At 37.3% G+C, this 143,253-nt stretch overlaps 8 protein-coding genes and 2 long non-coding RNA genes across 25 annotated transcripts in view; 6 read left to right on the forward strand and 4 right to left on the reverse strand.

Annotated features, from left to right (window-relative positions):
- Positions 1 to 40,660, forward strand: part of arid1b (AT-rich interactive domain 1B) — a 135,593-nt gene extending 94,933 nt beyond the window's left edge. The window contains exons 6-21 of one of the 2 annotated variants that reach the window (XM_077620239.1): positions 8,791 to 8,877; positions 10,661 to 10,789; positions 16,815 to 17,130; positions 24,618 to 24,745; positions 26,024 to 26,118; positions 27,814 to 28,005; positions 29,240 to 29,455; positions 29,649 to 29,895; positions 32,221 to 32,362; positions 33,096 to 33,265; positions 34,606 to 34,741; positions 34,833 to 34,949; positions 35,042 to 35,117; positions 36,129 to 36,816; positions 37,803 to 37,933; positions 38,005 to 40,660. In XM_077620239.1, the coding sequence (XP_077476365.1) occupies positions 8,791 to 8,877; positions 10,661 to 10,789; positions 16,815 to 17,130; positions 24,618 to 24,745; positions 26,024 to 26,118; positions 27,814 to 28,005; positions 29,240 to 29,455; positions 29,649 to 29,895; positions 32,221 to 32,362; positions 33,096 to 33,265; positions 34,606 to 34,741; positions 34,833 to 34,949; positions 35,042 to 35,117; positions 36,129 to 36,816; positions 37,803 to 37,933; positions 38,005 to 39,657 (4,523 nt within the window). In that variant the 3' untranslated portion in view covers positions 39,658 to 40,660. The remainder of the gene's footprint in view (positions 1 to 8,790; positions 8,878 to 10,660; positions 10,790 to 16,814; positions 17,131 to 24,617; positions 24,746 to 26,023; positions 26,119 to 27,813; positions 28,006 to 29,239; positions 29,456 to 29,648; positions 29,896 to 32,220; positions 32,363 to 33,095; positions 33,266 to 34,605; positions 34,742 to 34,832; positions 34,950 to 35,041; positions 35,118 to 36,128; positions 36,817 to 37,802; positions 37,934 to 38,004) is intronic. The other variant, XM_077620240.1, reaches the window with a different exon arrangement.
- A 4,213-nt stretch (positions 40,661 to 44,873) lies between these two features.
- zdhhc14 (zDHHC palmitoyltransferase 14) lies at positions 44,874 to 63,573 on the forward strand. 8 transcript variants are annotated; one of them, XR_013305118.1, is made up of 11 exons: positions 44,874 to 45,376; positions 45,900 to 46,193; positions 51,606 to 51,766; positions 55,858 to 56,010; positions 57,204 to 57,341; positions 58,052 to 58,100; positions 59,522 to 59,624; positions 59,685 to 59,794; positions 61,106 to 61,211; positions 62,242 to 62,771; positions 63,429 to 63,573. XR_013305118.1 is itself a non-coding variant. In XM_077620636.1 (11 exons), exons 3-11 carry the CDS (start codon positions 45,952 to 45,954, stop codon positions 62,641 to 62,643), a joined length of 1,464 nt encoding a protein of 487 aa, XP_077476762.1. In that variant the 5' UTR covers positions 44,874 to 45,059; positions 45,303 to 45,376; positions 45,900 to 45,951; the 3' UTR covers positions 62,644 to 62,802. The 8 variants fall into 8 exon arrangements, 7 of the variants coding, with proteins under 7 accessions (XP_077476762.1, XP_077476766.1, XP_077476760.1 ...); XM_077620636.1 differs by lacking the exon at positions 63,429 to 63,573 and having other exon boundaries at positions 44,874 to 45,059; positions 45,303 to 45,376; positions 62,242 to 62,802; XM_077620640.1 differs by lacking the exon at positions 63,429 to 63,573 and adding an exon at positions 61,555 to 61,571 and having other exon boundaries at positions 62,242 to 62,496.
- LOC144089621 (galectin-8-like) lies at positions 63,273 to 74,090 on the reverse strand. The gene is made up of 8 exons (XM_077620642.1): positions 73,750 to 74,090; positions 72,991 to 73,079; positions 70,931 to 71,141; positions 69,335 to 69,454; positions 69,230 to 69,256; positions 68,456 to 68,544; positions 64,133 to 64,298; positions 63,273 to 64,057 (listed from the first exon to the last, which is right to left on the reverse strand). Exons 1-8 carry the CDS (start codon positions 73,786 to 73,788, stop codon positions 63,908 to 63,910), a joined length of 891 nt encoding a protein of 296 aa, XP_077476768.1. The 5' UTR covers positions 73,789 to 74,090; the 3' UTR covers positions 63,273 to 63,907.
- Positions 74,091 to 74,154: 64 nt separating this feature from the next.
- Positions 74,155 to 75,718, forward strand: LOC144089622 (uncharacterized). Of its 2 annotated transcripts, none has more exons than XM_077620644.1 (4): positions 74,155 to 74,288; positions 74,594 to 74,635; positions 74,838 to 75,003; positions 75,515 to 75,718. In XM_077620644.1, the coding sequence occupies exons 1-4, from the start codon at positions 74,279 to 74,281 to the stop codon at positions 75,630 to 75,632; spliced, it is 336 nt and encodes a 111-aa protein (XP_077476770.1). In that variant the 5' UTR covers positions 74,155 to 74,278; the 3' UTR covers positions 75,633 to 75,718. The 2 variants fall into 2 exon arrangements, with proteins under 2 accessions (XP_077476770.1, XP_077476771.1); XM_077620645.1 differs by having other exon boundaries at positions 74,838 to 74,951.
- Positions 75,719 to 81,362: 5,644 nt separating this feature from the next.
- LOC144089651 (uncharacterized) lies at positions 81,363 to 91,064 on the forward strand. The gene is made up of 4 exons (XR_013305124.1): positions 81,363 to 81,513; positions 82,125 to 82,142; positions 82,238 to 82,360; positions 90,868 to 91,064. It is a non-coding gene; the product is annotated as an uncharacterized LOC144089651 (long non-coding RNA).
- Positions 85,069 to 89,485, forward strand: LOC144089650 (uncharacterized). Its single transcript, XM_077620711.1, has 7 exons — positions 85,069 to 85,197; positions 85,918 to 85,959; positions 86,026 to 86,187; positions 86,593 to 87,921; positions 88,695 to 88,724; positions 88,789 to 88,887; positions 89,299 to 89,485. Exons 1-4 carry the CDS (start codon positions 85,188 to 85,190, stop codon positions 86,700 to 86,702), a joined length of 324 nt encoding a protein of 107 aa, XP_077476837.1. The 5' UTR covers positions 85,069 to 85,187; the 3' UTR covers positions 86,703 to 87,921; positions 88,695 to 88,724; positions 88,789 to 88,887; positions 89,299 to 89,485.
- Positions 85,482 to 102,851, reverse strand: LOC144089652 (uncharacterized). 4 transcript variants are annotated; one of them, XR_013305125.1, is made up of 6 exons: positions 102,785 to 102,851; positions 99,383 to 99,448; positions 88,749 to 89,121; positions 87,356 to 87,396; positions 85,787 to 86,422; positions 85,482 to 85,633 (listed from the first exon to the last, which is right to left on the reverse strand). It is a non-coding gene; the product is annotated as an uncharacterized LOC144089652 (long non-coding RNA). The 4 variants fall into 4 exon arrangements; XR_013305128.1 differs by having other exon boundaries at positions 87,356 to 87,399; XR_013305126.1 differs by having other exon boundaries at positions 87,638 to 89,121.
- A 14,653-nt stretch (positions 102,852 to 117,504) lies between these two features.
- LOC144089460 (cytosolic 5'-nucleotidase 1A-like) lies at positions 117,505 to 128,990 on the reverse strand. Of its 2 annotated transcripts, XR_013305080.1 has the most exons (8): positions 128,398 to 128,664; positions 127,398 to 127,565; positions 126,452 to 126,581; positions 125,466 to 125,588; positions 125,205 to 125,389; positions 124,001 to 124,338; positions 121,480 to 121,545; positions 117,505 to 117,570 (listed from the first exon to the last, which is right to left on the reverse strand). XR_013305080.1 is itself a non-coding variant. In XM_077620319.1 (7 exons), the coding sequence occupies exons 2-7, from the start codon at positions 128,521 to 128,523 to the stop codon at positions 124,003 to 124,005; spliced, it is 1,068 nt and encodes a 355-aa protein (XP_077476445.1). In that variant the 5' UTR covers positions 128,524 to 128,664; positions 128,734 to 128,990; the 3' UTR covers positions 122,415 to 124,002. The 2 variants fall into 2 exon arrangements, 1 of the variants encoding a protein (XP_077476445.1); XM_077620319.1 differs by lacking the exons at positions 117,505 to 117,570; positions 121,480 to 121,545 and adding an exon at positions 128,734 to 128,990 and having other exon boundaries at positions 122,415 to 124,338.
- Positions 128,991 to 131,013: 2,023 nt separating this feature from the next.
- Positions 131,014 to 133,290, forward strand: LOC144090353 (uncharacterized). Of its 2 annotated transcripts, XM_077621797.1 has the most exons (3): positions 131,014 to 131,479; positions 131,877 to 132,506; positions 132,641 to 133,290. In XM_077621797.1, the coding sequence occupies exons 2-3, from the start codon at positions 131,880 to 131,882 to the stop codon at positions 133,082 to 133,084; spliced, it is 1,071 nt and encodes a 356-aa protein (XP_077477923.1). In that variant the 5' UTR covers positions 131,014 to 131,479; positions 131,877 to 131,879; the 3' UTR covers positions 133,085 to 133,290. The 2 variants fall into 2 exon arrangements, with proteins under 2 accessions (XP_077477923.1, XP_077477921.1); XM_077621795.1 differs by having other exon boundaries at positions 131,014 to 132,506.
- Positions 133,291 to 139,428: 6,138 nt separating this feature from the next.
- LOC144089461 (protein L-Myc-1b-like) overlaps positions 139,429 to 143,253 on the reverse strand; it is an 8,647-nt gene continuing 4,822 nt past the window's right edge. For both annotated transcript variants that reach the window (XM_077620320.1, XM_077620321.1), the window contains 2 exons: positions 142,565 to 143,134; positions 139,429 to 140,968 (listed from right to left, as the gene is read on the reverse strand). In XM_077620320.1, the coding sequence (XP_077476446.1) occupies positions 140,421 to 140,968; positions 142,565 to 143,063 (1,047 nt within the window). In that variant the 5' untranslated portion in view covers positions 143,064 to 143,134 and the 3' untranslated portion in view covers positions 139,429 to 140,420. The remainder of the gene's footprint in view (positions 140,969 to 142,564; positions 143,135 to 143,253) is intronic.

A 143,253-nucleotide genomic window follows, 5' to 3' on the forward strand; every position in this document is an offset into this window, starting at 1 on the left:
ATAAATGGTGATAAAGCGCGTCCCATTTGGCGAGCCTTCGCCGCTTTACTACGCCGGCTTTGAATTAGATCAACGCTCAGTCTGCTAATGCGGTTAGCACGTATCTGATTAGGAAAGCCTCCACTTTCTAACTCTTCATCGCCATTTAAGACGTGTTCATTAATCCGCCTGTTTGAGTTGGCGAATCAGAGATAAGCAACGAGTGTGTGTGTGTTTGTGTGTGGGTGGGTGTGTGTGTATGTTAAGGGCATCCAATACTGTCTCCGCTTCATTATTCAGTTTTATGAACAACAATGTCCACTAAATCAACAAAAGCTTAATACGCAACTTAATTAGCCGGCAAAGTAAATTGTTTTAGATGTTTAAGATGCATTACTGACTGAGTTTTGAGAAAAAATTATGACAACATATCTTGCGGCTCCATTTCGCTGCGTTTTATTAATGTTTGTGGTAGCGTTAGCTCTCTTGTGATTGGTTCTAGGCTCCTGAAGGGATTTATTTTGGTGATTTTGGCAGTAGTGTTGGACGACGCTTTATTGTGGCTGTTTTGAATGCCCTATTCTTATTTTTATTGTTAATTACACCCAAATTTAGTGCAAAAATTTGACTAATGATCGCAGAAATGCCAGAAAACTCCGAGTGTGTTGGCTGATGTGGTGTTCCAAAAATAATAACACTAAATCTCACAAACTCTTTCCAGAACTTCCGAGGAAGTATGACAATGTTTTAGTATTATGCAGGTACTCCGGTTTCCTCCCACATCCCAACAACAACAACATGCATGCTAGGCTAGCTGTTTCAAAACTCTAAATTACCCCAGTGATTGCTCATTTGTCTCCTTGTGCCCTGCGATTGGTTGGCTACTGATTCAGTTTGTCCCTCCACTGTTGCCTGTAATTGCCTGGGATTGGCTCCAGCACCCCCCCGCGACCCTTGTGAGAAATATGAATATATACATATGTATATATATATATATATATATTCTGACCTGGGATATTCTGAACTACTTCCAAAATACTACTAAATTTCTCTTTCTATTTCATACCCTAGCTACTAATTCCTATGTAGGCTGAACTCAAGCTTTGTTTGCGGGCCCCTCTTCCGTGATATTTTCCGAAATTGCCGCGGGACGTCGTTTGGACAGCCTGGCATTAAACCTTCGCAGCAGGAAACGCTTAAGAATTCTAATCCGCGATCACACGGCTCAAGATATCTTGGCGGCGTATTTTTCGCACGGGTCAAGGGTCAAGCGCAAACGAGAGCGGCGTGCCGGAGGGCGGCCATTGTTGATAACGTCGTCCGTGACTGACTTCCCCCCCCCCCCCCCCCCCCCCAACGCTGACGGAAGCTCATTTGCTAGCTGCAAAATATCCGAGTGCAAAGCCGGCCGAGCTATTTTCCCTCCGTTGCGGGCGCAAGATGAATTTTGATGGAGCGAAGTGAGGCTTTTTAAATTTTTTTTTTTTTTTTTCTGGTCGCAACACTCCCAAAGAGCCGGCACGGGAACGCAACACCGCCCGTGGCGCTCCCTGTCCCTCTCGCGGCCTCTTCCCGGATTACTTTCATCGCTCTCTCTTGTGTTCCCGCTTGTGTCTCAGCATCCGTGGTATCCAGGCCGACTCCCCCCTCCGCGTTTGTATTCGCTGGGAGCAGCGCTGCGTTGCCGGCCCCCCGCCGAGGAACCGTGGCCCTCTTCCCAACCCCCTTCTACTCCTCCAGATTGCTCCTGCAGCTCTTCATTCCGTCTTCTGTCCTCCTCTTTTATCTTCTTCCTCCCGTTCCCTTCCACCACCCCGAATTTTCCCGCTTTTCACGTCCCTGCCAGGGTTGCCAAGTCAAAAAACAAGAAAAAACATCAGTAGCGCTAACCGTCACACTTAGTTTTTTTCATTCATTTTCTAAACCGCTGTGTCCTCACTGGGTCGCGGGGGGTGCCGGAGCCTATCCCAGCTGGGTACACCACACCCTGAATTGATGACCAGCCAATCGCAGGGCACAAGGAGACAGACAACAAATCACACTAATAGCTATTGACAATTTATGTACAATGAGCCTAGCTTGCATGTTTTTGGAATGTGGGAGGAAGTCGGAGTACTCAGAGAAAACCCACGCAGGCCTGGGTGGACCTGCATTTGAACTCGGGACCCCAAAAACGATATACGGAACAAAACGCGTCCCTTGTTAGCAGTTTTTTATGTTTCAGAATACGCGCCAATTTCGTTTTTCAAGGTACGGTTGTCAACCCGGCATAAAAACAGCAAAATACCACCACCACAACCCCAACAAAAGTTTTCTCCCAGAATCCTGTTTTTGCCATTCCGATTCACTAATAGCTATTGACAATTTTACATACACTGAGCCTAGCTTGCATGTTTTTGGAATGTGGGAGGAAATCGGAGTACCCAGAGAAAACCCACGCGACCCCAACGAAAGATTTCTCCCAGAATCCTGTTTTTGCCATTCTAATTCATGATGCTCCGCCCCCATCCAAGTAGAATCTATCCAATTCTAACACATTGTTCACAGATCCATCTCTTCCCAAACAAAAGCTACTTCGGGCTTCCTCTCCACCCGCTTTTTTAGCTTAAGCTGCACTTTTGTTTTACTTACACTTGATACTCGGCGCCGAAAGTAATGAGGATCTCTGGAGAGCCAGAGCGCTTGTTTTGCGAGCCACCGCAGACCTCCACTCGTCCCCTGCAGGGGTAGTTAAACTGGCATCAGCCCCTGGCTTGGAGAGGCATTGGCTTCCGCCCGTTGAGAGCCAAAGCACCATTACTGGAGCCTCTTGTTTATTTTCCTCTCCTCTATAAAGTCAAGAAGGAGATATTACCTTATTGTGATTAGGGGGTGTCGACCGCGGGAGGGTGTGTGTCTACATTTACAGCCTTTGGTGATGCTTCTCTCTTTGGATTACTGCCGTGTCTTCAATTTTGTCCTCCAATGTAGCTTTTGATTGGCCGCCATGTAAGGACAATGGTGTAATTAATGATATCATTCAACGCGTTTTTGGGGTCGAGGGTTCGATCCCAGGTGGCTCCCTACTGTGTGGAAATAGTTTGTATGTTCTGCTCAGGCTTGTGTGGGTTTTCTCCGGGTACTCCGCTTTCTCGTCGCGTTAAAAAACAAAACATGAATGCTAGGCTAATTGTATGCTAAATTGATGCTAGGTATGTGTGAGCCGGAATGGCGGTCCTTTGACTCCTTGTGCCCTGTCATTGGCTGGCCTTCGATTTGGGGTAGTGGGCTGGGATAGGCTCCTGCACCCCCGCGAGCCTTGTGAATGAATAAATGAATTTCCCACACTGCTTGCAACATTTTTTACTTAATTAACTAGTGCATATCCAGTTCGGTCCACCTGTGTGGAGTTTGCGTGTTCTCCCTGGGCCTTTGTGGCTTTTCTCTGGGTACTCCAGTTTCCTCCCACATTCCAAAAACATGCATAATAGGCTGATTGGACACTCTAAATTCCCCTTAGTAATGAGTGTGATTGGTTGTTTGTCACCTTGATTGCGTGTTCGCTCTGGGTGTTTGTGGTTTTTCTGTGGGTACTCCGGTTTCCTCCCACATTCCAAAAACATGCATAATAGGCTGATTGGACATTCTAAATTGCCCTTAGTAATGAGTGTGATTGGTTGTTTGACCCATTCAGGGTCAGCTGGGATAGGCTCCGGCACCCCCACGACCCTAGTGAGGATAAAGCAGTTCCAAAAAATGAATGAATTTTCTCAAAAAGTAAATAGAAATACAGTATATGGTCTTATGATTGGTTCTTTATTTGACTTATTGGCCGAACAAACACTTTGCGAATGTTAAAAACACTGATTTCTAAACACCCGCAATTACTCGGGTTAGTTTGTTAGTCAGAACCCGAAATATTGCCACAAGTCTTCCCCCTCAGCTTTGAAGGTAACAAGCTTTTGCGTTTGAAATCCTGATGGGGAAAAAAAAGCTTCAAAGACTCGCTTCGCTCTCTTCAAACGAAAACTCCGACTTGCCTTGACAGAACTTGTGAAAGAGGAATTTTAAACGGGTTTTTTTGTTTTTACCGCAGTATTATCGCAGCAAAATAAAAGCTAAAAACTTTCTTTAAGCTCTTGTATCATGGGAATAGTGTGCAAAATTGGGTTTATGAGGTATATTTATGAAAAGGAATGTTATTGACACTGGAATATTTTTTAAAAATTGATTTCACAATGTGATGAATTGACCTTTTTACTGTCGTCGATTGTTTTCTTTTTGTACTGCATTTAGTTTCAGTGGTATAATATAAATATGTTTTCATATTTTTTTAAATTCTGTTTACAAATCATTCACTGTCATTGACAGTTATAAAACAAAACAATTTTAAATGCGAAGGACTGTGACTGATCATTTAGAATAATCGCTCACACAACTATTTTTAGTCACTTCCTGTCGCTTTCGGGCATTTCTTGGTCTCTTCCTGTTTATGTTGGATGTCTAAACAGGAAGAGACCCAGGAATGACTCTGAACGATCAAAAATTGTCTCAAAAAATAGAAAATGACCTGCTAATAAACACGATCTGGTGTCAGTGGCATTAATGAAGCCGCGAAACGCCAAGTTTATCGGATGTCAATCACCGTCAATGGCAGCCAATGAGTAAACAGCTACTTTTTCTAGTGGAAAATCTTCCTAGCAACCTGTCAGTTCCTTTTTATAAAGTGCCACCTTTTCAAAACAAAATATTGATTCCCAATAAGAGCATATCGATAACCTTTCCGGAAACATCAAATATGGCGATATACAGTAATCCCTCAAATATTGCGTTTAATTTTGACCAGACATAATCAAATAATCGCAAATTAGGGTCACCCCTTATTATAACTACCATATTTATTCGAGTGTAACGTGCACCCATGTATAACGCGGACCCATAATTTGTGACTAAAAATTGGTATAATTGCACGGGTACTGAAAACTGGCAAATGCTGAACACATGTCGCCATGAAATAATATTTTAAATCGTTAAAGTTGAAATCATCATAATATTTAATAATTGATCATCAGATTCATTATTATTACAATCCTATTACCCTACAAACTAATAAAGAGAGCTGGCTTTTGTAAACAAAGGAAAATTGTCGCCAGCTAGCGGACAAAAACAGGTTCTACGTCTTCCGTTATACATAACGACTGCGAAGGGGACTTTTTCACCAGCAGAGGGCAGTGTTTCACCGGGTTTCGTGTATAACGCTCACCCAAACTTTGCTTCAGTTTTTCGCTATACTCGAATAAATACGGTACCTTAATTTTTTTTATTAAGTGATAAGTCCAAGTAGCAAGTTGCGAGTTTCAGCATGGATTTTCACATTTTTATGAACTTTATTTAAAAAAATAAAATAAAAGCAAGGAAAAAAATCGCGATAAGTGAAGTCGCGATAATCAAGGGACTACTGTAATCGGCATTTTGACCTTTTTGATCCCACCTCTAGTGTTTCCGCTGCAACCGAACGCATAAACGTACACGTCAGGTAAATAAATAGGCGCACACGTCTCCTCCAATCGCACGATTGCGAGCTAGCAAAGCCGGCCGGAAAGACGACCTGCGCGTCAGAAGCATTTCCATACAAATTATGATGATTTTTTTTTTTGCGTGTAGACAGGAAATGATATACTGCTGACATTTAGCTCTTCCTCTCTCTCCGAGCGGCACACGATGAAGGACTGCGTGTCAGAGATTCGGCGTATGAATTATTAATGGTACAGATTAAGCGTGCCAGGACTGGCTGCGCCGAGCCTGTTTGTTTTATTTAAGCATAATTATTTAATGGCATTTCGGGCGAGGAGAGGAGCTTGTCGGGGAGAGATAGGCTTTGTTTGGACACTAATTGGGAGTGAAATAATTACCAAGTGCTGGAAGCTTAACTGGAGTGGGAAGGGGAGGGGCCGGGACTTTATCAAACTTGGGTTTGTTTCTCTTATCTGCTTCCGACGTTGAGATGCTTTTCACTTTTCGCTTTTTGTCGTCTGCTTTAATCGCGCTCGCATACACGCCAAAGCCTTGTTTTTTGTTACTGCTTGTCGTTGTTGTGCGGGTGGGTACCTTCGTCGTGGCAAACATACCCACACACACACACACACACACGTAATCTGATGCCATCTGCGAAAACGAGGTCTGACAGCAAACACGCTCGCACGCATATCCACAGCTCATTTCATCAGTTCAGTCTAGTTTCAAAGTCAAAGTTTTTTTAAACCTTAAACGTAAAAAAAAAAAAGGAAAATGTCCAGTTTCTGAAATTGATTTCAACATTTGGTCGGAAAGGTTGGTTAATGGATGTTTTTAATTTTTTTAAATATTTTTTAATTTACTGTTTTTTGTTTTTGTTTTAAAACATTTTTTAATGTACTGTTTTTAAATTTGAAAATTTTGTAATGTACTGTTTTTAATTTTTTTTTACTGTTTTTGATTATTTATTTTTTAAATTAACTGTTTTTAATTTTTTTGTTTCTTATTTATTTACTGTTATTTTTTAATTGACTTTTTTATATATATTTTTTAATTTACAGTTTTTAATATTTTTTAATTTACTGTTTTTAATATTTTTTAATATTTTTTTTAATTTACTGTTTTTAATATTTTTTATTATTTTTTTAATTTACTGTTTTTAATTGTTTAAACATTTTTTTTAATTTACTATTTTTAATTGACTTGCTCCATCTAGTACTACAATATAGGTTTTACTCAAGCTTCTTTTTGGGGCCTATTTAATGGTATTTTCCGATTTTTCTACAGGCTGTACTTCGGACACCACCGCTCTACACATTTGTACTCCCTATTAAAACCATGAATATGGAGGTGAAAATTGTGAATCAGGGGTGGCTTATATGCGAAAAATTGTAAAATTCACTGATTTTTAAGGCAATTTTACGCGTGCGGCTTATAGGCGGGGCGGCTTATATGCGAGAAAATATAGTAATGAAATATTCTCTATTTGAAGTCGTGCTTTTGCTCCACTCGTGTGTGTGTGTGTGTGTGTGTGTGTGTGTGTGTGTGTGTGTGTGTGTGTGTGTGTGTGTGAGTGAGTGTGAGGCAGGGGTCAGTGTGAGGATGCGTGTGTGTGTTGTAATTATTTGCTTGTTTTTTTGTTTTTGTTTTTGCAATTACTTTTATTACTTTCACGTGTGCGAATGCTTGACTGTAGGCGGCCCCACGGAATGAAATGTTGTTTATGCCGTTTTATGCCAAGCAATTATGTTGACTTAATTGGGTTTGTTTATGTGGCAAGTCTGCCACCTCCAGTCATGTATTACCGCTACTTTTGGCACCTCCAACATATGCTCACTTGTAAAAATAAACAAATAAATAAACATAAATATATTCAGACCGGCGGTCGAGTGGTTAGCACGTCGGGCTCGTAGTTCTGGGGTCGAGGGTTTGATCCCAAGTCGGTCGGCACTCTTTGGAGTTTGCCTGTTGTCCGCGGGGTTTGTGTGGGTTTTTCTCCGGGTACTCCAATTTCCTCCCGCATCCCCAAAACATGCATGCTAGGCTAATTGGATGCTAAATAGTCCCTAGCTATGAGTGCGATTTGGTCGTTTGTCTCCTCGTGCCCTGCGATTGGCTGGCAACTGATTCAGTTTGTCCCTCGATTGTTGCCCATAATTGTCTTGGATAGGCTCCGGCACCCCCCACAACCCTTTATAAGGTTAAGCGGTTCAGAAAATGAATGAATATTCATTTTTTTAGCATTAGATCACCCCCCCAAAAATGTTTCAACCCGAATAGGAGTCTTGTTTGGTTTTGTGATGCGTACATTGCGCTTTTAAAAGGGAGTTATTCACTTAATTAACCGCCAGTTTGGAGGGAGAAAAGTGTTTAAAAGCCTGAATTCCAAGATGAAAGGTTACATTTGGCGCTTTCTCTCCTTGCTGCGAGCCAAATCAATCCGCTAGGGTCCACGTGGGTCTGCCATCGTCCTAATCAGACTCTCAACTTCTTATTGGATTTCAATAGAAGGCGCGCAGCCCAAAGACACGCGCAAGCCCCTAATCGATGATCCTCAAATGGCTCTGCTTTCCCACCGGGGTCGCTTCCCAGGCTTTAATGCTTTCACAAAGAGGGTCAAAAGACTCAATGTGGCCTCTAGAAATGCATGTTTTTGTTTCATGAATTCCAGGGCTGGAGGATAAAAAACTGCTGGGAATTTGCCATTTTAAAAATGGCTAATTTCTCACCAGATATCCTGAATAGATCTGAATTCACAAATGCAGTAATCCCTCGAATATCGCGGTTAATGTAGACCAGACGTGGCCGAGATAAACGAAAATCCATGAAGTAGGATCACGTCAATAAATAAAAGTTAATAATATTTTTGGGTAATTTTCGCACCCATACAGAAATATACAAGTACAATTATCTAAAAGTGTATATTAAATATTACAGCATATCAAAAGACTAATGTATTCATATCTGAAAATAATCTACATATATATAAAATGTAAATACTGTATTTGCAGTGAAAATAGTTCTTGATATAAATTTTTAAAAAAACTGGTTCATGGGGTTCGTGTTCAGGATAAAATAGATTTTTGTTCTTTGTTGTATTAAGTTTATTTTATCTTCTGGTCGCCATGTCTGGTCGACATTATCTGCAATATTCCAGGGATTACAGTTTAATCCAGACTATCCTCGAATGCTGAATAATTTATTTAACACTATTTTTCACACTTCAACAGCTGTAAAAACATGAAACCATCAATGAATGATACACCATATAATCCCATTTTAATATTTTCCTCTTTTTATTCAATTTCCTCCTTTTAGGCTCCACCTCCAATCCACCCAGCGCTGGAAATGGACCAGATGGACCCCGCCCACCCATCGCTCATTCACCAATGGCTCAAGAGGGAGGTATGTACTTTGCTGGGATAGGCTCCAGCACCCCCACAGCAAAAAAATGAGATTTGAAGTTGGTGCTTGAAGCCTTTGATTTTTCAGTTTAAAAAAAAATTACAGAAATAAATAAAAGTTTGGCCACGCCCCTTTTCGAAAATGGAGCCCTGTTTAAAATGCTGTGTTTTGTGTGTGTATCTTAGAAGCAAGGCAAAAAAACTTGTGCACACACAAACACACACACACCCCAATTCAAACACACCCACTTTCCTCAAGTGCTTGCCTCCCACATATTTTCATTTCAATAAATATGCTGAATGTCCCTTCCCACTTTTTTCCCGTGTTTGCTAGCTGCCTCCTTTGTCCGAGAGCAGAGTGTTAGGGTGTGTGTGTGTGTGTGTGTGTGTCTGTGTGTGTGTGTGTGTGTGTACGTGCGTGGGTGTATAGGTTCATCCCGGGGAAGCAAACCAAGCAGAAAGACAGAAATCCTTGAATGTGTTATTTGCTTTTAGCACTTTCCACATTGTTCTAGCGTCTATCCATTTTCCAGGCAATTTAAAGTGCAGTATTACACTCATTTTTTTCCCTTTTTCTGCTAACATCCTCTCATCCTAATGGAAGCAAAACATTACAATAATGTTCTCGCCCGTAAAGCCAACACTCAATCTGACACTTGTGGGTTTTTGCGCTTTTCCGTACATATTTTTATCGCGGGCGGTCTCTGTTTCTATACAGTTACGGGATGTTCGGATATATTTAATAAGCTTTGGCGGTGTTTACATTTTTAATAGATAATTTATGCAAGATTTCTGAAAAAAGTTTGTTGAATTTAGGGGTGTCCAAATTGTTCTTTCTGAATGCCTGTCGTTTGTACTTATTAAATTAACGATGGGAATTGGGTATAAATAAAAAATATTGATATGACATATTGGTATGATACTGATAATTGATGATTAATATGATAAGCAGGTTGATGGAATGTTCAGCACTGGATATTGTAAAATTAATAATCATTTTTGTTAGCTTTTTATAAAACATAAATATGGGCTCATCAGAAGCTAACCATTATTTTAATCGCAATTTAAAAAAAATGTCCAGTCACTGCAAAAAAAATACAAATTATTGAAATTCTGAACCGTTTTCTACATTGATTGCAAATAATGTAAAGTCACTATCTATTTGAAAAGCTCCCTCTAGTGTTAAAACTCAGATATGCAACTGAATGTAGCCCGAATTTAAGCTTCTTTTGTTTGCCATGTTCAATGAGATTGTCATAATTTGCTTCTTTCCAATTAAAAACCGTGCGCAGTTTCAACACGCCTGATTTAAAACACTTTTCCTTTTTTAAACCAGTTTTTGTAGACTAACTAATTTTTTTGACAGCTTCCCCTTGTCTGTCTTCCAACACTGAGTCCTTGGCAAATGTTTTTTTTTTTAAATCTTTCAAGGGCTATTCAGCAAACTTTCCCCATTTGTGTTAGACGGCAAGACCTTTCTGCGGGTTTAAAATCCGAACACGCAGCTTGAGAGTGAGAAACCCAGACGAGGATGGCTCCGAGTGTCAATTTGAATGATGGAGGCGGGTTTTTAGCCTGAGAGGCTTTCAGGCACCTATTGACTGAGCAGCTTAGAATAATGAAGCAGCCACGGTCAAATCGCCCGCTTATTTTCTACGCACGGGTTTCAAATCACCTTCTGTGGGTGAAGGTAGCGGTTCACGGGTTGTGACAAGATTAATGCACTTGGAATTTACGTTTTGAGAACTGGTTTTTTTTCCGGCTAATACTCCATCCAATTTCAGGTTTCCTGTCCAACGTGCCGAGAAACCAGGCCGGCTCGCAGTTCCCGATGTATCCCGGGATGAGTCCCTTCCCCCAAACTGGCTCGGCAGGGCCTTACGCACCCCAAGAAACCCAGTACGGACACCCAGGTTAGAACCCGGTTGCCTCAAAACTCCATGTAAATGTCATCACGTTATATCTGACATCAAAAATACTTTCACATGCGTCAAAAACTAAATTTTCCATCCGAGTAGTTCCACTTTTTTTTGGTTTAAAACACCTGTAGTAATAATGAAAACCACTTAGGCTGACTAGCATCATCCAATCAAATCAAGGTTAAATAGGATTTTTGGGCACTAAAGGGAAAGTCTCTTTTTATTTTCTTTTTATTAACTATTGGCCTTTAGTTGGCAGTCACACTGGGCCTTGGCATTAGTGTCGCTGCTTTCAAAGAGCTTGCTAATGAGGAACATTAAAAGGATTCCTTTTGAAAGGCGCATCAAAACCTCTTTGTTTCCTATTCACCCAAAAACACGCTTTAGCAAGTTGTGGCTTGTCTTGCACAGGAAAAATTAGTGTCAAAGCACGAATGCAAAAAGCCACAATACAATTGTAAATAGCTCCAACTTGAATGCGAAAAGCCACAACACGAATGCGGATAGTCAAAACACCAATTCGAATACAGTGGTACCTCGAAATACGAGCTTAATGCGTTCCGGGACTTAGCTCGTATGTCGATTTTCTTGTAACTCAAACGAATGTTTCCCATAGAAATGAACTAAAAACAAATTCATTTGTTCCAACCCTCTGAAAAAACACCAAAAACAGGATATTCGATTGGAAAAACCTTTTTTATTTGTTCTAATTCGCCATCTATTAACAAAGTAACAACTAACTAGTGGTTTAATAGTACTAAAATATCTTTAATAGTACTAAAATTAGACGGAAAGACTTTTTGCACGGCAATACGCTCGTAACATAACATAAACAAATTTAAATCAACTTGGATTACGATGCAGACACACTAAAAAATACGTTTATTCTAACTTTACACTAAACTTAATTCTAATTTTATTTGACATTTTGATACCTTTCTTCTCCCGGGTTGGCTCTATTTGCCCCGCCTCCACCCTGACTTTCAGATGCAACCTATCAGGGGTTGTTTGATTTCTCTTCCCTTCAAAATATTCCCCAAATGATGTGCAAAAATCTCCTCACAATAGGATAACGCACAACTACTTGCCAACAAGAAGTAGCATATACTCCTCTCGTATTAGCGAACAAGCTCCGCCATTCGCACTGACTAACAGGAAGAAAAAAAACATTGAAAAAATGCAACGCTCCGCCCAGTGCTCGTATATCAAAATTTGTCTCGTATGTCAAGATAAATATTTGCTCAAAATTTTTACCCATATCTCAAGATAAATATTTGCTAAAAATGTTACTTGTATCTCAAGATAAATATTTGCTCAAAAATTTACTCGTATCTCAAGATAAATATTTGCTCAAAATTTTACTCGTATCTCAAGATAAATATTTGCTCAAAATTTTACTCGTATTTCAAGATAAATATTTGCTCAAAATTTTTACTCGTATCTCAAGATAAATATTTGCTCAAAATTTTACTCGTATCTCAGGATAAATATTTGCTCAAAATTTTTACTCGTATCTCAAGATAAATATTTGCTCAAAATTTTTACTCGTATCTCAAGATAAATATTTGCTCAAAATTGTATTCGTATCTCAAATTGCTCGTATGTCGGGGCACTCGTATGTTGAGGTACCGTAGTCACAACACCAATGCAGATAGCCACAACATGAATCGAAATAATAATAAAAAACTGAATCTATTTAAAATGTAGCACCCTCTCCATCCTTTTTATTAAGGAACGGCTCTTCATCGTACGATGTTATTACGATGGGGTTCACAAAGTGCTCCTTTTGTAATCTGTTTTGTAATCTATGTCGATGGCGTTCGCCAATCAGGCCAGCGCATCGTATCGTTCCATCCTAGCCGGCGGACACGGAGAGCCGGCATTTGGCGGCCGGAGGGTGTTGATGAGCTTCTCGGCTGTTAGACAAACCCGCTCCATCCCGCTGAGAGAGCAATACGACGTAATCTGTTTGGTCACACTTGAGCTCTCCCATACCACTTCAGAGATTAAGACCAGCCCTGAATGTGCTGTCCAAACCATGCGTGACTGCTGCTGGGAATTTCCATGTAATTGCCAACCAAGAATCGGTAGTGCTGTTTTTTTTTTTTGTTGTTGGTGTTTTTTTTTTTTTCATTTCCATGCTATAAATATCACCGATATTCCCCAAAGGCAGAGCGTGCCCGAGGAGCAGGCAGGAAGTTGACAAGGCGATGCGTAGAAAGCAAGAAGGCACACGTTAAAAGAGAAATATAATTCCTTCTTTTAATCGTTTCATCTCGTCGCCTTGTGATCGTGTTCAATTTGGATGAGGAGCTAGCAAATTCAAGCCAATTTTTGCAGATTTGTTTTTTTCCTAATAACCACTCAGATCAAGCTGTCAATCAAAGTTCTTAAATCTTATTTTTTTTAATTAGAGGGTCACTTAGAAAAATAATCAGAGGCTACGAGGGCTAACGTGAAATCCTTTCCACTTTTGTTTGTTAAATAGGGGGTCGAAATCGGGTAAAAAATGTTTTTTTTTTTTGAATATTATAGACAGATCCAGCTTCTTTTTTTTTACCAGTATGGTATGAATCCTGAAAAAGCACCCCTATTTATTTAATGGTACTCCGACTAAGTGTAGTAGTAGAAGTGTCCGTCCTTGAAAACATTGTCTTGGCAAAGCCACAATTCTTCAAGATGTGAGTGCTTCTTGTCAGGAAAGAGCAAGTCTCAGGAATGCTTTGCTTTCCTTTGTCCCATCGCGCCAAAAGCGTCCACGACTGAAACAATTTAGAGGGTGCCGCATCAGGGCAGCACTCTGTTTAATGACATTTTCCCTTTTTCTTCCTCGCCGCAAAGCTCTGCCGTGAGATTCGGCTTGACGTGGCCTCTAAATAAAGACTCGAGAAAACATTTTCAGACACGACTTGGAGTCTGGCCCCAAGAATGCGGCTTTTTTTTTCCAAATCGGATCGAGTCACGGCGACTCCGGAGGAGGTGTTTCGTAATTGCGGGCGTCCCGGGGCTAAACAGCTGTCCGAAGACGGCGGCGGGGGGTTCTCGAGTGGCGTCTTATTCATCTGCTACAAACTGTCCACCCAGGCGGATGGGAAATAGACCTCAGGGCGCCATTCCCAGAAATGTCCGCAGTGTTGGAGCCAGTTGATAATGAGTGCAAGTAAATATGTCCCTCATCGCCGCGAACTCAATTAATGCATTATGTCTGCAGCCCAGCCATGGAAACAGCTTTACAACGGGGGGCTCCGACTCGGTTTGGTTCACGGGCTGCTTACATGCCAACTAGATCACAAGTGGGCCTTTATTTTTGGCCCAAAAAGTTTACTCACTTGCCACCATTGAATAGATAGGTAGTCAACGTAGATAGGTAGTCAACGTAGATAGGTAGTCAACGTAGATAGGTAGTCAACGTAGATAGGTAGTCAACGTAGATAGGTAGTCAACGTAGATAGGTAGTCAACGTAGATAGGTAGTCAACGTAGATAGGTAGTCAACGTAGATAGGCAGTCAACGTAGATAGGCAGTCAACGTAGATAGGCAGTCAACGTAGATAGGCAGTCAACGTAGATAGGCAGTCAACGTAGATAGGCAGTCAACGTAGATAGGCAGTCAACGTAGATAGGCAGTCAACGTAGATAGGCAGTCAACGTAGATAGGCAGTCAACGTAGATAGGCAGTCAACGTAGATAGGCAGTCAACGTAGATAGGCAGTCAACGTAGATAGGCAGTCAACGTAGATAGGCAGTCAACGTAGATAGGCAGTCAACGTAGATAGGCAGTCAACGTAGATAGGCAGTCAACGTAGGTAGGCAGTCAACATAGGTAGGCAGTCAACATAGGTAGGCAGTCAACATAGGTAGGCAGTCAACATAGGTAGGCAGTCAACATAGGTAGGCAGTCAACATAGGTAGGCAGTCAACATAGGTAGGCAGTCAACATAGGTAGGCAGTCAACATAGGTAGGCAGTCATCATAGTTAGGTAGTCAACGTAGATAATTAGGCAAGGTAAAGAAGCATCAACATGTTATCAACATAGATAAGTGGTCACATAAATAAGTAGGTACAAAGTGACTAAAGTGGTTAGCAGTAAGTCTTGATTGTGTCCTCCCAGGTGCAGAACTCCAGTTGAGTCTGGTGACGGCTCTTGGGAAGAAACTGTCTTTGACTCTGTTTGTCTTGGCTGTTATGGTCCCGAAGCGCCTGAGAGAATTTGTCTTTTCAACGGTTTATTTGCAAGCATGAAAATCTCTCCCTCTGTATGCATGCGTCGGTGTGCTTTAGGAGATAACCTCTTTTCCTAAATTCTTCTTCTGTGGTACTCGCAAAGCCTTGACAGGTGTCAGCTTACAAGCTCAGCCAAACCTGCTCCAAAGTAATTCCCGTCTCCGGCCCCCGTTTTGGTTCGAATTTTTGGACAAATTCGACCGCAGCTGCCGGCTTCGGCGAAAAGACTTTTATTTTTGATCCGAAATAAATCCCGTTTCAGTACTTTGGAGGACAGACATTTTTACCCCGTCTGCATTAACCGCACTCTCCCGGGCTGTTACACCCGCGGGCTTATGTCACCGAGAAAGAAGCCTCCTCCATTTTCAGAGCCATTTTTGTGGAATATTGTCATGTGGAGGAAAAGCCTTCAGGTTTTAAAGGACTTGATCTCCTTTTCCAGACATATTCTCCAAGGATTAGGCAAGGGGGGTCGCTTAAGCACCCCTAATCAAATCAAAAATAAATAGCCCCATCATACGGAGCATGCCGCATTTCCAATCTATACTTTTCAGGGGATATTCGGAGGGTGATTTCCAGATCTCGGCGCAAACAGCCTTGTCGCTACGGGACATTTTGTCATATTTTATGCGGGTGTGTGCATGTTTGTGTGTTTATATTCGTGGGTGTGTGTGTTGGGTATCGTGCTTACGGTGTTTTAGTGTGAGCGAGTGTACGTACACATTGTGTTTGACAGCCCGGTGATTTTGTGTCGACTCTCATTGTCGCCAGCGCTGGAGTCAAAGTGGGCTTTTAGAGCCAAAATGGAGGGCTTTAAATCGCGCCTTAGGAAAGCCGCCGGCTTGGCAGCCCAGTCGCACACCGGGGTTGCGAGAAAGCATTTACCGCAGATTAAAGCTTGTCTCCAGTGTTTCGCAAAGTCAGCCTTAAGCTCGCCAATCGTCCCCGAGGCCGATCGGATACGCAACGCTTTGCTGGCCAAGTGCGGCGGCGGGACGACGCCCCCAAATGATTTCGGGCCCGCGGCGACGGTGCCGAGGGTCGCCAATGGGAATTGAGCTCTCTTCTTCGTTTTGTTTCGTTTTTTTTTTTAAACTCGCGGAAGGATTACCTGATGATAGAAATGTGTCACTTTTGCGAGGGTAAGCTAGTTGTGTTCAAAGTAGGGCCCGGGGGTGCACCTGTGGCCTGTCGCCCAGGTTTGTTGATATCATTTAATAAAGATTCAAAGATGGCGGCACGGTGGGTGAGTGGTTAGCAAGTCTGTGTCACAGTTCGGAGATCGAAGGTTCAATTGCCGGTGGGTTTCGAGATGCATGCGTAATGTGTATCTCATGCGATTATTGCACCCAGAGACTTGGTGAAAACTAGACCGCTACGGAGACATTTCCTGGTTGTCAAGAGTTGGCGTGCAAAGTTTGCGTGTTCTCCCCAGGCTTGCGTGGGTTTTCTTCCGTTTTTCTCATTTCCTCCCGCATCCCAAAAACATGCTAAGCTAGGCTATTGTTGAACACTAAATATGGGGTAGGGAACCTTTGGCTCGGGAGCCACATGTGGCTTTTTGGTGGGTGGATATGGCTAACTTGTGAGATGAAATATGGAAACCGTTGGTGTCAGTTAATTTTTTTAAACAAGTTGATTTTTGATTGTTGATAAATTAAAAATAAAATAGTAATTCTAGACCTAGCCTATTGTCTTTTATAGCTATTATGACATATGCTATTAATTCACGAGTCTTGTTTAAAGTGAATGGCAAAGGTCCAACCATTGACATTCGCTGTCCACCTGTCTCCAGCAGGGAACTACCCTCGACCGTCCAACTACAGCGGGACGCCAAACGCCAACCACGGCGTTCCCGGTCCAGCCGTGGCCAACAGCGTGGCCATGAACGCCAGCAGCCCAATGCACGGCCACGGCCCCGGTCAACCCATCCCCGGAGGACGCCATCACGGAGCGGGAAACCACAACAGGGGGTACCCCACCGTGGCCCCCAGCTCGCCCAACATGCCTCAGCCCGCAGGACCCGGGATGGGTCCGCCCTGTTCGGGGTCTTCAAACCGCAAAGAGGCGGCGACCGCCATGCCGAGCTCCATCGATGCTACGCACAACAGGTAACCGCGACTCATTCGTTATTTATTCGCCAGGGTCGCGGGGGGTGCTGGAACCTATCCCAGCTAACTATGTGCACCAGGCGTGGGACTCCCTGAATCGGTAGGTAGCCAATCGCAGGGCGCAAACGTACAAAATACAACCAATCATAGCGAGGGGCAATTTAACATCCAATTAGCTTAGCATGCATGTTTTTGCAATGTGGGAGGAAACCGGAGTACCCGGAGAAAACCCACACAACCCTGGGGAGAACATACAAATATCTATGCCATATATACACAGTGACAACTGACCTGGGATCGAACCCTCGACCATAGAACTGCAAGTCCGACGCGCTAACCGACCAACAATTTTTTTTTGTTTATTTCCCGAACCTCTTATTCTTACTAGGGTCGCAGGGGGTGCTGGAGCCTACTACATCAAAATAGAAAGTCCTCCAAAATGTCATTTTTACCTCCAGATGCGCAGTTTTAGAAAATCAACTGAAGGAAAGCGCCCTCCTTCTTTCAAGGTGGCCATGTTTGAACAGGTTCCCTTGGGTGGGTTCAGTGGGAGTTTACACCCCCATACACACCGACATTCACACCGACACACACACGCCATCCCACATTGCAAACACTACATTTATATTCAGGCCCGATGGAAAAATAATACCCGAAAGTCGTATATGGTTATGGCTTCAAAGCGCTCGCGTCTCTAAAGATTTATTTCAGAAGGAAACCTCTTGTTTACTTCTTTCTATAGATTTAGATCATACGTGAAAATGTGGTGCGATAGGATAAAATACAAAAAAATATCATTTGATCAGTCAGGGCCTTCAAATCAGCCAAAATCAGCATCTAGTCATTTTTTATTGTTGTTTTTTTTGTCTAATGGAGATGCCAAAGTATAAAAGAAGTTTATAAAAGACAAAAATGAATATCATTTCTATTAAGTCAGGGCCTTCAAATTACTCCCAATCAACATCTTATCAGTTCTGTAACCGTTTTTATTAATGCGATATTTAATACAGATCACATCTGCCTGCCAAAATTGAAAAAAAAGTTTTATAAATACAAAAAATAATGTCATTTTTTTAATGTCAGGGCTTCCAAATTACCCCCAAAAAGTACTGTAACAGATTTTTATTGCTATTTTTTTTTTGCGTAATACAGATGACATCTGGCTGTCAAAGTGGGGGAAAAAGACAAAAAATAATATCATTTTTTAAAAGTCAGGGCATCCCAATTACTCCCAATCAACATCGTATCAGTTCTGTAACAGTTTTTATTAATGCAATATTTAATATAGATCACATTTGTCTGCCAAAATTGAAAAAAAAGTTTTATAAAGATAAATTTCATTTTTATGTCAGGGCTTCCAAATTACCCCAAAAAAGTTCTGCAACAGATTTTATTGCTGTTTTTTTGCGTAATACATCATTTTTTAAAGTCGGAGCATCCAAATAACTCAAAATCAGGATCTTATCAGTTCTGTAACAGTTTTTATTAATACAATATTTGATACACATCACATTTGCCTGCCAAAATTGAAAGAAAAAGTTTTATAAAGACAAAAATTAATTTCATTTTTTTAAGTTAAGGCTTCCAAATTACCCCCAAAAAGTACTAACAGATTTTTATAGCTGTTTCTTTTAGCGTGATACGTCATTTTTTAAAGTCGGAGCATCCAAATATCTCAAAATCAGGATCTTGCCAGTTTATTATTGTTTTTAGTCTAATACAGAATTAGTTTAATCTGCCTGCCAAAGAAAAAAATAAAATTATAAAGACAAAAAAACAATACTGTAGTATCATTTTATAGGTCAGGGCTCCAAATTACCCCAAATCAGTTCTCTAACATATTTTTATTGTCGTTTTTTTTTTAGCCTAACACAGATGACATCTGCCTGCCAAAGTAAAAAAAAATACATCTATATAAACACAAAATCTATTTTTTTAAAGGGGCCAGGAAGCAGCTGAACGTATTAAAAGGTATAAGCTTTTCTTGGCGGCGTCTTCTAAGTACAAAAAATGCCTTTTTGGAACGACTTTCAGCGCCGCCGGCGACACTCTACAAAAATTCCTGGAGCGAGAGGAAAGGGCGCTGTCGAAAAATAAGCACTTAGTAGAAGAAGAGCAACGCTTAGAGAAGAAAAAAAAAAGCTGTAAATCAAAGCGAAATTGCAGAGGGGAGAAAATGTGGAGGAGAATTTCTCTCGGGCAAATCCTTGCCAAATAATTCATTTCTGACCTCCTTAGTAAGTAAATTTCCTAAATAAATAAGAGCGGCGTTTGAATGTCAGGATTCCTGCCGCTGGCACTTTGTCGCTGGCGGTCTTGGCACGCTGGCTTTTCATTAGACGGGCAAAATAAATGGCTTCTCCTCCATCCATCCTCCGCTCTTTGATGTTTTGGGGGTGGCGGAGTTGACTTTGCTGAAGAGATGCCTGGATTTAATATGTTAAAAGCCGTCTTGATTTGTGCGCAGGTGTGCGCAGGGATCCATTTTGTGCCGGTTTCCCAAGCCCGTGCGTTAAAGTCTTGCTCACCTCAGGGGGTGCTTGATTCGATTCCGTAGATTGGACTTTGCGGAGTCGCGACTCTCGGTCCTTTTCTTTTTATTCGTTCATTCGTTTGCCGAATCGTTGGGTCGCGGGGGGTGCTAAGGCCTTATCCCAGGGGGACACTCTAAATTGTTTGGATGGCCAATGGCAGGGTATGAGACTAAACAATCAATCGCAGTCATAGCTAGGGAATATATAGCGTGCGTTTAGCCTAGTTGCATGTTTTTGGTAATTTCGGAGGAAACTGAAGTACCCGGAGAAAGCCCACGCAAACCTGGGGAGAACATAAAAATTGTTTAAATTTATTTCTGTTTTATTTATTCACTTATTTATAGCTTTATTTTTTTAATTATTTATTTATTTATGTTTATTTATTCACTTATTTTTATTTTTAAAATTATTTATTTATGTTTATTTATTCACTTATTTTTATCTTTATTTTTTAAATAATTTAATTATTTGTTTATTTAGTCACTTATTTATATCTTTATTTTTTAAATTATTTATTTATCTATTATCTGTTTATTTAGTCACTTATTTATATCTTTATTTTTTAAATTATTTATTTATCTATTTCTTTATTGATTTATTCACCTATTTATATATTATTTTTTTAAATTATTTATCTATTTATTTAATTATCGTCTGAAATTAATACTAAAATAAATGAATCATTTTTCAAGCAAACTTGCACGATAAAATCACGACCCGCTTTCAATTTCGTCTTCCAACTCGTCGCACGATAAACACAACAAATCCTCGTTCGTCCCCGTACTCTCCTCCCATCGAGTCATACACATTCTCCTAATTATTTTTATCGTACAATTTCAATCGTTTTGTGTGCGTGCGAGTCATTCATTTTTGAATAGAAGCCAGGATGCCGGCCTGCCCTGACAACACATAGGCTCCATATATAATCCATCGCCTTCAGCCCATCAGGCAACTTTCTTTTTCTGACACTTTTCGCCACACTCTCTCACACACACACATACATACACATTTCCACACTCACCCACGAGCAACGGATCGATGCCTTTCCATCTTGACACTCCTCGCCGTCCCAGTGCTTGCGCTGTCTCGTCCAGTTAGCAGCGCTGGGAGGCTTCGCCTCGGCCTGTCACCACCCAGGAAGGATTCAAGGCGAGTCCGCTTCGAGAAAAATGGACTCGACGGCTGGCCGGTGCCTGGTAACCATGGCGATCCCTTGGCAACAGCGCACACCCCCCATGTAGCCATGCAAGGACGGGCTCCAACATACTCTGACATGCACACATGTGCACTAGCTACCCCACGGTGTCAAAGTGCCCCACTGTCCTTCACATCCTGTTTTGCTCACAATTGTGTTGACGGTTTGATTTTATGCAAGCAAAATATAAACTAACTTGGATTGGATTGGATAACTTTATTCATCCCGTGTTCGGGAAATTTTGTTGTCACAGTAGCAAGAGGGTGAGGATGCAAAAATAGGAAAGGCATTTTAGACATAAATAGATAGGTAATAAGTAAGTTAATAAATAAATACATGAATAAATATATAAGCGTGTTGCTTAAATAAATGTATGTATGTATATACATATATATATATATATGTATATATGTATATGTATATATGTATATGTATATATATGTATTTCAGCAACATGCTTATTTATGTATTTATTTATGAAATTGCTTATTACCTATCTATTTATGTCTAAAATGCGTTTCCTGTTTCTACATATATACATATATACACATACATACACACATACGTGTACATACACATACATATATAACCACATATATACATACATGTACATAGATGTCCATGCATGCATACGGTAGGTCTTAACACTCAGCCATTTGTTTTGTTAAAGAGCCTGACAGCTGATGGGAGGAAGGATCTGCGGAAGCACTCCTTCCTGCAATGAGGGTACAGCAGTCTATTGCTGAAAGAGCTTCGGAGGGACTCCACAGACTCATGCAGGGGGTGGGAGGTGCTGTCCATGATGGACATCATCCTGGTCAGCATCCTCTGCTCTCCCACTTCCTCCACAGAGTCCAAAGGACAGCCCAGAACAGAGCTGGCCCTCCTGACCAGCTTATTCAGCCTGTTCCCGTCCCTCTCCGTGCTCCCGCATTGAATAAAACTCGGCGGATGAGCGGTTAGTGTGTCGGCCTCGCATTTCTGGGTCCAGGGTTCGATCCCAGGTGGGTCCTCACTGTGTGGAGTTGGCATGTTCTCCCCGGGCTTGGGTGGGTTTTCTACAGGGACTCTGGTTTCATCCCAAAAATGTGCATGCTAAGCTAATTTGTTTTTCAGTTTTTTCGTTGCACCTTAAGTTTTCCTGAGCCACGTGTAGAGGATATCTGTGTCGTCATATCAGGAAATAACCATTAACGGGAACGTACCGACCCCAAACTTTTATCATACTGTATTTTCTCGCATATAAGCCATGTAACTCAAAAAAATGAGAGGGTACGGCTTATATGCGTACAAATTAGACTTGGTGTGCACAAAACTACAAGGTGACAAAGACAATGCGGTCATTTATTTCGAAATAGAGAAAAGATAAACAGATAAAACGCTAAACAAAATTTATTTTGACATCCATAGATAAAATTTAAGGAAGAAAATAAAACCGTATTTTGCATAAAACATGAAAAAATGTACTTGTGCCTGCCATTGCTCGCTCTTACCTGTTAAACTAGACCACAATGGACACACTTCCTGGTTGTACTGCTCACAAGATTTGATTTTTCCCATGTTGGTGCAAAAGGTGGCTAAGAGCAAGATGAATTTGTTTTGCTCATTTTTCCCTTCCCTGATGGTAGCCCATGCATATTTTAAGTGTGATTAAACACTGCGCGGCGCCTCCATCAAGCGCTCGCTAATGGCGTTTTTTTTTTTATGACGCGAATTAGTCATAATGGGAGAGCGAAACAGTCAAAAGCTTCCAAGCATTCTTGTTTTTTATTTTGCCGGTTGACCGTCCAAATGAAACCGGGTCTCCTTTTTTGATAGAACTGGAAACAATGGGATTTAAGTAATTTGGCTAAAATGAAAAATATAATTTTATAACTGGTATTGAGTTAGAAACATGTCCACACTTTTGCTAGTGAAATTTTCTGACTATAAATCACCCAAAAAAGCATATTTACCGTATTTTCTCGCATATAAGCCGCCCCCACGCATAAGCCGTACCCTTAAAATTGCCTTAAAATAGTTGAATTTTACAATTTCTCTCTTATAAGCCGCCCTATGATTCATAATTTTCACCTCCATATTCATGGTTTTAATAGTGAGTACAAATGTGTTACTTGGAAGGGAAAATCTTAAGAAAAATTGTCGCAAAAAAAGAAGTCAGGTGAGCAGTGCAACCAGGAAATGTCTCCGTAGCGGTCTAGTTTTCACCAAGTCTCTGGGTGTAATAAGCGCATGAGATACACATTACGCAGGTATCAAGGCTAATATTTTAATTCGATCAACCTTAACAATTATATCAAGGATACTCGTGTCTGGCCAATCAGAGCACGTTTAACTACGGGAAGATGGCGGCGCCCTGAGCCAGTAATGGCAGGCACAAGTGAGTTTTTTCAAGTTTTATGCACGATACGGTTTATTTATTTTTCTTGAATTTCATTCACAGACGTCCAAACAAATTTAGTTTAGCATTCGCCAGCCAATCACAAGGTGATCAACCACCTTCCCATCCATGTTTTGAGGATGTGGGAGGAAACCGGAGTACCCGGAGAAAACCCACAAACTCCACACCCACCGACCCTCAACTCAGAACCATGAAGCAGACATGCTAACCACTTTTGCACCGTGCCACCAAAACAAAAAATGACACTTTTGTGTTGACTCTTTTGAGGCTTTTTTTGGGTTCAGGTCGGCAGCCAATGAGAATCAAGGCCAGATCGATGTGGCTTTGGTGCTTGGTGTTTTTTTTTTTTTTTTTTTTTTGACGGAGCCCCCCCGCCCCAACAGAGGGATTACATATGTATCATCGCCCGTGCGCTATGACTAATTACATCTGTGAGATGAGATTATGGGGCGCTTTACCATGCCAATCCCGCCTCTTAGGGTAAATGTATCGTTTCCAACATGAAGCATTACGCGCCGTATGAAAAAGAGACTCATGCCAGAGAGAGAGTCTTTCAATGGCATAAACCCAAATAGATTTTTTTTTCATGGTGGCAAAAATCCTGCAGCGTATTATTGTCTTTTTTTCCGTACTTTAGGGGTTAGAGATTTCCCAGATCCGATCTTGCGATTGGAAATTGAGCCCGGTCACATCACTTTTCCAGGATCAGAATCGGGAAGATTGGGTTTCAAATTCATGCTTAAATTTAAACATAAGTCTTGTTCATAGTTAAAAAACATCTAATTTTGATGCATTTTGAAGAGTACATGCATGGTAGCATGTAAACACCAATGTAAAATGCACAAACCCTGAACCATAAAAATAGAGTAAATTTCAATAATAAGCTATTTCAAATGATTCAAACTGTAGTAGATGTTTAAATGTCTTTTGCCCTTTTTACACGTGACATTAAATTGTGTTCTCGAATCAAAAACTTGACTTTTGTGGCCTTCAAAATCAACTAATCATAAGAATTTTTTTTACAGTAAAAAATATATATCTAGAAATAATAATAAAAATAATCAATGGAAAACCGTGAAGTAGGTTCACCCCTATTTATAAAAATTATAATAATAAATAAATAAAATTTATGGGTCACCCCTTTATAAAAAATTAAATAAATTTTTTTAAAGATTTAATTAACCCCCTAAAAATATAAAATATCTAGAAATAATACTTTATTGATAAAAGTCAGAGCGACAACATCTTATCTCAATACCGTCCCTCCTGTAACATTTGTTCTCTCGTTACTGCTGAAAATTTGAAACCTTGTTCCTCTGAATGGATTAAAAAAAAGACCTGTTCCTGTTTTGTGTAGGCCGGGCAACTATCACGGACCTAGCAACAACCAATCAAGCACCATCGTTCCCTACAGCCGGCCCACGGCCAACAATGTTTCAGCCATGGGCAACGCACAAGGACCGGCCTACAACGTGATACCTTCAGGTATGATGGCTAAATCCATTTAGCAACAATCTACTTTAGATTAGATAACTTTATTCATGCCGTATTCGGGAAATTTCATTGTCACAGTAGCAAGAGGGCGAGAATACAGACACAGAAAAAGAAAATTTAGACAAATAAATAGGTAGTATAATAATAGTAGTAGTAATAATAGTCACGATTATTTATACATTGTTTATCGTGAGTTAATAGGTTCCAAGACCTGCCGCAATAGTGTTTCGAACACAGGTGTCAAAGTTGCGGCCCGGGGGCCAATTCTGGCCCGAGAAAGTAAATCATGAGGGCCGATTTTCCGTTTTAGTTCAAATGAAGATTATATTTCCGGATTTTCACCTTTTTAAATCAATAATTGCAATTTTTAATCATTTTTTTTCTTTTTGTTTTTAGTTTAAAAAGAATTTGGTAAAGTTTAAAAATAAAGATATATACATATTTTCTGTTTTCCACTTTATTATTGAACATAATTTTAAAAATATTTGGTTTCCTTTTGGAATGAAAAACAAATGATTAGGAGACTAAACATTTAGGGCTTTTGATCTTTTGATTTTAATCCATTTTTTTCTTTCTTTTTTCAGTTCTTAAAGCATTTTGTAAAATTTAAAAATAAAGATATATAAATATTTTCCTTCACCTCTCCGCATTTTCTCATTGAATCAATTGGCGCCTTTTATTGCAGAAATATGAGAATGTTTGATATTTGAGGAACTTGAATAAATTAGATTAGCAAGGTTTCTTGCTAGGAAAAGTGAAAAATCACGATTATCGGCACAGAAGGAAAAGCCTTGCTTCCGAGGACCTTTTCTTTTGTTTTATACAAATTTAACAGCTTCTTCCATGAATTGACAATTTGAGCTTCTCTTCTACCCGAATCCAAAGGCTTTGAAGCTCCGCCCCCTTGGCATTGCGGCTCCGCTTTGAAGGAAAAACTGGCTATTTGATTGGTCCAGACTAAATCACAAGAGCGCACTCGAGCTGCCAGCTTTGAGAAATGTTTCTTTATTACAATTATTCCATTTTTAGCTGCTCCACTTAAAAGGGGGAAACTTTAAAAGAGGCGTCTGTGACGTCATAACCACGTCACCAATGATCCTTTTACGCCTCATAAAGAAACTCTCGTTTGTTGGAGAAATCGCGATAGCAATAAAAGTAAAAAAAACGAGGTGTGACGGAACTTTTTGGCAAAACTGCTTAATTTAATTTTTTCTTTTCTTCAATTTTGTTCAAATGCTGATGAAATGTTTCCCTTTTTCCTTCGCGAAGGACCCGTGGGGATGTCCGGGGACGGGACCATGATGAGCCCGGATGTGAAAATGAAAGCAGACGTGAAAGACGATGACGACACTCACAAGCCAAAGGTAACGCTCATTATATTTATTTTTCCTCCAGGGTCCCCAAAATGTCATTTGTTGTCAAAATTTCCAGTTTTCAAGAAAAAAAACAGGGGTGGCGATCACATAGCTCTCGAGCCACATGCGGCTCCCGGCCAAAATACATGCTGATCTTTGCTACTTATCATATTTTGTATATACTGTGGCTCGTTTGCCTGGTTTCTGTTACAGACGCTCCCCTACTTACGAACGAGTTAGGTTCCGAGCGATTGTTTATAAGTTGAATTGGTTTGTAAGTTGATTCAGTGCTATATTTTGTATTATAATTTATGTTTAAGGCCTATATAAGTATATTGAAGGTTTATATAAGTGCATTTGTATGTTTAAGGCTTGTATAAGTAACACACATTGGTTTGTACTAAAAACATTTAATAAAATGGAGAGAATATGTACAGTAGTGTTTAGAGAGAGAGAGAGATTTATGTATTAGAAACTGGCCGAAAGAAGCGATCTAACGACGATTGCACAGTTTTCTTCTTTTTTTCATCATAAATGATGCGGTAGCACTGTATGGCATCATTCAATTGATTTGCAAACTTTGTGCAACGTTCAATATTTGGGTCCTGCTGCTCGATCTTTCTGTTACTGACGGTCGAACAATTCAAGTTGTATTCCCGTGCAACGCGCATCAAGCTTCGTTATTATTGCCACTCGTTTCAAATGAAATGGCCTGCCTCTTCCTTGCAACTCCCTCAATAGAAGCCTTTCGCTTTTTACCAACCATATTCAATAATGGATGCACGAGATATTTAATGATACAAATGAAAAAGTATCTTTGCGCACTGGAGATACGTTCACGCACTTCCGCATTGCAACGAATTGGACAGAAGAAGGTAGATGCTGGGTGAGCTGAGCCCTCACAGCGCCAGGCGTCGGTATTAGCGGCGGAAAGAAGCACTACTCGGGGAAAAAAAATACAAAATCGATGTTACGAACATTTTTCGACATAAACGCAATTTGCAGACATGTTCGTATGTACCGTTGTTCGTAAGTTGAATGTTCGTAATTAGGGGAGCGTCTGTATTTGTAAAAACACACTCAAATTGATCAGGGCCCTTTAAAAACAAATTATAAATTTGATTTTAAAAATAATTTGGCAGAAAAATGCTGCTTCGAAGTCAACAATAAGGTTTTTTGCATTGAATTGATATATTTTTCACAATTAAAGCTATAAAGCTAATAAGTCAGCTGTTGCTCTGGATTGCGCTATTTTATTGACTTTTATTGCTGTCACTCAACTTTTTCTGCAAGCTTTATTTCAATAATGTAGATCAAAATATTGTTAACTGCTATTTAGATATAATTTTGCATTATACGAAGGCCTATTTTAAATTTATCTTAACTCAATAATTGCCATTAAAAATGAGCATGTGTCCCTACCATTGATGGCGAGAAACATCAATCCATTTTTCCTGGGGGTGCCGGCATCGAATTTTTTTTTCAATCATCCTGCATATTCAAAAATAAATGACAAAATGTCAAAATAACATGGTATCCCAAATCTTAGTTAAAAATTCCATCTAACCACATTTTAAAAAGGTCTCAGTTTACCTTCATTTTTTGGTTCATTTCTTTTCTATGTATATAAGCCACGACCCTGTCTCTCTAATTTTTCATATATTTGATTGTTTTTTTCTTGTTTTTTTTTTATGTCCACGCTAGATCCAAGAGAATCAGACCAACAACAGCGGCGGCGTCTCTCAGCAGTATGCGTCGCAACCGGCCACGCCCAGCGGCGCCCTTCCCGTCCCCTCGCCGCTGTCCCCCAGCCCGGCTAGCTTGTCGTCCTACCACGGAGACGATAGCGACAGCATAAGCAGCCCTCCTTGGCCCGTCAAGGCCCCTCCCAGCCCAGTAGGTTTCAAATACGACTGGATGGACCCGGTAAACTACACTGGCCAATGGGGAAGAGTGAAAATTAGCGGTCAAATGCTAAATAGGGCAGCTAACTGAGTGGTTAGCGCATTGGACTCGCAGTTCGGAGATAGACTTCTGCGCTATCCATGTTGGAACTCATTTATGTTCTGAAATGCTTATCTTCAAGGGTTGCGGGGGGTGTTGGAGCCATCCCACCTAATTACAGGCACAAGGTGAGGGACACCCCGGTGACCAGCCAATCGCAGGACAACCATTCACGCTCAAGTCATAACTAGGAGCAATTTACCGTATTCAATCAGCTAGCCTAGCATGCATGTTTTTGGTCTGTGGGAGGAAACCGGAGTACCTGGCGAAAACCCACGCAAGCCCAGGAGAACATGCAAACTCCACACAGTGAGAACCCACCTGGAATCGAACCCACGACCCCAGAACTGTGAGCCCGACAGGCTAACCACTCACACACTGGGCCGATATAGTATACAATGATTTATATATATCTAATTTTAGCCCAGCATGATTTTTGGGGGGATGTGGGAGGAAACCGGAGTACCCGGAGAAAACCCGGGGAGAATAGGCAAACTCCACACAGTGAGAACCCACCTGGAATCGAACCCACGACCCCAAAACTGCGGCCGACGCACTAACCCAAGGGTGTCAGACTCGGGTTGGTTCGCAGGCCACTTTAACGTCAACGTGGGCTGGACCATTTTAGATATAATATTTGGATTTTTTTTTAAAATTGATTAAAAGAACTGGATTAAAAGCCCTGAATATTCAGTTTCTTATAGATCTAAAACAATGTTTATTTTAGCTTTTTTCTTTAAATATTTTTTGATTTTACAAAATAATTTTTGAACTAGAAACAGAAAAAAATGGATTAAAAAATGACAAGTATTGATTTAAAAGGGGAAAAATCAGGTAATTTAATATACATCTATACTCTTCATTTGAATTTGATCCTAAAACAGAAAGTCGGCACTCATTTACTTCACCGGGCCACACAAAATGATACGCCGTGCCAGATTTGGCCGCCGGCCGCCACTTAGAAACATGTACGCTAACCACTTCACCGTCCCAACCACATTAGAACTGCCGTCTTTTAAATAAGAAACGTGTTTTAGAAGGTCCAAATAAACTAACTGGATTAAATGAAGTATTATAATATCATTAGAAAGAATCTGAACGTGACATTTCTCCATCTTTTTGCCAGAAAGCCAATCCCCTCTCGTCAACGTCCGGCGCCGAGCGAATCTCGCGGCTCTACGAGCTGGGCGGGGAACCCGAGAGGCGCAACTGGGTGGACCGTTATCTGTCCTTCATGGAGGAGAGGGGAAGTCCCGTTTTGCAGCTTCCAATCGTGGGGAAGAAGCCTCTGGATCTCTGGAAATTCTACATGGCCGTTCGGGAGATTGGAGGCCTCGCCATGGTAACGCTTGTTAGCATCGGGGGCGTGTTTCAAAACAAATAACAAAGGGAAAGAAAATGGCTTTTTTCATTCTCATTATCGTGAGCCTGCTAACACAAATTGTTAACATTTCTTTGGAGAAAGAAACAAAACATTGGATATAAATTCTTAGTAGTTGCAGTACAAAAGCTGACATTTTTTTTACCTGGCACAGGTAAACAAAAACAAGAAATGGCGCGAACTGTCCACCACGCTGAGCGTGGGAACCTCCAGCAGCTCCGCCAGCTCGCTGAAGAAGCACTACATCCAGTACCTGTTTGCCTACGAGTGTAAGATGGAGAGGGGGGAGGAGCCACCGGCAGAAAGCAGCAACAGCAGTAGTAGCAGCAGCGGAAGTGGAAGTGGAAACATGGCTGCTGGGGACAGCAGGAAGCAGACCAAGATCCAGCCGCCCTCGCCTGGTAAGCCTTCTTCCTTTCTTAGATTAGAATTTTATTTCAGACCGTATTCGGGAAATTCCCTTGGTTGCAGTAGCAAGACAGTAGGTAGCACAGACACAGAAGACATTGTAGACCTAGGTAAAAAACAATTGGAGCCACACACAGGAAGTCCACAAGGTGGGGATCTTCTTGCAAGCCGTCTCATCAAGATCTCATTGGTCTTGCAATGTATGCATAGTTCACGTTATTTGGTCCTTGCGAAAATACTACGTTTGGTGAGGACTTTTTTGGTGCGGTGCAGTTTTTTTTTTTTTTGCAAACGACCCAATGTAAAATCTGTGGAAAGTTTTTCGGAATCACTGGACAACCCTGTGTTTCGTTTTCGCGAGTGCGACAATGTAGCAAAATTTGAACGGTCGCTCAGAAGAACTGAAATTTGAATGGTCGCTCAGAAGAACTGAAATTTGAACAGTAGCTCAGATAAGCAAAATTAGAAGGGTCGCTAAAAAAAAACTAAATTTGAACTGTCATCAGAAAAACCGAAATCTGAACAGTAGCTCAGAAGATGAAATATTTGATGAATGGTAGCTAATGAGAAGCAAAATCTGAACGATCGCGCAGAAGAACTGACATTTGAACTGTAGCTCAGAAGAAGCAAAATATGAACGTTAGCTCATAAGAACCACATTATGTTTAAAGGACATTTGTTTTTTAATTTCCTATCTAGTACTTCTTGTTCAGTCCATCTTCACTCATATTTTCATAATCCAGCCAATAAAACAGGCCAGCGGGTGGTACTTTTGACACCCTGGTCTAATTACCCCCTTTTTTTTTTTACATCAGCCAGCCCTCCACAGACCGTGCCAGTCTATTTATAGACCTGACACTTGCGGGGGGCGGCGGCGGGGGGGTATTCCGTGTTTGGCTAGTCCAGGTAGCAAGCATGTGTACCAAGGAGTGATTAATGAGGGCTGGAACGGAGAAGGTAAACAAAGCTAACCTCCCCGTCACCTTTCATTCACAAAATGGGCTCTCCCCCATCTCCCCCCCCCCCCCCCCCCCCCGGTAGCCCCTCCCCTCCGCCCCCATCCCGGCGGATGATGTCACTCGCAATGTCATTCTCCTCCCTGCAAATGTGGAGCAAAAGGGCGCTTGAGTTCACGGTCTTGAGCTTTATGACACCCATGGCCGTGTTTTATTTTGAAGGATGGGTCGACCTGGGTCGAAGCGGCCATTATTTACACGCGAACGTCCTTGACGCTTTTACCTGGCGTCGCCATGGCGTAAGCATCTCTCCGTCTATTTCGTCTGGGACGTCGTTTAATAATTTAGATGGAGTATGAATTTTTAACGCTTTAGTCGTGTTTTTTTCTGTCTCCGAGCGGAAACGTGCGGTGCGCTAATAGGCCACCGAGGCCGTTCCCGTGGAGGGATTCTTGCGCTAAATGCTCATTAGGCTGTTTTCATATTCTCTGTTTGTCTTTGTCATCTTTTCAGCGCAAAGGTCTTCGTTTTGTAACCACTCGTTTAAGGGAATTTGTACCTGGCGCTTTTGTAGGCTTGGGTTACGTCGCAAATTTGCAGATTTGTAGCGAGAATTGACAGAATGATGGCGTTAATAACGTGGTAGGTTCATTATTTGCATTTTGTTCATCTCAATTTTTAACGTCAAAGTCAGAATAATCCAAAACAATTGCCGAGAAAGTTCAACTTTCATAGTTATGTCACTTATTATGTGGCTCAGGAATGGGACAAAATGTGTAAAAAAAACTTTAGAATTTAAGGGAAAAAAATAGCACGCTAACGCTTCTAGCTTAAAAATATAAAACTATGTAATTACAACCCACAATAAAACTATCGATTTGAAATCTTCAATTCACCCACCAGGCAACTCTTTTCCAGACTACTTGGACCCCAAAAGTGTCGGGGTGCTAGATAATTTCCAAGAAAACACTGTTCTGTTAAGATATCCATTTTTTCTGTTAACTTTGGCCTTTAAAAACAACAAAAAAGAGCCAGACCAGCCAAACTCGGAATAAAAGTGCGATTTATAGTGTGTAAAATATGCTAGATGTCGGCTGTTTTATCCACCCTTCGGCCCGCTCGTTAAGAGCCAAGTTTCATCCCATCTCCGGATGCCCATATGCGGGTTGTTTGCTCCAGCTCACTTCTCATGTAGGTCATTACTGCCAGCTTTTTGGCCCTCATTCCAAAGTGTTCTCTCTAAAAGAACCTCGGTACAGGAGGATATAGGACGCTGCCCCAAAATAGGACTTCCAGTAATAGTACGCACATTTTCTTTGTATCACAACAGTCATAAATAACACAAATGTCCCAATTTTCTAGCCAATTCAGGCGGTTCGCTCCAAGGTCCGCAAACGCCACAATCTTCGGGCGGCAGCTCCACGGCCGAAGGTGCAGGGGACCGCTTGACGCCCACCCGTGCGACCACGCCCCTCGGTCAGAGCACACCTATGCCTCCAAACAGGTAGCGGAATTCATACTTCAACCAATGCTATAGTATTGACCCGAATATAAGACTTTTTTGCATTGAAATAGGTGAAATAAGTTGATCTGAGTATAAGACGATGTTTTTTTTGCATTGAAATAGGTGAAATAAGTTGATCTGAGTATGAGGATGTTTTTTGCATTGAAATCGGTGAAATAAGTTGATCCGAATAGAAGACTTTTTTTTGCATTGAAATAGGTGAAATAAGTTGATCCGAATATAAGACGATGTTTTTTTGCATTGAAATAGGTGAAATAAGTTGATCTGAGTGTAAGACGATGTTTTTTTTGCATTGAAATAGGTGAAATAAGTTGACCCTAATATAAGACCTTTTTTTGCATTGAGATAGGTGAAATAAATTAATCCGAATGAGGGTTTTTTTTGCATTGAAATAGGTGAAATAAGTTGATCCTAATATAAGACGATGTTTTTTTGCATTGAAATAGGTGAAATAAGTTAATCCGAATATAAGACAATGTTTTTTTGTTTGCATTGAAACAGGTGGAATAAGTTGATCCGAATATAAGACTGATTTTTTTTTTTTTGCATTGAAATAGGTGAAATAAGTTGATCCGAATATAAGACGATGTTTTTTTGCATTGAAATAGGTGAAATAAGTTGATCCGAATGTACAACGTTTTTTTTATTTGCATTGAAATAGGTGAATATTTTTTTTTTTTTTGTTGATTTATTCCCGCCCACCTCGTTCCAGGAGCAGTGTAAGCGTGCAGGATCCCTTCTCGGACGTCAGCGACCCGGCCTTCCAGAAGCGGGTGGCCCCGCTGCCGCCATCGGCGTCGTACCAGCAAGGCCTGGCCGTGCCCGACGTGATGATGAGGATGCAGTACGATGCCAAGGACCCCTTCGCTGGCATGAGGAAGAGTGAGTTGGACTAACACAAAGCGTCAATGACCGTCACGTCGTGATGAAGTCCGTTTTTATTGTTAAAAGTTTTGAATTTGACCAAAAAAATGGAATATTACTAACACAACAAAATAATGAGAATAGATAGCGACAACGATGTCAAATCCAAATAAGGATCAATAATTGTTTTTTTTTGTTTTAATGGCGTATTTAAAGCCATGAATCTAAATAAGAGTTCAGAAGAAGAAGAAACTGCCGTGGTTGTTGGATGCCAACAAACACTCGCATACTATGAGCGCGTTGAAAAGCGGAATATTTGCGATGAGCTGCTGCCCCCAGCTGGCTAAAACAGGCCTCATCAACAAAAATGTAACTTGGAATTGAATGGTTTTATTGTCATTATACAAGTGTCACGAGATTTAAAGCTTTACCACAAAGTGCACAAATAATTACAACAACAAACAGACAAATAAATAATCAATAAATAAGTAAGATAACAAGATAAATAAGTAGGCAAGTGCACAAATAACAACAAACAAATGAACTGATAAGTAATCAATAAATAATTGCAATAAATAAATAAGTCATGGATAAATAAGTAGTCAGCAACATGAATAAATAAGTAGCAAAGTGTACAAATAACAACAAACAAACAAAGAGATAAAGCATGAATAAATCATAATAAATAAATAATCAATAAATAAGTGGTCAACTACATAAGTAGGGAAGTGCACAAATAACAACAACAAACAAAGAGATAAAGCATGAATAAATAATAATAAATAAATAAGTAGTCAACAACATCAATACGTAGAATAAGTAGGGTAGTGCGCAAATATGAAGAACAAAAGAACAGATAAAGCATTAATAAATAATTAAATAAGTAATAAATAAGTTGTCAACATAAGTACTCAATAGCATAAATAAATAGGGAAGTGTACAAATAACAACAACAAACAGATAAATAATCAATAAACAAGTAATAAATAAATAAGTAGTCAACATAAATTAGGGATATGCACAAATTACAACAACAAACAAACAGATAAATAATCAATAAATAAATAAGTAGTCAACAACATAAATAAGTAGGGAAGTGAACAAATAGCAAGAACAAACAAAGAGATAAAGCATAAATAAATAATAAATTAATAAATAAATAAGTAATAAATAAGTAGTCAACATAAGTAATCAACAACATAACTAAGTAGGGAAGTGCACAAATAACAACAACTACAAACAAACAGATAAATAATATATAAGGAATAAATGGATACATAGTCAACATAATAAATAAGACATAGATAAGCCCCCAACATGAATTAAGTGTAAAAGTGACTGTGTATTCTCTGTGGTAGTGGCAGGCGCCGATCCCTACCTGCCCCACCAGATCCCCCCCGGAGGGGCGCAGGACATGTACGGCCGGCCCCCCACGGCCGTCAGCATGAGTCAGCGCTCGCAATACTCGCAGTACAGACCGGGCTACGACAGAAGGTGACCATTCCGACCCGGACCACAACTCCACCGTCGTCGTCCGTCCCCCTTTAGAGGGACGTGAAGGCTCAACTGTTGTTTCTCCCTCCAGACCGGACCACCTGATGGGAATGGAAGGGGGCATGGGGCCCCCTGGTAGTCAGAACAGCATCCCACCTCACAGTGAGGGGGGGCTGTATTCTTCCAGCAGATACCCGGCGCAGCAGAGGTCAGAATCGTGCCTTGATTTATTTATTTATTTTTTTGCCGCGTGTGTTTACAAATATTGACATTTTATCTTTTTTTAAAATTATTTTAAAGACATGACGGCTACAGTGCGCAGTTTCCTGGCATGCCATATGGAATGCATCCTTCTGGGATGTATCAACAGCAACAGGTGTGACGCGTGCTTTTTATTAATATTTAGCAACATATCACAAAAGTTCCTTTTTTGTAAGGACATTTTTTTATCATTAAAAAAAACATAAAAGCATAATAATATTTCTTTCAATTCCAAGCACTCTAAAATGTGTTTCTTTTGACAAATACCTTCGTACGTACTATTTTGGTACTTTATGGCCCACCAAAAATAAACATAAAAAAACACTTTTCCACCCGATTCCCAAAAAAATGATTTATATAATTTATTTGTTGCTTGTAGGCAGCATATTTATTTGAAATTGGAATTTTGTTAGCAAATGCCTATTTAGCCTGACCTCCAATTTACTATGGTTACTTTAATTTTTGGTTTATGATCATATTAAAAAAAATGCCCTCCCAAAAATGCAACTTATATATATTTTCCCTCTTCATTGACTCAATATGATCATAAAAAATGCCTTCCCAAAAATGTGACTTATATATATATATATATATATATATATATATATATATATATATATATATATATATATATATATATATATATATATATATATATATATATATATATATATATATATATATATATATATATATATTCCCTCTTCATTGACTAAACTCCCATAAATTCAGTACTTTAAATACACCAAAGGAATTAATTCTCTTTTGAATCTTATATTTTAAGAACCATCTTTTTCTTTCAGTCAATATTATTCCTTAAAGTTGCATTTATCACACTTTTTTTTAAATAATTGAAACCATAAAACTCTCCATTTTATTAAATGTTTTTTCAGTACAAACCAATGCGTGATACAAAATATAGCACTGAATCAACTTATGAACAAATTCAACTTATGAACAATCGCTTGGAACGTAACTCGTTCGTAAGTAGGGGAGCGTCTGTATATATCATCAGCATACAATAACTTTGTCAGGGCCCCCCCCCCCAAAAAAGGCTAAATCTGGCAAAGTTTGAGCACCCCTGGTCGAAACAATCCCGCTAACGACTTCTTAATCGTTCCGGCAGGGCTACAAACGACCAATGGACGGCATGTACGGCGGCCCCCCGCCAAAACGCCACGAGAGCGAGATGTACGCCGTCCAGTACTCCAACCACCAAGCCGACATTTACAACCACTACGGCGGCGGGGGCTATTCGGGTCCGGATCCCAGATCCATCCAAGGACAGTTCCCCTACCCGTACGCTCGGGATCGAATCCCGTCTTCCATCCCGAGCCAACACGGCATGATGTCCGCCGGGGGTGACGGCCCCAACATTTGGCCGTCCAGGACAGACGTGGCTTATCCTTACCCCAACCGACAGATTTACGTCGGCAGGGAAGACGGGGACGGAAGGCCGGGACCGGATCAGTGGCACCGGCAGTCTCCTTACGTGTCGTCGTCGTTTTCCTCGCGCCACCCGCAGTCTTCTTACGCCAACGCGGCGGCGTCCATGGCGAACCACCTACCCAGGGTGCCAAGTCCGGGAGCTTTCCAGCGTTCCTTGGAGTCTCGGGTGTCGCCGAGCAAAGCGGCTTTCCTGTCGGCCATGAAAATGTCCAAGCCCGGGATGCCCGTCGTGGCTTCTCAGGGGTGCGCAGGTCCGGCTCAGTTCCCCCACAACCTGAGGAGGGACCTCAACTACCCGCCGGGATCGGTGGAGGGCACCATGCCGGTCCTCAGGCCTCGACGCAAGCTTACCTCAAAGGATACCGGTGAGACAAGCAATGCCTATCGCACATGTGTCAAAGTGGTGGCCCGGGGGCCAAATCTGGCCCACCGTATCATTTTGTGTGGCCCAGGAAAGTAAATGATGAGTGCCGACTTTCTATTTTAGGATCAAATTAAAATGAAGAGTATAGATGTATATTCAATTTCCTGATTTTCCCCCTTTTTAAATCAATAATTGTCATTTTTTAATCCATTTTTTTCTGTTTTTAGTTCAAAAATCATTTTGTAAAATCTAAAAATATATTTAAAAAAAGCTAATATAAACCTTGTTTTAGATCTATAAAAAACTGAATATTCAGCGCTTTTAATCCATTTATTTAAAAAAAATCTAAATATTATATCTAAAATGGTCCAGCCCACATGAAATCGAGTTGATTGATTCATCTAGTGCACATGTGTTAAAGTGGCGGCCCGTGGGCCAAATCTGGTCCGCCGCATCATTTTGTGTGGCCCGGGAAAGTAAATGATGAGTGCCGACTTTCTGTTTTAGGATCAAATTAAAATGAAGAGTATAGATGTATATTCAATTTCCTGATTTTCCCCCTTTTAAATCAATAATTGGCATTTTTTAATCCATTTTTTTCTGTTTTTAGTTCAAAAATCATTTTGTAAAATCTAAAAATAAAAAAACTAAAATAAACATTGTTTTAGATCAGGGGTCGGGAACCTTTTTGACGAAGAGAGCCATAAACAATTCATATTTTCTAATGTTATTCCTTGCGAGCCATACTCCGAATTTAAAAGTCAAAATACATGTAAATGGGTGTCTTTTATTTTAGTAATTTCACCACTTTTAAAGTGGAAAAAAAACAATACTTTTGACAACATTCTTATGCAGTTGCTAATAAACCCTGGGAGAACACGCAAATGCTGAGATCGAACCCGAAGCACGCGATCGGTCCCCGATTTCCGGAACACTCGACTGGCTTCACGTGACAACTTTTCTTTTGTGTTTTTTTTTTTGTCCCAGGGACACCCGAGGCGTGGCGTGTCATGATGTCTCTTAAATCCGGCCTATTAGCAGAGAGCACGTGGGCGCTTGACACCATCAACATTCTGCTTTTTGACGACAGCACCGTCGCCTCGTTTAACCTCTCCCAGGTAACTTTGCTCATGTCCGCCAAAGCCCAAAATGCAAGATTCCTACGGTCTCTTATTTTCTGTCCTTCTAGCTACCGGGCTTCCTGGAACTCATCGTGGAGTACTTCCGCCGTTGCCTGATTGAGATCTTCGGCATCCTGAAAGAGTTTGAGATCGGGACGACGGTAAAGGACGGCTCGTCGGACCCCGCTGAGGAAGAAGCCATTTTGGACAACGAAACGGAAAGTGGGTCCATCGCCGGAAATCCTTCGAAGGACTGTCCTTCCGCCACGAACGAGAAGGACGCACCCGATGAGAGCTTGAAAAAGGACGACAAAGTAGAGAAATGGGAAGTCGCCGAACCGGAACCGAAGCCCAGACAAGCTAGCAAATACGACAAGTTCCCCATTAGCATCGTGGACGCGGACGACGCGAGTCCAGACCGCGACGACTCGGCGGACCGCTTAATCAGCGGACTCCTTCACTGGCAAGCCGGCGGCGGCGACACCACGGCGCACATCCAGACCTACTTCGAACCCCGCGGCGACCCGGACCTCGACTCCGCCGAACCACCCGAAAACCACCACCAGGAAGAACCCCCGCGGACTAGCATCTCCGCCACCATCGACGACATCCTCTGCGCCCGAGTCGACGCCCTCTCGGACGCCCACCCGGCCCGCTCCCTGCCGTCCTACCCCTTCAGGGTGCACCCGGACCCGGACGGTCAGGGCGACGGCATCACCCTGCTGGAGGACGAAGCGCGCTGCGCCGACCAATCCCCGCTGTCGGCCAACGCCGCCTGGCAGGACGCCCTGTCCAAACGCTGCCTCTGCGTCTCCAACGTGGTCCGAGGCCTGTCCTTCGTCCCGGGTAACGACGGCGCCATGTCGCGACACCCCGCCCTGGTTCTCCTCCTGGGCCGACTCCTGCTCCTCCACCACCGACACCCGGAGAGGACCAGAACCGGCCCCGCCTACCAAAGAGACGAGCGCCGGGACGGGGGGCCGCTGTCCGGCGCTAAATGCGAGTGGTGGTGGGAGTGTCTTAACCAGCTGAGAGAGAACGCCATGGTAACGCTAGCTAACATCTCGGGCCAGCTGGATCTCTCGGCCTACGCCGACACGGTCTGCCTCCCGGTCTTGGACGGCCTCCTCCACTGGATGGTCTGCCCCTCCGCCGAAGCCCAAGACCCCTTCCCGTCGGCGCCGTCCCGCTCCCAGCTGACCCCCCAACGTCTGGTCCTGGAGTGCCTTTGCAAGCTCAGCATCCAGGAAGGGAACGTGGATCTCCTCCTGGCCACGCCCCCTCTCAGCCGGCAGGAGAAACTCTTCACGGTGCTGGTCCGCTACGTCGGGCAGAGGAAAACCCAAGTCTACCGGGAAATGGCGGTGGCCATCGCGTCCCACCTGGCGCAGGGAGACCCGGCGGCGGCCCGCGTGATAGCCACGCAAAAAGGCGGCGTGGGAAATCTGGTGGCCTTCCTGGAAGACGGCATCGGCGTGGCGCAGTACCAGCATCACCCACACGGGTTATTGCACGTGGGACAACCCCACGCGGAGCCGCCTAGCGTTAGCATGATGTGCCGCGCCGCCAAAGGACTATTAGCCATGGCCAAAGTAGAGGGGAACAAAAACGTCTTTGCGCTATACGAAAGCAGATTGTTAGACATTTCCATTTCTTCCGTCATGAACGCCGGAGTGGCCGCCATTATTTGCCAGGTTCTCTTTCACTTGGGAAAGTCGTGACATGAGGAGAAAAAGGACAAATGAGGTGGAAAAACTTCACTCGTTTTGCTATTTTTTTCCATCATCAAACTGGAAAAACAAGCTTTTTTTAAGAAAAAAAAAATCAGCTTCAAATATCCTCATTCTACCATTTGGGTTTCATTTGAATACCAATATTTAATACCATTCATCATCCGTTTTATTTTCCCTTTTCCGCCCAAATTATCGCCAGATTTTGGTGCTGACTCGCGTCGAGGAGTTTGTTTTCGCTTTTATAAAAGATAAATATTCTCATCTACTTTTTTTTTGTTACGGGAGAGTATTTATTGAGGACAACAACAACAAAAAAAGGGGGACATTGTACAGGAGTTTGACCCTTTTTTTGGCCAGCACTTGTGGAAAAACAACCCGGATTTGAAACGCTGGAAGAGAACTTGTGCAATAGGACTGGAGCAAGATGAAAACATACATTTTTTTTGTCCACAAGAGGGCATGATTGCACCAGCCAATCCGCTTCAGAGTGCATCTAAGTCTAATTTATTCATCGTCGTCTGCGTTATTTTCATGGCCGTAAACAAACTGTCGATCTCGAAAGCTCGAGCTTTTACAGTTGTTGCAACATTTGTTATTGTTATGACGAGTATTTTGTTAATGGGGTCTGATATTTGAAAACGGTAACCAATGTTTCAGTGTAAAAAAACAAAAAATAAGGGTGGGGGAAATGGGAAAAAAAGAAAATAAAAGCCCGTATGCATTGTATTATAGCTGAGAAAACAATCGCTTTGGTAAATAAGTATGAAAGTGCCAGGGTAAGAAAATATGAGGATGGGATGCTTTTTTTTTTTGTTACTGTCCTCCAATTTTGAAACAAAACGAACAAAAAAAGTCGACAAAGGTGTCCAAAAATGCTCATTGTAATAATTTGGCCTTTTTTTTTGTAAGACTACGGTACGTCTCTTTTATCCGGTATACACATTTATACACTGTGCTGCACATGTCACGAATAAATGTACTATGAACATCATAGAGCGTCGGAGATATTCTATTATGTTCGGATTATCTACGGGCCAATAACAGAGATACTGAAATGTGAGGCACCAAGGATGACATTTTGAACTTTAAAAAATGTCGTGTTTTGGGGAAAAAAAAAACGCTGAGAAAAGTCGTAGTACATTTAATCGTATCAAAAGAGTCCCATTTAACAAGTTTAAATGAGATTAGTTGGTTCTGAATGCAGTCATTTAGAAGAGTGCACATTTGCGTAGCCGTATTGCAGTACGGTGGTACCTTGAGATACGATCTTAATCCGTTCCGGGACTGAGATCGTATGTCGAGGTTTTCGTAACTCGAGCGAACGTTTCCCATTGAAATGAATTGAAAACAAATGAATTGGTTCCAACCCTCTGAAAAAACACCATAAACAGGATATTGGATTGAAAAAAATGTTTTATATCTTCTAATCCGCCATCTATTGACAAAGGAAGAAATAACAAGTGGTTTAATAGTAATAAAATGTGTTTAATAGATGTAAAATTACGACACACGGAGGCTGGGGGGGGGGCTCTTCGTGAGCACTTTATCCATGGAACTCGTAAACGAACAAACACATTTATTTTAACTTGGATAAATATATCCAGACACACTCAAACATACGTTTAATGTAACTTTACACAAAACTGAATTCTAGTTTTGTCTTAATCTTTTGTTACCTTTGTTTTCCGGGTTGGCGGTTTGCCACGCCTCCACCCTCACGTTCGCTATCGATGGACTGTTTGCTGTTGTATTGCCTTCAAAATATTCCCAAAATGATGCACACAAATGTCCTCACAATAGGATAACGCACGACCACTTGCCAACCAGAAGTAGTCTTGAATGAGCGATCGCGGGAGCTAACAGGCTAAGGAAGGAATAACAGCCTACCCATGTATTGATTGTGCGTAATGAAGTTTTATTCTGAGAAAGGGTGCCATTGCCTATGGGTGTTGTGTGCACGAGTATACTTCATTACCCAGAAAGCCCTCTTTTTGCATGCGCGTTGTGCGTTTCCTGGTCCTAGGAGGAACTCGTCTGAATTAATCGTTCCGTGCTCGAAAATATTGTTATACACGAAAGATATGCAAAAAAAATGCCATGGCCACCTGGCTTGGTCGCATCATGAAATTTTGACCGCATCACGGGCAAATTATTCGATCGAAATTTCCCCCGTAAGACGAGCATTTTGTATGACGAGCGGTCGTATGACGAGGTACCACTGTATTTCAAAGTTTTAAAAACATTTTGATTTGAAAATATCCTTTCGATTAAGATGAGTTGCGACAGGTTTGTATTAATTAATATTATTTCACAGATTCTCTGTCATGTTTACATGAAGCCAATTTTAATTTAGGGTATTAGTACAAAATGATCTTTTTTTATTAATTAAAAACGGCTAAATTATTAATATCTACATTAGTGTTTTATTATATCAGACCATAATGTTAAATTGTAGTGGATTGTAGAATGTAAATTATAATACACTACAGTTTTAACATTATGGTCTGATATAATAAAACATGGAAAGTACTGTAATGTCGATATTAACACTCATAATTTTGCATTTTTTAATTCAATTTAAAAATCATTTTATACTATCCTAGATTAAAATTGGCTTTATGTAAACATAGATGATCATGCCAGAAAACTGAAATTTCCTGCCACAATGGCGACAAATTTAATGCATAATATTGATAAATATTAATTCAGCTTTATCTGCAGTTGGTAAGAAAATTAAAAAAAAAAAATCAAGACTGATATAATATATCCAAAACAAGAAAAATACCTCGGTGAGATATATTAAATGACAATGATTGTTGTTGGATTTCTAAAGATATGATTTTGATACAGCTTCTCTATTTAGGTATCATTAAACTCCAGCAGTGATGCAAGTACTCTTCTTCTCTATTCAACTAAAGGTACGTGTATAATACATTTCTTTAAATATAGAAACATATTCCCTGGCCAAATCTTATCTGTATCAATTTTTCTGCCTAGTGGCAACTGATAGAAGACCATAATTATAATCTAACCACTGCTTATTGCAGACTTCTGTTAATCATCGAAAGAAAGTAAAGGTTATGATTATAGCGCTTCATAATCGGTCTGATAAGCATAATAGAACTTTTATTAACTTGAAAAATCCATCATGGCTGCCCTTGTTATGTCCTTCAGTTTTCTCCTTCTTGCCTTTTGTCCATTGGTGGTTTTAATAACGTTCTCCGGGATGAAAAAGACCATTAAATGTCACCAAAAATAATTTAAAAAATACTATAAAAAGCTAAATAGAATCATTGAAAGCTACAACTAGTTTGGACAATATTGTCCAGCTAGGGTGTCCAAACTATTGTGTAAATATCATTGAATATGGCAGTCACAAAATCTGGAGTGGAGCCTATGTTGTTGTACTTTGCATCTTGACCGCTAGATGGAGCTCCTTTAATCTAGGAACTTGTGTAGAATTCCCGTATTTTGTTTGTTATGGATAAAGTTATACACTATAAAAACAATCCAATTTGAGCAATCCATTTTAAATGGGAATTTAAAACGCATTTTAATTATTTCAAAAATGGCAGTGAATTACTGTGTAATGGAAATGGATTTAATATCTAGAATTAATTGATTTAAGGGTATTAATGTATAAAGATAAAGTCAGTAGTAGTTAATAGTCCCCATAAAAAGATTATTTTTACTTTGAAAATGCTGGTCATTTTAGCAGGTAAGATTTGCCATTATCCGTCATGTCGCTTCCCACGTTTTTAAACACAAAAGCTCCCGTCAATCAAAGTGTGTCGCACTTCTCGCTGTGGTGAGAAGTTCCACGTAGGCCGATTTTATGCACGATAAAAACCTCCTCCACCTCTGAGAAGCTGAGTCATCAAGCACTAACAATGATGATGTCGTGGCTGTAAGGATGCTGAGCTTCATGACTTCTTAGCAGTACAGTAATACCTTGAGATACGAGCTTAACGCGTTGCGGGACTGACCTCGTATGTCAAGTGACTCGTATCTCAAATCAAAATTTTCCCATATAAAATAACTAAATACAAATGAATCCGTTCCCCCGCTCTGAAAAAAAGGTGAAAATAGGATAGTACAATGGAAAAACACTTAGTATTATTTGTTATATAAATTGAAATAATCCAGACGTAAATAGTTCTGACAAGCAGCCCCGTTCTCCCTATTCGAGAAATGATTAAATAAACCTGAGCTTGGCGTTTTCACTAATAATTAACATATTGCATGGGGGTGATTGGACACCCTAAATCAGGGGTGTCAGACTCGGGTTGGTTCGCGGGCCGCGTTAACGTCAACTCGATTTCATGTCTGCCTACCATTTTAGATATAATATTTAGATTTTTTTAAATAAATGGATTCAAAGAACTGGATTAAATCCCTGAATATAGAGTTTTTTATAGATCTAAAACAATGTTTATTTGAGTTTATTTATATATATTTTTAGATTTTACAAAATGATTTTTGAACTAAAAAGACAGAAAAAATGGATTAAAAAAATTACAATTATAGATTTAAAAGGGGGAAAATCAGGAAATGTAATCTACATCTATACTCTTCATTTTAATTTGATCCTAAAACAGAAAGTCGGCACTCATCATTTACTTTCCCGGACCACACAAAATGATGCGGCGGGCCAGTTTTGGCCCCCGGGCCGCCACTTTGACACATGTCCCCTAAATTGTCCCTAGGTATGAGTGAGTGGTTGTTTATCTCCTCGTGCCCTGTGATTGGCTGGCCACCAATTCAGGGTGTCCCCCACCGCTGGCCCGAAGTCAGATGGGATAAGCTCCAGCGCCCCCCGCAAGCCTAATGAGGATAAAGCGGTTCAGAAAATGAGATTATCGCGAATTCACTACTTTTTTTCAACTATTATTTTTTTAAACATACAAGTACCAGCGTGGATTTTTAATTTTTATGAACTTTAGTTTTAATTTATTTTTTTAAGTTCATAAAAATGTGAAAATCCACTCTGAAACTCGTAAGCGGAACCCACTCTTGTTACTAGGACTCAGCAGTAAAGTTTTTTTTTTTAATAGGGGCGACCCTACTTCGCGATTTTTTGGTTATCCCATGTCTGGTCTACATTAACCGCGATATACGAGGGATTGCTACAGACGCCATGTGTAACCAGGAAGCCTACGAAAAGCAGTTCCGAAGGGACCTCCCCCCTCATTAGCGTAGCCGCCGACACAGTCTTGGTTTGGGGGAGGAGCTTGCTGGGAGTCTCCCCTCCTCTCCGCTCGGCTCCCATGGTAATGGTGCTAGCGAGGGTGGCACTCCAGCCCGTGAACCGGGACACAATGTGAACGGAACGCTCATTCGGAGGAATTTACAACTTCTTCTTGTGTCTTAATCCGCGACGCAATGGAATGGTGAATATCTGTAGCGAATGGCCGACGCTCCTTGTTGGGGGAAACGTTGGCGTTTTGTGCACCCGCCGGTGGCGGCTAGTCGGGATGCCGGAGCTCGCTTGAGAGCAACCGTTTCCTCGCCATGTCTGTCGTGTTTTTTTCTTGGCTTTTGCCGTCCAAGTTCTTCGATGCCCGGCTCCGCGTTCGGAAAATTAAAGTTGTGAAAAGATGTATGTTCGCTTAGCCCTCTATTTGGTAATAAAGGGAGGAACGGCGACGACGTGACAACGACCCGGTCGGACTCGACACGACGGCCACCAGCGTGGCTTTCCCCCCCGGTAAGGAAGCGAGTTCGGTCGGCGTAGTTTCGCGTACTCGAAGGGGGGAACAAACACGTCCTGGAAGAGGAGACACGGTGCCGTTGCCTATCGCACGTTGTTGACAGTCTACTACACATTAGCCACTTCGGGGAGTGCGTAAAAAGGCTTTAGCTGGGAAGCCTAAAAAATAATTTATTGAATTTTATAGTCGCACGTAAGATGTCCGTCCTAGTATACGAGTAATTCAAAGTGCAAATGAAGTTATTTGTCAAATTGCGAGTCGTGTTAGCTTTAGCCGCACTTCAAATGCTACGTGAGGCTAGCCAGGTTGCTTAGTTTGCTAACAAATTGAATTACATTACTGTAGCAAAGAAGGGAAAGTTTAGTTTAATTTGGGTTGTAAACAGGTCTTTAGCGTGCTTTATTGTCTCACTTTTTTAGTCTTGTTTGAGTTTTGTGACATTATTTTCCCCTCTTTTTTTCAATCACAGGTATTTGTTTGTTAGCTTAACTAACTTCCACTTGTGTGTTATCTTTACAGGGGCACATCTACACTGGGATTGGCTCGATAAGGGCTTTCAAAAGGGCGATTCATGCATCTTGGAGTGTCCGAGTCCATGAGAGAGTGCGAGTACAGCCAAATAAGCACTCGCACCTCCACTCCGATGGAGACCCCTTTCAAGAAGAAGACCCCCCAAAAGAGGAAATGGGAATCCTTTCCTGGTCGGAATAAATTTTACTGCAATGGGAGGATAATGATGGCCAAGCAGACCGGGGTATTCTACCTCACGCTGGTCCTTATTCTTCTGACTTGTGGACTTTTCTTCACTTTTGAGTGAGTATTCGTTTTCCCAAATTTCTCGTGAATGTTGTTTTATTGACCAAGTGGACCAGCAATTATGTGGGTTGAAATGACGCAGGTGATGTGGAATAACTAGGATTGTTCTGGAATCGGTGGGATGCAAGACTGAATTATTCATCGTCCAAATTGTTGTTTTCTCGTAAGACGGTATTTCGGTGAGGTTCGTTTTGTTGTGCTACTGTTATTCTTTTTCGTAAGGAAAAGAGAAAAAATATCTATACTATTTTTAACTACCAATTGGATCCGATTTTTATTTATTTATTTTTGTAGAAAATCCGATACTGTCCAATTGTCCCAAATTAGATGTATCGAGCGCCGTTACCGATACTCAGACCAGTTCTACTACAGTAAATCCTTTTTTTTACATTAAAAAGTGGAAAACGGTAACTATCCTGTTTTATTTATTTATTCTTAGATTTTTTTTTCATATAGAAAGCTAAAAAAAAAAACTAAAGCACATTTTTTTTTGATCAAAAAGGCCAAAAATAACTTAATTTTAGCAGGTACATGTAACTTGAAGCCGTTACACATTTTATTTTTGCAGGCCGCATAAAGTGACGTAGCCAGCCGGATCTGCCCCCCCGGCCGCCATTTTGACAACCTGCCTGGTATGGCTGACAGTTTTTGAACAAACTACCGCATTTTCTCACGTATAAGCTGTATTTGTAACTAAAAAAATGATGACTGAACCAAGGGTACGGCTTGTATGCGCACAAGACTTGCTATATTCTTTCACCGGTAGATGTCGACAAAGTGCATTTAGTATTTGTTGGTTATTTTCAGTTTTGCAGTAAGAAAACAACCATTACTGGATGAATTAATTCCTTATGTTGACCCTAATAGTGCTTTTGATTCATACAGTATCTCAGAAATACCATGATTTTTCTTAAGATTTTCCCTGCCAAGTAACACATTTGTACTCCCTATTAAAAGCATGAATATAAAGCTGAAAATGTTTAATCGGGGCGGCTTTTACGCAAGAAATTGTAAAATTCAACAATTTTAAGGCCATTTTTAAGAGTGCGGCTTATATGCGAGTAAATGTTGGAATTAAAGTGAATGGGGTTAGGGTTAAAAGGATGAATATAGAGGTGAAAAATTTTAATCGGGGCGGCTTATACGCGAGAAATTGTAAAATTCAACCATTTTAAGGCCATTTTAAGGGTGCGGCTTATATGCGAGTAAATGTTGGAATTAAAGTGAATGGGTCACGTATAATATTAATGTCGGTATATGCTAAGGGCACGTTATCTGTTAGTACACGCTAATACTAACATGTCACTGCTCCTTGTATCAGTACAAAACTAAACGCGGTGATTATTAACCCGCCACAAGTAGACTTAGGCCATTCACATTTGCTTAGTTACAGTTTACTCTCCCTAAAGGGACTTGGCGCCGCATCTCAGCCGGTCTTTCTACCTCGCTATGGCTGTCCCAGTGTGGCCAAAGTATGTGGGATGTCAAACTCATCTATGTTCCAGGCTATATTATGGTTTCCTCCAGAGTGGCGTTATGTTAGCCAACCTATTGGACTATCTGGGTTCATTCATTCGTGTTCATGGCGGGCCTGATGTATGTTTCCCCCAAAAATATATTTTACGTATAATATGGGATGGTTCTGTTTCCTTTGGCATTATTTTCGGATGTTAAAGAGACCATTTCCCACCCAAATGTAGCAATATTAGCTTTCTGAGATCATTCAAATATTTGTTGAGTATTTTTTCTTGAAAAACAAAAACCTTTATAGAGTTTAAAAGCTGAAAAAAGTCCAGTAAAATGGTAATCCGCACTCTTGTTTACATTCAAACAGGTATTTTTTTGCGGAGGGTGATTATTTCTTCAAGATGGCGATATGAATTGCATTCATAGACGTCAAAATAATTTTTGGGGGGCGTTTTATCTGTTTATCTTTTCTTTATTTTGAAATAAATAACCGTATCGGTATTGTTTTTCGTCTTTGCCACCTTGCCGTTTCCCGCATGTCGTCTTTTTATGCGCTTATAAGCCGTACCCTGGGTTCAGTCATTTTTTTTGTCCGACAAATGCGGCTTATATGCGAGTAAATACGGTACATTTTATTTTTGAGAAAAAATATCAAGTCGATACTTACAATTTTCTTTCAGGGGCCGCACAAATTGATGTTACAGTCCGGATATAGCCCCCAGGCCACTTGTTTGACACGTGTGTTTTCGATAGACGCTGTCCCGAGTACTGAGAACATGCGGGTTTACCACAGGACATTGTTCTTCTCACCTTTCGACTAATCACCGTCATCAGAAACCTGGTCAGCACTAGATAACAATCCTTCTCCATCATAGGCTGGTTGAATAATGGCTACCGTTCACTATCTTGGCGAGAAATTTGCTCTTTGGTCCGTTACGTCATAGAACCCCAAGACCAAATGTTCCAACGAGGATTAGGATAGCCAGATCGAGAGTTTTTTTTTTTAAATAGGTTTACGAGGTCATTTGTCATGATTATATTTTTAAAAATGTTTTCTGCAATTGGACTGAATAGGGAATCCGCTTTATTCTGTTTGCTAGTAGAAATGTATATAAAAAATCATCTACACCATTAAAGTATTGGAAAAATATACTGTATTTTCCGGACTATAATAATATATATATATATATATATATATATATATATATATATATATATATATATATATATATATATATATATATATATATATATATAAAATATTATATATGTCTTGTGTTTTTTTCACTCTGACCGTCAACAGCTTATGTTTTGTTTTTAAACATAATTGAGAGTGGGAGATCTTTAAAGTGATTGAGATCGATGAATGATTATGTTGAATATTTATACTATGAATGCCATTTTTGTTTGATTTAGTATCTGAGCCAGGCCAAATTTGCCGCCGATCATTTATTTTCGAATCCTTTTACGTCCTTTAGGGAAATTTTGTCGTTTTCACGAGACGGCTCGCTTGTGTTCCTGTTTCCATGGCAACCACGTTCTCTTTCAAACCTGTCTGACATCAGATAAATGGTCTCCATAGCAACAAAACCCATAAAATCTAAGTAAGAAAGTGTCGAATTTTCAGACAAAAGTAATCAGTCCCTCTTTTGAGTCCGTCCAATGTCAAATACGGCTCAGTATTTCTAACCTTCTGTGAATGAGTGACTGTCTTTTTCACATATTTATTGATTTGTGTGTACTAGAGTGCTTCAGAAGGACATCTTTTCTTTGCTAAAACGGCTAGCATTTCATTTTGAGCAATACTCTCGACAGTATTTCAATATTTCGCTGATGTATGACTCGCTGCGTCTGAGAAAAGGTTCATTTTTTTCATAGATTTGTATGGATACAAACCTTGGAGACGGACAACCAATCATAGCAAAGGACAATTTAGCGTATAATTATACGTTATTGGAATGTGGGAGAAAACCGGAGTACCTGGAAAAAACGAATGCAAGCCCAGGGAGAACAAACAACTAATCACACTCATGGGTAGTCACAACTTAGCATCCAATTAGCCTAGCATGCATGTTTTGGGGATGTGGGAGGAAACCGGAGTACTCAGAGAAAACCCACGCAAGCCCGGGGAGAACAAACAACCAATCACACTCATGGCTAGGGACTATGTAGCATCCAATTAGCCTAGCATGCATGTTTTGGGGATGTGGGAGGAAACCGGAGTAACCAGAGAAAACCCACGCAAGCCTGTGGAAAACAAACAACCAATCACACTCATGGCAAGGGACAACTTAGCATCCATTTAGCCTAGCATGCATGTTTTGGGGATGTGGGAGGAAAACGGAGTACCCAAAGAAAACCCACACAAGCCTAGGAACAACGGGCAAACTCCACATAGTGAACTAAATGAGCGTAACCCATATAACCTAGCAGAGTTCGATCTTGCTCATTGATTGGGTGATGTTATGTCATTCATCAGATCAATATAGCAGCATACCTAATATCGCTAATCATTTTAGTATGTACAGTAATGGAGCATATTTCACTATTGCTGCTTTTATTCAAAGTATCATTCTTACAAGATGGAATTTTCAAGCTTGTATTTTGTTGGGTGACCTTTTGCATAGAGAAAGGGTGCTCGTCCCCAGCAATTCGCAACAAAAAACCGAACCTGCTAACGATGCTTGATTTTAATTAACACGAACCAGCAGTGTATTTAATTCTTCTGGGTTCATGTTTATATCACCTGCTTTCTCTTTTCATGGAACCCAACTAAGCAGGCCTATAAATAGTTTAGGCCTGCTTGTATGAATATCACAAGTTGGCACAAATTAGTCAATCTAACAGTGTCATCACCCCCACCTGCAGTCTTGCCATATGAAAGATAATTGTAATTATTTTTTTAAACCAGAATCACATCAATTTAAAATCGAATTCGAAATGATCAGCCCTGACACGCTCAATTAATAACCAAGTGTGGTGGAGATCCAAAAATAATGAACGCTAGCTAACAGTTTCTTCCAAAAACTTGCAATGTTGACTATTTTCTAGCCATTTTTTACACTTAAATTCAACTCTATTGGCAAAAACACTCCAAAAAAGCTACACATACTATGTAGCATCCAATTAGCCTAGCAGTCGACGGAAATATTGATATTTAACATGAGGCCGTAACACGCCTCCACCTTTATACACCTCAATACGCTCACTCTAATAACCGTTGAAGTGTTAATTGGATTACATGAGATTGTTTCATTAATCCTGGATTATGATCAGACGTGTGGGAATGATATCCTCTTACTGGGAATTTACTAGCAAACTGCTTAATATGTACGCACACGGTTTGCTTGGCTGTAGTTTTTACTCTATATTTGTAAGGATTTGTTTTGTACAGTTCAACTAATCCGGTGTGCAGTCGATTGGTCGCCGGTCTTTTGGTCTCCCAGACCGCGACAACGGGCGACCAAAAGACCGGCGACAAAACAAGTTAAAACAACACGGTCTACGCATCAATAAAAGCCAACGATGGCCATGAGCAGTTTCACTGAGCCGACGTTTGAGTGTAGAAGAGTTTGTATGTACATGCGCTGTCCCTTTAAGAAGCTACGTTCGTCAGGGTCTTAGCAAGTTCTCCAACAAAAAAACAATAAAAGTCCGGGAAATTTTGAGCTTTTCTTTAGCCTAATAATTAATAGGGCATTAAGTATGACTAAATAGTAATTCACAGTTTGTATTAAGGGAATTTGAGCAACGATTTCAATGGTAATTATCACTTACCTTCCGGGCGACCAAAAGACCGGCGACCAAAAGACCGGCGACCAAAAGACCGGCGACCAAAAGATCGGCGACCAAAAGATCGGCGACCAATCGACCGTGTACCAAATAATCCACTGTACTGTTAGCGCAGTTTCTGATTTATTTCTTGGTTTCATTGGTTTTCAGTTGCCCGTTCCTGGCTCTGCAGTTGACGCCGATTATTCCGGTCGTAGGAGGAGTGCTTTTTGTCTTTGTGCTGGGAACCCTGCTGAGAACCAGTTTCAGCGACCCGGGTGTGCTCCCGAGGGCCGGTCCAGATGAAGCAGCTGATTTAGAGAGGCAAATAGGTACGAAAACCCAACAAATACCCAACTTTTTTGTTTCCTATTATGACAAATTTTTTCTTTGGAAAAGTAATCCGGGACCAAACCCGAACGTAATGGACTTCTTACTTGATTTCCGTTCGAAATGAGGTCTCACAAACGCCAATAGGGAGGATTTATAGTACTTGGGGTAGCATTTATATCGACATAATTGGAGTGTTCAAAGCGTAGGCTCACATTCCTTCATTCATACACCACTGGGAGCAATTTCAATGTCTTGTTAAAGACGATTAGAAAGTCAGCGGCTAGAGGAGGGATCGATTCCTTATTCTTTGGCTGCCGGACAGCAGTAATAAAAAATAAAAATAAAAGATTGTTAAACGATTTGAAGTCATAATGCGATATAGTTGTTAAGTCCTTGACTTCTGTTTGCCAGTTCTAGACATCATTGAACAAACTGGACTGGTTTTAATTCATCTAATTAGGAAACTAAGATCTTCGTTAGCTTTAGCAAAGGCGCTAAAAGTACATAACGCAGTGCTGCAAGAATATGCTGAAAAAGAGCAACATTGTAATATCTGAGGATCTCAATATTATACTTGAAGTAAAAAAATGATAACAAGGCTTTTTGAAAATGAGCACAATTTTATATAACATTGTCATCATTCATTTTCACCAATTCGGACACATGATAAAATAATGTGAATTTTGAGCTTTATATCATTGCATACCTGTCAACCTCTGCCAATAACTGCCCTTATAAATGATTATGATTCCCCTTACAAACCCCCAAAAAACCTTACAAACACCGTACGACTCGTACGGTGTTTGTAAGGTTTTTGGGGGGTTTGTAAGGGGAATCATAATCATTTATAAGGGCAGTTATCGGCAGAGGTTGACAGGTATGTCATTGCTTTGTCATGACGTAGTTCGCTTTTTTTAAGGCCAAATATGCTTATAAACTTACTGGTTGGTCGCACAAAGGCATTTCCTCAGTGTTAAACTACTTGTCGTGACTTCACCCTCATTTCAATGCTGTCATTTGTTTGTCTTTCTGCAAACACGGAACAATAGCAGCCATCTTGTTAGCGTGCTTCATTATATGTGCAGTGTTCCTGGTTTGACAGCTCTTGGTTGCTGTGTTTTTGTTAGATGTTGAACATGACACTTGTTTTACAGTCCATTTTAAATCTATTCTGCAAAAACACTGCTGAAATGGTGGAATCCAATTTCCATGGGTTTTTTCCGCAATCTCCGTCGCCCAGTCTTTGCTCGTGCAAGTCTCGACACGGGAAGATTTACATGGCAAAAATCCCGGCCACATCTGTTTGCTCTTATCCCCGTCATCCAGCCTCATTCAGAACCGCAACACCAATCAGACTAATTCTGATTTGCAATGAAAATACTCCATGTCCTCGCTTCTTTCTCATTTTGGAATTCACCATATGGTGTCAAAGAACGATTGGACTCCATTTTAGAGTTATTTAGCTAAATCTATTTGCACGCCAGAGACTCCGCTCACTAAATAATTGTTTATTTTTTTGACCCAGTTCTGTTTTTTAAGAAGCCCAGTCCATTTAATATGTTATATGGTCAATTATTGGATTGACCCAAAAATATATACCGTATTTTCTCGCATATAGGCCGTATTTCTCGCAAAAAAATATGAGGACCGAATCCAGGGTGCGGCTTATATGCGCACAAATTAGACTTGACATGCACAAAACTGCAACGTGACTAAGACGAAACGCCATAACGCAAGACAATGCGGCCGATATGGTCATTTATTTCAAAATAGAGAAAAGATAAACGATAAACAAAATTTATTTTCATGTCTGGGAATGAAATTCAAGAAATTAAAACGTATCTTGCATAAAATGTTTTTTTTTAAAGATTTTCCCTTCAAAGTAACACATTTGTACTCCCTATTAAAACCATGAGGTGAATATTGTGAATCAGGGGCGTCTTATACGAGAGAAATTATAAAATTCAACCATTTTAAGGCAATTTTAAGGGTGCGGCTTATACGCGGAGACGGCTAATATGCGAGAAATTTCGGTATATTCATATTTTTTATGAGAATCAGGTCTGTTCAGTTCAAATTAGAGATGCATGCATTGTCAATTCTGAAACTTAAGAGTTGTATCAGGAAAAGCTGAAATATTCAGTAATTGATTCACAAGTTTTCTCTAACTGAGCAATTAGTGGCAATGTTGCAGGGATTATTGATTAAAAAACAAGCATGGTCTTGGCTTTGTTATTGGCTGATAATGATTCTAAAAAAATAACGCTCATGTTAATTACAATGGGCAAATTTAGTTATACATGATCATAGTCTGACTTAGAGCTTTAATTCCTTTTTAGTTGTTTAAATGCTGTTTAAAAACAATAAAAAAAGGTCAAATGAGCAATCACAGTTTATCCATCCCTCCTTTTGAACTGGACACAATTTGTTTTCTCTAATTTGCTCAATCTAACAACTCTTTCTTGCCGTCTGGCATAAATCCGCCGCTTGGCAAATTCAAAAAGGCTCTTTGAAGTATTAATCAGAGTTAAAGATGGCCAGGGCTTTCTTCCTTCCGTCGAATACGAGCCAAGCTTGACGCCGAATGTTAGGCTGCCAGCGGAGGAAATAGATTTGAGATGGCTTAAGGCTTAGAAGACTGAAAGGAGGAGGGTCAAATCCATGAAAGATGCCGTGATGTTAAGCATCAGTCAGCAAGGCTGTTTGAAGTGGAGGCGCGATTGCACGAAAAAATAAAAATAAAACACCACCTGGAATTATGGCATTTGCTTCAAATTTCATCCGATATTTCCATGTTCGCAAATATTCTGGGTGGTATGCGCCCAATCTTTCAAAGAAAGTACATGCATGTTTCAACAAGTCCATATTCATTGCTTAGTCCACACCCTTAAATTCATGTTTTAAATTTGGCTGTATTTGTTTTTCATTTATTTGAGCGTCTCAAAAGATCATGTGCTTTTTCTAAATGGAAATGTCTGTTTTCCTTCTTTTTTTTCCCTATTAAAATGAATTATAAACATTGAATTTATTTGAGCAGTTAACTACTCTTGGTGAAAATGGAATTTACAGGTCAAAACTAAAGGAGAACACCCAAATAATAGTGAGTAAGACGATGAAATGAATACATAAAAAAATGTATAATTTCTTTATTATTATTTTTTTATAGCGTTCAAGGTGGAAAATTACAATAAAAACACAGTGCAGTAAAATCTGTCCTGTTTCAATCCCTAATGAAAACTATTAAAGCCCTAATGACTCTTTTGCTGTAATCTTTTGGGTTCCGAATATTAAATCTGACCTGCACTGGAGTCAAAGATTTTAGCCGCATAATCTGATCCCCTTTTTATTCCCCAGGATCAAACACTTATCTAATTTTATTATCAAACTGGAACACCTCTTAGCTTTACTCATAATTAGTTTACAGGCGCCTTTAACCAAATGTTGTTAATCTTGATAGACAGGTTTATATGAACTCAAGGTGTGTCCATGAAAGTCATATTGGTTTGTATATACTAATTAAATTCTGGGTATGGCTCTCAAGGAGTTACAGTTAAAAATATGAATTGTTTATGTCTCTCTTGGTCCAAAAGGTTCCCGAGCCTTGTCTTAGACGCAGCAGTTACTGAAATCTCAGCTTGTGGACAAAGTCTAAGACATCTTATGCAGAGTTGCCAACCTCCGTCGACCCCATTTCCGGAGTTTATCCGCAGTGAATGCGATTCACGCAAAATCGATATGCGCTGAAGTCGCACAAAACGAAGCATGCTCCAGAATTTTTAACTTGGATGATTCATAATGCACCCGAGTTACCGAATTCTTCCAGTTGAATCAAGATGTTTTGAATTTCAAGGCATTTAAATTGTAGATTTGGTACTTTTCCGAAATGTTTGCTCCAAAAAAGTGACAATTTTTGGGGATTTCCAGAGTTTGCCTTGCATTTCCGGGTAAACTCCTGAAATACCGGAAATTCCGGAGTTGTTGGCAGCTCTGCTTATGTAATGCAATGCATTGTGGGAGTCAATGTCAGCTGCTTTTAATAAAGTTAACCATAAGTAAAGTTCTCACTTATTGTCTTTCTTATCTTGCTTAGATGTGGCAAATGGCAGTACAGGTTACAGACCGCCCCCCAGGACCAAGGAGGTGGTCATCAATGGCCAAACTGTCAAGCTGAAGTACTGTTTCACTTGCAAAATCTTCAGACCGCCACGTGCCTCTCACTGCAGCCTCTGCGACAATTGTGTGGGTAAGTGAAACCCGGGGTCTTATATCATAGTTCCAATTTTTATAGATTAGATTAGAACTTTATTTCATCCCGTATTTGGGAAATTTCTTGGTTGCAGTAATAAGCACAGACACAGAAGACATTGTAGAACTAGTTAAAAAAAAACTGGAGCCACACACAAGAAGTCCACAAGGTGGTGACCTTCTGCAGACTGAGACTGAGGTTACCGTACAGTCCCTCAGTAGTCTGGAGGTTTTAAAGATCATCTTCCTTGCCTAGATCCTCCTAAGATGTCCTATCGTCTAATCCATTTTTTTTTACAATTTAAAATGTAGAACATGTACTCGAGTTGAAACCGAAGTAGCCCCAAAAAATGTAATCTATAAGTAGTTCTCAGTTTTCAAATAGGTTATTGAATACTACATCACTCTCTTGTGATATTGCTTTATTGTTATTTGGATTCACTTTATTAGCCAATAACCATATTGTAATATTTCAGAAATTAACTGCCTCAGTTGACGACCCATTGGATACATTTCCAGTTGTTCCTAGATACCAAATCAGTGGATAACAGTTAAAAAGCTTCCCAGCTGTCGTCTTTAATAAATAAATCAGATATCAAAGGCCGGTAGTTTGGTGACAAGCACTCTGGCACTCTTGCTATATGTTATTTTTTTTTCCCGTATGAATTAGCTTATGTAACGCCTCTATTTTTCACACGTGTCTATTTTGCCTAGACCCAGGGGGACACTTCACTTTGCCCCAAATCTCGCACAGATGTGGACTCCCACTGGGTGGTTAGATGCTCTGAAGTATCTGGGCTATTACGTTCAAGCAAGAAAACCAGTGTTCTTAAATGAAGCCATGCATAATTTAAAGTGCCTCATGTACAGTATTTCAAGTACGCCTGCACTAGAAATGTCCCAGATCGGATCATGTGTTTAAACAAAAACTAATTTTTAAAATATATATTTTTACATATCAACTGACATTGGTGGTAATAGACATCCAATCAATTTTGACTTGGAAGGCTGATATTAAAAAAAATGAAGCAAGAAATGTTTAAATTCACTATGTCGATATATTATTGCAATTTATTACATGAATACACACTGATATTTTTATTTTATTTTCGCCAGATCCTACTTGCTAGAATTAAGTTCACCGAAGTGAGCAATTTTTGCAGCAATTTTTCTCCTTTGTTATCCACACAGAACGTTTTGACCACCACTGTCCTTGGGTGGGGAACTGCGTAGGAAGGAGGAACTACCGTTTCTTCTACATGTTCATCCTTTCGCTGTCCTTCCTCACCATATTCATCTTTGCCTTTGTCATCACACACATCATTTTACGTGAGTAAAAAACATCAATGCATACGCAGTACTGCTTACATGATAAATTTGTAGCGGGCTCTCCGCCATGATTTGCAGGAGACAATAACTCTAGTGAATCCATTCGGCGGCTCACAAGAATTCGCAATGAAATTGTAATAAACTAGAGAGTATCTTTACTTTTTATTCATTTTCTGAGTGAATATTAGCATGAAATTAGCAGACGAGATTTCTAATGATCATTGTTTGAAAGAGTAGAGCCAAAGCTGCAAATGTAGAACGTTCATAATCAATAGGAAAAACTCATTGAACAATGCAGGGAAAGTATAACAGTAACGATGGCTTACAAATAAACCTCTTCTTTAGTAGTTGCAAGAAGGGGGGCCCGGTTTCGCCGGTCCAATCTGCTTGTTTAGAACCAAAGGACAATTGTTCCACTATTTAATTTTTTTTTTTGAAAAAGGTCTGTTTAACAAATAAGTCTATTAGGATCCGACAGCCGTTTCTGGCCACCATAAAAAAATTCAACTCTCTACGTTGCACGGTTTGGACAAGCGTAGCGAGAGAATCTTAACATACACACACACCCGTCAATCCCATTTTTTAAGGATTATAGATAAAAAAAATTATCTCCATTTTTTTCGATCTTTAAAATGTCTTTTGATTGAATATACCCAGTTGAACACAATTCTCATTTAAAGATGTCTCTTCTTTTCTCACTCTTTCTGCAGGTTCCCATCGAACGGGGTTCCTCAATGCTCTGAAAGACAGTCCGGCGAGATATCCTTTGAGGCATTTTGAGGTTTGCCATGAAGGAAAAAAAAATCCTCTCTTAATGAGCTGTTTTTATTTGATTGTCTGTCCCCCCTTTTCAACTTTCATCCCGTTCTATGCATAGCGACAATAAATACGCGTTTTAGTCATGCCAAAACAGCAAAACTTGTAGACGAGCCCTCTCACCAAGCGCTATAAAATCGAGAGTACTCTTTCCTTCCAAATGGCGGGCTGCCATAACACTTTGTCTGGCAGTGAAATGATCGACAAGCTGGGCTGAAATAGGCCTGTCCAGCGAGTACTTGAATGAAATGGGTGTTGGAGTTAATATTATCACGACAGGCCTCTCTACAAGATGAGTAATGTTATGTCTTTTAGAAAATGACAGCAGGCTTTTGGATGGCTTCAGGCCAAAGGAAGCGGGGGAGAAAGAGAGAGAGAGAGCGAATAAATAATCATGACAAATAATCAATGAATAATGAATATAAATTAATGATAATTAATAAATAAATTATCAATAAGTCGTCAACAACATTATTCCAGCTGCTCCTCTTTGTCAGTTATTGGAATGACCCAAAAATATATTCCGTATTTTCTCACGTATAAGCCGTATTTGTAACCAAAAAAAATGATGACTGAATCAAGGGTACGGCTTATATGCGCACAAATTAGACTTGACGTGCAGGAAACTGTAAGGTGACGAAGACGAAATAACGCAAGACAATGCGGCCAATACGGTCATTTCAAAATACAGCAAAGATCAAATAGATAAAACACTAAACAAAATTTATTTTGACGTCTATAGATGAAATTCAAGAGAAAAAAAACCTATCTTGCATAAAACGGGAAAATTTGTGGCTCCCATTGCTCGCTCAGGGCGCCGCTATCTTACCTAGACCGCTACAGACACACTTCCTGGTTGTACTGCTCACATGACTTCCTTTTTGAATTTGTCTACATGCAGGCAACATCCTATTTGTACTCCCTATTAAAACTATGAATATGGAGTTGAAAATATATATATACATACGACAGAAATAGTAAAATTCAATGATTGATTTTGAGGCAATTTTAAGGGTACGGCTTATACGCGGAGGCGGCTAATACGCGAGAAAATACAGTCGGTACAAAAAGTGATGGAGTTTGAATGCAAGTACAAAATAGGACATTAGTAAGATGTTGTAGGTCAATTTCCTAAAGCGAAGGTTTTTACGGCGTTGATACTTTCAGATGTTGATGCGTTCTGCATTCATGGTAAAGAGAAGTGATCACAAAGACCGATAGGAAGCGTCCCCAGGCTACAGGTCAATATGTTAGCTCGCTATTGCGTCCATGCTTTGCGCTCTTGTTCTGCGTTTCTTTGTGTACGTCAGTTATTCATTCATTTTCTTTTCCAAGAAAGTTTTTCCTTGACTGCATGGTGGCACCGTGTTGGAAGTGGTGGTCTGTTTCTTCTCGGTGTGGTCCATCGTTGGCCTCTCCGGCTTCCATACGTACCTCATCAGCTCCAACCAGACCACCAACGAAGACGTAAGTACGGAATATCATAGACTTTGAGGCATCTCAATCTGTGACGGATTTCTTCCCCAGATCAAAGGATCGTGGTCTTCTAAAAGAGGGAAGGACAATTATAATCCTTACAGCCATGGCAATATCGTCACCAATTGCTGCGCGGCGCTTTGTGGACCTCTGCCGCCGAGGTATGACGTCTTTGATGCAAGACTAAAAGGATGCCTTCTAGAATATGGACAATAATATGAAGCTCATTCACCTTTAAGAACATTGGTTATTAAATATGAGCTTTTCAAACTAAATGTAACTATTGGAGCTCTTATTTTAGACAGTTGTTCCTAAACTTGATTGACCTTGGGACCCAACGTCATAATTTTTATGAACAGATCACAAACCCAAATCCATTGAAATTTAAAAAGCTAAAGGGAAATTTTTTTGATAAAAACTCAAATGAATGTGAATGAAATTCGTGAATAATAATACAATTCATTCAATTTAAACAAAATATCAAAATAGTACAGTCAAATAAGTGCAAATGATAATAATCTTGTTTATTATTATGATACCTTTTGAAATGAAATGACAGCTGATAGGTTTATTAATAGGTATACTTTAATAAAGGGAAAGACATGGGAGACATATCCAGCGATAACTTGCAAGTGAGAATCGATCCTGGCTCGTCCTCGCCACGGAGCATTCTGAAGAAAGGCATCCGGCTCTGTCCATTTAGTCGCACATAATCAAAACACTTAAGGTTCTCTTATTCAAACAATTGCATAAGCTAACCGAATAACACAATTAAGGTCAAAAAAACAACTGCAACAACAATTGCATATCAGGTCGGAAACCAAAAACAACTGCGTAAGAATTTGCACAAGTAAGCGAGTATTTTCGGAAGTTGATTCGATTATCGCCATCTGCTCCGGAATCCAAGTCAAAGCAATTTAAGAGTCCTTCACAGATCTTCATTGCGAACTCGGATCAACAGTCCTCGGCCCGGGACCGGTTGATCTGTCAGGTCAATAGTCCTCAAAACAATTCAATGTCCTCTGGGCCATCTGCATGGGGGAAGTGTCCTTGGTAACCGTTATACTGAGTTTTCGTCTGCTTATAATGATTAATATTCCACACATACATATAATGATTAATGCACACACATATAATAATATCCCAGAATAACCCCAACAACAGCATATTCAACGGCAGGACTAACAATAAAGCTCCCGTTTTTGTTTTATTGTACTCCCTATTAAATCCATGAATATGGAGTTGAATATATATATATATATGACAGAAATTCTAAAATTCAATGATTGATTCTGAGGCAATTTTAAGGGTACGGCTTATACGCACACGCGGCTTATACGTGAGAGAATACAGTAGGTACAAAATGTATATATATTTTTTTTTTTTTCATGCAACACTCATCCATTTTCAACTACTACATGTGTACTTTAGCGAAGGGTCATCATTGATACTTTTGTCCGCTCTCCACGCAGTCTCATCGACAGACGCGGCTTTGTCCATCTCCACGCGCCGCAGCTGGTACCGCCAACCAACGGAATTACGCTCTACGGCTCCACGCAATCTCAACAGAGCCACATGGTAAGTGAATTGAACAGACGTATCGATTACAATTGTGTGAGAATAGTTACCCGTTTAGCATTCCTTATTTTTCTCTTAATTTGAATTTGATCTTAAAACAGAAAGTCGGCACTCATGATTTACTTTCTCGGGCCGCCACGCCACTTTGACAATATGTACCATTTGTATGAAAATGAGTGATCTATCACCATTTCTGACAACGCAACTGTCAATGAATCATTTTGAAATTGAAGCTGCCAGTGTGTGAAAAGCCATAAATGACAAAGAAATGGTGGGGAAAAGTGTAGGTTAAATATTTACGAACACATTTTTCCAGTTAAACATCTTCCACTTCCTTTTATAGGTCACTGAGAACGACAGGTGAGATCCCAAAACGTATTTTTTTTTCTATGTTTTTGATGAGGTCTGACAACTCTTCTATCTGGGGATTGATTTCGCGGTTCCCAATTTGCTCGGACAATTATGGGAATTCTTTGCTTGGAAACTTTCCGTGCAAATTTAGGGGGGGCCAGTTTACAGGTTGGGTCTGAATAGGAGTTTTAAATTTATTTGAAGATTTTTCAAATTCAGCTTGATTTGAAGTGGAAACTAGATTTTTTTTTTAGAGGTGGGACAATATTTATTTCGTTTTACATTGCAAACCAAATTTCCTGGTAAAGTTAAGAGTTACCTATTTTTAATGGAAATAAACTTCTGACAAAAAAAATCTTTAAATCAAATTTCAGCATTAAATTCCTCCTTATAATCCCTGCAAAGTTTCCAACTGGTCATTTCACCCAACCTCTACATCACAATTCACCGGAAAAATTCCCAGCAAATGTTCCCTAGTCTGGTAAACTTAGCCACTACTGTTTTTCCTCAATTTGCACTGTCGGGCTGTACAACGGGCGGTCAAAGAATGTCCGACTTTGCCACTTTTTTCTCACCGTCCCGTCATCTCACTCTATCTCTGACAACCTTGTTCTTTTTTCTTTCCTCTGGCTCCTGTCCTTGGTTTCTCCCGCCACGACCGATTTCCACCCGCTTTCAGTGTGACCAAGACCAGTGCATTCAGAGCACCAAATTCGTTTTACAGGCCGCCGCCTCTCCTCTCCTCGGACAGCAGGGCGGCGAGCCCGTCATCGTGACGTCGTCTCCGGAAAATGGCGGCCCCCTGCCGGGGGGACGCCCTTGCTCTTCGCTCCCCCTGGGGCATCCCACGTCGGGCGACGTGCCGCCGCCACCGCCCATTCACCCGCACAATTACGGTCGCCACCACTTTCTGGCCCCGGAGGATCTGCCCTCGCCCCCAGGTATGCTCCCTTGCAGCAGCCCCGTAGGTCATGGTCACGGCCACGGCCACGCGGCGCAGGCCGGGTTCTACAACCCGGCCAGCCAGGACTCGCTACACGAGGATTCTGTCAGGGGACTGGTGAAACTCAGCTCCGTCTGAAGCGAACTTGGGACCCGAGAAGGGCCCGCCCGCTTTCTGAGAAAAGGAGCTCTGAAAAAGGGACGTGGACAGAACTCAAGCCAGAACGGACATCTTGCCAAAGCCTGCTTCTTCTCCTTTGGAACTCGGTGGGTACATTTTTTTTCCTCTCCATCGCGCTCAAAGGGAGGCTTTTTTCAAAAAGGTGTTTATTGACATCGCAAGCAAAAGAAAAATCAATTTTTAACGGTAATTGACATATTTTTGGTCAAAAGTATCGGGTTTTTTTGCCTCAAATGTTCACCCGTTTGCCTGCTGCTGATTGGAAAGTGTTTTTATTTTTTTTGTTGCTTTTTTTTTTCTATGTACAATCTCAGCAGTTGCAACGGTTGATGTAACCCAACTGCATATCATCCAAATTTTTAATGTGTGGGGGAAAATAGGACAGTTGTATTGTACCAAGGGTATAAAAAATATATATTTCCTGTGGATATAAATAAATCAAGTACTTTTTATCAAACAGCGAAATGTACTTTTCTTAGCGCCAAGCTATCTTTGATTGGTTAACAGTTCTCGTCTGTCACCCTGTGGCCATACAAGTGAAGTACAATGTAACTAAGTGTAAAAATTGAAACCAGATTGAATCCGTATTCCGCTCAAATGACATTTATTGAAAAATACAGTGTTCATTCATGGTAGCATTAAGGACAATCCCGTTAGTCGAATGATTCTACACCGTTACAAAATGCAGATATGGTCTCCATTGGACATTCATTCATTTACTGATACCGCTTTATCCTCACCAGGGTCGCTGTGGGTGCTGGAGCCTAACCCAGCTGACTTCGGGGGACACCCTGAATCGGTGGCCGGCCGATCCCAGGGCACAAGGAGACCAAGGACGACCGATCGTAGCTAGGTTTGGCAATTTAGCGTCTTCAATCATGTTTTTGGAACGTGGGAGGAAAACCGGAGTACCCGGTGAAAACTCTCGCCGGCCTGTGGAGAACATGCAAACTCCACACAGGTGGACTGACCAGGATTTGAACCCAGGACCCCGGAGCTGTCAGTCTTTTCAATGTTATACTCAATCGGCGAGTAAAACTAAGACTATATATAGAAAGTATGACAAAAAGCAAAGATGCGCCATGCACGACTCTTTTAATCCTTTTTGTCATGTTCCGGTGAAAAGAAGCTAAGCAACACCAACGGAGTCACGTTAGCACAGAGGCTAGAATGAAAAGTTTTGCCGGGCCAAATCCAAGAAAAAGCAGCCGTCCCGTCCCCATCACCACAGCTTGACGTCCATGAGCTCCAGGTCTCCCATGATCTCCAGCCGGTCAATGGCGCTCAGGTCCTGAAGCCGATGTTTGAACTCGAACAAGTGCATGCCATTCACCGCCAGCTTGAACTGATGTGCCTGGCAGAGGAGGAGAATCTGGCGGGGAAACAAAGGACGGACTTCTTCACTACAAGCTCTTTGTTAATCCAAAAAAAACTCAAGAGAACTTACCTCAAAATACTCTCCAGGAGAAAAAGGGTAAAAGGGTAAGTCCCGCTCCTCTTGACCCCAGGACTCATTTAGGTACGAGTTGCGTATAAAAGTGCTGGATTTCATGCGGGGGTTCAGGTGAAGAGCGATGCTCTTGGTCTTGCTGTTGCAGAGGTTCACCGTAATACTGCAACATGTTTACAAGAGAATTTTTACTCAACTGGCCAGCTCAAATCAAGTCACATTTATGTAGGTAAGCCTTTATCAAAATCAACATTTCAACAGGAAAGACAGGGCCACACTTGGCAAACAGTGTAAGTATAAACTATATATACATACATACATGTATGTATACATACATGTATGTATGTATACATACATGTATGTATGTATACATACATGTATGTATGTATACATACATGTATGTATGTATACATACATGTATGTATGTATACATACATGTATGTATGTATACATACATGTATGTATGTATACATACATGTATGTATGTATACATACATGTATGTATGTATACATACATGTATGTATGTATACATACATGTATGTATGTATACATACATGTATGTATGTATACATACATACATGTATGTATGTATGTATACATACATGTATGTATGTATACATACATACATGTATGTATGTATGTATACATACATACATGTATGTATGTATGTATACATACATGTATGTATGTATACATACATGTATGTATGTATGTATGTATACATACATGTATGTATGTATGTATGTATACATACATACATACATGTATGTATACATACATACATACATGTATGTATACATACATACATGTATGTATACATACATGTATGTATGTATACTTACATACATGTATGTATGTATACATACATACATGTATGTATACATACATACATGTATGTATGTATACTTACATACATGTATGTATGTATACATACATACATGTATGTATGTATACATACATACATACATGTATGTATACATACATACATGTATGTATGTATACTTACATACATGTATGTATGTATACATACATACATGTATGTATGTATACATACATACATACATGTATGTATGTATACATACATACATACATGTATGTATGTATACATACATACATACATACATGTATGTATGTATACATACATACATACATACATGTATGTATGTATACATACATACATACATACATGTATGTATGTATACATACATACATGTATGTATGTATACATACATACATGTATGTATGTATACATACATACATGTATGTATGTATACATACATACATACATACATGTATGTATGTATACATACATACATACATGTATGTATGTATACATACATGTATGTATACATACATACATGTATGTATGTATGTATACATACATACATGTATGTATGTATACATACATGTATGTATGTATACATACATGTATGTATACATACATACATGTATGTATACATACATACATGTATGTATACATACATACATACATGTATGTATGTATGTATACATACATACATGTATGTATACATACATACATGTATGTATACATACATACATGTATGTATACATACATACATACATGTATGTATACATACATACATACATGTATGTATACATACATACATACATGTATGTATACATACATACATGTATGTATACATACATACATGTATGTATGTATACATACATACATGTATGTATGTATACATACATACATGTATGTATACATACATGTATGTATGTATACATACATGTATGTATGTATACATACATGTATGTATGTATACATACATGTATGTATGTATGTATACATATATGTATGTATACATACATACATGTATGTATACATACATACATGTATGTATGCATACATACATGTATGTATGCATACATACATGTATGTATGTATACATACATGTATGTATGTATACATACATGTATGTATGTATACATACATGTATGTATGTATACATACATGTATGTATGTATACATACATGTATGTATGTATACATACATGTATGTATGTATACATACATGTATGTATGTATACATACATGTATGTATGTATACATACATGTATGTATGTATACATACATGTATGTATGTATACATACATGTATGTATGTATACATACATGTATGTATGTATACATACATGTATGTATGTATACATACATACATGTATGTATACATACATACATGTATGTATACATACATGTATGTATACATACATGTATGTATACATACATGTATGTATACATACATGTATGTATGTATGTATACATACATACATGTATGTATACATACATGTATGTATGTATACATACATGTATGTATGTATACATACATGTATGTATGTATACATACATGTATGTATGTATGTATGTATGTATGTATGTATGTATACATACATACATACATGTATGTATACATACATACATGTATGTATACATACATACATGTATGTATACATACATGTATGTATGTATACTTACATACATGTATGTATGTATACATACATACATGTATGTATGTATACATACATACATACATGTATGTATGTATGTATACATACATGTATGTATGTATGTATGTATACATACATACATGCATGTATGTATACATACATGTATGTATGTATACATACATACATACATGTATGTATGTATACATACATACATACATGTATGTATGTATGTATACATACATGTATGTATGTATACATACATACATGTATGTATGTATACATACATACATGTATGTATACATACATACATGTATGTATGTATGTATACATACATACATGTATGTATGTATGTATACATACATACATGTATGTATGTATACATACATACATACATGTATGTATGTATACATACATGTATGTATGTATGTATACATACATACATACATGTATGTATGTATACATACATACATGTATGTATACATACATACATGTATGTATGTATACATACATGTATGTATACATACATACATGTATGTATGTATACATACATGTATGTATACATACATACATGTATGTATGTATACATACATGTATGTATGTATACATACATGTATGTATGTATACATACATGTATGTATGTATACATACATGTATGTATGTATACATACATGTATGTATGTATACATACATGTATGTATGTATACATACATGTATGTATGTATACATACATGTATGTATGTATACATACATACGTACATGTATACATACATACATGTATGTATACATACATACATGTATGTATACATACATACATGTATGTATACATACATACATACATGTATGTATACATACATACATACATGTATGTATACATACGTACATGTATACATACGTACATGTATACATACATGTATGTATGTATACATACATACATGTATGTATACATACATACATGTATGTATGTATACATACATACATACATGTATGTATGTATACATACATGTATGTATGTATACATACATACATACATGTATGTATGTATACATACATACATGTATGTATGTATACATACATACATACATGTATACATACATGTATGTATGTATACATACATACATACATGTATGTATACATACATACATGTATGTATACATACATACATACATGTATGTATACATACATGTATGTATGTATACATACATACATGTATACATACATGTATGTATACATACATGTATGTATGTATACATACATACATACACACATACATACATGTATGTATGTATACATACATACATGTATGTATGTATACATACATGTATGTATGTATACATACATACATGTATGTATGTATACATACATACATGTATGTATGTATACATACATACATACATGTATGTATGTATGTATACATACATACATACATACATACATGTATGTATGTATGTATACATACATACATGTATGTATACATACATACATGTATGTATGTATGTATACATACATACATGTATGTATACATACATGTATGTATGTATGTATACATACATACATACATGTATGTATGTATACATACATGTATGTATGTATGTATACATACATATGTATACATACATACATACATGTATGTATGTATACATACATACATGTATGTATGTATACATACATATATGTATGTATGTATACATACATACATGTATGTATGTATGTATGTATACATACATACATACATGTATGTATACATACATACATGTATGTATACATACATACATACATACATACATGTATGTATGTATCTAATTTCACATTTCCAGTTATGGAATTGTGACATCAACATGCACTTACTAACCTGTGAGGATACATGCTGATCAGTCCTTTGATGGCCAGGTGTTGTCCAGGGCTCAAACCTTTCAGTAAACTGCCTTTATACGGGAGAATCTAAGGGCAAAAACAGAGCACTTTATCAGTCATTCTGTCCGACACGGCGTGGCTGTAAAAATCACCAATTTCATAACCAGACCATGTTGCTCATTTGGAAAACTACATGTTAAAAAGTCTACCAGTCGATACACTACAACTACAACTACTACTGCTGTACGTGGACCAAAGTCATGTGATGATCCCTGGAAAAATAAAAGTTATTGTGAACACTTTGTGCCTATCATTTGGAAGAAAGAGATGAATGAATGAATAATACTGTTTATAACGTTTTTTTTGGTTGATTAAGCGTATCTAAACAATGCTTTTCCTGACAATAATTTACATTTAAATGTCAAAATTTGTATTAAGTGTACTGTTGCACTTTTCGGGATGAGTATTTTTTCATTGTTTCAAATTAATGCAACCCTTTTTATATCAAGTACCATATTTTCCGGACTAAAAGTCACTTTTTTTATTCTCCATTTTACTATTGTTACTGTAACGTATTTTTGTTCTTGGGTTCTGATCAAATAAAAAGAATTCCTCTGCAACTTAAAAACCAGTGTGGCTCCTTTTTTTCCTTCCTCGTCATTGTGAACTCTTTAGCTTATAGTTCGAAAAATACGATACACTTTTTACAATTCTGACATTAGTTAAGCACTGCGAACATATTTAGCAAAATAATAAATCGTTAAAAACCCACCAAGTCACCAGAATCTGAGTATATTGCCTAAAAGGGCAGAAAAACAACAACTTTAGTCAGAATAAAATCAAATTGCAATCCCGTGAGAACGACATACTGGCTTACCGAATTTCCAATGAAGCCCAACGCTTGCACTTGGACCGTCCCAGAAACAGAAAACGTGTTGATCCGATTCACTGGAATTCGGTGTTTGTACTCCAAAAGGTGGGCTCCATTTACTGCCACCTGTTGGTTAAAAAAAATACAGAAATCCCTTGAATATCATGATTAATGTCGACCAAACAGAGCCACAAGAAGAGAACAAAAGGAACTTAATAACCCTAAAAACAAGTGGAAAGGAGCTACTTTTAATATTTAGATATTAATACATTAGTCTTCATGTGCTTATAGCAGCTATATTTAATACACTTGTATTACTGTATAGGCGCAAAAAGATGTAAGATGGTAGTAATAATAGGGGTGATCCTACTTTGTGTTATTTTTATTATCGTGCCTATGTCTGGTCTACAATATGTGCGATATTTGAGGGATTACTGTACAATTATTTTCAAACAATTAAATTAGCCTGACGCAAATTCTCGACAGTCAAACTACCGTATTTTCTCGCATATTAGCCGCCTCTGCGTATAAGCCGCACTCTTAAAATGGCCTTAATATAGTTGAGTCTTACAATTTCTCTCGTATAAGCCGTCCCTGATTCCCAATTTTTAACTCCATATATATGGTTATAATAGGGAGTAAAAATGTGTTACTTTGAAGGGAAACTCTTAAGAAACATCATCGCAAAATGTAAAATGGTGGCACCCTGAGCGAGCAATGGCAGGCACAAGTGAGTTTTTTTCACATTTTATGCAAGATACGTTTTTTTCTCTTGAATTTCATTTGTAGACGTCAAAATACATTTTGTTTAGCGTTTTATCTGTTTATCATTTCTCTATTTTGAAATAAATGATCGTATGGGCCGCATTCAACAATTCACAGGTATCCAGGTCAATTATGGGTAATAAAATCCATCATCTTTCAATGATTCATATATAACAGCGGTATCAAGTACACCTGTTCAAGCGAGCCATTACACACTTACAGTATTCTGCTCAAAATACAAAAAATAAAATACAATTAAAACCATTAAAGGAGAATTAAACTACGCTTTGAGATACGAATTGTGAGTTTCATTCATTTTTGCAGAAGCTGTCGTTCAGCTTTTGACACAACTTGTTTCGCATTATTTTATGCTAAACAACTAATTATTTTAAAAAAATTAGCTTGGAGGTGTTTAATGTTAAGTATACTCGACCAATTACAATTCCCCTTATTAAGCGATTAAAAAAAAAAAAAACGTTCAAACGCAACTTGGCACATTTTAACCCGCATAGGGCGCACTTAAAAATCAAAATTTTCTCCAAAATGGACGATGTGCCCAATCAGTATGCGCTAAATTCAAGATTCTGCATGACATTGCTTGCTGACGCGCTATATTCATGTATCATGCTTAAAACATGACAATATTAACAATCAACAAAGATGTTTTCATCTAAGTCTAATTTGTGCGCATATAAGCCGTACCCTGGATTCAGTCCTAATTTTTTTGAGCGACAAATACGGCCTATATGCGAGAAAATACGAAAAAAATGGAGAACACGTCAAGTGTCTTATTCCAATTTAAAGCTTCCGCTCAATTTTTTTGGACGCATTTCTTACCTTGAAGGCGTCCTCTTTGACCAGAATGACGGTCTCGAACGGGGCCCCGCGTTTGTAGGGCAACTCCTGCAGCGATTCCTCTCGGTCCCACGTTTCCTGCAGCATGGAGTTGCACTGAACGCCAGGGGATCCCACAAAACAAGGGCTGAAGTGGAAGGCCACGTCCGACGGCGGTTTGGTACTGCCGCCGCAGGACAGCTCCATCTGAAACCTCAAAACATCAAACACAAAAAAGAATTAAACATTGACGCAAAAAAAAGGTAGAAGACAGTAGACAGTCATCCAATTTGAGGGTGAATAATCCTGAAATAAAAATTAAAAAAAATCTAACTGGTACTAGTTTTTGCCACCAGGGGTCACCAGAGCGATTAAAAATTTTCCACCCAACCCCGCCATAGCAGTCCACTTATGTCCCCTCCCACTTCCTACATCCACGTATCTCCTAGTTCAGGGGTGGTAAACACGCGGCTCTCGAGCCGCATGCGGCTGCCGGCCAAAATGAACGCGGGCGGCTCTTTGCTTCTGATCATATTTTGTAAACACTGGCACTTTGCATTGTTTCATGTTTCTCTTCTTTTTAATCTCTAAACACACTCAAATTCATCAGGGCCCATTAAGAAAATCATAAATTATTTTAAAATAATAATTTGGCAAATTAGATTTTTTTTGTTTATGTCGTTAGGTCAGCCAAAGTAGCCAAATTGGACACAAAGAGCTAAAATGTTCAAACTGCGAGAGTCACCTTACAGAAGCAACATGAAAAATACAAAACACCACATTATTTTTTAGATAAAATGTATGATTTGTTTTTAACGAGACTTCAATTGTTGTGGTTAGCATACCTGATTAGCCCATGTCAGGAAACCATCCAATTGTAGCACTAATCCAAACTCAAACTGTTCTTGCAGGACGCTACATACGACGGATAAGGTAAGCTCTGTTATGTTATTGCTATTTTTTAACCCTTTCTATTGATTGAAGCACTGTACATGTCACCCTCGGCTAATTGCTCCCCTTATTAATGATTGCAATTCCCCTTATTAAGCAATAAAAATGTAGAAATGTAACGCTGCACATATTTACTCACATAGAGCGCACTTAAAAGTCTGGAATTTTCTCCAAAGTGGAGGGGGTGCCCAATCAGTAAGGTCGAAATTCAAGATTCTGTTTTGACATTGCTTGCTGACGCGCTATATTTACATTGTGAAAAGGCAGACGTGTGAAAGAGGAATGCGGGTGCACACATCATGCTTAAAATATGACAATATTAACAATTAACGATGATGTTTTCATCTGCTATCGGTGACCGAGACAATCCGGATTAGAGCCAAAATGGCTGAACGCTTTTACCAAAATGTATTTACGTACAAATGTTGTTATACGATTTGAAATGATCAAAAAACTTACAGGAAAAACATATACGTTGACAGGTATGACTTTAAAAGACACAAACGTTAAACTAAGAGCATTTAAACTAGCTAGCGAGTTAACACATCATGTTAAAAGGGTACACAGTCGATTGGTCGCTGATCTTTTGGTCGCCCGGAAGGTAAGTGATAATTACCATTTAAATGGTTGCTCAAATTCCCTAAATACAAACTGCCAATGACTATTTAGTCCTACTTAATGCCCTAGTCATTATTAGGCTAAAGAAAAGCTCCAAATTTCCCGGACTTTTATTGTTTTTGGTTGGAGAACTTGTTAAGACCCTGACGGACATGTAGCTTCTTAAAGGGACAGCGCATGTACATACAAACTCTTATAAGCTCACACGTCGGCTCAGTGAAACTGCTCATGGCAATTGTTGGCTTTTATTGATGCGTAGACTGTGTTCTTTTACCTTGTTTTGTCGCCGGTCTTTTGGTCGCCCGTTGTCGCGGTCGGGGCGACCAAAAGACGGCGACCAAAAGACCGGCGACCAATCGACCGGCGACCAATCGGCCGCACACGGACCGAGACGATCCGGATTAGAGCCGAAAATGGCTAAAACGAGATTGGTTTTACAAAAAAAAAACGTAAAAATCCTGCATAGAAACGTGGTGGCTTGTAATGTAGCTCACCTGTCAGCATTTTGGGGTACCGTGCCCTGAACGATGATGGTCTCCCCGGCCTGCAGGCCTCCAGGTATCGAGCCTGTATACGGGATCACCTGAAGAGGAAAGGTTAGGTTAGGTTAGGTTAGGTTAGGTTAGTAGTTGGACCCATCCATCCGCATTGCTTTATGATCAACAACCGTCTTGTACAGTGCATATTTTACTCATTGGCTGCCGGGGACGGCACTAAACGTCCAATCCATTTCGACTGGGGGGGCTGGCAGCGAATGATTGGGCGCCTAGAGTTGCAGATGGAACTGAAACTGATGAGCATTCAAAACTAGTCCTCATAGTTTATAAGTCTTGGACTTTCTGTATTATTATCATGCAATGACTTTAATATTATGAAAGTTCAATTTTGTTTAAGTATTAATTCGGGCCATAAACAAAGTATCTTCATTTACATGTTTTCTAACTAACATTTCATAATTGGTTTTATTCGTAGAAAATGTCAAAAGAATCATTTTAAAAATGATTGGATATCGCATTTTGGTACATGTTATGTATCGCAAATAATTGAATATCGTGGCCAATTATGACCCCCAAAATTCGATGTTTACGATGTAAATCTCGTCTTTATATGGTTAAGATGTTTTTTTAAATAACCAAAACATTGTTACTTCCCCTTAAAGGTTTAAGCAAACATTGCCGATTTAATAGACGAGGATTAAGACTGGAACGCCACACAACGCAGTACTAATAATAATCATAATAATTATAGCTCACCGGTTTGAGGACGCTGAGCTTGGCGTTTGCCACCGACATCGAGCTTCTTGTGTCGGTCTAAAACCAACAATATCGCAAAAAAAAACCGACGGCTTATCTGATCAAATATCGCCCATCGTGGGATGTGGCGTTAATTCGGGTTTAGTGCAAATTGTCGCCATGCGAGCCTCTGCTGGCACGCATGCGCAAAGTGACAAGTGACCACAAGGTCCTCTCAAAACAACATAGTCCGCGTGAAATAACATTATAAATGTAATTTATAATATACTTTGGGTAAACCAGGGTTAAATATTTCATCGCTTGACAGGCACACAAAGCCTGTTTGTGTAATTTAAACGAAAGCAAAAATGTCACTGTGAAAAAATTCCATCTCTAGCCACGTGACGCGAATCAACCAATCAACGTGCAGGATTCAAGCTGAGTCACTCCCCCGGAGTTGTATTTAGGGGCGCTCGTTTCTTCGCGAAGCCGCATAACGACCACCAACTTTTCCCATTTCGACCACTCGTCAACTTTGACTGAACACGAAATGGGATTACGTAAGTAATACTTTTTTCTTCTTAATAGTTCTGCTTTGTCGGACAAACGTTGTACGCGAATAAAATGAGATGGCAAATTGTATTCCGTTATTTTCAGATCACTTGAAATACCCACTGAACCGGAAATCTAAAGAAATACATATTTAAGTGCATATTATTGATATTCGTTTAATAACAAAATTAAACGAAATATTAATAATTTGCGTGTGAAATTACAGTTTACATAATTAATAGAGCCATTCACATGACCGGGTGTGAGCGACAAGTAATAATGAAAGTGAAAATTCCCTCTTTTTTGGTTTCAGTTTCAGGATTGGCTATTGCAGCAGGGGCTGCTGGGGCTGCAGGTAATTATTTCTTCACATTTAGAAAACTAAATGTCCTAATTTTCAATCAATAATTCACCAAGGACTCCAAGTCTTAATATTTTCACACAGCCAATGGGAATTCATCTATTTTCACTTCTTTCAATAGTCACAACATAGAGTGAGTGGCATATAGAACCAATGTTAATCTACCATTTTTTGGTGTTTCCTCGTTTCTGACCAGGGGGGCTTTTGATTTTTGCACCCATTGCCATCGCCACCATCGGCTACCCGGCTGCCGTGGCGCTGACTTCCGTCATCCAAACCGGCGTGGCGACGGGCACTGCAGCTGCCGCAGGTAAACAAACCAAAATGTTGCTTCCCGGACCGCTTTTCAAGGCCAACGTCAGGTAGGATTAGATCTTATTTTTTTAGGTTATTTTCTTCTTGGGTCAATCTTTGAAATGTAACTTCCTTACTATAAATCAGAAGTGATGAAAACACACTTTTCTTCACTTTCCCAACTGGAAATGTAGCATGCCTTACCTGGAAATGTCTTTATTTGGTAACTTCTCGCTACGAGGCGACCATTCCGCCAATCATTCCGCATGGGCGTTGAATACAGATGATTCTGTCCAAGAAATGACATTTCTTACAGCATTGGAAAACGTTAAGAATATTTCTGCCATGTTTGTTATCTATGAAAACCACATTTAAAACCAAAAATATATTTTTCTCCCCCATTTTCAAACATTTTGGAAACAGCTCCAGGCTCAAGAGCCGCATGCGGCTCCAGAACTCATGACTGCCGACCCGTGATATAATAACAGTTCATGAACTTTGTGCTACATGGTATCGGTCCAGATAGTGTTGCACTTGACCTGCTCTAAATTCTAAAGTGTGGCCTTTATTTTATTTTAGGTACAGCGGGTGCGAGTGCGGCGGCAGCCCCAGTGGCGGGTTTTGTGATGGCGCTCTTCTAGGATCCCGCCAATTAAATCTGTACCGCTATTGCTCTAGGGTGGCTCGAATGATCTGAAGCAGCCAGATTTGAGTTGGAGAAAAGTTTTTGTTTTTTTTGGAGCTGTTTTGTATTAACCTTGTCTGAATAAATGGCTCCCCTCATTTGGGTTTAAGTCTGTGAAATCACATCTTGCAATACAAGGTTTTGAAAACAATCACATTTACAATTTAAAAACATTTGGAAAAAAAATTAAGAACATTTTGGAAGTATTTTAAGTCATGAAAATACACCTGCTTTCATGGAAAGAAGACTCATTTAAAATACTGACTAAAAAAATTGGGACAACTGATGATTATTTTTACACTGCACTTATTTAATAAAGCAATTCATGATAAATTCTCAATCTAAATACAGTGGTACCTCGACATACGATCGTAATCCGTCCCGAGACTCGTTTCCCATTGAAATGAACTAAAAACAAATTAATTGGTTCCAACGATCTGAAAAAACACCCAAAACAGGAATTGGATTGGAATTTTTTTTTCTTCTAATTTGCCATCTATAAACAAAGTAACACATAACCAGTGGTTTAATAGTAATAAAATGTGTTTAATCTAACTAAAATTGGGCAGATTTTGCCGACGGGAGACAGAGACGTGGGGGGGGGGGTCGTTTTTTTTCCACGACAACGCACTCGTAAACGGAACAAACAAATTTAATTAACTTGGATTAATATATACAGACACACTCAAACATGTTTAATGTATCTTTACACAAAACTGAATTCTAGTTTTGTCTTTTGTTACCTTTGTTTTCCGGGTTGGCGGTTTGCCACGCCTCCCCCCTCACGTTCGCTATCGACGGACTGTTTGCCGTTGTATTGCCTTCAAAATATTCCCGAAATGATGCACACAAATGTCCTCACAATAGGATAACGCACGACCACTTGCCAACGAGAATTAGTCTTGTAGTACATATTAGCGATCGCTCCGCACCGGCTCGCAACTCCCTCGTTGTAATGGCTCTGGTCGCAACCGCTTTGAACGGCGCCTATGAGAGAGAGTTGCGACCAGAAATATTACAAAGAGGGAATTGCGAGCCAGTGCCGCTGGATGTTCTTATGAGCAGCCAACGAGAAGTAATATAATACTCCTCGTATTAGATGATAATAATAACGGGAAATGCAACAGCTGAGCTTACCCACGTATTGATTGTGGGTAATGAAGTTTTATTCTGAGAAAGGTTGCCATTGCCTATCGGCGTTGTGTGCACGAGTATACTTCATTACCCAGAAAGCCCTCTTTGTGCGTTTCCTGGTCGGAACTCGTCTGAATTAATCGTTCAGTGCTCGTAGATATTGTTATACACGAAAGAGATGCGGCAAAAAAAGAATGCGCTACAATGATAAACAGCCTCTCATGTCATGGCCACCTGGCTTTCTCGCATCTCGAAATTTCAATTGTATCGCGAGCGAATTATTCGATCGAAATTTTCGTCGTACCACGAAAAGGTCGTATGACGAGCGGTCGTATGACGAGGTACGACTGTATCGCTCTGTTAAAAAAGTGGCATTTTCATGGGTAAGTGTATAATTTACTACAAACCAAACCTGTTCAATTTTGAATTTTGTTCTGGAAATGCATTCACAAATCAATTTACCTGATTAAAATAAATTGGAATTCCAAAGTTTTATAAGCCTGAAACCATTCCAACTTTTATATTAATTTAAAAAAAAAAAAAGTACATTCCAGAAATGTGATCATAATGTGAAATAATATTCAGAGAAAGCAAATCTACTAAAGTTATGCCAACGAAAAAATAACTATATTGCAATCGACACTTTCCAGATGACCTTCTATCAAGAACAACATCCTCCCTTTCCCCCCCACTAGCCCCTCCCCCCACGTCCCCACTAGCCCCCCCCCCACCCCCCCCACTAGCCCCTCCCCCTCGTTTCTCAGAAACGGTTTCATTTCTTGAGAAACGAAACTTAACTTTTAACCGACAGATGCGCTCAACCAATAAGAGAGACCCTTTTGTTTCTGCGCTCAACCAATAAGAAAGACCCTTTTGTTTCTGCCCAATCAGATTTTTCGCTGCTGTCAAAACAAAAAAAAAGGAAAAAGCTTACCCAACAATTTAGAACATTTTGTCTATAAACTCCTTAAAGAATAGCCCATTACTTTACTGTTTTTCTGCTACATATACAATACAATAATAGTTGGCTTAATCACAGTTAAAAAGGATTGGAAATAAATACAAAGTGAGCTTTTTCTTTGGAGCAAAGAATGTTTTTTTTTTTTTGCATTTTCAATGACTGAAAACATTCCTCCAAAATCCCCAAAACTTTCCGGTGGGTGCGGAGGAAGGAAATCGTTTATCTTTTAACTGCGTGCAACAGGCTGACAAACTGGGCAAAACAAATATGCACTGGTTTTGGGTCTTTCCAGGACGGGGAGGGTTGCTAATTGGCTTAAAAATCTTGATTACATTGCCAGCAAAAATAGGCTTTAAAAAAAATAAAAATAACTATAGATATGTATAATTATAGAACTAATTTAGACTCAATTAAGTATTGTCACTGTAATTTTCTTAGACTTTTCCTTCTGTTTTTGCACTGGAAATTTTAATCTTGGACTTTGATACATGCACAAAAACACCATTTGAGTCCCCTTTTTTTTTTAAACCTCACTTTATTTTTATTGTATATACCGTATTTTCACCACTATATGGCACATCGTATTTTTAGCTGCAGTGTCGGTAACGAGTGCTATTTCTGTATTTTAAACACACGAAGGAAGCACCGTTTTTTTAGACGCATATATATTATATGGATGAATATCGAACCGCAATAGCGCTGGCTACCGGAAGCAGCCCCAGACTCTATTTCCGGTTTCCGGTGCGCAGTGACTGCTGGGATATATAGTTCTTGCACGCTACACCCACACGCTAAAAACACGTTTTAAAAAAGGCAGCAGAGTTGGGTTGTACTTTATTTAGCCATTTTACAACGTACTCACGTCATCATCACCCATAAATCCATCAAAGTCCTCATTTTCTGTGTCCGAATTGAACAATTGTCCAAATGAGTCATCAAAAACGCTGAGTTTTATACGTTCGTCCAGGCGGCCACAATCCATTCGCAAATAGTAGCTAGCTAGTAGCTAGCGTAACTATTCCAACGCTGCTTTCCATGCTTCGCAAGGCTGTGTTGATGCCGATCGCCAGGCCACAATCCATTCCCAAATAGTAGCTAGCTAGTAGCTAGCGTAACTAGCCCGGCGCTGCCTGCCACCCTTCGTAAAGCTGTGTTGATGTCGATGTGTACATGCCACAATCCATTGGGTGTATTGACAAAAGAACTACATATCCCAGCAGTCAGTGCGCAGTACTTTTTCCACGGGGAAAATAGTAGAGTCGGGGGCTGCTTGCTGTAGTTGTGAGAGTTGTAGGGGATGGTGTACCCTATCGACTGATTTATTTGATTTTATCGTGATAACAATTTTAGTATTGGTCCATATATAAAGCGCACTGGAGTATAAGGCGCCCTGTCTATTTGGGAGAAAATTTAAGACTTTTATGTGCGCCTTATAGTCGTGAAAATACGGTAAATCTTTTGATAACTACTTATTTACGCGCGCACTTTATGGCAAAGCTGTAAATATTGTTTTCAATTTAATGGACTTGTTTATGTGGCACACCTAACCTTCAGGATAACCCCGCTTTTAATATTGTTATGATTGTTGCTAGGGTGTGATTTATATTTAATTTCGAAGTTTGGCATTCTGTTTCCTCTTTGTAAACATCCGCCACCCACTTAAACCCACTTAAGAGAATTCCCCGCATTCCTATTCAAGTGTACAAGTTGTGCCCGCGTTAAACTCTGTACTTTTAACATGATGTGTTAACTCACTAGCTAGTTTTAATTCTCTTAGTTTAACGTTTGTGTCTTTTAAAGTCATACCTGTCAACGTATACGTTTTTCCCGTAAGTTTTTGATCATTTCAAATCGTATAACATTTGTACGCAAGTACATTTTGGTAAAAGCGATCTCGTTTCAGCCATTTTGGCTCTAATCCGGATGGTCTCGGTCACCGATTGCAGATGAAAACATCATCGTTGATTGTTAATATTGTCATGTTTTAAGCATGATATATAAATATAGCGCGTCAGCAAGCAATGTCATACAGAATCTTGAATTTAGCGCATACTGATTATACTGAAAAATCGCGTTTTTGTTGTTGCTGTTTACTTATTGAACAAAATGAGCTTTTTACACAATAACTGTCATTATGCTTATTATTATGCGTCTTATTATTGGCAATGATAGTTGAAAGTTACTGTAAAATTGACTGAGCGATAAATGATAAGCATTTTTTTTTACAATTACTGATTTACAGCTTGGATCAACAATGTTTATTCTGCGTCCAAGTGGGCGGAGCTTAAGAGGGCGCTGAGGCGAGAGTCTAAAACAAACATAAGAATCTCCAGGGTAACAATTCAGTGTTTTACTTTTAAAATATCCCCGCCATAAAATTCAAATTTAGATTAAAGATTGATTTTATTTAATGTTTTCCCTTTAAAAAATGCTTTGACTAAAACAAAAACGTGTTTTTTTTTGTTTTATAGTTGAAAAAAACATTTTTTTAAATGTAAAAATGAATTAAACAGAATAGTTTTTAACATAAACAATGAAAACTAAAAATGTTGACTATTTTGCACCACTATTTTTAATGTAAAAAAAAGAAATAAAATAGGAAATGACTGACATTTAGAGTTTGTTTATGTTTATTGTGTTAAAAACTATTTTGTTTAATTCATTTTTCCAGGCTTTTTTGAACTAAAAAACAACAAAAAACTCAGTTTTTCTTGTTTTTTAGTTCAAAAAAGCATTTTTTTTAATGTAAAAAATGAATTAAACCGAATACTTTTTAACATCACAAACATAAACAATGAAAACTAAAAACGTTGACTATTTTGCACCATTATTTTTTAATGTAAAAAAAGAAATAAAATAGCAAACGACTGTCATCTGGGGTTTATCCAATTGAATGAAAAAAGATTCAAAGAAGAACAAAAAATATTACGTTTCTTCTCCTCTTAAATATTTGCTCAAAAAGAGAATTTGGAAAAACTTTAATATCTATAAACGCTGCCAAAATGATACCGTGAAAAACATTAGAACACCACCATTTTGTATTTTTTTGCTACCACCTGCCAAAATGACAGTAACAGAAACTCCTGCTGTATAAATAAGAGTATATTCAAAGTCAACGCATGCATCTGATTGGAGCAAAAACGGTTGGAATTTCATGCCACTGAGCAAGTCAAACAAAACAAAACCATATAAGGAAGGATCTAAAAGGCGGGGGGGAATTCCTACAGCGAGGAAGTGTCAGAGGCTTTAATATATCATTTATGGGAGGATCACGTATTATATAATTTTTTTTTAGTGATGTACAATGTCCGCAAACACTCACTTCGTTTTTTTTTCCCACTGTCATTTTGGTCAATTTAAAAAAAAGCTCCCATTGGAGCTCTAATTTCTCATTGGTGAACTAGCATGACATCGAAATGATGCTATATTTGCTAGCATGGGAAGTGTTGTTGTTTTTGTTTTTTTAAATATGGGCTCAATGCAAGTTTTGCGGCTATAATTGTAAGCACATTGCAGAACATCCTGTGCAAGAATGAGAAAAAAAACATGCTTGACCTTCTGGTGCACTTTCGTTTTTTACTGGGTTTTTTTCTTGAATTCTTTTTTTTTTTTGGTTAGGAACCCCCGCCTTTTTCTCCCCCTGCCTGCAGCCAATCATAGCGCTGCGGTCCAACCGATCGCCCTCCAATGACCGCACCCAAATGTTTTAAATAAATATTAGTATATAGAGGAGAGTCGTTTGACGGGATTGTTTTGCTGGGCGTCGACGAGAGAAACAAAAGAACGGCAACATGGGAGGTGAGTGACGATGAGTCATTTTACGTTAGTCGTTTGCATGAAATAGTTTGCTTTAAGTTAAGATAATTCAATACTGGCGATTCGATTCCGATGAATCCCGATAATTCACTTTTGGGCGATCGTTGCGAATGTTGTATATCACTGGAGAAAAAATCCAAACGGACATAAAAGTACATTTGTATCAAAGTATTTCTGAAACTTCTTGCAGCACAAAAGTTAATATGTTTTTGTTGAACAACATATGGCCCTAATTGTATATTTTTTCGCTTTAGTGCAAACCAGTGTTAGTCCAAACCTACTTAAGTGCATGAAAAAAAATAGTGTACTATAGCACTAAGTTGAGCTGTGAAACAGCGCCTTCGTGCGTTCAAGCACGATGACTACATATCAGGGCACGATGGCTGACTGCTGCAAGCTAGTGGACGACAGTGGAAGTGCAGCCAACTAGTGTCCACTTCCACCTATAAGCGTCAACAATGATTCAGACGGATTTTGGGATTTCTACGATAATCGTGCCATGTTAAATCGCAATTATCCCGGATTTGATTTTTTTTTAAACACCTTAAACCGAAACCAAATGGCTCCAATTGACTCTCTTTTTGTTTCATCAGCCACTGGATCTACACCAGGTAAGTTATAATCAAGAACCACATTCATATGAATCCCTGATTGAATATAAGCAAGAAATAGAAAACTATCGTAACTTACGTGTTTGACTTTATAGCTGCGGCCCTTTACCCTGCACCTGCTGGGGCGACCATTGGTTATGACGTCAGCCCCGGTGAAGGCATGATCGTTACTGCGCCATCTGGTGGGCAAAGCGGCAGTACAAATCAAGGCGATGCAGGTAAGCATGATGATATTTTAAAACATAAAGCCTTAGCTGTGAACTAAGACTTTTTGTAACTGTACATGCTGTCGTTTTGAACATTTAAATTATTCATTCATTTTTTGAAGCGTGATCCTCACGAGGGTCGCGGGGGGTGCTGGAGCCTATCCGAGCCAGCTACGGGCACCAGGTGGGGGAGACCCTGAATCGGTGGCCTACCAATCACAGGGGACAATGAGGCAAACAACCAATCACACTCATAATTATGGATTATTTAGCATCCAATTAGCCTAACATGCTTGTTTTGGAGATGTGGGTGGAAACCGGAGTACCCGGAGAAAACCTACGCAAGCCCGGGAGAACAAACAACCAATCACACTCATAATTATGGACTATTTAGCATCCAATTAGCCTGACATGGATGTTTTCGGGATGTGGGAGGAAACTGGAGTACCCAAAGAAAACCCATGCAAACCTAGGGAGAACAAACAACCAATCACACTCATTATGGACTATTTAGCATCAAATTAGCCTAACATGGACGTTTACGGGATGTGGGAGGAAACTGGAGTACCCAAAGAAAACCCATGCAAACCTAGGGAGAACAAACAACCAATCACACACATAGCTAGGGAATATTTAGCATCCAATTAGCCTAGCATGCATGTTTTCGGGATGTGGCAGGAAACCAGAGTACCTGGAGAAAACCTACCCAAGCCCGGGGAGAACATGCAAACTCCACATAGTGAGGACCGACCTGGGATCGAACCCTCGACCCCAGAACCGCGAGCCCCAGGCGCTAACCACTCGTACACCGTGCCGCCTTTCCAAACTACTCAATTATAAATGACTTTACCTCATATTGAAATGCAGTTTAAAATGAAAAGGGGATTGACTTTGATGAATTTCGGGATTGGTCGATCGCCGATCACTCAAAATGGATGCAATGGTGTCGCGATCAGTTAGCGGTAACAATTTCATTTTTCTCGTTGTAGGTTCCAGTTCCACTAGTGGTACATAACGCCTCTAAACCATCTTCGTCATCATCATGAAGCCTCCAACAAGCCCATCATTTCAAATAGCCCCGCCCCTTATTGCAAAAAGTGCTTTATAATGGAAGGAAATTTGATCAAGAAATGCTATTTTTGCGTCAAATTCCACACATCAACAATAAAAATGGCCTTTGAGCAGGGTTTTTTTTTGTGACGTCTTAAGACTCTTCAACACAAAACATGCGTGCGTCAAGCCATATGACAGCGTGCGCATTCCATAAATGGAACAATAAAAAGCTAAAATCCAATGATATAATCAAACAACAAAGTTGTTTTGGAACTTTTCCAGTAACACACCCAGAAAAAAAATGTTGACCCACCTGTTTTTGTCAAATGATGTTGCCAAAAAGTTCACGTATCATGTAAAAATGAAGTATTGCGCCATCGATGTAGGGCTACCGTGGCTATAGTAAAAGTTTTTGTTTTTTTACTTCTTTTTTTTACATTTCAAATCACAATTGTCACTGCCAATTATTAATAAACCACGTTGCACCACAACTAATGCATTGGAAGTCTTTGTCTATTCTACTCTACTGTTTAATCCTTCTGTAGGGCAGCCATTTAATGCATTGGAATCCATTGATGGCGCTAGATGTCCAACTGGGACATCTAGTAATCTAATATAATAATCAAATGAGAGTCATATCAAAATATAGAAACTAATTTGCCTTATTACAAGTTAAACTTGACCTTAGCTTTAAACTTGAGACTGACTTTAAGTTTAAACCAAAACCTTAAAAAAACAGTTTAATGTTTTCCCCCCGTGTTATAAAAAAAGCAAATTATTTAATACTTGAAATTGACTTAACCTTGTTGAACGTAGGTTTATTTTACATCTTATTTTATCAGTCACCCAAAAAGTAATAAAAAAAATATTTTGCATTCGCAAATTTGCTATTCAGCAATGCAATCCTTAAAAGTAATGCATTCAATTTTTTTTTTATATTTGCACTTTTACATTTTTCACATCTGGTAATTATCAATAATTATAAATCTCTAGCAGAACAAAGAACCAAAACATATTCCCACGAGACGAGTCTAAAAAAAGATGATTTTTTTTCAAAACAAAATTCTTTCAACACAAAGGATTGCAATGATGACTAACTACAATTTAGCAAGTCAACATCCGTGTCAAATATCAACTCACTGGCTGCCATTGACGAGGATAGACGTCCAATTTATTTTAACTGGGTGGGGCTTACCAATTGAAATGGATTGGACGTCTGTCAATAACTATGAAAGATGCGCATCCACAGCCAGTTTAAGTGAATTGGACATCTTTAAATGTCAATAGCAGGCACTGAGTTCATTTTGCGTCACTTCTACTTTTGCGTAATTTTAGGATACTTACGGGTCACTTTTTGTAGATTTTGGATCGTTCCTCATTGACTTTGTTTTTTGATGCTATTCGTTGGTCACTTCCTGTTAATTTTGCTGCATTTCCGGTTTACTTCCTGTTGATTTTCGAGCACGTGATTAAATTTTTCTTTGACATGTTTATTTTTTTGTTTGCCGTCGTTCATGATGCATTAAATGTTTAGCGCCGTCAATTGCAGGCCTCCCAGGTGAAACGGTTTGATTTTTTCCTCCCCTTTAATTAGTTATGAGGTCACGATAAGTTTCGTTTCTCCCGAAAGGGTGGAGCGCGCATGCGCTCTCTGTATTCCTTCAGTTTCGTCTGTCCGGAAACCACACAATGCGCGAATGCGCATGCGCTCTCTGTACTGCTTGTTTTTAGTTTTTTCCGGTCCGACCGAGAAGACACCGAGTATTTACTTCGACAGAAAGACAACATGGACCGCCGTGAGTGTCCCAGTCTCTTTTAGGAGAACTAGTTGTTATATATTCACATCAGTGGCGGGCGGTGCATTTTCTAGTAGCCCCTTCAACGTATCAATCCAACCCTCAAAAACTATTTTATGGCTATAAAACCTGGAGCTTAAATACAAACACTGGAGCTTTTCAGATATCAGAACTTGGCCCACGAAGGCCCTGACGGCCCGCCACTGATACACATGTATTCTTTCATTACATTCAATTTCAAATAATGTCTACCTGTAAGTAGGTTTATTAGCTATATCTTATAGTTTGCAGTCAGGAATTGGGTGGTCTTTATTTGTAGTAATATTTATTTGCACTAAAACTGCATAGGCTACTAACCATTTTACCAACTTTTTGTACCTATTTATTTATGTGACCACTCTTTCATGTGACTACTTATTTATGTTTGAGTACTTCTCTATGTTGACGACTTATCTATGTTGACGACTTATCTATGTTGACGACTTATCTATGTTGACGACTTATCTATGTTGGCTACTTATCTATGTTGACGACTTATCTATGTTGACGACTTATCTATGTTGACGACTTATCTATGTTGACGACTTACCTATGTTGATGACTTATCTATGTTGACGACTTATCTATGTTGACTCCTTATCTATGTTGACTACTTAAATCTCGTTATACTTGTATAATAACAATAAAAGCATTGAATTCTATTGAATTTTTACGTTTCAGTGACGGCCGTTGGTATTGGTGTAGGCGCAGGCGTATTCGCAGGTAAGATGCTTCCTTCATACGTACGGTTGTTTGCCGTATTCACCGACGTGGTCCGTTTTTTTCCAGTCGGCGCGGTTGTTGCGGCTCCGTTGGTCCTGGGAGCTGTCGGATTCACTTCAGCTGGAATAGCGGCGAGCTCCACCGCCGCCGGCATGATGTCATCCGCAGCCATCGCCAACGGAGGAGGTGTGGCAGCGGGTGGCACGGTGGCCGTCTTGCAGTCTGCAGGTAAAAGAGATTTGTGTGCACTCGGGTTGACCCCAATAAGAAATCGGGCCCGATCGTGCCAGTTTTACCGTATCGGAAACCGGACTCACAATTCTGGGGTCCTACTGTGTGGAGTTTGCATCTTCTCTCTGGGATTGTGTGGGTTTCCTCCGGGTACTCTGGATTACTCCCACATTCCAAAAAAAATGCATGGTAGGCTGATTGGATACTCCAAATTGCCCCTAGGTATGGGTGCCTTTACAGGACAATAAAGAATTATTCAGTTTGACAGTGTTATAAAGGTAAGTTTATGTCACACATACTGTATGTAAGTAGGATTTGTTATATACAGTTACAGTCATACATTCATCAACGTCAGTTGGATTAATGCAATGTGGGTGGTTTTGTTTTGTTTTTATCTTGTAGGTATGGCTGGTATATCGACCGCGGCTTATGGCGCCGTGGCCGGCGCAGCAGGGGCTGTAGGAGGGGCTGTAGGCGGAGTTATCGCGAAGGCCCGAAAATTGATCAAATAAGACACTACTTCACGTCTCATATTTCGACGTCGGCATAAAAAGGTGGAGCCTAATTCAATAAAACGTTTGTGATGTAAAAGTGTCATTATTTTCATTGAAATTGGAGTCTGTCACAGGCTAGGAAACGATTCACCCCAATATTACGTTTGAAGATTTTCATATTGATTCAAAATCTGTCTTAAATTATCTTTACGTGTGTTTTGGGTGGATTGATATAAACAATAAGTGGGTGTACTTCCAGACACGTCCACTAGACGGCAGAAACCGGAATGTAGTAATCAGGCTTTGACACACGGAGCGCTGTTTCCTTGTTCAAGTCCCATATCAAATGGTCTCACCCAAATTAAAGGGTTTTTTTTCTCACTTTAAAGTGTCATTTTGGCCCTTTAGTGGTTGTAATGCTCATGCTAGAGTTCTGATCTGCCAATTAAAAAAATAATAATTAAAAATATGAACTATTTGTTATTGAGTGCCATTCATTCAAACATTAGGATTTTTTTTTTCATATTTAGAATCCTGCATTTAGGCAAGCAAAACCAATCACATTTACTCTTTTTGTTTCATCAGCCAGCCGGTAAGTTATAATCAAGAACCACATTCATATGAATCCCTGATTGAGTATAAGCAAGAAATAGATAACTATCGTAACTTACGTGTTTGACTTTACAGCTGCGGGCGGTCCTTTACCCTGCACCTGCTGGGACGGCCATTGGTTATGACGTCAGCCCTTTTACCTTTTTCACATCTGCTAATTATCAATAATTACACATCTCTAGCAGAACAAAGATCCAAAACATATTCCCACGAGACGAGTGTAAAAAAAGATGTTTGTTTTTCAAAACAAAATTCTTTCACTTTTCAGAGCAATACAAAGGATTGCAATGATGACTAACTACAATTTAGCAAGTCAACATCAGTGTCAAATATTAACTCACTGGCTGACATTGACGAGGATAGACGTCCTATTCATTGTTTTTCAAAACTCTGTATTCCTTCAGTTTCGTCACGATAAGTTTCGTTTCTCCCGAAAGGGTGGAGCGCGCCTTCAGATTCATCTGTCCTGATACCACACTATGCGCGAACGCGCATGCGCTCTCTGTATTCCTTCAGTTTCGTTTGTCCGAAAACCAAACAATGCGCTCGAACGCGCATATAAATAAAATCGAGCCGACCGAGAAGCGACACAGACAACAGCGTCAATAAGACAACATGGACCCCCGTGAGTATCCCTGTCTCTTTAAGGAGAAATATTTGTTATATATTCATTCAATTTCAAATAATGTCTACCTGTAAGTAGGTTTATTAGCTATATCTTATAGTTTGCAGTCAGGAATCGGGTGGTCTTTATTTGTAATATTTATTTGCACTAAAACTGAATAGGCTACTAACCATTTTACTCACTTTTTGTATCTACTAATTTATGTGACCACTCTTTCATGTGACTACTTATTTATGTTTTTGACTACTTATCTATGTTGACTACTTATGTTTTTGACTACTTATCTATATTGACTACTTATCTATATTGACTACTTATCTATATTGACTACTTATGTTTTTGACTACTTATCTATGTTGACTACTTATGTTTTTGACGACTTATCTATCTTGACTACTTATCTATGTTGACTACTTATGTTTTTGACTACTTATCTATATTGACTACTTATCTATGTTGACTACTTATGGTTTTGACTACTTATCTATGTTGACTACTTATCTATATTGACTACTTATCTATGTTGACTACTTATGTTTTTGACGACTTATCTATCTTGACTACTTATGTTTTTGACGACTTATCTATTTTGACTACTTATGTTTTTGACTACTTATCTATGTTGACTGCTTATGTTTTTGACTACTTATCTATGTTGACTATACTTCTTTTTTATTATTTATTTCTGCACTTCACGGTGAACCTTTTAAATCTCGTTATACTTGGTTAATAACAATAAAAACATTGAATTCTATTGATTTTTTACGTTTCAGTGACGGCCGTTGGTATTGGTGCAGGCGCAGGTAAGATGCTTCCTTCATACGTACAGTTGTTTGCCGTATTCACCGACGTGGTCCGTTTGTCCAGTCGGCGCGGTTGTTGCGGCTCCGGTGGTCCTGGCAAGTGCCGGATTCACTTCAGCTGGGATAGCAGCGGGTAGCGTGGTGGCGGCCATGCAGTCTGCAGGTAAAAGAGATTTGTATGCACTCGGGGTGCCCCCAATAAGAAATCGGGCCCGATCGTGCCATTTTTATCGTATCGGAAACCGGACTCACAATTCTGGGGTCCTACTGTGTGGAGTTTGCATCTTCTCTCTGGGATTGTGTGGGTTTCCTCCGGGTACTCTGGATTACTCCCACATTCCAAAAAAATGCATGGTAGGCTGATTGGATACTCCAAATTGCCTGTAGGTATGGGTGTCTTTACAGGACAATAAAGAATTATTCAGTTTGACAGTGTTATAAAGGTAAGTTTATGTCACACACTATATGTAAGTAGGATTTGTTATATACAGTTACAGTCATCCATTCATCAACGTCAGGTGTCAGTTGGATTAAGGCAATGTGGTTTTGTTTTTGTTTTGTTTTTATCTTGTAGGTGCGGCTGGTATATCGAGCGCGGCTTATGGCGCCATGGCCGCCGTAGGAGGGGCTGTGGGAGGAGTTCTCGCGAGTATCTTCTGAGGCACAACCATTTAGCAAATAAAACACGACTTCATGTCTCATATTTCGACACTGGCATATAAAGGTGGAGCCTAATTCAATAAAACGTTGGTGGTGTGAAAGTGTCATTATTTTCATTGAAATTGGAGTCTGTCCCAGGCTAGGAAACGATTCACCCCAATAACATTCTTAATGATCCCATTGACTTTGATTTGCTTTGTACTTTGTGCTTTTGCTTGTTGTTCTGCGGCCTTTGCGACTGTACTGCCTAACTAATAACTATGGCTTTTCTTGCTACTGTTTTAAGAAGTCGTTTTTTTAATTTAAAAAAGCCTTACTATACTATGTCGTTTTTTTAGGAAAAAAACCTTACTATACTTTGTTGTTTTTTAGGGGAAAAAAGCTTTACTATACTATGTCGTTTTTTTAAAGGCCTTACTATACTTTGTCGTTTTTTTAGGAAAAAAAGCCTTACTATACTATGTCGTTTTTTAAGAAAAAAATGCCTTACTATACTATGTCTTTTTTAGGAAAAAAGCCTTGCTATACTATGTCATTTTTTAAGAAAAAAAGTGTTACTATACTATGTCCTTTTTTAAGGAAAAAAAAAAAGCAATGTCGTTTTTTAAGAAAAAAAGCCTTACTATACTATGTCGTTTTTTAAAGAAAAAAAGCCTTACTATACTATGTCGTTTTTTAGGAAAAAAGCCTTGCTATACTATGTCATTTTTTAAGAAAAAAAGTGTTACTATACTATGTCCTTTCTTAAGGGAAAAAAAGCCTTACTATACTGTTGTTTTTTTAAGAAAAAAAGCCTTACTATACTATGTCGTTTTTTTTAAAAGCCTTACTATACTTTGTTGTTTTTTAAAGAAAAAAAGCCTTACTATACTATGTCGTTTTTTAAAGAAAAATAGCCTTACTATACTATGTCGTTTTTTTTTAAAGAAAAAAAGCCTTACTATACTATGTCATTTTTTAGGAAATAAAGCCTTACTATACTATGTCGTTTTTTAAAAGAAAAAAGCCTTACTATACTCTGTCGGTTTTTAAAAAAAGAAAAAAGCCTTACTATACTATGTGGTTTTTTAAGAAAAAAGCCTTTCTATACCAAAGAAAACCCATGCAAACCTAGGGAGAACAAACAACTAATCACACACATAGCTAGGGAATATTTAGCATCCAATTAGCCTAACACGCATGTTAGTGAGTACCTGGAGAAAACCTACCCAAGCCCGGGGAGAACATGCAACAACCTCCACCCAACTGGGATCGAACCCACGACCCCAGAACCGCAAGCCCCACGCCCTAACCACTCGCGCGCCGTGCCGCCTTTCCAAACTACTAAATTAAAAATGACTTTACCTCATACTGAAATGCAGTTTAAAATGAAAATGTGATTGACTTTGATGAATTTATGGATTGAACGATCGCCGATCACTCAAAATAGATGAAATGGTCTCGCGATCAGTTAGCGGTAACAATTTCATTTTTCTCGTTGTAGGTTCCAGTTCCACTAGTGGTACATAACGCCTCTGTTCTAAACCATCTTCGTCATCATCGTGAAGCCTCCAACAAGCCCATCATTTCAAATAGCCCCGCCCCTTATTGCAAAAAGTGCTTTATAATGGAAGGAAATTTGATCTAGAAATGCTATTTTTGCGTCAAATTCCACACATCAACAATAAAAATGGCCTTTGAGCAGGGTTTTTTTTTGTGACGTCTTAAGGCTCTTCAACACAAAACATGCGTGCGTCAAGTCATATGACAGCGTGCGCATTCCATAAATGGACCAATGAAAAGCAAAAATCCAATGATATAATCAAACAACAAAGTTGTTTTAGAACTTTTCCAGTAACACACCCAGAAAAAAAAATGTTGACCCACCTGTTTTTGTCAAATGATGTTGCCAGAAAGTTCACATATCATGTAAAAATGAAGTATTGCGCCATCGATGTAGGGCTACCGTGGCTATAGTAAAAGTTTTAGTTTTTTTACTTCTTTTTTTTAAATTTCAAATCACAATTGTCACTGCCAATTATTAATAAACCACATTGCACCACAAATAATGCATTGAAAGTCTTTGTCTATTCTACTCTACTGTTTAACCCTTTGGAGGGCAGCCATTTAATGCATTGGAATCCATTGATGGCGCTAGATGTCCAATCTGTTCTGTATCTAGTAATCTAATATAATAATCAAATGAGAGTCATATCAAAATATAGAAACTAATTTGCCTTATAACAAGTTAAACTTGACCTTAACTTAAAAAAGTTCAATTCGTTTTTCCCCCCAGTGTTATAAAATAAATGCTATTTATTTAATACTTGAGGTTGACTTAACCTTGTTGAACGTAGGTTTATTTTACATCTTATTTTATCAGTCAACCAAAAAGTAATAAAAAATTCTTTTGCATTTGCAAATTTGCTATTCAGAAATGCAATCCTTAAAAGTTTATATTTGCACTTTTATCTTTTTCACATCTGCTAATTATCAATAACTATAAATCACTAGCAGAACAAAGAACCAAAACATATTCCCGCAAGACGAGTCTAAAAAAAGATGTTTGTTTTTCAAAACAAAATTCTTACACTTTTCCGAGCAACACAAAGGACTGATTTTAAGTTTAAACCGAAACCTTAAAAACCAGTTTAATTCGTTTTTTCCCCGTGTTAAAAAAAATGCAATTTATTTAATACTTGAGGTTGACTAAACCTTGTTGAATGTTGATTTTCGAGCACGTGATTCACTTATTCTTTGACATGTTTATTTTTTTTGGTTGCCGTCGTTCATGATGCATTGTATGTTTAGCGCCATCAATGGCAGGCCTCCCAGGTGAAACGGTTTGCTTCCCCCCCCCTTTAAGTAGTTATGAGGTCACGATAAGTTTCGTTTCTCCCGAAAGGGTGGAGCGCACATGCGCTCTCTGTATTCCTTCAGTTTTTTTTGTCCGGAAACCAAACAATGCGCTCAAACGCGCATATAAATAAAAGCCGACCAAGAAGCGACCCAGACAACAGCGACAATAAGACAACATGGACCCCCGTGAGTATCCCTGTGTCTTTAAGGAGAAATATTTGTTATATATTCATTCAATTTCAAATGTAATGTCTACCTGTAAGTAGGTTTATTAGCTATATCTTATAGTTTGCAGTCAGGAATCGGGTGGTCTTTATTTGTAATATTTATTTGCACTAAAACTGAATAGGCTACTAACCATTTTACTCACTTTTTGTATCTACTTATTTATGTGACCACTCTTTCATGTGACTACTTATTTATGTTTTTGACTACTTATCTATGTTGACCACTTATTTATGTTTTTGACTACTTATCTATGTTGACTACTTATCTATGTTGACTACTTATCTATGTTGACTATACTTATTTTTATTATTATTTATTTCTGCACTTCACGGTGAACCTTTTAAATCTCGTTATACTTGGTTAATAGCAATAAAAGCATTGAATTCTATTGAATTTTTACGTTTCAGTGACAGCCGTTTGTTGTGCTGCAGGCGCAGGTAAGATTCTTGCTTCATACGTACAGTTGTTTGCCGTATTCACCGACGTGGTCCGTTTGTCCAGTCGGCGCGGTTGTTGCGGCTCCGGTGGTCCTGGGAGCTGCCGGATTCACTGCAACTGGGATAGCGGCGAGCTCCTACGCCGCTGGCATGATGTCAACTGCAGCCATCGCCAACGGAGGAGGTGTGGCAGCGGGTAGCGCGGTGGCCGTCTTGCAGTCTGCAGGTAAAAGAGATTTGTATGCACTCGGGGTGCCCCCAATAAGAAATCGGGCCCGATCGTGCCAGTTTTACCGTATCGGAAACCGGACTCACAATTCTGGGGTCCTACTGTGTGGAGTTTGGATCTTCTCCCCAGGCTTGTGTGGTTTTGCTCCGGGTTTTTTTTATTTTGTTTTTATCTTGTAGGTATGGCTGGTTTGTCGACCGCGGCTTCTGGCGCCGTGGCCGCCGTAGGAGGGGCCGTAGGAGGGGCTGTGGGAGGAGTTCTCGAGAGTATCTTCTGAGGCACAAACATTTAGCATATAAGGCACTACTTCACATATCATATTTCGACGCTGGCATATAAAGGTGGAGCCTAATTCAATAAAAAGTTTGTGATGTAAGTGTCGTTATTTTCATTGAAATTGGAGTCTGTCACAGGCTAGGAAACAATTCACCCCAATATTACGTTTGACGATTTTCAGATTGATTCAAAATCTGTCTTAAACTATCTTTATGTGTTTTGGGTGGATAGATATAAACAATAAGTGGGTGTACTTCCACTTCTTTTTGAAGAAAAAAGGCTTACTATACATGGTTGTTTCTTTTAAGAAAAAAAGCCTTACTATACTGTGTCGTTTTTTAGGAAAAAAAGCCTGACTATACTATGTCGTTTTTTTAGGGAAAAAAATCCTTACTATGTGGTTTTTTTAAAGAAAAAAGGCTTATTATACTTTGTCGTTTTTTAGGAAAAAAAGCCTTACTATACTATGTCGTTTTTAAGGGAATAAAGCCTTACTATACTATGTCGTTTTTGAAGAAAAAAAAGCCTTACTATACTATGTCATTTTTTAGGAAAAAAAGCCTGACTATACTATGTCGTTTTTTAAAGCAAAAAAAACCTTACTATACTATGTCATTTTTTTTAAAGAAAAAAAGCCTTACTATACTATGTCGTTTTTTAAAGCAAAAAAAACCTTACTATACTATGTCGTTTTTTTTAAAGAAAAAAAGCCTTACTATACTATGTCGTTTTTTAAAGAAAAAAAGCCTTACTATACTATGTCGTTTTTAAGGAAAAAAAGCCTTACCCTACTATGTCATTTTAGGGGAAAAAAGCCTTACTATACTATGTCGTTTTTTAAAGAAAAAAAGCCTTACTATACTGTGTCATTTTTTAAGAAAAAAATCTTACTATACTATGATGTTTTTTCAAGAAAAAAAGCCTTACTATACTATGTCATTTTTTAGGAAAAAAGACTTACTATACTATGTCGTTTTTTAGGGAAAAAAGCCTTACTATACTATGTCGTTTTTTAAAGAAAAAGAGCCTTACTATACTATGTCGCTTTTAAGGAAAAAAAGCCTTACTATCCTGTCGATTTTAGGAAAAAAAAGCCTTACTATACTATGTCATTTTTTAAGAAAAAAAGCCTGACTATACTATGTCGTTTTTTAAGAAAAAACCTTACAATACTATGTTGTTGTTTTTTTAAAAAAAAGGCTTACTATACTATGTCGTTTTTTAGGAAAAAAACCTTACTATACTATGTCGTTTTTTAGGGAAAAAAACCTTACTATACTGTCGTTTTTTTAAGAAATAAGCCTTACTATACTATGTCGTTTTTTAAAGAAAAAAAGCCTTACTATACTGTGTCGTTTTTTAAAGAAAAAAAGCCTTACTATACTATGTCGTTTTTTAAAGAAAAAAAGCCTTACTATACTATGTCGTTTTTTTAGGGAAAAAAGCCTTACTATGCTATGTCATTATTTTAAGAAAAAAAGCCTTACTATACTATGTCGTTTTTTTAGGAAAAAAGCCTTACTATACTATGTCGTTTTTTAAAGAAAAAAGCCTTACTTACTATGTCGTTTTTTAAAGAAAAAAGCCTTACTATACTATGTCGTTTTTTAAAGAAAAAAGCCTTACTTACTATGTCGTTTTTTTAGGGAAAAAAGCCTTACTATGCTATGTCGTTATTTTAAGAAAAAAAGCCTTACTATACTATGTCGTTTTTTTTTTAAAGAAATAAGCCTTACTATACTATGTCGTTTTTTAAATAGAAAAAGTCTTACTATACTATGTCGTTTTTTAAAGAAAAAGAGCCTTACTATACTATGTCGTTTTTAAGGAAAAAAGCCTTACTTACTATGTCGTTTTTTTAGGGAAAAAAGCCTTACTATGCTATGTCGTTATTTTAAGAAAAAAAGCCTTACTATACTATGTCGTTTTTTTTTTAAAGAAATAAGCCTTACTATACTATGTCGTTTTTTAAATAGAAAAAGTCTTACTATACTATGTCGTTTTTTAAAGAAAAAGAGCCTTACTATACTATGTCGTTTTTAAGGAAAAAAAGCCTTACTATACTATGTCGTTTTAGGGGAAAAAAGCCTTACTATACTATGTCGTTTTTTTAGGAAAAAAACCTTACTATACTATGTCGTTTTTTAAAGAAAAAAGCCTTACTATACTATGTCGTTTTTTTAAGAAAAAGTCTTACTATACTATGTGATTTTTTAGGGGAAAAGGCCTGACTATACTATGTCGTTTTTTTTTAAAGAAAAAAAGCCTTACTATACTATGTCGTTTTTTTAAGAAAAAAGGCCTTACTATACTATGTTGTTTTTTTAAGAAAAAAGCCTGACTATACTATGTCGTTTTTTTAGAAAAAGAGCCTTACTATACTATGTCATTTTTTAGGGGAAAAAGCCTTACTATACTATGTCGTTTTTTATAGAAATAAGGCCTTAATATACTATGTCGTTTTTTTAAGAAAAAAACCTTACTATACTATGTCGTTTTTTTAAGAAAAAGTCTTACTATATGTGTTTTTTTAAAGCCTTACTATACTATGTCGTTTTTTTAAAGAAAAAAGCCTTACTATACTATGTCATTTTTTAGGGGAAAAAGCCTTACTATACTATGTCGTTTTTTATAGAAATAAGGCCTTACTATACTATGTCGTTTTTTAAAGAAAAAAAGCCTTACTATACTATGTCGTTTTTAAGGGAAAAAGCCTTACTATACTATGTCGTTTTTTTTAAGAAAAAAGCCTTACTATACTATGTCGTTTTTTATAAAAATAAGGCCTTACTATACTATGTCGTTTTTTAAAGAAAAAAAGCCTTACTATACTATGTTGTTTTTTAGGAAAAAAAGCCTTACTATACTATGTCGTTTTTTAAAGAAAAAAAGCCTTACTATACTATGTCGTTTTTAAGGAAAAAAAGCCTTACTATACTATGTCGTTTTAGGGGAAAAAAGCCTTACTATACTATGTCGTTTTTTTAGGGAAAAAAGCCTTACTATGCTATGTCGTTTTTTAAGAAAAAAAGCCTTACTATACTATGTCGTTTTTTAAAGAAAAAAGCCTTACTATACTATGTCGTATTTTAAAGAAAAAAGCCTTACTATACTATGTCGTTTTTTTAGGGAAAAAAGCCTTACTATACTATGTCGTTTTTTAAAGAAAAAAGCCTTACTATACTATGTCGTTTTTTAAAGAAAAAAGCCTTACTATACTATGTCGTTTTTTAAGAAAAAAACCTTACTATACTATGTCGTTTTTTAGGGAAAAAAGCCTTACTATACTATGTCGTTTTTTTAAAGAAATAAGCCTTACTATACTATGTCGTTTTTTAAAGAAAAAAGGCCTTACTATACTATGTTGTTTTTTAAGAAAAAAGCCTGACTATACTATGTCGTTTTTTAAAGAAAAAAAGCCTTTCTATATTATGTCGTTTTTTAAAGAAAAAGAGCCTTATTATACTATGTCGTTTTTAAGGAAAAAAAGCCTTACTATACTATGTCGTTTTAGGGGGGAAAAGCTTTACTATACTATGTCATTTTTTTAGGGAAAAAAGCCTTACTATACTATGTCGTTTTTTTAGGAAAAAAAGCCTGACTATACTATGTCGTTTTTTAAAGAAAAAAGGCCTTACTATACTATGTCATTTTTTAGGGGAAAAAGCCTTACTATACTATGTCGTTTTTTATAGAAATAAGGCCTTACTATACTATGTGGTTTTTTAAAGAAAAAAAGCCTCACTATACTATGTCGTTTTTAAGGGAAAAAGCCTTACTATACTATGTCGTTTTTTTAAAGAAAAAAAGCCTTACTATACTATGTCATTTTTAAGGGAAAAAGCCTTACTATACTATGTCGTTTTTAAGGGAAAAAGCCTTACTATACTATGTCGTTTTTTAAAGAAAAAAAGCCTTACTATACTATGTTGTTTTTTAAAGAAAAAAAGCCTTACTATACTATTTCGTTTTTTAAATAAAAAAAGCCTTACTATACTATGTCGTTTTTTAAAGAAAAAAGCCTTACTATACTATGTCGGTTTTTTTAGGGAAAAAAGCCTTACTATGCTATGTCGTTTTTTTAAGAAAAAAAGCCTTACTATACTATGTCGTTTTTTTTAGGAAAAAAAGCCTTACTATACTATGTCGTGTTTTTAAAGAAAAAAGCCTTACTATACTATGTCGTTTTTTAAAGAAAAAAGCCTTACTATACTATGTCGTTTTTTAAGAAAAAAACCTTACTATACTATGATGTTTTTTCAAGTAAAAAAGGCCTTACTATACTATGTCGTTTTTTAGGAAAAAAAACCTTATTATACTATGTCGTTTTTTAGGGAAAAAAGCCTTACTATACTATGTCGTTTTTTTTAAGAAATAAGCCTTACTATACTATGTCGTTTTTTAAAGAAAAAAGGCCTTACTATACTATGTCGTTTTTTAAAGAAAAAAGGCCTTACTATACTGTGTCGTTTTTTTTTTAAGAAAAAAACCTTACTATACTATGTCGTTCTTTTAAAAAGGTCTTACTATATGTGTTTTTTTTAAAGCCTTACTATACTATGTCGTTTTTTAAAGAAAAAAGCCTTACTATACTATGTCATTTTTTAGGGGAAAAAGCCTTACTATACTATGTCGTTTTTTATAGAAATAAGACCTTACTATACTATGTCGTTTTTTAAAGAAAAAAAGCCTTACTATACTATGTCGTTTTTAAGGGAAAAAGCCTTACTATACTATGTCGTTTTTTTAAAGAAAAAAAGCCTTACTATACTATGTCATTTTTTAGGAAAAAAAGCCTTACTATACTATGTCGTTTTTTAAAGAAAAAAAGCCTTACTATACTATGTCGTTTTTAAGGGAAAAAGCCTTACTATACTATGTCGTTTTTTTAAAGAAAAAAAGCCTTACTATACTATGTCATTTTTTAGGAAAAAAAGCCTTACTATACTATGTCGTTTTTTAAAGAAAAAAAGCCTTACTATACTATGTCGTTTTTAAGGGAAAAAGCCTTACTATACTATGTCGTTTTTTTAAAGAAAAAAAGCCTTACTATACTATGTCATTTTTTAGGAAAAAAAGCCTTACTATACTATGTCGTTTTTTAAAGAAAAAAGACTTACTATACTACGTCGTTTTTTTTAGGGAAAAAAGCCTTACTATACTATGTCATTTTTAAGGAAAAAAAGCCTTACTATACTATGTCGTTTTAGGGGAAAAAAGCCTTACTATACTATGTCGTTTTTTTTAGGGAAAAAAGCCTTACTATGCTATGTTGTTTTTTTAAGAAAAAGTCTTACTATATGTGTTTTTTTTAAAGCCTTACTATACTATGTCGTTTTTTAAAGAAAAAAGCCTTACTATACTATGTCGTTTTTTTAGGGAAAAAAGCCTTACTATGCTATGTCGTTTTTTAAGAAAAAAAGCCTTACTATACTATGTCGTTTTTAAGGAAAAAAAGCCTTACTATACTATGTCGTTTTAGGGGAAAAGAGCCTTACTATACTGTCGTTTTTTTAGGGAAAAAAGCCTTACTATGCTATGTCGTTTTTTTAAGAAAAAAAGCCTTACTATACTATGTCGTTTTTTTTAGGAAAAAAAGCCTTACTATACTATGTCGTTTTTTAAAGAAAAAAGCCTTACTATACTATGTCGTTTTTTTTTAAGAAAAAAGCCTGACTATACTATGTCGTTTTTTAAAGAAAAAAGGCCTTACTATACTATGTCATTTTTTAGGGGAAAAAGCCTTACTATACTATGTCGTTTTTTAGGGAAAAAAGCCTTACTATACTATGTCGTTTTTTTTAAAGAAAAAAGCCTGACTATACTATGTCGTTTTTTAAAGAAAAAAGGCCTTACTATACTATGTCATTTTTTAGGGGAAAAAGCCTTACTATACTATGTCGTTTTTTATAGAAATAAGGCCTTACTATACTATGTTGTTTTTTAAGAAAAAAGCCTTACGAGACATGGTGCCTTTCAACGAAGCTTACCGTGGGTGAGTGGTTAGAGCATTGGCCTCACAGGCTGAGATTCTGAGTTCAATCCTCTGTCTTGACCTGTGTCACAAGAAAAATATTTTTAACATACATTGTCTTTTTGTTTTTTAAAGATAAATAACATTACTAGACATAGTCGTTTTTGACAAGTAAAAGTTTTACTATACTTGATCCATATTTTTATTTTTAATAAAATAAAAGTCGTTTTTTTAAGAAAAAGTCTTACTATATGTGTTTTTTTTAAAGCCTTACTATACTATGTCGTTTTTTAAAGAAAAAAGCCTTACTATACTATGTCATTTTTAAGGGAAAAAGCCTTACTATACTATGTCGTTTTTAAGGGAAAAAGCCTTACTATACTATGTCGTTTTTTTTTTTTTTTAAAAGCCTTACTATACTATGTCATTTTTTAGGAAAAAAAGCCTTACTATACTATGTCGTTTTTTAAAGAAAAAAAGCCTTACTATACTATGTTGTTTTTTAAAGAAAAAAAGCCTTACTATACTATTTCGTTTTTTAAATAAAAAAAGCCTTACTATACTATGTCGTTTTTTAAAGAAAAAGAGCCTTACTATACTATGTCGTTTTTAAGGAAAAAAAGCCTTACTATACTATGTCATTTTTTAAAGAAAAAAGCCTTACTATACTATGTCGTTTTTTAGGGAAAAAAGCCTTACTATGCTATATCGTTTTTTTAAGAAAAAAAGCCTTACTATACTATGTCATTTTTTTAGGAAAAAAAGCCTTACTATACTATGTCGTGTTTTTAAAGAAAAAAGCCTTACTATACTATGTCGTTTTTTAAAGAAAAAAGCCTTACTATACTATGTCGTTTTTTAAGAAAAAAACCTTACTATACTATGATGTTTTTTCAAGTAAAAAAGGCCTTACTATACTATGTCGTTTTTTAGGAAAAAAACCTTACTATACTATGTCGTTTTTTAGGGAAAAAAGCCTTACTATACTATGTTGTTTTTTTTAAGAAATAAGCCTTACTATACTATGTCGTTTTTTAAAGAAAAAAGGCCTTACTATACTATGTCGTTTTTTAAAGAAAAAAGGCCTCACTATACTGTGTCGTTTTTTTTTTAAGAAAAAAGCCTGACTATACTATGTCGTTTTTTAGGGAAAAAAGCCTTACTATACTATGTCGTTTTTTTTTTAAGAAATAAGCCTTACTATACTGTCGTTTTTTATAGAAATAAGGCCTTACTATACTATGTCGTTTTTTAAGAAAAAAGCCTTACTATACATGGTCCCTTTCAACAAAGCTTACTGTGGGTGAGTGGTTAGAGCATTGGCCTCACAGGCTGAGATTCTGAGTTCAATCCTCTTTCTTGACCTGTGTCACAAGAAAAATATTTTTAACATACATTGTCTTTTTGTTTTTTAAAGATAAATAACATTACTAGACGTAGTCGTTTTTGACCAGTAAAAGTTTTACTATACTTGATCCATATTTTTATTTTTGTTTGAAATGTTGTCTCACTGTGGCTGAGTGGTTAGTGTCAACCCCAGTCATGAGGTTAAGATTTCAATCCTGGGTTATTACCTTTTTCTCGAGTTTTTTTTTCAAGAAAAAAAAAGCCTTACTATACTATGTCGTTTTTTAAAGAAAAAAACCTTACTATACTATGTCGTTTTTTTAAAAAGGTCTTACTATATGTGTTTTTTTTAAAGCCTTACTATACTATGTCGTTTTTTAAAGAAAAAAGCCTTACTATACTATGTCATTTTTTAGGGGAAAAAGCCTTACTATACTATGTCATTTTTTTATAGAAATAAGACCTTACTATACTATGTCGTTTTTTAAAGAAAAAAAGCCTTACTATACTATGTCGTTTTTTTAAAGAAAAAAAGCCTTACTATACTATGTCATTTTTTAGGAAAAAAAGCCTTACTATACTGTGTCGTTTTTTAAAGAAAAAAAGCCTTACTATACTATGTCGTTTTTTTAAAGAAAAAAAGCCTTACTATACTATGTCATTTTTTAGGAAAAAAAGCCTTACTATACTATGTCGTTTTTTAAAGAAAAAAGCCTTACTATACTATGTCGTTTTTTAGGGAAAAAAGCCTTACTATACTATGTCGTTTTTAAGGAAAAAAAGCCTTACTATACTATGTCGTTTTAGGGGGAAAAAGCCTTATTATACTATGTCGTTTTTTTTTGGGAAAAAAGCCTTACTATGCTATGTTGTTTTTTTAAGAAAAAAAGCCTTACTATACTATGTCGTTTTTTTTTTTAGGAAAAAAAGCCTTACTATACTATGTCGTTTTTTAAAGAAAAAAGCCTTACTATACTATGTCGTTTTTTAGGGAAAAAAGCCTTACTATACTATGTCGTTTTTAAGGAAAAAAAGCCTTACTATACTATGTCGTTTTAGGGGGAAAAAGCCTTATTATACTATGTCGTTTTTTTTAGGGAAAAAAGCCTTACTATGCTATGTTGTTTTTTTAAGAAAAAAAGCCTTACTATACTATGTCGTTTTTTTTTTTTGGAAAAAAAGCCTTACTATACTATGTCGTTTTTTAAAGAAAAAAGCCTTACTATACTATGTCGTTTTTTAGGGAAAAAAGCCTTACTATGCTATGTCGTTTTTTTAAGAAAAAAAGCCTTACTATACTATGTCGTTTTTTAAAGAAAAAAAGCCTTACTATACTATGTCGTTTTTAAGGAAAAAAAGCCTTACTATACTATGTCGTTTTAGGGGAAAAAAGCCTTACTATACTATGTCGTTTTTTTTAGGGAAAAAGCCTTACTATGCTATGTCGTTTTTTTTAGGAAAAAAAGCCTTACTATACTATGTCGTTTTTTAAAGAAAAAAGCCTGACTATACTATGTCGTTTTTTAAAGAAAAAAGCCTTACTATACTATGTCGTTTTTTTAAGAAAAAAAGCCTTACTATACTATGTCGTTTTTTGGGGGAAAAAAGCCTTACTATACTATGTCGTTTTTTAAAGAAAAAAGCCTTACTATACTATGTCGTTTTTTAAAGAAAAAAGCCTTACTATACTATGTCGTTTTTTAAAGAAAAAAGCCTTACTATACTATGTCGTTTTTTAAAGAAAAAAGCCTTACTATACTATGTCGTTTTTTTAAGAAAAAAAGCCTTACTATACTATGTCGTTTTTTAGGGAAAAAAGCCTTACTATACTATGTCGTTTTTTTTTAAAGAAAAAAGCCTGACTATACTATGTCGTTTTTTAAAGAAAAAAGGCCTTACAATACTATGTCGTTTTTTTAGGGAAAAAAGCCTTACTATACTATGTCGTTTTTTTTTAAGAAAAAAGCCTGACTATACTATGTCGTTTTTTATAGAAACAAGGCCTTTCTATACTATGTCGTTTTTTAAGAAAAAAGCCTTACTAGACATGGTCCCTTTCAACAAAGCTTACCGTGGGTGAGTGGTTAGAGCATTGGCCTCACAGGCTGAGATTCTGAGTTCAATCCTCTGTCTTGACCTGTGTAACAAGAAAAATATTTTTAACATACATTGTCTTTTTGTATTTTAAAGATAAATAACATTACTAGACATAGTCGTTTTTGACAAGTAAAAGTTTTACTATACTTGATCCATATTTTTATTTTTATTTGAAATGTTGTCTCACTGTGGCTGAGTGGTTAGTGTCAACCCCAGTCATGAGGTTCAGAGTTCAATCCTGGGTCATTACCTTTTTCTCGAGGCCTTACTATATTATGTCGTTTTTTTTAAAGAAAAAAAGCCTTACTATACTATGTCATTTTTTAGGAAAAAAAGCCTTACTATACTATGTCGTTTTTTAAAGAAAAAATGCCTTACTATACTATGTCGTTTTTTAAAGAAAAAAAGCCTTACTATACTATGTCGTTTTTTAAAGAAAAAGAGCCTTACTATACTATGTCGTTTTTAAGGAAAAAAAGCCTTACTATACTATGTCGTTTTAGGGGAAATAAGCCATGTCGTTTTTTTTTTAAGAAAAAAAGCCTTACTATACTATGTCATTTTTTAGGAAAAAAAGCCTTACTATACTATGTCGTTTTTTAAAGAAAAAAAGCCTTACTATACTATGTCGTTTTTTTAGGAAAAAAAGCCTTGCTATACTATGTCGTTTTTTATAGAAATAAGGCCTTACTATACTATGTCGTTTTTTAAAGAAAAAAAGCCTTACTATACTATGTCGTTTTTTATAGAAATAAGGCCTTACTATACTATGTCGTTTTTTAAAGAAAAAAAGCCTTACTATACTATGTCGTTTTTAAGGGAAAAAGCCTTACTATACTATGTCGTTTTTTAAATAAAAAAAGCCTTACTATACTATGTCGTTTTAGGGGAAAAAAGCCTTACTATACTATGTCGTTTTTTAAAGAAAAAAAGCCATACTATACCATGTCGTTTTTTGGGGGGAAAAAAGCCTTACTATACTATGTCGTTTTTTAAAGAAAAAAGCCTTACTATACTATGTCATTTTTTAAAGAAAAAAGCCTTACTATACTATGTCGTTTTTTTAGGGAAAAAAGCCTTACTATGCTGTCGTTTTTTTAAGAAAAAAAGCCTTACTATACTATGTCATTTTTTTAGGAAAAAAAGCCTTACTATACTATGTCGTTTTTTTAAAGAAAAAAGCCTTACTATACTGTCGTTTTTTAAAGAAAAAAGCCTTACTATACTATGTCGTTTTTTAAGAAAAAAACCTTACTATACTATGATGTTTTTTCAAGAAAAAACGCCTTACTATACTATGTCGTTTTTTAGGAAAAAAACCTTACTATACTATGTCGTTTTTTATAGAAATAAGACCTTACTATACTATGTCGTTTTTTAAAGAAAAAAAGCCTTACTATACTATGTCGTTTTTAAGGGAAAAAGCCTTACTATACTATGTCGTTTTTTTAAAGAAAAAAAGCCTTACTATACTATGTCATTTTTTAGGAAAAAAAGCCTTACTATACTATGTCGTTTTTTAAAGAAAAAAAGCCTTACTATACTATGTCGTTTTTTTAAAGAAAAAAAGCCTTACTATACTATGTCATTTTTTAGGAAAAAAAGCCTTACTATACTATGTCGTTTTTTAAAGAAAAAAGCCTTACTATACTATGTCGTTTTTTTAAGGAAAAAAGCCTTACTATACTATGTCGTTTTTAAGGAAAAAAAGCCTTACTATACTATGTCGTTTTAGGGGGAAAAAGCCTTACTATACTATGTCGTTTTTTTTAGGGAAAAAAGCCTTACTATGCTATGTTGTTTTTTTAAGAAAAAAAGCCTTACTATACTATGTCGTTTTTTTTTTGGGAAAAAAAGCCTTACTATACTATGTCGTTTTTTAAAGAAAAAAGCCTTACTATACTATGTCGTTTTTTAGGGAAAAAAGCCTTACTTTGATATGTCGTTTTTTTAAGAAAAAAAGCCTTACTATACTATGTCGTTTTTTAAAGAAAAAAAGCCTTACTATACTATGTCGTTTTTAAGGAAAAAAAGCCTTACTATACTATGTCGTTTTAGGGGAAAAAAGCCTTACTATACTATGTCGTTTTTTTTAGGGAAAAAGCCTTACTATGCTATGTCGTTTTTTTTAGGAAAAAAAGCCTTACTATACTATGTCGTTTTTTAAAGAAAAAAGCCTTACTATACTATGTCGTTTTTTAAAGAAAAAGAGCCTTACTATACTATGTCGTTTTTAAGGAAAAAAAGCCTTACTATACTATGTCGTTTTAGGGGAAAAAAGCCATGTCGTTTTTTTTTTAAGAAAAAAAGCCTTACTATACTATGTCATTTTTTAGGAAAAAAAGCCTTACTATACTATGTCGTTTTTTAAAGAAAAAAGCCTTACTATACTATGTCGTTCTTTTAAGAAAAAAAGCCTTACTATACTATGTCGTTTTTTGGGGGAAAAAAGCCTTACTATACTATGTCGTTTTTTAAAGAAAAAAGCCTTACTATACTATGTCGTTTTTTAAAGAAAAAAGCCTTACTATACTATGTCGTTTTTTAAAGAAAAAAGCCTTACTATACTATGTCGTTTTTAAGGGAAAAAGCCTTACTATACTATGTCGTTTTTTTAAAGAAAAAAAGCCTTACTATACTATGTCATTTTTTAGGAAAAAAAGCCTTACTATACTATGTCGTTTTTTAAAGAAAAAAAGCCTTACTATACTATGTCGTTTTTAAGGGAAAAAGCCTTACTATACTATGTCGTTTTTTTAAAGAAAAAAAGCCTTACTATACTATGTCATTTTTTAGGAAAAAAAGCCTTACTATACTATGTCGTTTTTTAAAGAAAAAAGACTTACTATACTACGTCGTTTTTTTTAGGGAAAAAAGCCTTACTATACTATGTCATTTTTAAGGAAAAAAAGCCTTACTATACTATGTCGTTTTAGGGGAAAAAAGCCTTACTATACTATGTCGTTTTTTTTAGGGAAAAAAGCCTTACTATGCTATGTTGTTTTTTTAAGAAAAAGTCTTACTATATGTGTTTTTTTTAAAGCCTTACTATACTATGTCGTTTTTTAAAGAAAAAAGCCTTACTATACTATGTCGTTTTTTTAGGGAAAAAAGCCTTACTATGCTATGTCGTTTTTTAAGAAAAAAAGCCTTACTATACTATGTCGTTTTTAAGGAAAAAAAGCCTTACTATACTATGTCGTTTTAGGGGAAAAGAGCCTTACTATACTGTCGTTTTTTTAGGGAAAAAAGCCTTACTATGCTATGTCGTTTTTTTAAGAAAAAAAGCCTTACTATACTATGTCGTTTTTTTTAGGAAAAAAAGCCTTACTATACTATGTCGTTTTTTAAAGAAAAAAGCCTTACTATACTATGTCGTTTTTTTTTAAGAAAAAAGCCTGACTATACTATGTCGTTTTTTAAAGAAAAAAGGCCTTACTATACTATGTCATTTTTTAGGGGAAAAAGCCTTACTATACTATGTCGTTTTTTAGGGAAAAAAGCCTTACTATACTATGTCGTTTTTTTTAAAGAAAAAAGCCTGACTATACTATGTCGTTTTTTAAAGAAAAAAGGCCTTACTATACTATGTCATTTTTTAGGGGAAAAAGCCTTACTATACTATGTCGTTTTTTATAGAAATAAGGCCTTACTATACTATGTTGTTTTTTAAGAAAAAAGCCTTACGAGACATGGTGCCTTTCAACGAAGCTTACCGTGGGTGAGTGGTTAGAGCATTGGCCTCACAGGCTGAGATTCTGAGTTCAATCCTCTGTCTTGACCTGTGTCACAAGAAAAATATTTTTAACATACATTGTCTTTTTGTTTTTTAAAGATAAATAACATTACTAGACATAGTCGTTTTTGACAAGTAAAAGTTTTACTATACTTGATCCATATTTTTATTTTTAATAAAATAAAAGTCGTTTTTTTAAGAAAAAGTCTTACTATATGTGTTTTTTTTAAAGCCTTACTATACTATGTCGTTTTTTAAAGAAAAAAGCCTTACTATACTATGTCATTTTTAAGGGAAAAAGCCTTACTATACTATGTCGTTTTTAAGGGAAAAAGCCTTACTATACTATGTCGTTTTTTTTTTTTTTTAAAAGCCTTACTATACTATGTCATTTTTTAGGAAAAAAAGCCTTACTATACTATGTCGTTTTTTAAAGAAAAAAAGCCTTACTATACTATGTTGTTTTTTAAAGAAAAAAAGCCTTACTATACTATTTCGTTTTTTAAATAAAAAAAGCCTTACTATACTATGTCGTTTTTTAAAGAAAAAGAGCCTTACTATACTATGTCGTTTTTAAGGAAAAAAAGCCTTACTATACTATGTCATTTTTTAAAGAAAAAAGCCTTACTATACTATGTCGTTTTTTAGGGAAAAAAGCCTTACTATGCTATATCGTTTTTTTAAGAAAAAAAGCCTTACTATACTATGTCATTTTTTTAGGAAAAAAAGCCTTACTATACTATGTCGTGTTTTTAAAGAAAAAAGCCTTACTATACTATGTCGTTTTTTAAAGAAAAAAGCCTTACTATACTATGTCGTTTTTTAAGAAAAAAACCTTACTATACTATGATGTTTTTTCAAGTAAAAAAGGCCTTACTATACTATGTCGTTTTTTAGGAAAAAAACCTTACTATACTATGTCGTTTTTTAGGGAAAAAAGCCTTACTATACTATGTTGTTTTTTTTAAGAAATAAGCCTTACTATACTATGTCGTTTTTTAAAGAAAAAAGGCCTTACTATACTATGTCGTTTTTTAAAGAAAAAAGGCCTCACTATACTGTGTCGTTTTTTTTTTAAGAAAAAAGCCTGACTATACTATGTCGTTTTTTAGGGAAAAAAGCCTTACTATACTATGTCGTTTTTTTTTTAAGAAATAAGCCTTACTATACTGTCGTTTTTTATAGAAATAAGGCCTTACTATACTATGTCGTTTTTTAAGAAAAAAGCCTTACTATACATGGTCCCTTTCAACAAAGCTTACTGTGGGTGAGTGGTTAGAGCATTGGCCTCACAGGCTGAGATTCTGAGTTCAATCCTCTTTCTTGACCTGTGTCACAAGAAAAATATTTTTAACATACATTGTCTTTTTGTTTTTTAAAGATAAATAACATTACTAGACGTAGTCGTTTTTGACCAGTAAAAGTTTTACTATACTTGATCCATATTTTTATTTTTGTTTGAAATGTTGTCTCACTGTGGCTGAGTGGTTAGTGTCAACCCCAGTCATGAGGTTAAGATTTCAATCCTGGGTTATTACCTTTTTCTCGAGTTTTTTTTTCAAGAAAAAAAAAGCCTTACTATACTATGTCGTTTTTTAAAGAAAAAAACCTTACTATACTATGTCGTTTTTTTAAAAAGGTCTTACTATATGTGTTTTTTTTAAAGCCTTACTATACTATGTCGTTTTTTAAAGAAAAAAGCCTTACTATACTATGTCATTTTTTAGGGGAAAAAGCCTTACTATACTATGTCATTTTTTTATAGAAATAAGACCTTACTATACTATGTCGTTTTTTAAAGAAAAAAAGCCTTACTATACTATGTCGTTTTTTTAAAGAAAAAAAGCCTTACTATACTATGTCATTTTTTAGGAAAAAAAGCCTTACTATACTGTGTCGTTTTTTAAAGAAAAAAAGCCTTACTATACTATGTCGTTTTTTTAAAGAAAAAAAGCCTTACTATACTATGTCATTTTTTAGGAAAAAAAGCCTTACTATACTATGTCGTTTTTTAAAGAAAAAAGCCTTACTATACTATGTCGTTTTTTAGGGAAAAAAGCCTTACTATACTATGTCGTTTTTAAGGAAAAAAAGCCTTACTATACTATGTCGTTTTAGGGGGAAAAAGCCTTATTATACTATGTCGTTTTTTTTTGGGAAAAAAGCCTTACTATGCTATGTTGTTTTTTTAAGAAAAAAAGCCTTACTATACTATGTCGTTTTTTTTTTTAGGAAAAAAAGCCTTACTATACTATGTCGTTTTTTAAAGAAAAAAGCCTTACTATACTATGTCGTTTTTTAGGGAAAAAAGCCTTACTATACTATGTCGTTTTTAAGGAAAAAAAGCCTTACTATACTATGTCGTTTTAGGGGGAAAAAGCCTTATTATACTATGTCGTTTTTTTTAGGGAAAAAAGCCTTACTATGCTATGTTGTTTTTTTAAGAAAAAAAGCCTTACTATACTATGTCGTTTTTTTTTTTTGGAAAAAAAGCCTTACTATACTATGTCGTTTTTTAAAGAAAAAAGCCTTACTATACTATGTCGTTTTTTAGGGAAAAAAGCCTTACTATGCTATGTCGTTTTTTTAAGAAAAAAAGCCTTACTATACTATGTCGTTTTTTAAAGAAAAAAAGCCTTACTATACTATGTCGTTTTTAAGGAAAAAAAGCCTTACTATACTATGTCGTTTTAGGGGAAAAAAGCCTTACTATACTATGTCGTTTTTTTTAGGGAAAAAGCCTTACTATGCTATGTCGTTTTTTTTAGGAAAAAAAGCCTTACTATACTATGTCGTTTTTTAAAGAAAAAAGCCTGACTATACTATGTCGTTTTTTAAAGAAAAAAGCCTTACTATACTATGTCGTTTTTTTAAGAAAAAAAGCCTTACTATACTATGTCGTTTTTTGGGGGAAAAAAGCCTTACTATACTATGTCGTTTTTTAAAGAAAAAAGCCTTACTATACTATGTCGTTTTTTAAAGAAAAAAGCCTTACTATACTATGTCGTTTTTTAAAGAAAAAAGCCTTACTATACTATGTCGTTTTTTAAAGAAAAAAGCCTTACTATACTATGTCGTTTTTTTAAGAAAAAAAGCCTTACTATACTATGTCGTTTTTTAGGGAAAAAAGCCTTACTATACTATGTCGTTTTTTTTAAAGAAAAAAGCCTGACTATACTATGTCGTTTTTTAAAGAAAAAAGGCCTTACAATACTATGTCGTTTTTTTAGGGAAAAAAGCCTTACTATACTATGTCGTTTTTTTTTAAGAAAAAAGCCTGACTATACTATGTCGTTTTTTATAGAAACAAGGCCTTTCTATACTATGTCGTTTTTTAAGAAAAAAGCCTTACTAGACATGGTCCCTTTCAACAAAGCTTACCGTGGGTGAGTGGTTAGAGCATTGGCCTCACAGGCTGAGATTCTGAGTTCAATCCTCTGTCTTGACCTGTGTAACAAGAAAAATATTTTTAACATACATTGTCTTTTTGTATTTTAAAGATAAATAACATTACTAGACATAGTCGTTTTTGACAAGTAAAAGTTTTACTATACTTGATCCATATTTTTATTTTTATTTGAAATGTTGTCTCACTGTGGCTGAGTGGTTAGTGTCAACCCCAGTCATGAGGTTCAGAGTTCAATCCTGGGTCATTACCTTTTTCTCGAGGCCTTACTATATTATGTCGTTTTTTTTAAAGAAAAAAAGCCTTACTATACTATGTCATTTTTTAGGAAAAAAAGCCTTACTATACTATGTCGTTTTTTAAAGAAAAAATGCCTTACTATACTATGTCGTTTTTTAAAGAAAAAAAGCCTTACTATACTATGTCGTTTTTTAAAGAAAAAGAGCCTTACTATACTATGTCGTTTTTAAGGAAAAAAAGCCTTACTATACTATGTCGTTTTAGGGGAAATAAGCCATGTCGTTTTTTTTTTAAGAAAAAAAGCCTTACTATACTATGTCATTTTTTAGGAAAAAAAGCCTTACTATACTATGTCGTTTTTTAAAGAAAAAAAGCCTTACTATACTATGTCGTTTTTTTAGGAAAAAAAGCCTTGCTATACTATGTCGTTTTTTATAGAAATAAGGCCTTACTATACTATGTCGTTTTTTAAAGAAAAAAAGCCTTACTATACTATGTCGTTTTTTATAGAAATAAGGCCTTACTATACTATGTCGTTTTTTAAAGAAAAAAAGCCTTACTATACTATGTCGTTTTTAAGGGAAAAAGCCTTACTATACTATGTCGTTTTTTAAATAAAAAAAGCCTTACTATACTATGTCGTTTTAGGGGAAAAAAGCCTTACTATACTATGTCGTTTTTTAAAGAAAAAAAGCCATACTATACCATGTCGTTTTTTGGGGGGAAAAAAGCCTTACTATACTATGTCGTTTTTTAAAGAAAAAAGCCTTACTATACTATGTCATTTTTTAAAGAAAAAAGCCTTACTATACTATGTCGTTTTTTTAGGGAAAAAAGCCTTACTATGCTGTCGTTTTTTTAAGAAAAAAAGCCTTACTATACTATGTCATTTTTTTAGGAAAAAAAGCCTTACTATACTATGTCGTTTTTTTAAAGAAAAAAGCCTTACTATACTGTCGTTTTTTAAAGAAAAAAGCCTTACTATACTATGTCGTTTTTTAAGAAAAAAACCTTACTATACTATGATGTTTTTTCAAGAAAAAACGCCTTACTATACTATGTCGTTTTTTAGGAAAAAAACCTTACTATACTATGTCGTTTTTTATAGAAATAAGACCTTACTATACTATGTCGTTTTTTAAAGAAAAAAAGCCTTACTATACTATGTCGTTTTTAAGGGAAAAAGCCTTACTATACTATGTCGTTTTTTTAAAGAAAAAAAGCCTTACTATACTATGTCATTTTTTAGGAAAAAAAGCCTTACTATACTATGTCGTTTTTTAAAGAAAAAAAGCCTTACTATACTATGTCGTTTTTTTAAAGAAAAAAAGCCTTACTATACTATGTCATTTTTTAGGAAAAAAAGCCTTACTATACTATGTCGTTTTTTAAAGAAAAAAGCCTTACTATACTATGTCGTTTTTTTAAGGAAAAAAGCCTTACTATACTATGTCGTTTTTAAGGAAAAAAAGCCTTACTATACTATGTCGTTTTAGGGGGAAAAAGCCTTACTATACTATGTCGTTTTTTTTAGGGAAAAAAGCCTTACTATGCTATGTTGTTTTTTTAAGAAAAAAAGCCTTACTATACTATGTCGTTTTTTTTTTGGGAAAAAAAGCCTTACTATACTATGTCGTTTTTTAAAGAAAAAAGCCTTACTATACTATGTCGTTTTTTAGGGAAAAAAGCCTTACTTTGATATGTCGTTTTTTTAAGAAAAAAAGCCTTACTATACTATGTCGTTTTTTAAAGAAAAAAAGCCTTACTATACTATGTCGTTTTTAAGGAAAAAAAGCCTTACTATACTATGTCGTTTTAGGGGAAAAAAGCCTTACTATACTATGTCGTTTTTTTTAGGGAAAAAGCCTTACTATGCTATGTCGTTTTTTTTAGGAAAAAAAGCCTTACTATACTATGTCGTTTTTTAAAGAAAAAAGCCTTACTATACTATGTCGTTTTTTAAAGAAAAAGAGCCTTACTATACTATGTCGTTTTTAAGGAAAAAAAGCCTTACTATACTATGTCGTTTTAGGGGAAAAAAGCCATGTCGTTTTTTTTTTAAGAAAAAAAGCCTTACTATACTATGTCATTTTTTAGGAAAAAAAGCCTTACTATACTATGTCGTTTTTTAAAGAAAAAAGCCTTACTATACTATGTCGTTCTTTTAAGAAAAAAAGCCTTACTATACTATGTCGTTTTTTGGGGGAAAAAAGCCTTACTATACTATGTCGTTTTTTAAAGAAAAAAGCCTTACTATACTATGTCATTTTTTAAAGAAAAAAGCCTTACTATACTATGTCGTTTTTTAAAGAAAAAAGCCTTACTATACTATGTCGTTTTTTAAAGAAAAAAGCCTTACTATACTATGTCGTTTTTTTAAGAAAAAAAGCCTTACTATACTATGTCGTTTTTTAGGGAAAAAAGCCTTACTATACTATGTCGTTTTTTTTAAAGAAAAAAGCCTGACTATACTATGTCGTTTTTTTAGGGAAAAAAGCCTTACTATACTATGTCGTTTTTTTTAAAGAAAAAAGCCTGACTATACTATGTCGTTTTTTAAAGAAAAAAGGCCTTACTATACTATGTCGTTTTTTTAGGGAAAAAAGCCTTACTATACTATGTCGTTTTTTTTTAAGAAAAAAGCCTGACTATACTATGTCGTTTTTTATAGAAACAAGGCCTTTCTATACTATGTCGTTTTTTAAGAAAAAAGCCTTACTATACTATGTCGTTTTTTAGGGAAAAAAGCCTTACTTTGATATGTCGTTTTTTTAAGAAAAAAAGCCTTACTATACTATGTCGTTTTTTAAAGAAAAAAAGCCTTACTATACTATGTCGTTTTTAAGGAAAAAAAGCCTTACTATACTATGTCGTTTTAGGGGAAAAAAGCCTTACTATACTATGTCGTTTTTTTTAGGGAAAAAGCCTTACTATGCTATGTCGTTTTTTTTAGGAAAAAAAGCCTTACTATACTATGTCGTTTTTTAAAGAAAAAAGCCTTACTATACTATGTCGTTTTTTAAAGAAAAAGAGCCTTACTATACTATGTCGTTTTTAAGGAAAAAAAGCCTTACTATACTATGTCGTTTTTTTTAAAGAAAAAAGCCTGACTATACTATGTCGTTTTTTTAGGGAAAAAAGCCTTACTATACTATGTCGTTTTTTTTAAAGAAAAAAGCCTGACTATACTATGTCGTTTTTTAAAGAAAAAAGGCCTTACTATACTATGTCGTTTTTTTAGGGAAAAAAGCCTTACTATACTATGTCGTTTTTTTTTAAGAAAAAAGCCTGACTATACTATGTCGTTTTTTATAGAAACAAGGCCTTTCTATACTATGTCGTTTTTTAAGAAAAAAGCCTTACTAGACATGGTCCCTTTCAACAAAGCTTACCGTGGGTGAGTGGTTAGAGCATTGGCCTCACAGGCTGAGATTCTGAGTTCAATCCTCTGTCTTGACCTGTGTAACAAGAAAAATATTTTTAACATACATTGTCTTTTTGTATTTTAAAGATAAATAACATTACTAGACATAGTCGTTTTTGACAAGTAAAAGTTTTACTATACTTGATCCATATTTTTATTTTTATTTGAAATGTTGTCTCACTGTGGCTGAGTGGTTAGTGTCAACCCCAGTCATGAGGTTCAGAGTTCAATCCTGGGTCATTACCTTTTTCTCGAGGCCTTACTATATTATGTCGTTTTTTTTAAAGAAAAAAAGCCTTACTATAATATGTCATTTTTTAGGAAAAAAAGCCTTACTATACTATGTCGTTTTTTAAAGAAAAAATGCCTTACTATACTATGTCGTTTTTAAGGAAAAAAAGCCTTACTATACTATGTCGTTTTAGGGGAAAAAAGGCATGTCGTTTTTTTTTAAAGAAAAAAAGCCTTACTATACTATGTCGTTTTTTAAAGAAAAGGAGCCTTACTATACTATGTCGTTTTTAAGGAAAAAAAGCCTTACTATACTATGTCGTTTTAGGGGAAAAAAGCCATGTCGTTTTTTTTTTAAGAAAAAAAGCCTTACTATACTATGTCATTTTTTAGGAAAAAAAGCCTTACTATACTATGTCGTTTTTTAAAGAAAAAAAGCCTTACTATACTATGTCGTTTTTTTAGGAAAAAAAGCCTTGCTATACTATGTCGTTTTTTATAGAAATAAGGCCTTACTATACTATGTCGTTTTTTAAAGAAAAAAAGCCTTACTATACTATGTCGTTTTTTATAGAAATAAGGCCTTACTATACTATGTCGTTTTTTAAAGAAAAAAAGCCTTACTATACTATGTCGTTTTTAAGGGAAAAAGCCTTACTATACTATGTCGTTTTTTTTAAAGAAAAAAAGCCTTACTATACTATGTCATTTTTTAGGAAAAAAGCCTTACTATACTATGTCGTTTTTTAAAGAAAAAAAGCCTTACTATACTATGTCGTTTTTTAAAGAAAAAAAGCCTTACTATACTATGTCGTTTTTTAAATAAAAAAAGCCTTACTATACTATGTCGTTTTTTAAAGAAAAAGAGCCTTACTATACTACGTCGTTTTTAAGGAAAAAAAGCCTTACTATACTATGTCGTTTTTTTAAGAAAAAAGGCTTACTATACATGGTCCCATTCAACAAACCTTACGTGGGTGAGTGGTTAGAGCATTGGCCTCACAGGCTGAGGTTCTGAGTTCAATCCTCTGTCTTGACCTGTGTCACAAGAAAAATATTTTTAACATACACTGTCTTTTTGTTTTTTAAAGATAAATAACATTACTAGACACAGTCGTTTTTGACAAGTAAAAATTTTACTATACTTACTTTTTTTAAAGCCTTACTATACTTTGTCGTTTTTTGAAGAAAAAAGCCTTACTATACTATGTCATTTTTTAGGGGAAAAAGCCTTACTATACTATGTCGTTTTTTATAGAAATAAGGCCTTACTATACTATGTTGTTTTTTAAAGAAAAAAAGCCTTACTATACTATGTTGTTTTTAAGGGAAAAAGCCTTACTATACTATGTCGTTTTTTTTTAAGAAAAAAAGCCTTACTATACTATGTCGTTTTTAAGGGAAAAAGCCTTACTATATTATGTCATTTTTTAAGGAAAAGAAGCCTTACTATACTATGTCGTTTTTTAAAGAAAAAGAGCCTTACTATACTACGTCGTTTTTAAGGAAAAAAAGCCTTACTATACTATGTCGTTTTTTTAAGAAAAAAGGCTTACTATACATGGTCCAGTTCAACAAACCTTACGTGGGTGAGTGGTTAGAGCATTGGCCTCACAGGCTGAGGTTCTGAGTTCAATCCTCTGTCTTGACCTGTGTCACAAGAAAAATATTTTTAACATACACTGTCTTTTTGTTTTTTAAAGATAAATAACATTACTAGACATAGTCGTTTTTGACAAGTAAAAGTTTTACTATACTTGATCCATATTTTTATTTTTGTTTGAAATGTTGTCTCACTGTGGCTGAGTGGTTAGTGTCAACCCCAGTCATGAGGTTCAGAGTTCAATCCTGGGTCATTACCTTTTTCTCGAGGCCTTACTATATTATGTCGTTTTTTTAAAAGAAAAAAAGCCTTACTATACTATGTCATTTTTTAGGAAAAAAGCCTTACTATACTATGTCGTTTTTTTGGGGAAAAAGCCTTACTATACTATGTCGTTTTTTAAAGAAAAAAGCCTTACTATACTATGTCGTTTTTTAAAGAAAAAAGCCTTACTATACTATGTCGTTTTTTAAAGAAAAAAGCCTTACTATACTATGTCGTTTTTTAAAGAAAAAAGCCTTACTATACTATGTCGTTTTTTTAAGAAAAAAAGCCTTACTATACTATGTCATTTTTTAAAGAAAAAAGCCTTACTATACTATGTCGTTTTTTTTAGGGAAAAAAGCCTTACTATGCTGTCGTTTTTTTAAGAAAAAAAGCCTTACTATACTATGTCATTTTTTTAGGAAAAAAAGCCTTACTATACTATGTCGTTTTTTTTAAAGAAAAAAGCCTTACTATACTGTCGTTTTTTAAAGAAAAAAGCCTTACTATACTATGTCGTTTTTTAAGAAAAAAACCTTACTATACTATGATGTTTTTTCAAGAAAAAACGCCTTACTATACTATGTCGTTTTTTGGGGGAAAAAGCCTTACTATACTATGTCGTTTTTTAAAGAAAAAAACCTTACTATACTATGTCGTTTTTTAGGGAAAAAAGCCTTACTATACTATGTCGTTTTTTTTTAAAGAAAAAAGCCTGACTATACTATGTCGTTTTTTAAAGAAAAAAGGCCTTACTATACTATGTCATTTTTTAGGGGAAAAAGCCTTACTATACTATGTCGTTTTTTAAAGAAAAAAGCCTTACTATACTATGTCGTTTTTTTAGGAAAAAAAGCCTTACTATACTTTGTCGTTTTTTATAGAAATAAGGCCTTACTATACTATGTCATTTTTTAGGGGAAAAAGCCTTACTATACATGGTCCCTTTCAACAAAGCTTACTGTGGGTGAGTGGTTAGAGCATTGGCCTCACAGGCTGAGATTCTGAGTTCAATCCTCTGTCTAGACCTGTCACAAGAAAAATGTTTTTATCATACATTGTCTTTTTATTTTTTTAAGATAAATAACATTACTAGACATAGTCGTTTTTGACAAGTAAAAGTTTTACTATACTTGATCCATATTTTTATTTTTGTTTGAAATGTTGTCTCACTGTGGCTGAGTGGTTAGTGTCAACCCCAGTCATGAGGTTAAGAGTTCAATACTGGGTCATTACCTTTTTCTCGAGTTTTTTTTTCAAGAAAAAAAAGCCTTACTATACTATGTCGTTTTTTTAAGAAAAAAAACTTACTATACTATGGCGTTTTTTTAAGAAAAAGTCTTACTATATGTGTTTTTTTTAAAGCCTTACTATACTTTGTCGTTTTTTAAAGAAAAAAGCCTTACTATACTATGTCATTTTTTAGGGGAAAAAGCCTTACTATACTATGTCGTTTTTTTTTAAGAAAAAAAGCCTTACTATACTATGTCGTTTTTAAGGAAAAAAAGCCTTACTATACTATGTCGTTTTAGGGGAAAAAAGCCTTACTATACTATGTCGTTTTTTTAGGGAAAAAAGCCTTACTATGCTATGTCGTTTTTTTAAGAAAAAAAGCCTTACTATACTATGTCGTTTTTTTTGGGAAAAAAAGCCTTACTATACTATGTCGTTTTTTAAAGAAAAAAGCCTTACTATACTATGTCGTTTTTTAAAGAAAAAAGCCTTACTATACTATGTCGTTTTTTTAAGAAAAAAGGCTTACTATACATGGTCCCATTCAACAAACCTTACGTGGGTGAGTGGTTAGAGCATTGGCCTCACAGGCTGAGGTTCTGAGTTCAATCCTCTGTCTTGACCTGTGTCACAAGAAAAATATTTTTAACATACACTGTCTTTTTGTTTTTTAAAGATAAATAACATTACTAGACATAGTCGTTTTTGACAAGTAAAAGTTTTACTATACTTGATCCATATTTTTATTTTTGTTTGACATGTTGTCTCACTGTGGCTGAGTGGTTAGTGTCAACCCCAGTCATGAGGTTCAGAGTTCAATCCTGGGTCATTACCTTTTTCTCGAGGCCTTACTATATTATGTCGTTTTTTTTAAAGAAAAAAAGCCTTACTATACTATGTCATTTTTTAGGAAAAAAAGCCTTACTATACTATGTCGTTTTTTAAAGAAAAAATGCCTTACTATACTATGTCATTTTTAAGGAAAAAAAGCCTTACTATACTATGTCGTTTTAGGGGAAAAAAGCCATGTCGTTTTTTTTTAAAGAAAAAAAGCCTTACTATACTATGTCGTTTTTTAAAGAAAAAGAGCCTTACTATACTATGTCGTTTTTAAGGAAAAAAAGCCTTACTATACTATGTCGTTTTAGGGGAAAAAAGCCATGTCGTTTTTTTTTAAAGAAAAAAAGCCTTACTATACTATGTCATTTTTTAGGAAAAAAAGCCTTACTATACTATGTCGTTTTTTAAAGAAAAAAAGCCTTACTATACTATGTCGTTTTTTTAGGGAAAAAAAGCCTTGCTATACTATGTCGTTTTTTATAGAAATAAGGCCTTACTATACTATGTCGTTTTTTAAAGAAAAAAAGCCTTACTATACTATGTCGTTTTTTATAGAAATAAGGCCTTACTATACTATGTCGTTTTTTAAAGAAAAAAAGCCTTACTATACTATGTCGTTTTTAAGGGAACAAGCCTTACTATACTATGTCGTTTTTTTTAAAGAAAAAAAGCCTTACTATACTATGTCATTTTTTAGGAAAAAAAGCCTTACTATACTATGTCGTTTTTTAAAGAAAAAAAGCCTTACTATACTATGTCGTTTTTTAAAGAAAAAAAGCCTTACTATACTATGTCGTTTTTTAAATAAAAAAAGCCTTACTATACTATGTCGTTTTTAAGGGAAAAAGCCTTACTATACTATGTCGTTTTTTTTTAAGAAAAAAAGCCTTACTATACTATGTCGTTTTTAAGGGAAAAAGCCTTACTATATTATGTCATTTTTTAAGGAAAAGAAGCCTTACTAAACTATGTCGTTTTAGGGGGGAAAAGCCTTACTATACTATGTCGTTTTTTTAGAGAAAAAAGCCTTACTATGCTATGTTGTTTTTTTAAGAAAAAAGCCTTACTATACTATGTCGTTTTTTAAAGAAAAAAGCCTTACTATACTGTCATTTTTTAAGAAAAAAAGCCTGACTATACTATGTCGTTTTTTAAGAAAAAAGCCTTACAATACTATGTTGTTTTTTTTAAGAAAAAAAGCCTTACTATACTATGTCGTTTTTTAGGAAAAAAACCTTACTATACTATGTCGTTTTTTAGGGAAAAAAGCCTTATACTATGTCGTTTTTTAAAGAAAAAAGGCCTTACTATACTATGTTGTTTTTTTAAGAAAAAAGCCTGACTATACTATGTCGTTTTTTTTAGAAAAAGAGCCTTACTATACTATGTCGTTTTTTAAGAGGTTTTTTTTAAGAAAAAAGGCCTTACTATACTATGTTGTTTTTTTAAGAAAAAAGCCTGACTATACTATGTCGTTTTTTAAAGAAAAAAAGCCTTACTATACTATGTCGTTTTTTTAAGTAAAAAAGTCTTACTATACTGTCGTTTTTTTTTTCTCACAAAAAGCCTTACTATACTATGTCATTTTTTAGGGGAAAAAGCCTTACTATACTGTCGTTTTTTATAGAAATAAGGCCTTACTATACTATGTCGTTTTTTGAGAAAAAAGCCTTACTATACATGGTCCCCTTCAACAAAGCTTACCGTGGGTGAGTGGTTAGAGCATTGGCCTCACAGGCTGAGATCTTGAGTTCAATCCTCTGTCTTGACCTGTGTCACAAGAAAAATATTTTTAACATACACTGTCTTTTTGTTTTTTAAAGATAAATAACATTACTAGACATAGTCGTTTTTGACAAGTAAAAGTTTTACTATACTTGATCCATATTTTTATTTTTGTTTGACATGTTGTCTCACTGTGGCTGAGTGGTTAGTGTCAACCCCAGTCATGAGGTTCAGAGTTCAATCCTGGGTCATTACCTTTTTCTCGAGGCCTTACTATATTATGTCGTTTTTTTTAAAGAAAAAAAGCCTTACTATACTATGTCATTTTTTAGGAAAAAAAGCCTTACTATACTATGTCGTTTTTTAAAGAAAAAATGCCTTACTATACTATGTCATTTTTAAGGAAAAAAAGCCTTACTATACTATGTCGTTTTAGGGGAAAAAAGCCATGTCGTTTTTTTTTAAAGAAAAAAAGCCTTACTATACTATGTCGTTTTTTAAAGAAAAAGAGCCTTACTATACTATGTCGTTTTTAAGGAAAAAAAGCCTTACTATACTATGTCGTTTTAGGGGAAAAAAGCCATGTCGTTTTTTTTTAAAGAAAAAAAGCCTTACTATACTATGTCATTTTTTAGGAAAAAAAGCCTTACTATACTATGTCGTTTTTTAAAGAAAAAAAGCCTTACTATACTATGTCGTTTTTTTAGGGAAAAAAAGCCTTGCTATACTATGTCGTTTTTTATAGAAATAAGGCCTTACTATACTATGTCGTTTTTTAAAGAAAAAAAGCCTTACTATACTATGTCGTTTTTTATAGAAATAAGGCCTTACTATACTATGTCGTTTTTTAAAGAAAAAAAGCCTTACTATACTATGTCGTTTTTAAGGGAACAAGCCTTACTATACTATGTCGTTTTTTTTAAAGAAAAAAAGCCTTACTATACTATGTCATTTTTTAGGAAAAAAAGCCTTACTATACTATGTCGTTTTTTAAAGAAAAAAAGCCTTACTATACTATGTCGTTTTTTAAAGAAAAAAAGCCTTACTATACTATGTCGTTTTTTAAATAAAAAAAGCCTTACTATACTATGTCGTTTTTAAGGGAAAAAGCCTTACTATACTATGTCGTTTTTTTTTAAGAAAAAAAGCCTTACTATACTATGTCGTTTTTAAGGGAAAAAGCCTTACTATATTATGTCATTTTTTAAGGAAAAGAAGCCTTACTAAACTATGTCGTTTTAGGGGGGAAAAGCCTTACTATACTATGTCGTTTTTTTAGAGAAAAAAGCCTTACTATGCTATGTTGTTTTTTTAAGAAAAAAGCCTTACTATACTATGTCGTTTTTTAAAGAAAAAAGCCTTACTATACTGTCATTTTTTAAGAAAAAAAGCCTGACTATACTATGTCGTTTTTTAAGAAAAAAGCCTTACAATACTATGTTGTTTTTTTTAAGAAAAAAAGCCTTACTATACTATGTCGTTTTTTAGGAAAAAAACCTTACTATACTATGTCGTTTTTTAGGGAAAAAAGCCTTATACTATGTCGTTTTTTAAAGAAAAAAGGCCTTACTATACTATGTTGTTTTTTTAAGAAAAAAGCCTGACTATACTATGTCGTTTTTTTTAGAAAAAGAGCCTTACTATACTATGTCGTTTTTTAAGAGGTTTTTTTTAAGAAAAAAGGCCTTACTATACTATGTTGTTTTTTTAAGAAAAAAGCCTGACTATACTATGTCGTTTTTTAAAGAAAAAAAGCCTTACTATACTATGTCGTTTTTTTAAGTAAAAAAGTCTTACTATACTGTCGTTTTTTTTTTTCTCACAAAAAGCCTTACTATACTATGTCATTTTTTAGGGGAAAAAGCCTTACTATACTGTCGTTTTTTATAGAAATAAGGCCTTACTATACTATGTCGTTTTTTGAGAAAAAAGCCTTACTATACATGGTCCCCTTCAACAAAGCTTACCGTGGGTGAGTGGTTAGAGCATTGGCCTCACAGGCTGAGATCTTGAGTTCAATCCTCTGTCTTGACCTGTGTCACAAGAAAAATATTTTTAACATACACTGTCTTTTTGTTTTTTAAAGATAAATAACATTACTAGACATAGTCGTTTTTGACAAGTAAAAGTTTTACTATACTTGATCCATATTTTTATTTTTGTTTGAAATGTTGTCTCACTGTGGCTCAGTGGTTAGTGTCAACCCGTCATGAGGTTCAGAGTTCAACCCTGGGTCATTACCTTTTTCTCGAGTTTTTTTTTCAAGAAAAAAAAGCCCTACTATACTATGTCGTTTTTTTTAAAGAAAAAAAAGCCTTACTATACTATGTCGCTTTTTTAAGAAAAAGTCTTACTATATGTGTTTTTTTAAAGCCTTACTATACTATGTTGTTTTTTAAGAAAAAAAGCCTCACTATACTATGTCGTTTTTTAGGGAAAAAGGCCTTACTATATACTATGTCGTTTTTAAGGAAAAAAAGCCTTACTATACTATGTCATTTTTTTAAGAAAAAAAGCCTTACTATACTATGTCGTTTTTTAAGAAAAAAAGCCTTACTATACGATGTCGTTTTTTTAAAGAAAAAAAAGCCTTACTATACATGGACCTCTTCAACAAGTCTAATCGTGGCTGAGTGGTTAGAGCATTGGCCTCATGAGTCTGAGATTCAGTGTTCAATCACTGGGTTGGACCTGTTTCACATGAAGAATATCTTTAATATACATTGTCTCTTTATTTTTTTAAAGATAAATAACATTACTGGACAGTCTTTTTCGACAAGTAAAAGTTTTACTATACTTAATCCATATTTTTATTTTTGAGATAAATGTAGTCTCACTGTGGCCGAGTGGCTAGTGTCAACCCCGCAGTCATTAGATTCAGGCTTCAATCATGGGTCAATACCCTTTTGCTCTAGTTTTATTTTTCAAGAAAAAAGCCTTAGTTTATGTTTTTTCAGGAAAAAAGCCATACTATACATGTTCATATTTTTTCAAGAAAAAAGCTTATTATACATGGTCATTTTTTCTAAAAAGCCTTATCATACATGGTCATATTTTTTCAAGAACAACCCCAACTATACATGGTCTTATTTGCCAGTGAGGCTTACCATGGATCAGTGGTTTGTACATTGGCCCCACAGGTCTGAAATTCAGGTTTGAATCCTCAGTCTCAACCTTTTTCACAAGAAAAATAGTCCTAATATACTTTTTAAAAAGAAAAATAATCTTATTTGACAGTCTTTTTTGACACATAAAAGCCTTACTATACTTGATCCATATTTCTATTTGTAACAGAAAAGTAGTCTCACCGTGATTCGAGTGTTAACCCCAGTCCTGAGTCTAAGTATACATTGTCATTTTTTTAACAAATAAAAGCCTTACAAGCTTTACATTCATGGTCATTTTTGAACAAGAAAAGCTTTATTATTCAGGGTCATTTTTTGAACAAAAAAACCTTACCATTCATGATCATATTTTTGAACCTCACTATACAGTATTAGCTTTTCCTTCTCAAAAAGCCTTATTTATACACGGTCTATTTTTTTAAATAAAAAATGACAAACTATACGTGGTCTAGTTTTTTTCTCCAAAAATGGCATACTTACGTGGTCTATTTTTTTTTATAAAAAAATGGCACAGTCCACGTGGTCTATTTTTTTCCCCAAAAAATGCCCTACTTCACGTGGTCTTCTTTTTTTAATGGCTTACCATACATGGTCAAGTTTTTGGGACAAAAGATGGCATACTATACATGGTCCAGTTTTTTTGTTTTACAAAAAATGGCACACTACACATGCTCTAGTCTTTTTGACAAAAAAATGGCACACTACACATGCTCTAGTTTTTTGACAAAAACAGCATACTATACATGGTCCAGTTTTTTTTATTTATTTTTTTACAAAAAATGGCATACTATACAATGTATAGTATGCCATTTTTTGTATTACATGGTCAGGTTTTTTGACAAAAAAAGGCATACCACACATGCTCTAATTTTTCTGACAAAAAATGGCATACTAAACATGGTCTAGCTTTTTTTAAAACAAAAAAATGGCATAATTTACATTGTAATATATACTTTGCTTTTACAAAAAAAGCCTTATGAAACACGGTTGGCTTTTTTTACACAAAGAAGCATACTATAAATGATCTATTTTATAAAAGGCTTACTATACTATACAACAAATAAAATCTTTACTATTCATGTTATTTTTTTAAAGAAAAAAAAGCCTTACTATACATGGTCTTTTTTTGTGAGTGACGATTTGCTAAAAATATTTTAGAAATCTGTACATTAAAAATTAGCTCATTCTAGCGTCATCAATTAAATATAGCTTGGACGCAATTAGCTAATCATTCTAATTCTGATTTTATCTATGTTTCACAACGTTCCTTCTTCGTCGATATTGGGGTTGAAACATTTTTTTTTTAAGGGCGATCATTTTCATCCATTTGGGCATCGAATTTTTCCAGATGTTACGGACTCACCCTCATTCCTTGGCTTGCGTCTGGGCGACGCCGTAAGGGACGTGACAGGCTACGGTGCCGAGCTCGGCCGCCCCTTCCACGTGGAACATCTGGTCGTCGAAGAAAATGTGCGGCCTGATCTTCTCCAGCATGGGGCCCTTGGGGGCCCCCGCCAGGAAGAGAGCCTCGTCGATCTCCAGGCCCCACGAGCGCAGCGTCTTTAAGGCTCTGGTGCCTGAGCTGGCGGCGCTGCGTGCCGTCACCAGATAAGTGCGGATGGGGCAGTCCATTCGCAGGCCTTTGTCGAAAAACTTCCTCTGTAGTTTTCCCAACGCCTCCAAGAAGCCCTTCAACGGGCCCTGATCAAAAAAAAGAAGACCATAAACCACAGTGAGGACAGCATTTCCGCATAGTCACACTTTTATTCAAAGTTTTGCTGGACGCGCGACTTGTACATGTTTTTTTCTCCCTCTATGACCACCGAAAAATTGTTGCGTGTCATTTTACAATAGTTTCTTTAAATGTATGTTTGTTTGTTTTATTTCTAATCAAATAAAAAAAGACTTATTCTCCAGTGTGACTTAGTTTTTTTCCTCTATATTTTTTAGCTGGGACCCAACAACCGTATATGTAAAAACAAATGTTTCTATCTTTCGTTTGAAATGCTGTAAATCAACAGGTGAAGCCAGCTATTGTTTAATAGCTAGCTAAAGTGGCTAGCACAACTATTCAATGTCTTTAGCCATCAGCCTCAATGCTAATGTACAGTTTTTTTTCTATTTTTCATTAAAAATGCTATGAATGAGCACGTTGTTCCCATTGGCTGTCGTCTTTTAACCATGAAAACTGCATTTTGGTGAAGACAGCTAATAGCTAGCTAAAGCGGTTAGCACAACTATTTTACCCATTGAGCGTCACCTTAAATTCATTAAGACTGCGTTTTTATGACGACAGCTAATAGCTAGCTAAAGTTAGCACAAGTATACAACGTCTTTCGCCATTAGACTCAGTGCTAATTCTGAAAAAAATGTTAGATATAAATGTGTTTTCTTATTTTCTATGTCAAGACTTTAATTGTACGGCGTGTTAATGACCAATAAACACTGCGACGGGAACCGGAGTCTCGAACGCAATCAACGGGACAACTTTTTTAACACACACGTTAATTGCTGGCGGCAAAGTGGACTCATTGGAGATGCTTAGCAGCTAGCGACATATACTGTACGTGATCCAGAAGCTTGTTCTCGTGGGCCTTCTCGTGTTCAAAGAACTTCTCCAGCCCTTCCGCCTTGAAAATGCGTTCCGACTCGTCCGAGAAGAGGACGGCGTCGCCGTCGAAGGCGACTCGAAGCTGGGTCTCCGACACCTCCTTCTTCTTCTCCGGGGCGAACATGGTGGCGGCCGCGATACCTGATGGGAAAACGCACGCGCTCGCCCTCTAGCGGTTGTATTGTCTGACTCATTAAAAAAAATGGTTCCCACTGACCTTCTGCCAGAGCTTCTCGCACTTTGGTCGAGTCAGCGGAAAGGTATAAATTTGTGTGATAGGCTTTTAAGTAACCAATGGGACTGTTTCCTCCGGTCATGCAGAAGCGCTCGATCAATAAGTCTGGAAAAACAATCGGGCAGGCAAGATGTTATTTTATGGAATGTTTGCTGGGAAAGGCTCCAGCACCCCCACGACCCTTGAGAGGATAAGCAGTATGAAAAATGAACGAATGATTTTTTTATTGCATAATAACAATTATTTATTATCATTACTATCATCATCATCACTATTATTATCATTATTATTGTTATTATCATTATCATTATTATCATTATTATCATTATTATCATCATTATCATTATTATCATCATTATCAATTATCATTATCAATTATCATTATCAATTATCATTATCAATTATTATTATCAATTATCATTATTATCATTATCAATTATCATTATTATCATTATCAATTATCATCATTATCATCATTATCATCATTATCATTATTGTCATTATTATCATTATTGTCATTATTATCATCATTGTCATTATTATCATCATTGTCATCATTGTCATCATTGTCATCATTATCATCATTATCATCATTATCATCATTATCATCATTATCATCATCATTATTATTATTATTATTATTATTATTATTATAACATCTTTTCTCATTCCAAGTGGGAGGTTGAGATTGAAAACATTAATACTTATTTTTCCTCACTGACCATTGGTTGGAGACAACTGATTTTGGGTACCATTTCCTAAATTAATTACAAAAATGTCCACTATAGGACGACATATCTCACTAATGTCTTTAATAAATTAGAAAACTTTAGCTTTGGTAGAAGGACTCATAAATGTCCAAATCTATCGTTAAGAATAACCAAACTACAAAATCATTGAACATGTCTTCAAAAGGCAAGCAAATGAAATATTAAAAATAAAAATAAAATCAGCCTGTGTCGACTCACCGTGATGATTGATGGTATAGATGAGGCGCAGGCCCACGTACGCGTGGTTGTTTGTCACGAGCACCACGTCGAAAAGCTCCTCACTGTGTGGGTAAAGCTCCCGCAGCCGATTGTTAACCGCCTCCAGAGCCTGGGAACGCCACCAATTGCATTATTCAACTAAAAATATACATTTTTAATCTTGAAACCGCATTATTTTCCAACACCCACACATGCAAGAGTCATAACATTTTCAATTTCAAATCCACTTATTATCAAAATGCACTTTACCTTCCATTAACTCCAATTTAAGGCGCATTAAAAACAACAAATGTACAACCCAAAACAAGGCACAAAACCCAAAATCCTTAAAAGTTCAAACCAAAACAATTTTTACCCCCCAAAAATCTTTTTAAACAAAGAAAAATAGTGTTTAAGTGCGTTTTTGAGTCTCAACTATATGTTTTAATATTTAAACACCCTTTTTCTTTGATTGGAATGAAATCTCATTATTCGTCATCGAATTTTTTTCTCCAACTTTTACATGACAATTTGTTTATTATTGTATCAAAAATACAAAATACCCAAACAATAACATCGATATTGGTTAGCCGTCAGCCTTACATAAATATAAAACTAGTTATTCAATACAAAAAACATTGTTTTGCTTTTATTACTCAACATATAAAACCTACAAAACAACTTCTTTCATCATTAAAAAAAATTGACTATTTTTAGTTCTGTAGTCATGACGATTCATAAGCCACGTTGTTCAGATAGTTCATTTTATGTGGGTTTTGTTTGGGGGGTTTTCCGATGGGATTGGTCATCCTGACTAAATCCCAAATATCTTGACATGTCATTCAATGCAAACATCCAATTGATGGAAGGCAGACATTTACAGGTAAAAAATGAAAAAAAAAAGATTTGTACAAAAGTTTTTTTTTTAAATTTGGAATTCTCTAACCTTGACAAAGGAGAAGGCCGGACCAGGACCGAAAGGCTGTCTTTCATGTTCCAGCTGGTACTTGAGGTAGTCCTCCATACCCTGGCGCTCGTAAATCTGCTGTTCCCGCTCCATGTTGAAAAGAACCCGTGACGACACGGCAATGGTGATGGCGTTCTCGGGTTTGGGCTAGAACGTCAAACGTGAACAACGACAGCAGAGAACAGAACATGAATCCATTTTGAATTTGAACAAATACTCGCACGTATTTTAAGTGTTCGGGCTGATAATACTAGAAAATAAAAGTGCAACTCAATGATCTTTTTAAATTATGGGTGTGTAAACTTTTTTCTCTAAAGTCAACTTTTTCCGAAAAATCCAAGAATTAGCTCATTGGCTGCGTTTGACGGATTTTTTTTTTGGCTGCCACTCCAAATGGATTGGACGTCTATTGCTCTAAATGGGAGCCATTGTGTTTCAATTTGATTTGTTGAATTTTAACGTTATGTCATATTCACCACTGCCACCAGAGGGCACTGTATTCTCCCAAATCTGTAGGACTAAGAACAACACTTTCAAAACAAACCATTACAACACTGTTCGGATTAACTTTATCATCCTAGCATTTAATTCATTGTGTTTGAACTTGATTTATTGAATTTTAACGTTGTCATATTCACCACTGGCACTAGAGGGCACTGTATTCTCCCAAATCTATAGGACTAAGTACAACACTTTCAAAACAAACCATTACAACGCCATTCGGATTAACTTCATCATCCTACCGTTTAATTCATTGTGTTTGAATTTGATTTATTGAATTTTAACATTATGTCATATGCACCACTGCCACCAGAGGGCACCGTATTCTCCCAAATCTATAGGACTAAGTACAATACTTTCAAAACAAACCGTTACAACGCCGCTTGAATGAACCTCATCATCCTAGCATTTAATTTTAGCAATTTTAATTTTCTATTTATTGTTGGAGCCTAAAATTAAAAATGTAAAGAATACTCACTGGCTGAGGTTTCCTAGTTGGAGTTGATGCTTTCACTTCAAGCGTCTTCTTCTCTTCCCAGTCGCTACTCACGCCATTTCCGCTCCGTCCACCGACTGTCGAAATTCCGCCGTTGCTCAAATTCATTTTGGACCAAAAATAAATAAATAAAATGGTTCCCTTGCTCCGGTCTGTGAGCACCGCCGCGGAAGGAGTTAGCTGCAAAGTGCTGTCTCACTCATGCGCAGTCCCAATTGGAGCCAGAGTTGGCCACCCGGCAAATGAGATCTGGAAAAAAAGAACGACTTAGTGGAAGCGTGGGAAGAAATACATATTCGGGATGACAATTCTTCTCACCGTTGGCATCCATTCACACTTTGACGTGCAGTCGTTTGCCGTCCTCCCTCTTTATTTTAACCCTCTCAATGTCAAAAAAAAATATGCTGTATTTGTGGGGGTAAATAGAGATTTTTGTATATGATAGCCATCATGCTAATTTACTGTGATGTCATTTTAACATTATATTTTATACTATGGCACAGTAGTGTGGGAAATTGAGCCACACACACACATTCTTTCTAAAAGGATCTTGGCACTTTGGTTGTTGCTAGGCAACAGCCACAGACTGGCTAGCTCTCGGATCTAATAATAAAGTGCATTAAACATATGAAATGTGCCATAAAGTAATTTAGAGGAAGGCAGGAGGGCTTCTGGGTAAATTATGTTGCGCAGAAATTTCCAGAAAAAAAAGAAGAGGAGGTCCAACCAATTGTTGCATGGAGGACTGGCACTGACTGACAATGACAATACATGTTTTTTTTAAGACCGTATATTTAAAAATACTAAAATGTCTGTGTATTCCAGCAATTTTTATCTTGCACAAATTAACGTTTAAGTTCCTTCTTGGCACATGGACTGCATTTAACTAATATTTTTTTTGTGATTAATAATGAATTCTTTCATTGTCAGATTCTAGCAAATATTCAATTTGCATACTTTAAACAAGTGTCTTTTATATTTTAAAAAAATCTACAAGGTGTTAACTTTAGCACTCACATTTATATGACTTAGTGACTATATATCTAAAATACAGGTTCAAATTCGATGCATATTCATGTTGGCTGCCTGCAATAATCATCCTATCCACCAGAGGTCCCAGTTTCACAACAGAATGGTTCACCCTTCTAATACCTTTAAGTTGTTTATCTTTGGTGTGTATCATGAAATTTGATTATATTCGATAGTTATCCAAAACACTCAGTGTACACTCCCTCTAGTGGTATAAAACATTTAATTCAATCCTTACATATACATATTACCAGTTAATTCATTCCCCCTCATTAATATGTAGTGTTAATGCTTCAACTGCAGATTATAAAAATAACTAAAAATCGCTTTTCCCTTCTCATACAGTAACATTATTTTGCTGTTGTTCTTCTTGGGGAGAACATTTACTAAAATTGCTCCTCCTGTTATTATTCATGAATGGATCCGAATAATATTTGGTACATATATACTAGGACTGTATGTCCATTAATTAGTGGAGCCGATTTTTTTTTAATTCAATCAGTCAATATAATTTTACATACTTTAGATATAAGGCAGGTCAATTATTTCTTTTCAAAAATAGTACTGAAGGCCCTTGAACGTGCCTGCGCAAAAAAAATATGAATGAATAAAAACAAACACTGTATAAAGAGGCATTGATGGGAAAAACAGGCAGGTAGCGGGGCACCTACTTTTTTGAAAACTTGTGTAATATCTCCGTTTCATAATCAACTTCAAGTGGGAGTGACAACTAAAAAGCTTGAAGCAGGAAACTGATCTCTTTCCTCAAAGTGATGTAATTCAACATTTTTCGGCAGCAAAAATAATTCTATTAAAAACTGTGCTTTGATTGGCCGGTAGTTGATCAAATGAGCTTATTAAATAATTGCCCGCTCATTATACTTCCACTTTTTTTCACTGATTATGATATTATTATGTTATTTTCCGGTCAGGATGTCCCTGTAGTGAGCTGGGCTAGGTTCCAGCACCCCCGCGAACCTTGTGAGGATAAGCAGTACCGAAAAATAAATGTATACAAGTCGTTTTTGTTGTGTTTTGCTAACTAGGCTAACGCTCAGTGAGGGTTAACAGGTCAAGGAAACAGTTAGGCCGCACCCACCCAGCTGATTTAAATAATGCAGGCCTTTTTGGCCCCAATAACGACTCAGACCACGCCCCTCTCCCCTCCCCTTCTCTGAGTAGCGGGAAATGTTACACTAAAATACACACACAAAGCCAAGCATAACAATAACAACAAAAAGATCCGAGAAATGACCGAAAGTCGACATTACCCGCATTGATTGCCCTGGAAACAATTACCCGAGGAAAGGAGGGGAAATAGTAGCCATGCCAACCTTCCTGTTGAGATTTGGACAGCGTAGACCAAAAACAAAGAAGCTTTTAGCCCCGCCCCTCAATATCCACCCTGGAGGCAAATTACAAATTGAAGAGTTTTAACTGGACTGATGTATATTGAATTACATTTTTTATAACGCAGACGACTTTAATATAAATGGGTCATTTTCACATAATTCAGCAAATAACGGTAAAGATATGGCCCTGGACTTTCCCTTTATGTGTTACAAAGTTATAAAAATTAATTACTACTGCTTTGTTTGCCACATATTATACTACATTTGGCACCAATTTTAAGAGAAATCTATTTGAGACACAAATACATTGAGAGCCAGTTTATGTTGAATTTGTCCACTCCGTTAGATGTCCAGAATCTAGTGTCACAGTTTATAGGAATGAAAAGTCGGGTTATGATTTATTTGTTTGTCTCTATTTAGAATGTGTTGTTTAGATTTGTTTCAATAGTATTTTCACTCAAGTTGTCTTTGAGAAAAATGCAAAAGAATTGCAACTGCAAACAGTTTTACTGATGTACCTTTCATATCAGTTAGTGTGTCTTTACCGTTATCACATGAGAAATACACCAAAAAATTCACAGTAAATACACCAGGTGGCTGGTGTGGGAGAAGTACCAGGATGTTGTCAGCCATATTGTCAACGCCAGCTAAGCAGAAGCCATGAGAATGAAACTAAAACCAAGGTAAGGACCATACCTGTGAAATGTCGTAACAATTCCATGTCTTTACCGATGTCCTAAAAACTTGGTGAACATAATTACTTTGCTTTTTAATGAACTGGGCATGGTGTATGCATGCAGAACACTATCATTTACTGAGTGCCAAGAAATACCATCTACCAATGTCAAAGGCTGAGGTGGAATGTTGTGTCTTTACCGTTAATAAATTTTGTCTTTACCGTTATAACGGGAAAGACGTATCATATAACGGGAAAGACTAAGTAGAAAAGGTGTATACAATAGATATGTAGAGATGAAATACATATTTTTAAATATACAACAGATATGTAGAGATGACGCTAACATGTTATGCTATGTTTATGTGTATACTAATTCCTGCTTTGATTTGTAAAATTTCCAGAACATGAATCCATTTAAGAAAAAAGGCGGTAAGCCACCTGCGAAAAAATCTAATGCTGCAGCGATGCGCAAATGCAGGGAGAAGATTAAAAATGACCCTGGAGCCTATCACAAATATTTAGAGAAAGAAAGGGAACGATATCAGAAAAGAAAGGCACAAGGAAAGATTCCAAATATTCACAAGCTTTCAGAGAGGGAGCAAAGGCAACTGAGAAGAAAATGGAAGCTCAACCAACGAAAGCAAAGGAGCAAGAAATTCCAACAACTGGAAGAGGATCTGCCAAGCACTCCCCCACCTAGCCCAGATGCTGATGAATTTGGTGAACCACAACCAGGACCATCGCAACCATCAACACAAAAGAAAGCTGGCAGGAGAAAGACGCAAGCCCGGGACCGCAAAGCATACAGAACAATTACCAAGAATAATGCTCAGATCAAGCAATATCAAACTGAAATACGGAAATTGAAAAGAAAGATCAGCAGAATGCAGAATGCTCAGCAGTTGAGTGTTAACGTGATCAGCGATTCTCCAGCATCGAAGGCATATTCCCTCCTTTCCAGCGGGAATAACAACAGGATAAGGAAGGAGCTAACATTCTGCTATGCTATCAAAGATGATCTCAAAGCAAAGGTACTAGCCAGCAAAAAGCGACAAAATGAAAGAAAGGCTATGTAACAGCTTAATTCAATCACCTTGTCTCTTGTCAATACTGTACCAATTTGACGTGAATATAATAATATATAATGATTTGTGCTTTCTTTCAGCATGGAGCATCAGTATCTTGTGACAGAGAACATTTGTCACCTGTCCAGATCAGGCCCTTCGCTAATAAGGCAGCACTCTCTGATTATGACAGCCTGGAAGAATCTACTGAAATCTTTCCTATCGAAGATGAAGTCAGTACCACAAATCTGAAGTTAGGTGATTTTGTTCTTGTGAAGTATTGCGGGAAAAAGTCTGTTCAACATTTTGTGGGAAAGATCATTCAAAACTTTGATGAAGATGATGAAGCTCTGGTGCAATTTATGCGTCGCAAGTCCAGTGTTATGAAAAAACCTTTGTTTGTGTATCCTGAAATGGATGACTTGGATGACATACACATAGACAATATTGTTATGAGATTGCCACCTCCTACAACAACAGGAGGAACCTCACGCACTGGAAAGCAGCATGTTTTTGATGTAGACCTAGGGAACTACAACTGTTAAGATTGTGCACTCAAGTATCCTATCATTTGATCATTGCTAACTTTGATTATATTGGCAACTTCTTTATCATTTGTCAGTATTAGCTTAAGATGTTTAGGCTTTAAGACAATTTCATGTTGTTGACAGTAAATCTGTATTTACAATTTCTTCCGTAAGACCGTATATATGTGTTCGAGTTGTATTACAATAAAGTTTACAGATATTAATCAATGTGTATATTTTATTTTTGCAGGGCTTTAAGAAAAAAGAAAAAAAAAAACAATTTTTTTTTATTGAATTTGACTTCAAAGTTTCCCCGGCAGATATCCCAATATAAGGGCTGGGGTACACTGTTACCATCATTTTACTGAAATTGCAACTAAGAGTACTTTATATAATTGCCACTAGTTCTTAATGGCCTTTTCCACACTACTGATACCCACAACAAAACACATAAAGGTCTTAGTTTTTCCCTGACATAGACTGAAGTTTCACCATACTGTCTTTTCCGTTATGCTTGGTCTTTACCGTTTTTGGAATAACGGGAAAGACCAATCCATATTTTTTAAATTTTAATTAATTATGTTTTCATTAAAGTTCCAGCTAAGATATTTCCAGGCAGTGCTAGTGTTGCTAATTAGAGATAATCAGAATGCTTGAATTGCATTTTGTAAATTATTCATTTTCTGAAAGTGTCTTTACCGTTATTTGCTGAATTATGTGAAAATGACCCAAATATATATACATGAAATAAACAATTTTTTTTTAAATACTTTCTTGCTTGGAGTCCCCCAAAACTCAAACGACACCGATAATCGCCCCAAAAATGACAAAAACAAAAACAATCCCTAACATGTTTTGGGGATCTGAGAGGAACCCGCATTACCTGAAAACAAACCACGCAAGCCCAGGGAGAAAAATTAATTGTTCTTTTTAAAAAAAAAATAATAATAAATTAATTGAACAAAAATATGATCAATTTGCCTTAAGGAGGCCCAAAAAGGAATTTGGACAAATTTGAATGTCTGTACTATTATAAAAAGAAATATTTCATGTTTTTTAATTAAAAAATGTAATTAATTTAACAAAATAAATTACTTGCTATTAAGAGGCTGAAAAAGGGGATGCGGACAAATTTGAATATTTGTACATAATCAACTACTATACAAAAGAACTATTTTATGTTTTTTTTTAATCCAAAAATGTAATTAATTTAACAAAATTTGATCAATTACTTGCTATTAAGAGGCCGAAAAAAGGGATTTGGACAAATTTGTACATAATCGACCATCAGAAATTTCGCCAATTCACGGATCGATTACATTTAAAGTAAGCAGACCGAATGAAAACCGTCACGTTGCCCCCGACACAAATGACTTTGACATCCTTGTAGTAATTGGTCTATAAATTGGCTTTTGACGTGTGGTTGCTGATGGGTGGGGGTGGGGGGGATTGCGCGGGTGGTCATCTGATCAGGCCTAACCCCCGAGGGGAAGACGCCACAAAGAACATAAGAACTAAAAAAGTCGAAACCTGGTGTGTTGGTGGGGGTGGAGGCCGTAATGGTTTTAATGGCGGTGGGGTGATAAAGATGAGGTTTGCAGGGGGTGTTGTGAGCAGGGTGGGGGAAGGGCAAATCCCCTTGCCCCGCTAGCTTGGGGGTGCAGAAGGTGCGGGGGTCGGCGGGGACGGTCCTCAATGGGGCTACATTGAAAAGACGCGGACTTTGCGTCCCAACTTTAGCCCAGGCAACTTTACACCGCTAGGCCTAACAAAGGAACATCTGCTAGCTAACAAAGCCGAGTAGTTGTGAGTTGAACAGCTTCGCCGCGCTCCTCTGCAACAAGTTCCAACTTTTTCCTGACTCAATCATACCTCTCAAACACAAAGATTAAAAATTTACACCTAATTAAGGGTTTGCAAACATCTATAACGGCGCTATAAATCCCGCATTCTGGACTCTTTTTATTACACGTCAACACTTTAGAGCGTCAAATCATCTTTTATAACCGACAAAGATAACGAAAGTCCCGAATAAACCGGTTGTGCTAGCTAGCCCCGGGCAAGAAAAGCAGAATTTATCGCTCAATTAACGACAGGCATCGGTCCAGGCCCTGAGGCGACAAAGCAGACCGTCAAACCGCCAGCACAGTTAATAGCTTGAAAGCCGGTATTACCTTCTTCTTAGCAAATGCATTTTTATTTTGTTCCAAACTAGCTTCGCACATTCCAAAAAGTTGACATTTGTCTAGTCAGCGAATTAATATTTTAGAAATAAGCCTTTGTGGGGTGTTTTCGGTAGGTTTCTGTATTGTTTTGTATTCTCGTTAGGGAGTCATTGTTGCATTCTTGAAGTTACTTCAGTAAGCTGATGATTGACTTAAAACTTAAAGCTTTACGACTGTTGTTTTCTCGATTAGTGCCTATTGGCTCTCGGACTGTCGTTAGCTGGAGCCCTAGCAGATTTCTACCCTCTTTTTTAAGCAATTTTCTCACCCGTTCTTGAATTTTAGCCTCTTATTCGACATGTATTGTTAAATTAGCTTCTTCATTGCAAAATAAATCAAATATCAAACAGGCGTCTTTCACAATAGGACCCAAAACAAGATGCTAACCTCGATGCTACGGCTAATTTAACCAACATTTGGCCCGTCTGGTCCGCTGACAACATCAGGGTTCAAATTACCTACCAGCTAGCTGGAGCCGACCCCCCGCAAAGCGCATTTTAGCACCTAGCGAAACTGCGAGGCGGACATGCTAACCACTTCACCACTGGTCCGCTACAAAAGTAAACATTTATCAGTCATGTCCTCCACATTTTTGATAGATATGTATTTGTCACTGACATAGCGTACATGCTAATTAAATGGCTTGTTAGCATTTTTGTGTCATGAAATCAAAATGCAACAAAAGTTAGCGTTAGCAGGAGTCGTTGATGCGGCTGTTTCAAATTCTTTGGCAGTCCTCACTTGGCAATAATAAGTTTCGCGTCATCTGTCAATCTGATTCGGATTTAATCAGTTATTGAAAGCCGCAATCTGATTGGTTGAAATAGCAAACAGCAAAAAAACAACCGTAGCAATTTGTGGACATTTTGGATTTAGTTTGAATTTGGTTTCTATCACTCAAAAAGTGGATTTAGTTCATTCAGATTTTAATTAAAGGGTGACGGTTATCAACCTTCGTGTCTACTTTCATTGTGAGGGTGTTAAACCCACTTTTTAATCTTCCTTCTAACGAGCGCCACGGTGTTTGCGGTCACAGATGGTAGCGCTGTTTACACTAAAAGGATTAGGATTGACTCCAGATTAGACGTGCATATTGATAGCTTCACCGCACTGACACGGTCACGCCGAAAAGCCCAAAATAAAGAGTCCAAATTGGATTTAACCCAGGTATAAAACTCAAAAACCTACGTAGCATAGTAGACTTGGTTTCTTGGGGGTGCTAGAGCCTATCCCAGTCAACTATTAACCAAAATGAATTGGTTACCGGCCAATCACAGGGCACAAGACTGACCACCATTCAATTTTACACTAATAGCTAATTAAAATTTAGCCTACAATTAGCCTAGCATTCATGTTTTGGTAGGTAGGAGGAAACCTGGGTACTTCAAGATGGAAAAAAAAAACACGTAGGTAAGGAGATAACATTCAAACTCTGCACAGGAAGGTCAAAACCCAGCAGGGATTGAACCCTCGATCCTAGAACTGCGAGGCGGCCATGCTAACCACTAGCCTAGCCTGTCTACGACGGGATCACCACAATTACGTAACGCTGACCTTCGGAAAGGCAGGGCAAAGAAAACCACTAAGCGTGACCCAGATACGCACACCTGGGGAGCAAGAAAATGCGGGTTGTCGGATGGAAAGTGGATAAGATGGAAAGTAGGGGATAGCCGGAGAGGTTGAAAGAGGGAGGGGGGGTAAAGATTAGTCGGAATGGCACGCTTGCGAGTAGCGGCTGCCGTTCCAGTGACACACTCCTGCTGGAATGTGGGTCAGTAGGCAGAGAAAGCGAATGAGCATGACTAGAGAAAGTTTCTTGAAACCCGGGTGTGTGCTTTTCCCACTGCTTTCTTCACCCTCGTGAAAAAAAGGGGGGGAATCAAACTCAAACTTATTTTTAGCCCAAAAAGTTGACTTACAAGCCATTGACGTTGAGGAAGAACCTTAAAATTCGCCCAAACCAGCAGAAAGTGACCAACATACAGGAAACAACCCGCATAGTTCAAATCAATGGTTAATGAAACAAAATTTACAGGAAGCGTTAGCTAATGCTAACCTGTAGCGACCCCTAAAATGGTAGTGAAGTGATGCAAAATGAACACACTTCTTGGCATTGGCAATAGTAAGTGATTGGTTGTGGATGCTCATATTTCAGTGCCATTGACGGCGGTAGATGTCCAATCTATTTGGAGTGGGAGGGGCGGAAGATGAGCCTCCACAGCCAATTGGACATCTATCATTCTCTATGGAGGCAGTGAGTCAATTTGATGTCACTTCCTTATCATTTTAGGCTACTTTCAAGTCACTTCCTGTTCATTTTGGATCATTTCCTGTTGATTTTAGGGGGGAATTTCCGGGCGATTTCCTGTTGGTTTTGGGGCATTTTAAGGGTCCTCCTGCCAGCGCCATTTTGACAAATACGACTCACAGGATTTGAAAAAATCAAAAATAAAAGCATTTCATTTTATGTTTAGCACGAATGAGGTCAGGCAGAGCACCCCCGCGCCCCGTATGTTTACACTAGCCGACCGGGTGTGTAAATTTGAAGAGTTTCAAGTCAAGACAGCTTCTTCTTGCGAGCGCCACAAATCTCATAGCGATTAGCATCCCGCCATTTACACACAGTGAGTTTGATGTTACCGCCAGATAAGCTTATTTATCTTTTTAAGCCTTTATAAAGTGTCCTGTATCTCCAAAATGGAGGTCAGTGATAAGGAAGAATCACAAAGCGCCGCGGTGCATTTGAGGACTTTTTTTACACCTCCTCGCTTTGTCAACACACAGCACAAGGCGGGGGACAACTGTCAACAATGGTGGAAGTATTGCGCAAGAAGCTACTAGCGGATGTTGCAAAACGAGCTCCGCCCTCTTTCCAAGAAAAAATGCACTTTATCTTATTGCTCAATTTAAAGTCGATGCTATCGGCCAGCAACACGCTATCGTAAAAAATAAAAAATAAAAGTGTGTGTGCGTGTGTGTGTGTGAGAAAGTGAAGGTGTGTGTGGGCGAGACTTGGGAAGCTGAAATTCTGGTCTGGCAAGTTTGGAGAGTCGAACCGGCAGAGCAAACAAATAAAAAAAAATAAAAATTACCCATGATCCTGCTTGATTACAGTCTGCTTTTGGCGCAATTTAGCTTGCTATTAGCTAACTGTGGACAATTTGTATGAGGCTTCAACCGCTAATAAATACGCTCGGTGAGATTTATAGTTTGGAATTACCGTATTTTTTGGTCTATAAATTTGCACTGTGTATATATATATTGAATTTTTGGGGAGGTTTTTTTTAATCCAAAATAAAGAGCAGATATTATATGTTTAAGTAATAGTAAAAATAGGGAACAACAGAAAAATAGGCACATTATTGTAACATATTTTTGGGAATAGCTAAAATGGCTAAAAAACACAACATAAGCTGTTGGTGGTCAAAATGGGGGAAAAAATAAGACCTGTCGCAAGCCCAGCAAAAATAGGGGAAATAAATGTGGCTTATAGTCCAGAAAATACTTGATAATAATTATTTTGGCAAATATTGCGGGTTAGGGAGTCAAAATTTTATCAATCCAATGATCAGGGAAAAAATGATTATCACTTGTGTTAAACAACCTACAAGACTGACCAAAACAAAAATGGCGGCCGCAGTTGTCAAAACATTCATATTCAGTAAAAAAGGTTTTAAATAAAGAAAACAAAAAGGACAATAAATGTTTTGATTTCGCGAGGAACGCACGTTGGTTCACTAAAATTGTGTCAAACGAGCGCACTGGATATTGTCGAATATAAAAAATAAAATTAAATAAATTATCGCAAAGGTATAAGGACATAAAATAAGGTGACCTGGTGTGGAATGTAAAATGTGATAGGGACAATTACACTTGGGATTGTTCTCAGGAGGCAAGATGTGTGTGTGGGTGTGTTACCTTGAGAGCAGATCAGGTAGCGCGTAATGCAGCAGCAGCAGCCACTGCAGAGAGGAGGCGGAGACTCGGCAGAACGGCGCCAAGGGCAAATCTCAAGGGCGGCGAGTCGGCGTGTGGATCTGCAAAGCTAGCCAATAGAAAACAGGGCTTGAATACGACGGCATCAAGGAACAAAAGAATTTCATGTTGCGAACAAAAGAAAAACGAACGGCATGCGGGTGAGCTTTCAAAAGGTGGTATCAAAATTTAATGTTTGTCTCGTAAAAACCAAAATCAGAGGATTTCATTGCGATCACAAAGTGACGTGTGAGTATAAAGTACAGCAGTGCTACTTCTCTTTCTCCATGCCTGAGCGGGAAATTATAAGGGTAAAGCTGGGTAACAACTGGCTATTGTTTACAGCCACGCACAGCCCAAAAAAAAATACAAAAAAATAAAACTTGGATGCAAATTAGCTCAGTACTCCACTTCGTTATAAATGTGCAACGATGGAATGAAGTTATTTGGGCTTAATTCCTGAAAATTGATGAATTTTGTAAGGAAATGATGTGTTTTCTGAAGAAAAATGTTGAGGGGTTTTGTGGGAATTCGTTTTTTTTTTACGATTTAAGAGTTCCCACACTTATAAGGCGTATGTCGTTTTTACATTTGCCGAGAAGTACCGTGAATGATGCGCTAACATCGCTAAAGTGTGGGTGATATAATACGGGTGGGCTAATTTCATTGTAAGGTGTCTCATTGCCAAAAAAAGGTGTCAAAACGAAGATGTTCAAAATCAAAGGAAAGACTTGACAGGTTGTCTAGATGAGCCGAGGCTGACCGCACTCAGATCATGATGAGACCTTAAAAGATGAAGTCAAATATGCCTGTTTAAAAAAAATAATAATAATAAAAAAAATGGAGGCGGGGCATATTGCAATGTCGCGGTACAAGCGAGACATTGTTCCGGAACTTTTTTCAATTTCCCCACGCTCGAAATATCACTGGTCCCCGCGAGCATCTAGGTGATTTGGCGACAGTTCCATAGAAGATGAACTGAACGCGGGCCACGTCACCCCCCGTGTGCCTCGCCCGTGACTGCAAAACAGGACTGAGATTTGGCGACGTCAGAGTCAGGTAAAAAAAAAAAATGCTACACAACGGGAGGCTAATTACACAGGGGGGTGTTTTCGTCCAAAAAAAGTCATTCGCTAAAGTTCTTATTTGGGGTTTCAGGGGCGCTTCAGCGCGGATAATCGGCGCAGGAGTTGCTGCTGTCGGATTTTCAGGCGTTTGCGCTCCTGCGCTTGGCGTTTCTCTTTGGCGTGCAGCTCCGTTAGGTATTCCGTGGCGTGCGTCAAGATGGCCACTTTGGGGGTCTTGGTGGACTCCAGACCCGGGATCTGATCCCGGAGCGCCAAGAACCTGGACCTCAGGTCGTTCCTTCGCTTCCTCTCCATGTAGTTGTGGGTCTTCCGGCGGTCCGTGTCTTCCAGGTCAGAGTTCAAGGAGCTTCCCGAGGGCGAGGCCGGACGGAGGCACGGCGGGGAGGCGGGGCCGCCCCGGAGCTCTTCTTCCTCTTCCTCCTCCTCTTCTTCGTCCTCGTCTTCCTCTTCGTCCTCGCCGGGTTCGCTGTCTGGAGAGCGGGCGGCGTAGTTGTGCTGCCGCCGGTGGACCGAGGCGTGGAAACGTTTGGGGCAGGGGTCGGCGCGCACCCTCAGGGTCACCTGTTGGCGGTGTTTGCTGTCCACGGTGACCACGTCGATTTCCTCGTCGTCGTCTGACATTGCAGACACAAGAAAACGGGAATTAATATTCAAGTCTTTGACGGCAATTAAAAAAAATGGATTGGAAATCCATTGCAGTGATGTCAAATTGGAAGCTGCTTTCTTAACTCTAAATGTTCCACTAACATTGTTTATAATATCTTTTTTTATACTCTTAATACTTTTGTAACATGTTTCAATGAGGACTTAAAAACTTGTCAGTCAAGCATCCTGAACTTAAAACTGCGTGCTAATACGCTCAGGAATTAGCTCGGTAGTCAGCACGCTCGACGGCCGCAGTGAGAGTAGAGAAATGAGAGTGCGGTTATATGGTACACGGTCGATTGGTCGCCGGTCTTTTGGTCGTCGGTCTTCTGGTCGCCCGTTGTCGCGGTCGGGGCGACCAAAAGACCAGCGACCAATCAACCGCACACGCGGTTATATCACCACTGCCACATTCTTGCCTTTTACAGTGGTTTTTTCTTAAACAACAGCTAAAATGTCATTGCTTTTACGCTACTTTGCTTTGAATCGATTAGCGATTTATACCCCTTTTCCTGTTTTTCGGCCGTGTCAAGTATTTCACGTTTTTTAGCAACGCGTGCAAAACATAAAGGCGGGGAAGGCCCCGCAATGAGGGCGCTCGGAAGTGCATTCCGCAACTGAGCAAGCTCATCACTATTTCCCCCACGATGCCTCGGAGCATTCAAGAATTCCAGCCTTTGTCATTCATCAGCAATTGTAAAGAGGGGACCTGCTGGTAGAAGGTGTCCCCCGATTGGACAGTTGAGTGATTTTGCCGGTAGAGGGGAGGGAGCCGGCGTTCCCAAATCCCTCGGCCTCAGCCTATTTGGATCCCGTGGTGCGCTCTGATTGAAAACTGGGACATTTAAGCGCGCTTTTTGAAGCGCCACGTGTTTTTTACGCCGCCGATATGTTTTCATATCAGGGGCCGATCTAGCAAAGGGGCAACTTTGCGTTTTTTGAGAGGTGGCAAGTATATCGTGATGGTTTCCGGGCCACATTGATGCCAACGAGATCTCGTGTGGGATTGAATTGGACATCCCTCGACGTCAATGTCGCTGAAAGATGAGCATCCATAGACAATTTAAGTGATTGGACACCTAAAATTGTCAATAGCAGTCACTTCTATTTTAGGGTACCCATCGGTGACTACTTCTGGCATATTTTGGATAATTTACTATTGTTTCTGAAGTTCTTTCGGGGAAGCTTCTTGTTTGTTTGTCATTTCCTGCTGATTTGGGGCATTTCCGGGTTATCTCCTGTTGGTTTTGGGACATTTTAAGGTTCCTTTTTAACTCGCCGCCTGCCCTTGAAAGCGCCGTTTTGACGGCAGGTGCCGAATGAACGAACGTGATTGCAGATAGGAAATTAAGAAAAAGCACAAGCTTTTTTACGGCGCCCTTGTCGCAAAAAATGTAAGAATTTCATTGTGTACGTACGTCATTATGAAAGAGCTAAAAAAAAAAGTGTCTGTCAGGCAGACCGGATCGGACCCCCTAGCGGGCCACATGCGGCCCGCCGCCCGCACCTTTGACACCCCCCTGTGTTACCCACATAACTGTTGAGAGTTCACGCTGAGCACTTACCGGAGGAGTCGCTCCGGGACTCGGAACCAGATGAGGCCGTCTTCCGGCAGCCACTCGCCGGGTAGGTGAGAACAGCCGCCGGGTCGACGCAGTCCGTCGAGGCCGAGGAAGGGAGGTGGCGGCTCGGCGAGACGCACTGCGCCTTGCCGGGCCTGACGGGGGTGCTCGGGGTCGGCTGCCTCCCGTGGTGGAGCGCCTTCTCCAGCTGCTTGCTGGCCGAGAAGCTACTCCACATGCAGTCCTGGATGATGATGGAGCTGAGATTTCCCAGGAGACCCTGACCGTCGCATTCGTCCACCATGGACAACCAGCTTAGTTTGTCGCCGGCGGAAAAGAGCACGCCGTCCCCGCTCTGGACGGTCCGAATGGGGGACATGGGAGGGGTGGGCAACAGCTCGAACTTTTTCCAAATGCCCTCGCTCGGCGCGGTAGACTTGTAAAAGTCCTCCTCGGTGTCAAAGTCGTCGAAAAAATAATGTTGGTAACAGTCCAACTCCATGTTTCTGCGGTTTTGCGGGAAGGGAAGGAGGGGTGGGGGTTAAAATCCACTTTGGTTTAGTCCGTTTCAGCCTGAAAAGGAAACAAAATTGTTGGCGTTGTGTGTCACACAAAAAAAGACTGACAATGTAATTAACAATTAATCGTGGCGGTGACACATGTGGATTGCTATTACATAATGTTCTATGAAT

Source organism: Stigmatopora argus, chromosome 15, assembly GCF_051989625.1.
Source record: "Stigmatopora argus isolate UIUO_Sarg chromosome 15, RoL_Sarg_1.0, whole genome shotgun sequence".
Lineage (NCBI taxonomy): Eukaryota > Metazoa > Chordata > Actinopteri > Syngnathiformes > Syngnathidae > Stigmatopora > Stigmatopora argus.

Coding starts and splice junctions, on each gene's coding strand:
- zdhhc14 (XM_077620634.1), top strand. CDS start 45,952: ATGCATCTTGGAGTGTCCGAGTCCATGAGAGAGTGCGAGTACAGCCAA. Junction 57,342..58,051: donor CATCACACACATCATTTTAC/GTGAGTAAAAAA, acceptor CTCTTTCTGCAG/GTTCCCATCGAACGGGGTTC. Junction 59,625..59,684: donor ACCAGACCACCAACGAAGAC/GTAAGTACGGAA, acceptor TTTCTTCCCCAG/ATCAAAGGATCGTGGTCTTC.
- LOC144089621 (XM_077620642.1), bottom strand. CDS start 73,788: ATGTCGGTGGCAAACGCCAAGCTCAGCGTCCTCAAACCG. Junction 73,080..73,749: donor AGCTCAGCGTCCTCAAACCG/GTGAGCTATAAT, acceptor TTTCCTCTTCAG/GTGATCCCGTATACAGGCTC. Junction 71,142..72,990: donor GTACCCCAAAATGCTGACAG/GTGAGCTACATT, acceptor TGATGTTTTGAG/GTTTCAGATGGAGCTGTCCT.
- LOC144089622 (XM_077620644.1), top strand. Junction 74,636..74,837: donor AGGGGCTGCTGGGGCTGCAG/GTAATTATTTCT, acceptor GTTTCTGACCAG/GGGGGCTTTTGATTTTTGCA. Junction 75,004..75,514: donor CTTTTCAAGGCCAACGTCAG/GTAGGATTAGAT, acceptor ATTTTATTTTAG/GTACAGCGGGTGCGAGTGCG.
- LOC144089650 (XM_077620711.1), top strand. Junction 85,960..86,025: donor AGGCGCAGGCGTATTCGCAG/GTAAGATGCTTC, acceptor GTTTTTTTCCAG/TCGGCGCGGTTGTTGCGGCT. Junction 86,188..86,592: donor GGCCGTCTTGCAGTCTGCAG/GTAAAAGAGATT, acceptor TTTATCTTGTAG/GTATGGCTGGTATATCGACC.
- LOC144089460 (XM_077620319.1), bottom strand. CDS start 128,523: ATGAATTTGAGCAACGGCGGAATTTCGACAGTCGGTGGACGGAGCGGA. Junction 127,566..128,397: donor CAACTAGGAAACCTCAGCCA/GTGAGTATTCTT, acceptor TTGACGTTCTAG/CCCAAACCCGAGAACGCCAT. Junction 125,589..126,451: donor CTATACCATCAATCATCACG/GTGAGTCGACAC, acceptor TTGTTTTTCCAG/ACTTATTGATCGAGCGCTTC.
- LOC144090353 (XM_077621795.1), top strand. CDS start 131,880: ATGAATCCATTTAAGAAAAAAGGCGGTAAGCCACCTGCGAAAAAATCT. Junction 132,507..132,640: donor AAGATGATCTCAAAGCAAAG/GTACTAGCCAGC, acceptor GCTTTCTTTCAG/CATGGAGCATCAGTATCTTG.